General features: G+C 36.8%; 3 protein-coding genes across 3 annotated transcripts in view; 2 read left to right on the forward strand and 1 right to left on the reverse strand.

Annotated features, from left to right (window-relative positions):
• Nucleotides 1–3,453, forward strand: part of LOC127804468 (uncharacterized) — a 9,076-nt gene extending 5,623 nt beyond the window's left edge. The window contains exons 3-4 of the mRNA XM_052341333.1: nucleotides 1,949–2,056; nucleotides 2,264–3,453. Coding sequence (XP_052197293.1) covers nucleotides 1,949–2,056; nucleotides 2,264–3,453 — 1,298 coding nt within the window. The remainder of the gene's footprint in view (nucleotides 1–1,948; nucleotides 2,057–2,263) is intronic.
• Nucleotides 3,454–33,253: 29,800 nt separating this feature from the next.
• LOC127803317 (uncharacterized) lies at nucleotides 33,254–105,828 on the forward strand. Its single transcript, XM_052339443.1, has 12 exons — nucleotides 33,254–33,590; nucleotides 35,091–35,237; nucleotides 35,428–35,542; nucleotides 35,642–35,736; nucleotides 61,854–61,957; nucleotides 67,481–67,518; nucleotides 68,854–69,089; nucleotides 86,521–86,614; nucleotides 86,694–86,884; nucleotides 103,946–104,165; nucleotides 104,718–104,885; nucleotides 105,331–105,828. The coding sequence occupies exons 1-12, from the start codon at nucleotides 33,381–33,383 to the stop codon at nucleotides 105,489–105,491; spliced, it is 1,779 nt and encodes a 592-aa protein (XP_052195403.1). The 5' UTR covers nucleotides 33,254–33,380; the 3' UTR covers nucleotides 105,492–105,828.
• Nucleotides 105,829–138,287: 32,459 nt separating this feature from the next.
• On the reverse strand, nucleotides 138,288–140,093 carry LOC127804469 (F-box protein PP2-A11-like). The gene is made up of 3 exons (XM_052341334.1): nucleotides 139,779–140,093; nucleotides 139,402–139,520; nucleotides 138,288–138,711 (listed from the first exon to the last, which is right to left on the reverse strand). The coding sequence occupies exons 1-3, from the start codon at nucleotides 140,091–140,093 to the stop codon at nucleotides 138,288–138,290; spliced, it is 858 nt and encodes a 285-aa protein (XP_052197294.1).
• Nucleotides 140,094–144,179: the final 4,086 nt, after the last annotated feature.

A 144,179-nucleotide genomic window follows, 5' to 3' on the forward strand; every position in this document is an offset into this window, starting at 1 on the left:
AGACCTAGCACAGACATTTTAGAGTTTTCAGTTAACACAAATAAACAGATCACTCAATGGACATGCTGATGCTTTATCTAAACTAGCGTCCACTAAAGAGACAACAGGAAGAGCAGTATTTGTTGAAATGCTTCATCAGCCGAGCATCGAAGAAAAAGAGGTATCATGTGTGGAGGCAGGAGCGGATTGGAGATCGTCTTTCTATCGTTATCTTACTAACAATGAATTACCAGATGATCCACAAGAAGCAAGAAGACTTAAGATGCGGGCTTCAAGGTTTACAATCATAGACGGGATATTATATAAACGAGCTTACACTACACCTCTTCTCAAATGTTTAGGCCCTTAAGAGGCCGAATATGTCTTGGTAGAAGCTCATAGTGGAATATGTGGAGAGCACTTGGGAGCAAGAGCCCTAGCAACCAAAATTTTGAGAGCCGGTTTCCTTTGGCCCACATTAAGGTCAAACGCGTTAAACAAAGTCAAATCATGCGACAAATGTCAACGACACGCTCTAGTCCAATCTGCCCCGATATCTCAGTTGCAACCTACGTTCCAGCCTATACCATTCGCTCAGTGGGGTTTTGATATTTTGGGACCTTTTCCTCAAGCACCCGGGCAAAGAAAATTTTTAATAGTGGCCACTGACTATTTCACCAAATGGATTGAAGCTGAGGCATTGGCTACCATTACGGCATGAAAAGTGGAGGCAATGGTATGGAAAGACATTGTGTGCCGATTTGGGATACCAAGAATTATCATCACGGATCATGAGAAGCAATTTGACTGTGACTCCTTTAGAAAATTCTGTGACGACCTAGGAATTCAACTAAGATTCGCATCAGTGGCGTATCCCCAAGCTAATGGACAAGCTGAGGTCAGTAACCGAACCATATTACATGGCCTAAAAACCCGACTTGAAGGAGCCAGAGGCACATGGGCCGACGAGCTACCCACCATTTTGTGGGCTTATCGAACAACTAGTCGGGTTGCTACTGAAGATACTCCGTTCAATTTAGTATATGGAACAGAGGCTTTAATTCCCATTAAAATTTCAGCTAAGTCCCCAATGAAAAGAAATTGCGAAGGGTAGAAGGAGCTTGCCTGTATCTAGCCGTTTACAGCATTGCCACGCTTAAATACCACCAAATTAATACACGCTGTAAATAGATTAAACTCACAAAATTAATAAAATTAGGCCCAAAATGAAATTTCAATCGTACAGAATATTTAATACATAATTCTCTACTTACCGGAATAATTAAACCACGATTAAACTGAGTTTAATCCGTAATTTTTCTCCAAAAATGGCCTGACGCGCACTTCTTCTTCTTTATTTTTTTCCCTCTGGCTGCTGCTCGAAAATGCCCGATTTTTCCTCCAATTTTAGTTGCAAATTGCAGTTTAAAAGCCAAAGGAAATGGCTCACCAGCGGCTGCTGCGTGGTAGCCTCAATGCACTCACCGTCTTGCCCAAAACGACATCGTTTTGGGCAAGGCTTTGGTTGAAAATCAGCTAAAAATTCTCTTCTGCACGCACAAGCCCTAGGCCTCGAACCCGCGACCGTCGGCACTGGCCATCACCTTCACACATAACATGCGGCCCATTAATTTTAAAGCAATCCCACCCCAATTCCGCAAAACCACATTTTAACCCCCACAGTTTCATTTAACTACACACACACCCCCAAACTCCAATTCTCCTTTATTGCACTTACACCTGAAAACTTTCAAAAATCTACTAAATTAATTTATTTTCTTATTTTCATAAATACTTCCAAAAAGATTATTAATTGGCTTAATTTCTTTTTTTAATACAAATTTAATTAGTATTTCCTTTAACTTACCATTATACAATAATCTCCGCAAACACAATAATTAATAATTAATGTCTCTTAAACCCAACTTAATAATCATATATTTAATTCTCAAATTCTGGGATATTACAGATGAATCTCGAGATATCTCAATAAAGGAACAAATGTCTACTGTTTTGCGTTATGCGAATAAAATGGGACATGTAGTTGAACGGTTCATTGGGGTTGAACATGTTTCCAGTACTACTGCCCTATCACTTAAGGCTGTTATAGATAAATTATTTTCTAGATATGGGTTAAGTATATCTAGATTGCAGGGGTAAGGTTATGATAGGGCTAGCAACATGTAAGGTCAGTTTAATGGTCTCAAAGCACTTATTTTGAAAGAGAACTCGTGTGCTTTCTATGTTCATTGTTTTGCTCACCAACTTCAATTTGCACTTATAGCTGTAGCAAAGAAACATGTGCAAGTTACTTGGCTCTTTAATTTGGTTTCTAGAGTGGTTAATATTGTTGGAGCGTCATCGAAGCGTTGTGATCTTTTGCGAGAGAAACAAGAAGCTGTAATTTTTGAAGCACTCCATAATGGTGAGATTTCAAGTGGCCGGTGTCTTAATCAACAAAGTACTATTACTCATTTTGGTGATACTCGTTGGGGATCGCATTATGGTACTTTGATTAGTTTGATTTCCATGTTCTTGCCTATAGTTGATGTTCTTGAAATGATTGTTGTTGAAGGATCTACTGAACAAAAATGTGAGGCAGATGATTTTTTGGACTCAATACAATCATTTGAATTTGCTTTTAATCTACATCTCATGAGAACCATCTTAACGATTTCAAATGAATTGTTCAAGGCATTACAAAGAAAAGATCAAGATATTGTAAATGCTATTACTTTAGTGAAAATATGCAAACAAAGACTCCAAGTGATGAGGGACAATGAGTGGGATTTGTTTTTGAAAGCAGTGGTTTCTTTTTGTGAAAAGTATAATATTGATGGTCCCGACATGGATGGTGTTTTTATATGCCGAGGTCGTTCACGGCGTAACACTGAAGAAATGACAAATTTGCATCACTTTCGTGTGGACTTGTTCTATGCTATCATTGATATGCAACTTCAAGAATTGAATGACCATTTTTATGAGGTTAGTACTGAGTTACTTCTTTGTATAGAATGCTTATGCCCAAATGATTCATTTTCTGCTTTTGACAAAGAAAAATTAATTCGTCTTGCTGAGTATTATCGTGAAGATTTTTCAAGAGTAGAGCTCATGGCAGTTGATGATCAGCTTCAAACTTATATTTTTGATATACGATCCAACAAAGAGTTTGAAGAATTAGGGGGACTTGGTGAACCTGGACAGAAGTTGGTTGCGATGAAAAACAATATAGTGTATCCATTAGTTTATAAGCTTGTGACTTTGGCATTAACTTTTTCGATTTCCACTGCTACAGTTGAAAGGGTATTTTCTACAATGAATATCATGAAAAATCGATTGCGTAGTAGGATTGGAGACCAATGGATGAATGATAGCTTAGTTGTGTATGTTGAAAAAGATGTATTTAACAAAATTGATAATGAGGTCATTATGCGACGTTATCAAAGTATGAAAAGCCGCAAACAACAATTGTAATTTTTTTGTTTACATTTTAATGTTATCATTATTGTCTTATGTTGGAAATTATATTTTTTGTATTTAAGTTCGCCCCCACTAAATGAAAATCCTAGCTTCACCCCTGAATCTGTCAACCTAAGAATAGACTTGGTTGACTAAGTGCCATGCTTATTTATGTCTTAGTCGATTAAGTGTTCTGTTATTTTTATGACTTAGTTGACCAACTTATTTTGTCCGTCGACCAAACTTTTTATTTTGCCTGATTCTGTCGACTAACCATTTTTATCTATCGACTAAGTCTCTTTCGCAGAAATTATAACGGTTAGTTTTTGCTGCATTAAATGCTCGGTCAACCACCCCAATGGCTCGATTTTTGGATATTTCCACCATTAACTATATATAGGTGGTTAAAGACATGTTGAAGCTTTTAGAGAACATTTATTACTATCAATTACTGAGCATTCACTTTGTAATTGTGCTTTCAATTTGTACTCTCTCTTGTTTTTCATTTCGAGGTTTTGCATTCAATTGTTTTATTCATTAACAGCCTCACATTTATTGTAGAGAGGGTTTGTATTAAGAGTTTTTAACTCTTAGATTTATTTTCGTTGTATTTGTTACAGTTTACCTAACTTGGCTAGAGGGCCTACGGTTGTAGGAGAGATTGTAATCTTCTTAGTCTCGGACTAGAGGGCCTACTTGTCTAAGTAGGGGGTTTTTTATTAGTAAAGTGATTTGAAAATCCTTAGTTGTCAACTAAGATAGTGGCCTAGGTTTGGAAGGGCAAACCACTATAAATCGTGTGTCCTCCTGCTTATTGATTTATTTTTCTTATTTTCTTATACAATCAAGCTATCACAAGTTTTATGTGTGGTTATTCTAAATTAGTTCATTGAAAAATTAAGCTTAAATAAAAAAGCATTCAACGTTTTGTTAAATAATTTTTATTCACCCAATTCACCCTCTTTTTGGGTGCTGGTGTCATTATATCACATCGCTTCACCTCTTTGTAAAATAGTCATATATCGCTAGTTTTAAAAATTTATTCTCTTTTCAGTGTTTAGTTTTATTTTTATTATTTACAAGTTTTACCTCATTATTTATTTGTGAGACTCGAGGTTTACCTTGATAATCTGTTGATGCTTTGTAGTTTTCATCTAACATAATTCTTATTTATAAAAAAAAATTAATTATTTGAGATAAGAAACTAATAATAAATAATCTAATATATCAAACTAATTTATTATAATGATTAGTTTTATAAAATAATTAGTTTTTTAAATAAATATTAATTTAATACAATAATTTAAATTATTTTATTATCATATTTTAGATTATTATTTCAAATTATTATTTTATTAGTTATCATAATCATAAATTATTTTAGTGAATTTCAATCAAATAATTAATAATTTTATTTTCATAAACAATTTTATTTTCATTAACAAATAAATATTTCAAAAATTAAAAAAAAAACCAAAAATATTTTCCCCAAATCCCCTCATTTCCATATTCCCCTCCATTGGAAACCTGAACTCACCCCCTCTCCCCCCCCACCTCTTTCTCTCTATGAACTTACTCCTGTTATTGACCCATTTGTCTTTGCCTCCACCTCTGATCATCGTCGTTGCCTGCCTCCACCTCCGATCGTCTTTGCCGCCTCTAGTCATTGTTGCCACCTCTAGATCGACCTCCGTTCCTCTTTTTCTAGCTTCATAGATCGACTTTCAGGTACTTTTTTTCTTATTCATAAGTAGTTTTTGTTTCCTGTCTTCAGAAATTTTGAATTCTTATTCATATGTGCATGCTTGTGTGAAAGCTGAGATGCAGCGCGCAAGCGCTTTGTTGTTGATTTTGAAAGGTATATATAGGTTTGGAGCAGAGATTTTTCCTACATCTTAATGTATTTCTTTTCTTTCTTTCTTTTTTATTGTAATGTCGCAATTGTGACTTGGTTACTGTTACTGTTCCATCATTCTATTGCCATTCCATCAAATTATATGACCAATGTTGCTGCCTTCCCTGTAATGGTTTATGAGAGCTTGATCACACAACAGTGAACACCATGCGGGTTTGGACCGTTTGCTTGTAACCAAACAGTTTGCATATACATCTATAAGTGATTAGAAAATGTTATATAGACCATTATTCTTAATCAATACTAATTTTTTAATGGAAAAAATAATTCTTTTGCCTATTTTGATAAGTTAACTATATAAGTATGATTAACATAAATACATACATATTGTTACTTTACTAGGGATGGTGTAAGTATTGATACTTTAAGATATGGCTACTCAAGAGAGAGGGAAATTGAGTAATTAAATTTGTTTTTAATAAATATTATTAATTAATAATTTTCTTTAAGAATATATATATTTGATAATTAAAAGAAATTATGTTTAAGATTAATAATTAATGCAAAGCACAAGATATAATAAAAATAAATAAAATGAAGTATAAGTTAATTTATAGTGGTTTGGTATTTTCACACACACCTAATGTACTCTCTCAAGATCTAACCACTCTTGGGATTCCACAAAATCAATTTCACAAAGATTTTCATACTAACTCAATGTGAAAACTAAATACACATCTAGATTACAACGGGTTTTAGACAACTACTAAATCAAGATTTTCTCTCTAACTTATCTTGAAAACTAAATACATCTAGATTTTAGTGGTTATAGGAAATTTATACAATTCTTTAAATATTTACAAATAATTTGTCTACACTTGAATACAAATAAGCAATTAAGTACAAAAATATTCAAGGCAATAACAATTACATAAAATAAATAAATTAGTGACCTCGAAAAAATTCGGAATAGACTTGAAAATATTTTTCTCCTCCTGCCTTGTGCCTCTTTGGTTGATGTACAATAATATTTTGTGAGTCTCGAATTGCTTAGATGATAGCTTGAGAGTGTTTGGGATGTTTAAGGTGCTTTGGATTTGCAATAGAAACACTTGGTTACTCAAAAATGAGTTTGGGGGTATTTATAGGTATTTTGGGCACTTTTTTAAAGGTAAAAAATCTAATATTTTTTATATTCAAAAAATATTTTAATAGAAAATAATATTTTTGATAATACACATGCTATGAAAAATATTTTATAAATTAATTTAAAAATTATAAAAATATTTTTAGTAGAATATAATATTTTTGGTAATAAATATGCTATAAAAAAATATTTTATAAATTAATCAAAAATAATTTGGTACTAAAATTAATATTTTCAAGGAAAATACTCTTTTTATTAATCACCAAAAATACTATAATTTATATATTAAATTTTTGTTATTAATCATTAAAATTTAATTAATATGAGCAAGTTAGTTTAGTAAATTTAAAACATGAGAAATAAAAGGTGAAACATAATAATCATAATACAGAGGTACCATTAAAGGTGAAACACAATAATCATAATAGAGGCGCCATTTAGATTAAAAATAAGTGTGTTATGAATTTCCCATCATTATGACATGTCAGTGATGATAGTTAGGTCGGAGTGATCTTGTTTAGCTGCCAAGTGTACCAGCATTTTACACATGGCCTCAAGAAAAATGCAAGTTGATGATAAGCTGATTTGTTAGTTTTATTTCTCAGTTTGTTTTGGTTTTATTTTTCACTTATTCCAGATATTTCTTTTCTTGGATTATGCCAGTTAGTTTCTCTATGCGGGTGGTTACCTATCTTTTAGGGGGTAGTTTATCCTGTTTTCCTATAACCAGATGAACATAAATGGCTATTATGCAAAGGAGAAGTAACATGTTTTTATCAACAAAAGTAGAGTTTACGGGCCCAAACTAGTCTTTCTGGATAGGTCATAAAAAAAGATCACAAAAACATTCTAATCCCCAACTAGATTTCTGTGTCCATAAAAGCATAACTAGATAACAAACTAGGGACCCTATCGAAATGCCTTATCATTGTAACCAAAAAAATATAATACATTGAATTTTGTAAATAAAAGTCATCAATTAATATATGAACTTCTATTTCATTTAGTTAAATAAAAAACAATAGTAATGTATATACACAGTGGCGGAGCCAAAAATTTTAGGTAGGGTAAGCAAAAATTAAATCCCAAACTCTAAATTCTGTCTAAAATTAAATAATATAAAAAAATTAAAAATAATATAATATTAAAATATATATATATCAATAAATTATACAATCGACGTATTCTCATATTTTAATAATGTAGCATAATAACATAATTATCAATTTTATTAAATATCTATTTTTCAATATACACAACTAAGTTATCGTTTAATCATTAATCTTAAATTTGATTGCGCAAACGAGTCTTGATAAACTGCATGACAGACTCTCATTCAATCATTGATCTCCAATTCAATTACATAGTTGAATCTTGACCAACTTCATGATAGAAAATATGTTTTCTGCCATAGTTTCAAATGTGTAATTAACAAATTTGTAACAAAAAATGAAAAAAATTAATCCCTTTAATTAAAACATAGTTAAAGAAATGGTCAAGGGAGGTTAACATACATAAAAGAAAAGTGAATCAAAATTTCATCTATCTTATTTTTAATTTTCAGCCAATATTGAAAAAAGCATTGGCAGTCACCACCAGCCACTATGACCTGTAGTTTTCGACAATCAGAGACAATCACTCAACACCCTTACTTTCATCGACCAACATACCAAAAAAACTAATAAAATCTAACGGCCAAATTTCATAAATCTAAACTTAAATTTTTGGGCAAACGCAATGCGCATAAATGCACTGGGAAATACCACCAGCCATTGTGGCTGGTGGTTTTTGGCAATAAGAGGCAATCACCCTGTACCCTTATCTTTATCGACTAATATTTCTAAAATTCAGAATTTTTTAAAAATTCAGGGTGGGCATTTAGAAAAAAAATTAAAAAAATACTAAATTATTATATATAATAATTTTTTTAAAAATCCAGGGTAGGCAGTTGCCCACCATTGGCTATATGTGGCTCTGCCACTATAACACGCATACGTAAGATTATCCTGTATAATATGTGTTAACAATTATTTTACGAAACGAAATTCGTTCACATTATGCATTGCAGGGTGAACTGCTTGTATACTCAGAAACTAGAAGAAGTATTTGGTTACAGATATTTCAAGACCAAAGACGAAGATTATATTATCATTAGAACACTAATTTATTTGATAAAAGAATATATTTGCACTCCCAAGTCACAAGGCTTAATAAAAAAATAGCATTATCCCACCCAAAAAGCTGCTTGAGCATAAATAGTCACTTCAATTAAATAAAGCACATAAAACTATTGATTATGCATTTGAGTTTATTTGATAGCATATTTTTACAAGAATCAATCATCACAAATGAATTTATAGATTTCACATAACACGCCCCACCATATGTAAATATCAATACGCTCAATAAAATAGTTCAGCAGTCAAGCTTATTTAAACAGATTTTACGTCTTGACCACAACTGATCGATTCAAACACATACTTTGAGTTAATCATAGTGAGAACCTTAACTTGACTTTAGACAAGTCCATTTAAACCATATTCGTCCCTCCATTAGTCCCACACAGAACAAATACATTACGTGAATACACTAAAACCCGACTCACACTATTACTGTCCGCAATTATTGTCAACTAGCGGCTTGTCCACCAACACTACTTCCCTTCCTTAGACCCCGAGCAATCTGTATGGTTAGTGGGAAAATATAGGGGTGAGTTCAAGGACTTAGTAATGTTTAATATGATTTGCGCCTAAATTTATTTTGGCATGACTTGTAGTAGACGATGGGGAAAGTGCCTAGACATGAGGCTGTAGATTTGGGCCGTGTGAGTCTTGAGATGGGGTTTTAGATGAAATCGGCGGGGCCACCAAAATTCAGACCAAGGTGCGATAGACATGCTTGCATGTATGATACACTTCACATCATTCTATATTTATTATACATTCTAATTTAATGCATCTCATATTACTCTTACTAAGTCCTCGGACTCACCCCTATATTTCCCCACTAACCATACAGATTGCTCGGGGTCTAAGAAAGGGAAAATAGTGTTGGTGGACGAGCCACCAGTTGACAATAATTGCGGACAGTAATAGTGTGCGTCGAGTTTCAGTGTATTCACGTAATATATTTATTCTTTGTGGGACTAATGGAGGGACGAATATGGCCTAAATGGACTTGTCTAAAGTCAACTTAAGGTTCCCACTATGAGTAACTTAGAGTGTGTGTTTGAACCGATCGAGACGTAAAATCTGTTTAAATATGCTTGACTATTGAAGTATTTTATTGAGCGTATTGGTATTTATAAAAATTGGATTTATAATTTAAAAGCCTAGTCGAGCATGAGAATCAATTTTCGCTGCCTATTTATTTTAAACACGAGTTCTCAACGAGTCGAAGGCAGCAAAGCCTGGACCCCACCCAGGACGCCCATATTATTTTAATGTTTTATTTTAGCAGGGCATAACCGTTCTTCAAGATGGGTCGTTGTTGTAACCGTGGGTTATGGTGACACTCAGTAATGGAGGCTGGGGAATTATAGTATCCGTCTTAAATAGTCCAATCATCAGTCCTCATCACATATGACCAAGTTATATCCACCATGTTAGTATTTCCACATTCCCAAATTAACTTCAACAAAATTCAGTATCTTCAACCTACATCACTATGAAAAACTTAGATAAATTGTGAATAAAACTCTATGCCAGGAAATGGGGAATTAAATTATCAATCCCACATCCTTCCTATGATACAAGTTGCTTCCTAAATACATAATCTACAATCTAGAAATTTAAAATACAAATACAACAACAGATTAAGGAAATAATTTGTCTCCTAAATATTAGGAATAGTTGTACCTTTATCTTGATATATCTATAAGCGATTATAGATATATAGAATAGATAACTTTAGATTTAAATTACAAAAACAACAGCCTATCTTGTTAAATTAAATTTTAAGATTAAAAAAAATTGAACAATTTTGCATACTAACAGTAACGACCCAGTATTTAACTAAACTTTCTTTCCTTATTTAGATTAAAAATTATTTTTCAACTATCACTTGCTTTGCTTTCATGTGCAATCTTTTTCCTGTTTTGCAATAACTTTGTTTTCTTGCAGATATAAATATAGAATACTATAAATGAACTTAATGTCACAGAAACCTCTTCTGTTATAATAAAATTGTTGTGTTGTCTGTTATTATCTAATTAAATGGTTTAATTTATATGTTTCAGTAAATTATCCCAACATGATAATTGCATTTTCAACTGTTATTTGTGCGAATGATCTATCATTGTGAACATGTTGGCAATTCTTTAACAGATGAATTTTGTTGTGATTTTAAACAATCTTATAAGAGGTGTAGTCTGGTTAGAGGGGAGACTATCGAATTTTCCCTAGAAATTATATTAAATAAATAACATAATTAATGAAATAATTCATAGCAATTTAGTTAGATTGGTTGGATGTTAGCCTTAGATTCCCATTCAGTGACTTCTTCGATGGAGCGAAGAGGTCACTGCATTATCCAGTTGGACAGTCAGGAAATTTGATGTCGTGTTATGTACCTGGCGAATACGCATTAATTTACTCTTGCATGGTACGAAAATTTGGTAGCATCTCACGTTGTTCTCTAGTTGCATATAGAAATATGTTGTAATTCATGCGATTGACTCAAATTAAGTGTAACTCGTATGAATCAGCACATAATCCTTATCGTGCATCTGGAAAACTGCTTTGAGATGCTGTTGAAATTTCATACCGTGAGTAAATGCGTCTGCTAGTGGTCATATCATGACTTATTTCCGGATGGGATAGGTCCTAACCTTCAAATTTTAAGGAGGAGTTATAAGGAGTGGTCCAGTGGAAGAAGATTAAAAAAACTCAAATCAAAAAATTGTTGTAATTATAATTAAGTAATTTGGATCAAATCGAAACTGATGATGTTCATCGGGATCAAATTTGGGTGGAAAGTAATATTAATCGAGATCAAATTGCAAAATTGTTGTAGTTTTTAGATGCCTTTTATATATGAAGTATGTATCTTAAAAATAATATAGATGTAATGTTTTTATATTGAGGTGTAGATTAGCGAGGTGGAATACATACTACAAACTCTCTTTTAGCTTCATGGATAAGTCTTAGATTACAAAGCCATGAAATACACATGAATTTCAGGAAGGGATGCAGGAATTTTTTGATTTTGCCTTTGCACATCGATTTGTTGAAGGCAAAATCAAATGTCCTTGTCCTAATTGTGTTCTTAGAAAATGGGAGACCTGAGCAGTGGTGTGTAATCATTCGATTTGTAGAGGGTTTCCAACCATATACACTATTTGGTTTTGGCATGGGGAGTAAACTACAGAGGAAACTTCTAATAGCCTACATTCGATACAAAATCCCTTATACAGTCATGATCCAATACAATACATGATCAACAACGCTTTTGGGATATCTAGGGACCATGTGAATGTAGAAGCCTACACATCGTATCAACCAATACATGAAGGTGGAGAAAGGATGCCAGAATTGAATCAAGGACCTAACGAGGAAACTAAGGCATTTTATGATCTAGTTAGAGATGAAAATCAAGCATTGTATGAAGGATGTATGAAGTACTCGAAGTTATCATGTAACGACCCATTGTTGGGTCAAAGTGTTATTGATATTTTATTTCGGGCATTAGAATTTTGCCTTTTCTAAGTTATTAATTTGTGAAAATATTGTATGTGTTGGTAATGAAGTGAATTAAAGGAAATAATATTTTTGTGATATTATAATGTAAATGGGTTAATATTTTGTGTATTATTATTATTATTATTATTATTATTATTATTATTATTATTATTATTATTATTATTATTATTATTATTATTATTATTATTATTATTATTATTATGTGATGGAGCAAGAGAATGATGAAAGATTTGGAAATGAATTGGGTTGAGGCCATTGGGCTTAAAATGAATTAAATATGTTGTGTGTTATTTTATTTGGGCCTAAAATGGAAGTGGGTCATTTTATTTAATTGAGCCTAAGCCCATGTGTATTGTGATATGTTTAATTGACTTGAAATGGAATGGGTTGTGTTCCAAGTTGAAAGAGTGCCCATTAGGCCTAAGAATGTGCTGGGCTTAGGCCCATGTGCATAATGTTTGTTTTTAAATAAATGAAATTATATATATATTTCGTGTATTATGAGGATTAAAAGAAAAGAAGAAAGAAAATATAAAATGCAAAGTGACCAAATGGTCGTTGCTTTATTTAAAAAGGTGAGGGCAATTAGGGAATTTCATAATGGGGTTGAATAAAGAAAATGGGAAAAAAATAGAAAATAACAAAAGTCTAAAATGGGGATGGTATATTTTGTGTTGTGTGTGTAATGTGAAGGGCATAATTGTCATTTGTGGTGGTGGTAGTTGGGAGACCACATCCCCTTTGTCTTCTCTTTTTCTCCTAATCTCCCTATTTTCTCTCTCTCCTGTGCGCCTCCTCCTCATTTTTCTTCTTCTTCTTCCATTTTTTCTGCTATATTTGGAGCTTCAAGAAGATGGATCGTTTTGGCATCTGGGCGAGCTTCTTCGGTTTTCTTTTAAGGCAAGTTCCTCTTGCACTCTTTTTCCCTATATTATGCAAGTTCTTTCTATCTTTTGGTTGTATTGTCGAAGGTATATCTTGGAAATACATCCTTTGATGTTAAAATAATTTTTGTATTGGCGAAATATGTTATCTTCATTTTCGTTCAAATCTTGAGTTGTATTAAAGCTCTTTTCAGGTTTTTGTTATTGTCTAGTTGGGGCTTGCTCACCCCATTTTTCATTCAAGAAATGACCTTTGTGGGTTAGGAAGCTAGTGGTGTTTGTTTTGCGTCCATTTTGTGTGTTTTGTGTGCGTTAAGTTGACTATTTTTGGGGCTTAGTCGACTCACCAAAAGCCTGTTTTCTCAGATTTTTGGCATTAGCCTCGGCCCAGTTGACTAATGGGGGTTGATCAGTCGACTCATCAAAAGTCGACTATTGCCTCCTTAAAAGTTGACTAATCAACCTTTTTTTAGCACTGCGCATGATGCGCTATTTTAACCATAACGTTTGATATAAAACTCAAAATTTCTATCTGTTTGAAGCGTTATAAACTAGACTTTGAGATCTTTGATTTGATATATAATATAATATATTTTGGTTATGATTTAAGTTGGCCAAGGCTTTTCTTAATGCAATTAAGCATTATTATTGATTTAAGTTGCCATTAATTGCTTCCTCCAGCATCACTCAACCCTCCAAAATGCTAGGACATGATTGAAGATATGCGTATGTGCATGCATGGGCTCATGAGTGAATATGTTATTGAAATGTTTAAATGTGCATCATGTCCATGATGTGTACATTTTTATAAGCATGTATGTTATGCATATGTGAGATCCCATGAGCATTGCATGGCATTATGATTTGTGCCCCCCTATTACTATTATTTTGGTGCGATGGCTATGTTCCGCAAATGGGAAAAGAAAAGGATATTCTAAAAAGTGCCTGACACGGGTGAGGTGGCCATAAACCCGGTAGGCGATGCTCAAGCCAATGAATGACAAATTGATTATATATATATATATATGTATGCATTCATGCATGTGAATAAAGGACTTTGAGAGCTAATGTGACCCATGTATATGGAAGGTTATGTGAGCCAAAGCGATGTATGGAGATCCATGTATTCATGAGAAATGAAACGATGCATAAAATGCATAATGAAAATGGCATGGGAATGATTTTAATGATGGCAACAAATGGGAAATGCTACCCGTTCTTGTGAAGTCGGGTTTATTCCACTTTGATTTATCCATGCCTTAACCCTATTGCTCCGTTTGTTGTAATATATGCTTGCTTATGGAATGGTTTTATTAATGAGAATTGAAGGATGAGTTTAAATTGTATTGGAGAGTCGGGTGTACTCTATTTTGTTATTCATCCTTCATTCTTGTTTCCGTTGTTATATATGTATACTTGTCGAGCCTTATGGCTCACTTTGAAATATGGGTTTTAATAAAGCATAAGGAAGTGTATTTCTTTGAGGATGTGTTGTTCAGTCTAAAAGGCATGAAACCAATGGGTGTTTAAAAGTTGGGTAATGATTTTCTTAGCTCTGAGTTATTCATGCCTTCATATATCGTTCTATGGATAATTTTCTTTGCTATATACTTCCTAAGCCTTGTGGCTTACAATGTTTCTTTTGCCATTCTAGGTAATGGAAGATAGATATTTTGAGGCTAGTTCTAGTTACGATGTCCTAGCCTTAAAGATTCATGGGTGTATGTTGAGGGCAAGAAATAGAGGGTTTATTTTATTTTATTTTTTAAAGCCTTAGTCCTCTTTTACTTTGAAAATGTATGGGCAGTAAGCCCAAGATGATGATGTATTGAATGTTATAAAATTTATGTTGGCTCCTATTATTAGTGAGGAAGCTCAGAAAAGAAATCTCTTTAAAAATTTTGAGTATTTATATCCATTTTGAATGTATCTTCTCTCAGACTTCCTGTGCTAGCGAGAAAATTCAGGAGCGGGCCCTGACATATTAGTCTTGGTAAAATTATATGTAACGACCCATTATTGGGTGTATGTCATGGCTAATGATTTTATTTTATTTTGGTGAATAGATATATGTTTATATATCTTGGATTATAGAGAAATCTAGCGGTTGGAAATTTAATAAAATATGTTGAGTTTAATGTATAGGGTTGGGCTAATGTGAAAAGCCCAAAGGTTTGGGATAGCTAAAAATTAAATAAAACCTATTTCTAATGGATTGGGCCTAAACTAAATGGTTGTGAATTTAGTTAAATTCAAGTAAATTGGGTTGGGCCAAGTTAGAAAATAAACTTTTTGCGCTTATGTGAGTTGAGCCTAATTAGTAAGAGTTGAATTAATGGGTTGGGCTTGAGCCCATTTGTTATGTGGTGAGATATATTAAAGGGAAATGCAATTTAATTGTGAAATGTTAAGAAAGGGCTTGAGGTCCGTATGTTAAGTGTGTTCAATCTGTTTGTTTTTATGTAAACTAGACATCATAGGAATTGATTCAGTATAGGATTTGAAATTTTTTGTCATAATTTGAAGCCATAATAGACTTGTTGAATTTTGCCCAGAATGCTGTAATTTTACTGTAGCAATTTTGCCTTGCTTTGGTTTTTGGGCAATATCTCATTGTGATCATTTCCAATTCCAAATTTGATTATTGTTTCAAAAACTAGAGATTCGAGGCTTTATTTGATTTATCTTTCATCAAAATTTGACTGAGAAACGAGTCCAAAATAGACCTTTGAAGTTACCTTTCGAAATCTAGAAATTTTCTAAACTTTTATCTAATTAATCCTTTTTGTGTGGGATTTTTCTTAATCATTGATAATTTCTAGGAAATTGGGATATACTTATGTGATACATGATTATATTGATTTGCACACCTATTATTTTGTGTGGTGATTATGTCCATGGGTGAGAAAATGATATCCTACGAGTACCTAACGAGGGTGAGGTGGCCATCAACCCGGTAGGCGAGGCTCAAATTGTTATTGCTTGTTGATGTATATATATTGATGTATGGATATATTGGTCATGGAAGCCTTGGGAATTATGTGGAGAATTTCTTACTATTGATGCATGTGCATGAGCATGGAAATGAATACTTGTATGTATAATGATCACGACATGGAAATAGGTGTGAATGGGAAAATTTGTGAGTTGTGTGCTACTTACACATTTTCATAGAGTCGTTATTTACTCTATCATGGTTATCCATACTTTTAATTCTATTTCTCCATGCTTTACATATAAACTTGTTGAGCTTTGTGGCTCACCATGTTGTACTCTTATGTCATTCTAGGTAAGGTAAAGAAATTGTGGAGAACGAGTCAAGTGGGGCTAGAGCCCAAGTTTAGAGGTGTATAGAGACATCCCAGACTAGAAGGTCTTTGTGAGTGGTTTGATGAGAGCATGTTGTGAGGAGATTTTATTTTCTTAAATTACATGAGTGCCCTTATATTTCATTTTGTGTAGGCCATGGTGCCAAGATGTTGTAAACCTTTATGTAGCCTTCCGCTGAATTTATCTAAGGATAGTAATATAGTGTTGTATGTTATTGTTCAATATCATCCTTGTGATAACCTCATTTCGGATATCTTATGCTAGCGGGACTATTCAGGAATGAGTCATAACACTGTATCACATCAAGTGCTTATGCGGATTGAGTGACAAAGCATTATCTATGATTTTAGAATTGTTAAAAGATGACTTCGAACATGCACAAATTCCTTATTCTTTTTATGAGGCAAATAAATTAATTACCAAGCTTGGTCTTAATTACAGTCATATACATACAAGTCCAAATGATTGTATGTTGTATTGGGGAGAAGATGAATGTAAGGAGACATGTAAAGTATGTAACACGTCAAGATGGAAACAAAGAAGGAAAGGTAATCTGATGAGCATGTTTGGTTGGGGGAAGAAAAGAAAAAAGAAACCTGCCAATGTTTTATGGTACTTTCTAGTTAAACCACGTTTACAAAGGTTATTTATGTCATTTGAAATTGTTGAACATATAAGGTGGCATTTTGTGGATAGTAACAAAGATGGCTTGATGAGGCTCTCGAGAGACTCTGAGGCATGGAAGAGATTCAATGAAACACACCTTGAATTCGCATTAAATCCATGGAATGTTCGACTTGGGTTAGCTAGTGATGGGTTCAATCCTTTTGAAACTTTAAGCACCAACTATAGCATTTGGCCTGTGATTCTTATACCGTACAACTTACCCCCTTGGATGTGTATGAAGCAGACTTCCTTCATCCTTTCAATGATCATTCCAGTAAAGCAAATGCCAGGGAATGATATCGATGTTTACTTACAACCCTTGATTAAAAACTTGTGGGATGGTAGTGTGGAAACATTTGATGCTTTACTCAATCAAATGTTTAATATGCACACTGCATTTATGTAGACAATTAGCTATTTTCCTGGGCTTGGTAATTTATTTGGGTGGAACAAATACACTAGTTTAGCTTGTCTAACTTACAATTTTGACTCTGTTTCTCATCATCTACCTCATAGTAGAAAGTGGAGTTTTATGGGTCATTGTCGATTTTTAGAGCCAAATCATAGATTCAAGTTTAACCGTGTTCATTTTGATGGTAATACGGAGTTGGGGAATCCACCAGTGGCACTATTAGGTTCTAAGATATTCAAGCAGTTGGAAAATGTTCATGTTACATTTAAGAAATGAATGGAGGTTGAAGAAAACATACAAAGAACTCACTAAAAAAATATTGAAGAAAATGGCTATCAACGATGGAGAAAAAAAAAAGTATATTTTTCCAACTTCCTTATTGGGAGTACAACTTGTTGCACCATAACTTTGATGTTATGCACATTGAGAAGAATGTGTGTAATAATGTATTATACACCATTCTCAATGAAAGTGGAAAAATGAAAGACAATCTCAATGCTCAAAAAAACTTGAATGAAATAAGCGTAAGAAGTGATCTTTGGCCAAATGAAAATGACCAGTATCGACCTGCTTTATTTATAACGTCAAATGCCCAAAAAGACGTATTTCTTACAACTTTGAAGAATGTATTAGTGCCTGATGGTTACTCAAGTAACAATGTTAGGTGTCTTGATCTCAAGCATTGGAAGATATTTGGTTTGAAAAGTTATGATTCACATATTCTTATGGAGCAACTACTACAAATATTAATTAGAAATGTGTTGCCTAACTAAGTGTCTTTGATTTTAGCAAATATGTTGCAAGGTGTTGAATCCTTTAGACTTTGACAAGCTCCAACGTCAAATCATTCTCACATAATGCCATATGGAAATGTTTTTTCCGCCTGGGTTCTTTACTGTAACGGCCCACCTCTCAGAGCCCTAGTTATCATAGAGGATCCGTGAGAGGATTATCAGTAGGATGATATAAAAGCAATCTAATTCATACCACCATCACATGCCACATAAATAATATATGGAACAGCATAACAAACCCGTTATACGTACATATACCATCTGAACAAAAGACACATCTTCTACATATAACACATCAAGTCACAACCACAAAACATATATACACCCTCGGCTTGAGAGTCTAGCTAATGCTAGCAATACACCACAAAACATCCAGGATCTTCCTTCTAGTGAGCTTTGTACACATCTACAGACACAAAATCAGCCCCTGCTAAACTCACCCTCTACCTTGTCCTTGCCCTTACCTGTAATGATGCAATGGAAAAGAATAAGCCACAAGGCTCAACAAGTATATCAAAGAGTAAAGAAGACATGATCCAAGAATAAAAAAATATCAACAACACATCACTAGCAACCCAATCATAACAGAAGTATAAGCAAAGGAATCATGCCAGTGCCATGCATACCAAACAACCCATGAATAAGTGTCTAACATAAGCGGTAACATGACCTCCCATTCGACAACCACAACAACCACTGACACTTGGGGATATAAAGCTCACTACTAGGGCTGGGCCCTCTCGTCACACAACCCTTGAGGACATTCAGCTTTGACCCAAGGTCTTGGCTACAACACGAACCACAAGGTCATTAGGGCTAGAAAGCTCACTCCTAGGGTGATGCTCATGAGTACATACACCCTTACGGATAATCCGCTCCCACCCAATGACTAGGTCCACCAACACCACATACACAAGACCATATATGTATAAGTAGGACATGCTTGCAAATGGGTTTAATGCCATGCCAGTGAATGCATAACCTCCCCCTAAGAACATCTAGACCTATTTTGGGATCAAGGAGAAAATACTCAAAACTTATCCAAATATCCTGAATTCTACGCCAAATCGAATCTTATTGAGTCTAGTTTACAAGCAACAAACGGTTCTCAAATTGAATTTTTTTACTAAAAGTTATGCCCAAAATAGTAGAGAATGCGCAGACTGCTAGGGCAAAAAATGGTTCACATATGTTGCAAACGACCGACAGTTTCCTCCCAAATTGTTGACCAATAGTAGCTAAAAACCATCCCAAGACACACCCAATGAAACACAAATGGGGAAAAAACACATATAAGTCATCCCCTAACCCAAAAGCATCATTCCTTGTGGAATTATAGGGTAACACTAGCCCTACTTTGAAATCCAAGAAAGACCAACAAAATAAAACAAGGAACATGGGAGATTTACAATGGTTTCTACATACCCCTTCCACACAAGCTTTCTTTCAGAAAGCCTAGGATTTTCATGCCAAAATCCCTAAACATCCTAGCTAGAAGCTTAAGAGAGATAAGAGGGACTAGAACTTGCCTTGAAGAGCCCTTCTTGATGATCCTTCTTGAGCCAACAAGCTTCCAAAACCCTTTTAGTTCGCACTCCTTACAAGAAAACTAGCAAGAAAGAAGAAAATGAGGAGAAGATAAAGTTATCTTTAACCACTTACTCCCTTTGGAGTTCCAAACACACACAAGTAAGGAAGAAGAGAAACCCTACCTTAATTCTTCCTCTCTCCCGAACGGTTTCTTTCCTTTTCCTCTTTCCTTGGCCTTTAATTCTCTCTTTATATGCAAAACTGAACCCCTTTCTCTTATATATACATATCTACACATGCTTTCCCATTTACTTAAATGCCCTTGACACTTGGATGAAATTCCCCCTATATTCACATAAATCCTTTACATTCACAAAATAGCTTAGGCCTTAATTACACTCCACCAAATAATATTTCAGGTCACATACCTTGGTTTATGTTGGGTCCCACTACCACTTAAGCTAAATCTTTGACATTTTCCATATCCATTGCGCATCCTCTAAAAACATCACATATAATTCATCAAATTATTATTCTAATAAAATAATTATCTTATTCCAATATATATACCTCCCAAACCCACCAACGGGTTGTTACATTTATACTCATGGTTTATTTAGTTGTGTATCTAGTTAATGAACTAAAGCATGGAGGCTTAGTACATTATCAATGGATGTATCCTATAAAAAGGTAAATATTCTATCTATAGTAATTGCTATTTGCCATTGAATTTAGAAGTATGTATAACACTATTTTGTAATTGCATTTTTAACTTTAGATGCTTAGGACATTTGAAGTCCTATTTACGTAACAGGGCACAATCAGAAGGTTCCATTGCTGAAGGTTACTTAGTTAAAGAATGTCTGACCTTTTGTAATGGCCCGCCTCCCAAAGCCCCTGTGCATATAGAGGATCTGTGAAAGGGTCATTATTTGGATGATACCGAATAGTTCCCATCAATATCTAGAAAAAGAAATTACATCACCAGCTATTTCACAATTGTCCTTACATAGCTAGCCTCACAGCTACTCACATCAAGTTCTTACATAACCATACATAACAACTCGGGCCATATGACATTCCTCGATTTCCAAAAACAAAACACATTGACCTGACAAAACCAAAAAGACACCCAGGACCTTAGTTTTGGGAGAACTCTGCACTCGCTATCATGGGTCGACGGTCTAAACGTAACCCCACCGAACGTACTTGCCAACTCAGGCGATTCCCTTACCTAGAATGATGGAAAGTAATGGTGAATCACAAGACTGAGCAAGCATAAGCAGGAAAGGTAATAAGTTAAGGATAGAACTTTTCCTACCCCCATATGTTTCATGTGAATGCAACAACATACCATGTCATGATCAATATGTGTATTAGCCCTAAATGCATAAACATAAAGTAAACTACACATAAAAGGTACTTGCCAACTCAGGCGATTCCCTTACCTAGAATGATGGAAAATAAGGGTGAGTCACAAGACTCAGCAAGCATAAGAAGGAAAGGCAATAAGTTAAGGATAGAACTTTCCCTACACCCCATGTGTTTCATGTCAATACAACGACATACCATGTCATGATCAATATGTGCATTAGCCCTAAATGCATAAACATAAAGTAAACTACACATAAAAGGTCCTTGGGGCCCACATAAGATGCACACATTGGCGCCTAAAACGCATATACAAACCCGTTAGCAACCCAATATAAGCTACCATATCATTATTCATGATCTGCCTTGTATCACATCATTTGGCTTTTCATGTCATTAACGTAATACATCATCATAACATATTTTTCCTGCCATTAACATAGTACATTATCATAACATGTTGTTGTGGGTTTCATTCCCATGATCTTACGCACTCTCATGTTAGTCACTATTCCTTACCATGCAATGCAACACATGAGAAATGCAATGGCTTTTGCAATATAAATGTGATGACAATGCCCCCATAAACCAAATATCAGGGCATGCTACGCCCACATAGGAACACACACATACAAAATGCTCTAAATGCATTATGCTCGCATAGTATACCCAAGTTTGCTCTAAAACCAATGGGGTCATACCAATGCACACACATCCCCACACACACAAAGCATGTTTCCCCCAATGAATGCAACACAATCCCCATGCATCACAAAATATCCAAATATGCACAAAGTTAAGGTGGGAATCTGATAGTACTAGCTTGCCTGACCCGTCTATCGTTTATCGTAACAGCCGATAACTGTCTCTTATACATCCAACCTTCAATTGCCACAACCCACGTTTGATAGTCACTAGCTTTGTACCCCATACCCTAAGACACATAGCTAGCATCAAACTTATATACTTTAGTCTTAACATCTCATAGGTTTCCCATGACTCTTCATGCTTTCAAGAACAAAATCATCAAATACCATTCATGTCTTCGTCTCTTTTCATACATAAGGAACTGCCTTAACATATATATTACTGAACATTGAACTTTTCTCATTAAGAAACTAAACATGACTTAATAAATTCAATCATAGCCGACTCTCTAAGAACCTAGCCCGAATGGATTCGACATCATTTCCAAAGAAAGTGGAGCAATAGAAAGCTCCATGACGGACATAATCAACAATACCAGGGAATCATTTACTTAACTTATTCCATCGACAATAGACCCATCAATAACGCATAAGTCATAGGTTGGTTACCACGCGGATTTACATTATTAATGAGTGTAACTGAGTCATGATAAGGGAGGAAGTAAAATATGGAAAACAACGGGGACTTGTATAGGGATTAAAGAACATAAGAAGAGGGTTAAGAGCTTGCCTTTAAAGGTTGATTCTTGTCTTTTCTGCACTTCCACTGTGAAGTAAAACATTTTATAGAGATTAATGAAACCGTGGTTTAAATTAATTAGATTTAACTACCCAAATCGCATACTTTAACTTTATAAAATTGATAACTTAGACATACAATGCTTCTACAAATTTTACCCACTTACCTGGCTATTTTAAAAACTGAATAACTCCAAAATTGATTTATTTTCTCCCAATTTTTCCCTTCCTTTAGCTGCTATCCGAACTCCTTCTTCTTCCTCAATTTTCCCCACCCTTTGCTCTTTGTTTTTGCACTAAAATGGCTAAATTTGGTCTTAAATAGCACAAAGCAACAGAACTTGGTGACTAAGGAAGAAAAAGAGGCTCATATCGCGCCACGTAACGCTGTCAGCAACAACTGTGCATCCTCCTCCTTTCCCCAAAACAACACTGTTTTGGGTATCTCTTATAATGTTCCATATTTTTGTAAGGTCGTCACGTGATTTAGGCAAGTGTAAGATACTGAAAATGTGGTTTGATAGTAAAATAAATTGTTGAATCGACAACAGGGAGTGCCTCAGGACTAAGATGTCTAAGGATAAGGGTATGGCATTGATAGGCATCTTGAGACGGGATTTATGACACTGAGAGAAACTAAATCCAAAACTATTTTTGGTACAGCTAAGTTATAGTCTGAAAGATCGAATGATGGTAAGGGACTTCCAGGAAGTTAAGGAAATCCTTTAGAGGCTCAAATTTTGTTATTAGAATAACCCTTAAGTGGTTTCAGATTGAAACAAAAGGGTTTACAGTCGAAACATACATTCGGGCCTAAGCACAAATTATTAATTTTGGCTAAGGATGGTAAAAAAGATGGCTTTTCTGAGTCTTTGGGGCTGAAATGAAATTTTTGAACTTATGGGGCTTAATGGAATTGTTTGATAATTCAGGGGCTTGAGGAAGAAGGCCAAAATGTAAAAGGATGTTTCAAGTTTTCAGAACTTTTGCACAAAGGCATGGCTGAACTACCACCGTCGCCTGCCACCGATCAAATCGCCACCATAAGGCATGGGGGAGGCAGCCTAGGCCATCTAGGACTGAGATAGGTTGCCTAGCTCACGCAACTGGCCGTGATTGGCCAAAAAATGGCCGGGTTTGGCTATAAATAGTCGAGTTTCGGACAAGGGTTTTGGCAAGATTGAGCTTCAATTTTCTTGCGTTTTGGAAATTTTTTGAGGGTGAGGTTAAGGGGATTTTGTTTCCCAAGAGAAGAGGATCATTTCTAGAGATTTTGGGGTGTTTTCGGGTTAATTTGAAAACTTTTTTTGAATGTGGTTGGAAAAACGCATGGTAATCGAAACTAGACTAATCTTGGCTAATTTGGAGGCCATTTGATGATTGTTTCGGGCCAAAATGCATGCCATGGTGATCAACTGGAAGAGGGCTTTGAGTTGGTGAAGTTGGGGAGAAATCTTGGTCATTGGTCGGTGAGCAACTCGCCGGAAAAGAAGATGTGTGTGGGCCTCACGTGTCGTTTCACGTGCACAGTCCATGCACTAGCACGCATGGGCGCATGCCAAGGTGATTTTTTCTGATTATTATTTTAAAATTTCTAAAAAAATAATTTATGATTTATGGTGGAGAAAAATTTAGAAAAATGCTTGATGAGGTATTATTTTAGAATTTTTGAGAAGGAAATTGGGAGAAAATAGGAGAAAAATTATAAAAACAATTTAGAAAAAATAGAGATTGATATTCTTTTGAATAAATATGATGGTTGGGGATCGTTGAAGCTCAAGGTTGAGTAATAGTACGCTTGGTAAGAGAATTGAGGTCGGGCACAAATTTCGAGGAATCCTAAATTAAGTTCAAGGTGAGACTCCTATACTCCAAATCCTATTTTTTTTTTCTCTTACATGAGACTCCAATATTCAAACTTCTATTTTGTGTAAAGCTCCTATTGCATGAAACGTATTTTGTGTAACGTTCCTGTACACAAAATCCTATAGTTTTCTTATGTGAAATCATGTTACATATATGAAATGTATTTTCTTAAAAATATATGATGTTAGCTTTTAACTATTGCATTTATAAAATCTGTGTGGCCATATTGTTGCCCCTATTTGTTGTTGGCCTAGGGCAAGAGTCTAGATATCCTCTGAGAGGCGTTATGCATGATTCATCGAGAAAGCTCTCGTGGGGAAGACCGTGAGCCTAAAGGATAACGGATGTGGTGCTTGCATGAGTTCTATGAGAACATACCAGGATGGCATGGTTAGGGACCTCCTAAGAGGCGTTGTGCGTGTGCCATTGAGAAAGCTCTCGTCGGAGAAGGCTGAGATGTTCACGAGACACTTCGGAGTAGTTCTCGTTGTTTCCTCGTACGTTTTATATTTTTTCATGCATTTATATAAACTGTTTTGGAGTTCTCACTAGAAGATTCATCTTCTAATTGGACTATGTTTTTGGAATAATCAAATGTTCTAGGTTCGACGAGCGACTCTAAAGAAAATGAGATAGATGAAGAATAAGCTTATTTTGTCATATGTAGCATGTTTAGTCTGTCTTCTATTTTGTGCAAACCTATGTAAACCTTCGTATGTTTTGGTCATGTTTAAGATGTTTGATTATCGTTCAGAGAGATGATATCCCTGTAGTTCATTTTGTAAACGTTTTGAATGGTTTCTGATTTGAGAAATAAAGCATTATGGTTATGTATCATATCAAGTTTGATCTAGCTTTCGCATTGGTAATTATAACACCTATCTTAGCTACTTGAGTTTGATAGGCTAAGAAGTTGAAATTTGGATTTTTAGGAATTGTATGTTGTATATCAGTGGATGTGGTAAAAAAAAAAATAGAATTCTTGAAATTCTAAGTTATAACACGTTCGAAAAATTTGGGGTGTTATATTTCTTGGCTGGAAAAATCCAGCAAAATCCCTTAGCCTCGTGCGCCCCCATGCGGGATTGAACTCGCAACCTCCCCTTGAACATGTGAACGCCCGCGCTAGCTGCTCCTTTAAATATATATATATACACACCATTAAATTTAAGAAGACCCTCAACCTCTTTCTGAAATTACACCAGCACCCTAGAACTCCTAAAAACCACACTTACACCCCACTTAATAACTACATTAATACCTTAAAACTTTTGGAAAGCCCAATTACTCCCAATTTAATAGTTTCATGAATACTCCCAAATAATTAATTATCCTAATTGCCCATTTTCTTAAAATAACATAAATTATTAATTTCCCTTAAATCCTCAAATATTCAATAATGACTTCGAATATCGAAAACAATAATTATTATGTATTGCCAAAATTTCGGGATGTTATACCTTTTGTTCAAGATATTTGGAGGGTATTGAGACAAGATTCAACCGGCTTGGACGTGTTGATGATCAACCTACAAATAATGAATAATCTCAAGTGTCAACATTTTTTTTACTAAAATAAGGAAATCAGTTGAGAGTACCTCATATTTCAACCTTACTCATATTGAGAAACTACAAGCACACAGGTATGTGTTGATGAACTCAAAACTAGTTAATCGGTTTGCGAAGTGAGTTCATACATAAATGATAAATAATTTATCATAAAAAATATTTTTTTTAGCTTGTGGTGTTAATGACTTAATTTCATATATGAAATTTAGAGAAATGACCAAAAGAAGGCTCAGGAATCGAACATGATAAACTATAGAGATTGAAAGAACAGTGCATCGAGAATTCGTTGATAGGTTCTCTAAGAATGTAGGTTTACGATTGATATATTTTGTTAAGAACAATATTTCAATCATGAAAAATTATATTTATCGATTTCTTTTTGTTTCATTTTAGATGATGAATGATGAAAATGAATCCCATGCAAATGATCTTAAGTTCCTTACATAAGGCCCATTTCAACGTGCCAAACGATTTAGTGCATATAATATCAATGGATACAAATTTTGAACTATGGAACAGGAGCATGGCTTGAAAACTAAAAACAATGGAGTTTTTGTGATTTATAGAACAAGAAGTCATTCAAGAATCAATGATAACAACCCAGTTAATATAGATGTTAATTATTATGAAAACTTGGTAGATATAATCGAGCTTAATTACTATAGTCGATTCAGGATTATTCTATTTAAGTGTAAATAGGTCAATACCATAACTGATAGAGGGATCAGACAAGATGCTTTGCAGTTTACTTTAGTGAATTTCTCTTGATTGATACATACTAGTGAGCATGAAAAAGATTAACCTTATACTGAGGCTTCACAAGCGCAACAAGTGTACTATGTTCAAGATGCTGTGGAAAAGGATTAGAGTGTTGTTGTATATGACATTTTTCTTTTGTGTTTGGTTTCGATAATGAAAAATAAAATCAATTTATTCCTTATGTCATTTGTCAAGAATATGATTTGTCAAGAATGTGAAAAACAAAATGATCTATGATTTTCTATATTAGTCGGAGATTAGCAGAAACAAGTATTATGATTTAAAAAAATCTCCTAAATGATTTTTTTTTTTTAAATTGATTTTGAATCATTGGATAAACATATGTGTATTATAGTATTTTGTGTATTATATTAGTTGGAAAACATCCGTTATTTCTCTAAGTCTAAAAGATTAGCACATTATAAAGAGACATATTAGAAAATATTTTTATTTTGAAAAACTATCTCCCGATATTTTGATAGCTAATATTCATTGTTGTTAAAACAATTTTTAATCAATTTTTCAATGAATAGAAAGTATGTATTTTGAGAGTGGTAAATTTGTTAAATCACGAATTTGTACTAATATCAAAACTCTATTTTCTTATGATTATGGATTTTGATTTTTTGGATATTTTTATTGAATCCAAATAGGGGGTACTTTCTTATTTATATTTATGTATTAAAGTAAATGTCCTCATTTTTTTAAATTTATATTTTATTTTTTTAATTTATATTTTACCTTCCATTTACTTAAACTAAAGAGATGTAAATATGTTGTAATATATTGTATCTTCAAAGTCTTCATTTGTTGACTAAGTGCCTTTGAACTGTTGACTAAGTGCCTTATCTGTCGACTATCTCATTCTATCTGTCGACTATGTGTCCTGCATCAGTTAACTATATATAGCCATCTTTCGACTATGTTTTGTTTTGTCAACTATCTTTGTGGTTCTGTCGATAGCCTAATTCAATTTGTAAACTATCAATGTCCATTTTAGAGTAATTTTTCTTCATATTTTTGATCTGTCGACTATGGCATGGTTCTGTTGACTATGTCTAATTTTTGTTCATATAATTAGTCGACTGACCTCTTTAGTCTGTTGACAGTTTATGTCTTTGACAGTTTCCAACGGCTAGTTTCTCAATCTCCAACGGCTCAAAAATGGCTAGTTTTGGGCAAAACTTTTGGGAAGCCTATAAATACAAATCAAAGAAATCAAGAAGAGGCTAATGGATAAGAATGAATTGATTTGAGCTCACATTTATACTCGTTTGTATTTGCAGTGACTGTGCTTTATTTTTTTTTCTTCAAGGCTTTGATCTAAATTTCTATTTATTCATTCAAGCCTTGTTTTGTATTTTGAGAGATCTTGTAACTAAGAGATTTATCTCTTAAATTCTCTTTTATTATTAAAATCTTGTATTTCCTAGCTTGTTGTGCTAGAGGACTTGCTCTTTAAAGCAAGGGGTTGAAATTCCTAGTTAGGTGTTAGAGGGCTTTTTTGTATAAGCAAGAGGTTTGTAATTTCCTAGTCTTAGACTAGAGGGCCTACTTGGTTAAGTAGAAGGTTTTAGTGGATTGTTTGCAAAATTCTTAGTGAAGAGCTAAGGTAGTGGATTAGGCTTGGATTAAATCGAACCACTATAAATTCTTGTGTTTTCTTGTACTTGTGTTCTTTAATTTATTTATCTTTCTAAGCATTTCATTATTCTTCACTTGGTTCACATATTTATCTTTGTAAATTTATATTTGTCATTTTATATGCTTTATGTTTTAAATCACTAAAACCTCAATTTGTATTAAAAAGTTTTTAAGTTCAATTAAGTTTTCAAATTACCCAATTCATCCCCCTTCTTGGTATGTGCCATAACATTTAAAATCTAACAATACATTTTAAACCAAGAGATTTGTGCGATATGAGTGAAGACACTGAAGAGGCATTTCTATGAGAATGAGCCATATGAAGCACAAGACCTAAGGTTATTTTTTCCTAATGATACTGGAATTTTGTCACTGGCAAGAGCACAAATAGATGGTGATCCAATGCCTAATGTTGAAAATGTTGATGATGAGGATATGTAATTGTATGGATTTAATTAATACAAATGTAGAATACTATATTGCATTTTACTTTGCTTATTATATTGTTGTTTGGCATTTGTTTTTGTTTTGCATACCTAGGAGTTCATGTGTCTGCTTTATTTTGCCTTTCATTTTGCTTTGCTTTATCTATACGTGTATGTTGTTCTCATTTATAAAAAAATACAGCCATGAATAGGAAGAAACGTCTAAGAAAGACAGGCACTACCGATTTAGGTGAAAATGCCTCACTTACCACACATGCTTCAACGTCATTGTCAACTCCACCACAGCCCCAACATCATCCCTAGCATTTTCCTCAACTCCACCACAACCTCCAACATCATCCCTATCTCCACCATAGCCTCTATTATCTACACATGCTCCATCACTGCCTCCAGCATCTAGGCAAACTCCATCAGGATCATCCACTCCAGATCTACCGCAGCATTTGGCATCGACACGCTCGTCTATATCACGCCATTACTGGACATTTAATGTGATAGGTATGCATAAAATATTTAAACTGAGTATAATTATTATATACTTGTATTAATTATTAAATTAAGTACATGTATTTTGATTGACAGATGAACAGGGCTTATAAATAAGAAAAGCTAGGAGTTAAGGATGTTTGGTTACTTGCACGTGGAAGACGTGTAATGTTAGAGTTTAATGAATCACTCCAACCAATAGCAGATGCAACTAGACTTTTTGGAGGGATTTTAGGGGACTTAGCTTCTGATTTTGTTACTTTTCCCATCAATTATGAAAGTTGGCACAAAGTTCCGAAGACATATAAAGAGAAAATTTACAAAAAAAGAATCATGGTAATTAACTAATATTGTTTGTTTTGATACATTTTTTGAATATATTGTTATAATTAATATTGTTATTTTTCGAAGGAAAAATTTAATATTAACGAGAGACCTATTAAGAATTTCATTTTGAGGAATATTGAGAAGAAATGGAAAGACTATAGGTGCAAATTATACCATTAATGGTATGATCTTGCCATTGGTCGAGAAGCTAATATTACAAAGCATCCACCAGGAATATCTCAAGACCAATGGGCAAGTTTTATTGACTATCGTGTGCGAGATAAGACTAAGATGATGTTACTAATCTTGCTTATAAGATTACTAATCTTTATATGACTAAATGATTACGATTCTTGTTGTAGATCTAGGAGATGTGTTAAAAAAAATACTAAAAATATATCTAAATTGACAATCCCACACACAAGAGGATCGAAGAGTCTAGCAAGAAAAAAATAGATGGTAATATTGCAAAAATTTATCATAAGTATGAATTTTTTATTCTAACATCAACTAACATTTATGTGAAATTGTTCTAAATTATAGAAAATTGAGAGTGGTCTGCCTGTGAGTAAAGGTTTATTATACATTACAACGCATAAAAAGAGAGACAGATCTTTTGTGAATGAAGAAGCACAAACTATAAGCGTAAGTTTTTTTGTATCATAACCATTCCATTTTTAAAACTCTTACAATTACATAAATAGACTTTTATTTAAATGGTATTTTTGGAGTGATTGATATTGTTTTTTAATACATACAGGATAAAATTTCTAAGATTGAGAGTCAAGGCACGTCTTCACAGTCAGTTTCCTTAGATGATTCACTTGCTCTGATACTAGGAAAAGAACACTCAGGCCGAGTCCGAGATTTGGGCTTCGATCTGAGTCCAAACCAAGTTTTTGGGACCATTAGTCAATTCAATGGGATGTCCTTGTCTTTCAATAATATCGGTCCATCTCATATAGAATACCAACAAAAGGTGAAAAGATTGGAGAAACAATTACACACTAGTAATCAAAGGGTTCAAAGTCTAGAGACATAGGTGCAAAATTTTTAAGGTGCAATGGTTCATATTTTCACAAACTTTGTGGGAAATATACCGCTTGAGTTTGCTATTATACTCAATTCAATGGTATGTTAATATGTTAATTCTAAAATTATGAATTTTGATTTTTCATTTTAAGTGATTGTTTATGTTTATCTCCACAAATACTCTTCAAAGTATGTTTTCGCCTTTTATATACATCTAATACAATTTTAATTATTTTAGACACCAGATGTGCATAGTGGACAAGCGTCACCAGTGACAAGGCCCTCTTCTATATCTACTCATAATATTCACGAGACACAGCAACCTCCACACTAACAAAGTTGATGTATTATTCAAATATTTGAACTACTTGAATATTAAACTTTTAAAATTTTACTTAGACATGTAAATCCATTTTGATTGGACTTTGATATGTTACATATTTGGATATTTAAGTTGGATTGAATATTTATGGTTTGTTTATTAAATAGATTGATATATTGTGTTTGTAAATTTGATATATAGGTTATAGATTTAGTTAGGTTATTTGTGAGTTAAAAATTTATGGTTTGATGATTTAATTAGGTTATTAGGTTATAAATTATAGGTTCTTCATTTTGGTGAGAAAAAAAAAAAAAATAGAAGAATTAAATTTGCTATGCTTTTAAAGATAGTTTTGAAACCACCGTTAACTACTAAAATCAATACTAATATTCAAATTTAGCGGTGATTTGAGAGTCAAGATCGAAATTGAAATTTATAGTGAAATTTAGTAGGGGTTTTGAAACCATCGCTAAAGTCCATGCTTGTATTGAAATTTAGCAGTGGTTTTAAAATCGCCACTAAAATCAATACTAATATTCAAATTTAGCGTCAATCATGATTGGATTGATTTTTATATTGAAATTTAGTTGTGGTTTTGAAACCGCAGCTAAAATCATAGTTAAATTAATTTTTGTATTGAAATTTAGCGAAATTCACTACTAATTTATATTGAAATTTAGCGATAGCTAAAATAAATACTAATATTCATATTTAGCGGCGATTCTAAAACCACCACTAAAGTCACTTATTTATATTTAAATTTAGTAGTAATTTTAAAATGATTGCTAAATGTTACTAATCGCCAGAAAATAATAGATTTTGCAGCGGTTCATAAACTGTCGCAAAAAAATATAACTTTGTGGTGGTTAGTCCAACTGTTGTTGAAAACTGTCGCAAAATACCTCTCAACCGCTATATCTACTGCAATTTTGAAAACCATTGCAAAATGACAAAAAAAACTATCGCTAAAATCCGATTTTTATGTAGTGTCACTTACTAGTTAGGTATTTAAATAAATGATTTTGCATAGTTTATGGGCACATTTATAATCATACCAAATTTAGGATCCACGAAAAAAGAACTTAAAAGTTTAAGTAGGGATGTGTAATCGGTTATAACTGAATCAAATCGATTGACTAATCTCAACTAACCGAACTAATTGAAACCTAAACTGTGATAACCAAATCGAACCGAAAACTGAACTAATACACTACCTAGCCGACCGGTGATTCTAATAATTGGAATCGATCATCAGATTCCCCCAACCGGGGTGATTCATATATAAAAAAAATGAGTTTGATCAAATGGTTATTTTTTTGTAGATTTAAAAATTAATTTTATGGTAAAAATAAATAAATCAAAAACACATCTTTGGAAAAACGTCACTAACCACCATCCACGGCGGATTCCGATGATTGGAATCGACCATAAGATTCGCTTTGGCTCAATGACCCGCATACCCAAAAATCAAAAGTAATTAATGGTTAGATTTTAGTAAGTCTAGATTTTAATGTAAAATAGAAGTTGTCGAAAAACTTATTAAATGGGCCATCAACATCGACAGGCGAGCACGGTGGTGCAAATCGAAGGGAGGGAGAGAGATGCAACTGTTGAAGTCAACAACATCGTTAATGTCGGAGGTAAAGAAGAAGGGTTGGCACCGAAGTCGGCGTCGATGTCACAAAACTCTTTGCCTTCTTGTAGGTGGTTGCTTCAATAAAAACAACAACCATCGACGTCGGAGGTAGAGAATAAGTGTCGCGTCAACGAGGGTAACGGGGCTTGAGAGTTGGAGATGATGGGGAAGAAAGAGGGCTGATCAAAGGGAAGGACTAAACGATCATTCCGTTGGCACTGGGTTATGATTGTTTAGCCTTTCACTCCTTTTTTTATACTACACACAAAATAATGTCATTTTGTAATTTTAGTTCGGTTCAGTTAGTTTGGCTACTTAGACAATATTAATCGAACTGAAATCAATAATCGATGTTTCACCCAAACACTAATCAAATCACTAATTGACACTTAAATAAACCAACGGAAGTAATCGATTAAGTTCCATGAGTTATACTTGTGGCCATTACAGATTGAATAATTTACCACTTGATGGAATCCAACGGCTGAGGTTTTGTAGGGGCAGATCTACGGTAGAAAAACAACCCAAGGCCAAGGGTACGGTAGATAGTAGCCTTCGTTGGTAGTGTCCAACTTGGAGTTGGGGGCTCGGGGGGGCCGCTATTTGTCAGATTCCAATAGAAAAGCAGAAAAAGCAAAACTGTTCCTGTGTTGTTTGGTTCTCTCTGCGTCGTTTTTTATCGGACGGTTTCCAATCCATAGGGGCGGAGAAATCTTCGGGAGCATGGCGCAGCCGGTGGCTGCAGCAGCGGCAGGAGGCGGAGGGAGGCAACAGCAGCAGCAGCCGCAGCCAGCGGGGGGTTTTGGCCAGACAATAACCGGAGTCATACGAATAGCAGTCTTTTGGTACTTTGCGTCCAAATTCTTCGCTCCTAAGAAGACCCTTGATCCTTCTGTTCAGATCTCTAATCTCTTCCACAAGGGTGAATCCCTGGTTCGTATTCCCCGCGAGTGTTCTTCTATTCTCCTACTCTATGGTCCGTCAAAATTTTCCCTATTCACAATTGCTTTTCTCTTGGAATCGCAATTAGATTCCGTTGCAAATTTATGAGTTTTCCTTCTAACTATTTATAGTTTTTTCCACATGTTTTATATATCAACCGTATATATAGACGTTTCTCGGGTCGTTCAATTTGAAAATTCCTTTTAATTGATGAAATCCATTATCTGCTTCGACCTAAACTATACTTGTATTTTTATTACTGTAGTAGCAATATGACCCATCTGGGAGATAGTTTGAATAGGAGATACCTAGCTTGTAAAATTGGTGCATATCAACTTGTTAGTTTACTAATCTAACAACCTGCTGTTTTTATTGAAGCATAGTTTAATATATTTTTGCGTTATTGATCGTTTCCCTTGCCACTTTCTTGACTCAAAAAGTACATTTTCTTAAATTTAGGAAGATATATTTGAGTAACTCACAAGCAGTTGGTCTATATTCTATATTTTGATAGTAAGTATTGCAATTAAAAGTATATGTTTAACCATAAACTCAGATCATCTTGTAACATAACGATCCTTAGATAACTTCATTGTCCTAACTTAAGAAATAGTAATGGAAAAAGTCGCTTGTATGGTCTGGTGTGCAAATTCTTTACAATTGGTTATTCAATTTTTTGATTGCCCCCCTGTATATGACAAACACTTATTATCATACTTCCAAATATATAATGACATATTTTGCACGTGGACCTACTGTGAGAGTGAACTTTATCAGATCTTCATCTAAAAGGTAATGGTTTCTATATGTCTTCTCTCTTCTAATTTGGTCTGGAAATAGTGGGGCAATTAGCCCTCTTAGGCAGTTTTGTCTTAATGATATTAGGTACACACGTAAAAAGGAGTTGAATAACTGAGGTAAGTTAAGAAGATTGGGAAGTAAGGTTACTTACAATCTGGAAAATCTAGCTTTCAGAAACATTTCTTGCCAATGCTCATTCCCTCCTTTGATTAAAGCTTTTATGTTCCTTTTGACATTGTCATTTACCAGGTTAAGTTATTGAAATTTTGGATTATTGACCCTTTAAGAAGCAATGTGTTAAGCTAAGGTGCTGTGTGCATGTGGATTAGTCGTATTCTTTTAGGATATGATGATTTTAGAACAATATTGAAGGAAGATCTATGTTCTCTCTGCATACTATAACTGGACAAACGCACGTGCACTTGCATTTTTTCATTATGCAAATGTTACTGGGTGGTATGTAGAAAAAAAATTGAGTGCTAGCTGAATATTGGTGACATGGCAACTTGTGCTAATATATATAGAGAAAATCATACTGTTGTGCTGGAAGAAAATTTTGACTGGAGCATAATTTGAAATTAATCTCTCTGCTGGGATTGCTGCGGGTTACTCCTTATTCTGATTTACCTCTCTGGCCTCTTCCTCATCGTGCTTCCCCAAATTTTAAACTGCTACGTTACCTTTGTTCAGGACATGTGGGTTTATCTTTCTGAACATGAAAGGTTCAATGACTTTGGTAATGAAAAAGCACTTATTTGGCATGAGACAAATATACCTTATGCTGTTTGGGGACCGGAAAGTACCAGGTCTCTGTCTGCCAACTATTATCCATCTGAGGTACCATGTTTTTGCAGTAATACTTCTCATGTGTTATACTTAAGTTCTTAGCAGTTAGGATTTGGCATTCACACTTGCACACACATGGGATTCTTTAATATATCTGGATAATTTGGTTGTGTGTGTGTGTGTGTGTGTTTTTTTTTTTTCTGATGCTGACATCAAGTTCTTTTTGGTCTTCTGCTCTCAGGCGGTGAAGCACAATGGCAGTCTTTATGCTCATGTGTTCTTTACCCGTTCTGGTTACCCACCTGACCCCAGTGATCCTGAGTACCAGCCGTTGGCTGCTTTTGGAAGGACTCACCGTAAGATTGTTTCTCTTGTTAATTTCCTGTCAAACTTTTCAATGGTTGTTGATGCACAAAACATCTAATTTTAAGATATTCTCTTTCCCTTGATCTCAGCTGTTGTGACATTCCTGCCCAAGTCAAGAACTGATAAACGGAGAAGTTTGTTGGGAGATTCCAAAGGCTCCGGTCAGGACGCAACAATATCTGAGGTTTGTCCTTGTATAAACTGCTCTGTAACCTATTGAAAATCTCCCTTGTGGGTATCAATCTTCATATGCTTAACATTCAGTCTTAGATGAATATCTTTGATGTTTCACTGTGAAATGTCAGTTTCTGTCAGTTTTTATACTTGAATTTGGTGAAGCAGTCAACTATTTGTTTGTTTGCAATTGGTATAACTTGATGTTTTCAACTCACCAAAGAGGAGCCTTCCCAAGTTATCTGAGGGTATGAGGTGATTCTTTCTGCATCTTATTTTGTATCAAATTGGGCAATTGAGGGGTTGGATTCCATTTATTGTACCACTAAGTTGTTAATCATGCTGGTAAGCAGTTTAAACTTGGATCAATTTATTCTGATGTATAGTTGCATGGTTAAGGTCCTGGTTTTTGACGTACTAAAAAACTCATCCTTGCCTTTTTTATGGATTTAATTTTCTCAAAAAAGCTTCTAATATGGTAGCCGAGAATTTCTTGACCTATATTTTCTCTTAATGGATCATGTCGGTATTTGGATTTGTCTCTTGCAGTAACTTTGCTACATGCATATACATGTATCGAAAGGATAATATAAATGATATTTGTTAAAAAGCAGATGCCTTTACCATTGGTCCATATGTGGGGGCCTGGCAGAACTGGATTGATCATTGTTGGATTAAAATAACTGAGACTTGAACAAGCAATTTCACTCTCGACAACTATACATTGGCAACTGTCTGGAAATTATATGTGAATACATATTTTCCATGTGGAAGAAAGTATTTCATCGAATAGTTGATGGTATCATCACATGATATCTCTCAACCATATTGGTCAAGCTGTTGAAAATATTTTATTGACTATCTACTTGCTTGTGTTGTGTTGCTTCACATTATCCTTGTTTACTAAGTTGCCTCTTTTATATTACATCACAGTAAATTAGTAAAAGTGGGTATTTGTATCACTTTGAGATAACAAATGCCTATACGTGGTTTCCAAATGGTACTTAGGTTGCTCCATGAGCTCTCCCTTTGTGGATTGAGCATATCTCCATGACTATCTGCATTATAAGCTTATTTACTTTATAGGATTTTGGTTTTCTTATTTACTTCCTAACAGTTTAATTTTTTTGTATTTTTTAATCAATTAAAAAATACTTTGAGCGTGAGTCATAGTGTTTTTGGAACTTTTTGATAACGTTTTTGTGCTAGCAATTGAAAAGAAAACATCTTGAAGTTTGGACCTTTTTGCTTAGTTATGTTTTCTTCCTTGTCTTTGTGATGACCTTGTTGTTAACTTCTTTGCAAGAAAGGGTAGTACATATTGATCCTTTTCCTTTTTTTTTTTTTTTTTGGTTTCCATTATCATTTGGAGTTTCTAGTATAAAAAAAATGTAAAAGAAAAGAAAATTGTGAGAGAGAATAAAAAAATTATGCTAGGACCTAATATGCATGAGAATAGTATTTCCTTTGAAAGCCATTGGGAAAGGGAACATGGATATTAGTTGCACTATCATAGTAGTATTGCAATAAATTTCATTGTAAGGATTAAGTTGAATTTCTATGGAAATATATTTGAAATTGAGTGTTCCTAAAACTTGTAGGTAAGTATAGTTCCCATGGAAATAAGTTTAGATACCAAAGAGTTTGAAAGAAAATTGGGGTTCTGTATGGACCTTACTGGGGTGATCTCACTCTTAGCTAAACTAATGCGTTTAGAAAGCATAATATATAATGCTGGGCCCTATTCCTAACGGTTTAAAATTTTTAGCTCTTGTGGTAAGTTAATTGGTATTAGAGGTCTTATTTCAAGAGTTGTTGGGTGTCACAGCCCTAGGGTTTGGCTAGGGTTGTGATAGGAATTTAGAGGGATTTAGGAAAGAGAAAGCAGAAAGGGAGGGAGATATAGAATTGAAACAGAGAGAAATGGGGTGGAAAGAGAAGAAGAACCGAGAGAGAGAATTAAGAGAGAATAGAGTTTGAAATTCATTCTTCAATTCAAGCATGCGAACAAACCCCTAACAACAGCCTTATATAGCCATCTTTGTCTTCTAACAGCCTAACCACTTGCTGAAAATATATCCTCACAGTTATTATAAACCTATTACAAGATTACCCCCTTTATTATATTCTTATTACAGCATTGACCTTCCTATACTCCTAGGTACATGACAATTCCCCCGCCTTAAAGTTTCTTGTCCCCAGGAAACTTATTATCGTTGAGCCACTTCTCTATCTTCATCCAACTCCCACCTTCATTTTCTGTTCAATCTCTTTTTCCCTCTTTCTCCTTCTAGGCTTCTTCTTCTTTGTTCTTAGGTTTCCAAGAATCGTCATCGACATAACTTGGACCAGCACTTCAATAGGGGCAACCAGATTGACCTCAATGACTTCAGATTCAGTCTGAGTACTTGATGGAATAGTAGACCGAAGCTTAGAGTCCTCAACATTGTTGTTTATGTTTCTTATGAATAGAGTTCGAGATGGTTGTTCCCCATGAGGATGTTTCCCATAAATCAAACTAATAGATCCTCCAGAATGACAATAAGGGTATCCTTCAAAAACTTTAGTATCTCCTAGTCCTGAAGGGAAGCTATTTTTCCCCAAGTCCAATTCTCCAACACTGCCAAAAAAATCTAAATCTTTAGTATCATCTCCAGCCTTAGATTGGGGCACATAGTCAACCCCATCAGTCACCCCCGACAGTACGTCATTGCCATTAGGGAAAGTTTTTCCAATAGTTTGTGCCTCAATTCCCTCAAGGGATTCAAAAGGTTCCTCTTCCTCATAGTGAGACGTAGCAGCACCAATAGGATGGCTACCTGGATCAGAAAGTTTAAAAAACTTCACCATCTGGGATTCCACTGACCTCGGTTTCCCTAGGGCCGATGAAGCAACTGAATTTCTGTCTTTTGTTCCTATTCTTCCATCCATTTTCACACCAAGCTTCTGACAAGATAAGGAAGGAGGTTCAACAGAGTCATGATAACCAAGCTTTGATGTCTCAATGCTATAATTCCTATCATTGTATTGAGGTTCCCCAACAATTAAACCATCTGCCCCTGTGGGTAATTCTGCCACATCTTCGTCTCGTTCATTGGAATTTTTCTGAAGCTCACTCTCAACATTTTCCTCCTCCACATCAGCAATATCTTCTTCTTTTAGCTTTCTGGGATTCACTCCTACTGAATGGTTGTCAGAATCCATCCTTTTTTTGTTAGAATTTTCAGAATGATCATCTGCAACATTCCTTCTCGGTTTGTCGAAGAATTCTGTTGGAAACTTGTACTTATACTCCTTTGCAAACTCTTGAAGCTCTTCTCGTATTACACAACCAATTTCCTCACACATTTTGCTAACCCAAGGGTCTAATGTCCGTTTCTGTGCCTCATGATTCAGCCCAAACTCTTCACTTTTTCTGTTGTATCCCACTGAAAATGCAGCATCCTTCTGCTGCAGAGGAGACTTCAATTGTTTCATACGCAAGCTATCCGTCATGGCATAAATCTCAAGAGCAGGACAAGTCAAAGGCCAAGGCATAGGAGCTTGATACATCCTTAATTCAACTCTTCCGTGAACTAATCGGGTTCTTAGTTAGAATCATCTCAAACGCAATTCACTGCCCGTGGAATTCTTGTCTCTGATTTGCTGGTATGCGTTGTCGGACTTCTAATTGGAATCTCCTAAATTACCACTCGATCAGTTTCGATAATGACTGAGGTTGTCTTCCTAAATTGCTACTGCAACAGCTCGGAAAGTAGCAGCGAATCAAACTGCTGCCCCGCCTTCACAGTCGAACCTTCTATCTTTCCTCAGCAAAGAGATCGACGGCTAAGAATGTTCAACGGAACTCATCGAAAGCCACTCCTCCTACTTCTCCTTTAGATCCGAGCCGACCTCTCCTCCTTGTGCGTCGGAATCAATTTCGCAATTCACCACAGCAAAATCAAGATTCCGCCAGGCTCTATAAGTTTCACCTACCTCACTCCTCCTTCAGTGATCACCTCGACTGCTTCTTCGAAATTCTCCTGCGAACAACTTCAAGGTTGGGATGGCCTTCTTCATCTGGAAATTTTGATCAATTGGACTTCCCTATGAGTCGTCTTTATCAAGCCTGTCTCCCAAAACCAGGGTCGCCTTCACTGCCTCCACAATATGGATCGTAATCACACCACTGGAATTGCTGACCGTGAGGTGATTGGGAATGACGAATGAGTAGAGGAGGACGATCGCTGGAGATTTGTTCAGATTTGTCTCTAAATTCCGCCTTGTATCTCACAGCTGAGAGTCATTTATAGCTCAACTTCCTAAATTCGCTCCTTGTCTAAAATTGATTCTGGGATGGCGAATTGCAAGCACTATTCCGCTTCAAGCCGAACTTGCTTTGCTCTACTTCGCCTTTCAAGAATCGAATCTAGAGGTGCTCGACTCGCTCCACCTTCAATTTTCCAAGTTCAATTCCAGTTACTGGTTCAACTATGTACCTCTATTAACTGGATCGATGACAAATATTAGCTCCTCATTCGATCAACGCTGATTTGGCTCGCCGAAAATCGCTTGAGGTTCTGCTTCGCTCGCGTCTTCCTTCTCGTTATCTACTCACGATCAAAGTGAATTCAAGATTGCCAATGGAGTTCCCACCCAATCACTGACCACTGGTTGGAGTTCACCTGGATTCTTGAACCGATCTTGATTCTCTTCGGATGCTTGCACTCGCCAATCACATCGTAATCAGTGGAACTTGTTGGAATCCTTGTGTTTGCTGGAATCACTCGAAGGCTTTGCCCTATTTATTCCACCGAGAGTCGTCGAAATTAACTACTACCAATTGCAGGAATTTAGCCAAGGAACATTGCTCTGATACCAATTGTCATAGCCCTAGAGTTTGGCTAGGGTTGTGATAGGAATTTAGAGGGATTTAGGAAAGAGAAAGCAAAAAGGGCAGGAGATATAGAACTGAAATAGAGAGAAATGGGGAGGAAAGAGAAGAAGAACCGAGAGAGAGAATTAAGAGAGAATAGAGTTTGAAATTCATTCTTCAATTCAAGCATGCGAACAAACCCCTAACAACAGCCTTATATAGCCATCTTTGTCTTTTAACAGCCTAACCACTTGCTGAAAATATATCCTCACAGTTATTATAAACCTATTACAAGATTATCCCCTTTATTATATTCCTATTATAGCATTGACCCTCCTATACTCCTAGGTACATGACATTGGGTTCAAGTCTTGTTATTTATATGTTTGTTTTCCATTATTTATACTTGTTCTGTACGCTTGTTTTGCATTTTAATGTGCCTTATTTAAGTTTGTCCATGGGCAACTATGTTACTGCATATCAAGGGGAGTTGTTACAAATGTGGTATGTGTTGTTGAATTCTTTTCCTCTCGATGTTATTACATGTTAAGTGGAGTGTTGCAAACCTTGGTTGAAATTGTCAACACACCTTTTTTAACATCTCAAGCTTTTAGGAGTGGGGACTGAACAACAGGCAACTTAGAGGGAGCTTCAAAAGAAAGTATGTAACAACAAAATATCAGGATTTAGCATTCCATTTTAGGGGTTGACTACATGAATTCTAGTTCGTCAAACATTTATACCTATGGTCTTATCTTCTCTCAAGCCCTTACAACTTAAAGATACTGTCATGACCTGGAAAATGTGGGTCCTTAACTAGTGCCTGATCCTGATGTGGGAGTGGGTCCCAATAGTGGAAATAACCAGCCTGCTAAGTTAACTGAGTGTATAAAACATGGGAATATACATGTGTCATGTACAATACATGTAAACAAGCTATGTTGCTTGAATATGCATGACTTGGCTTAACTCTATAAGGAGTAAATTGACCTGCTTTGAGAAAATAAATCTAAATCATACATGAATTAAGAGAACAAAAAATATATACATATCATGATATATGGGGAGTCTTCTCACCATAATTGAAAGTATTAGAATATATTCACATGAGTCAAAAAATATATTCTCAAGACAGAAATATTGTAACTACTTGTCACGAGATGCGCCCTTAGTTATAGAAACTTTGATTTCTATTGCTGTAACTTTTGCTTTTTCTTTTACTGCTATAATTTTTGTTATTTCTTTTACTGCTATAATTTTGTTGAATGAGTTTGTTAGCCTAGAGGGTATCCATGTGTAAGGGCTAGAATAGGACAAATGCGGTTGTTACAACTATAAGGGGGATAGGATTTGCTGTGGCAGCGTCCCTTGTCAGGATGTATATACTCCCCAAGGCTCTCTCAGAAGAGATCATCGAATATCAAAGAAACAATTCTAGATTCTTCCTCAACCTTCTCTCATCTCTCCCCAACTCTCTCTCTTCTCTCTTTCTTTCTTCTCTCTGTTCTACTTTGTTTCTCCCGTGTTGTATCCTTTTAATTTGTTGGGAGGCCGAGCTGATGGAAGGCCGAGCTGCTGAGCTGATGAGGCCGAGCTACCGAGCTGATGGAAGGCTGAGCTGCCGAGCTAATGAGGCTGAACTGCCGAGCTAATGAGGCTGAACTGCCGAGCTAATGAAAGGCCAAGCTGACGAGGCCAAGCTTCTGAGCTGATGGAAGGCCGATCTGGTGAGCTAATGGAAGGCCGATCTACGAGCTGATGGAGGTCGAGCTAATGGTCGAGTGGCCGAGCTACTAAGCTCGTTATTAGTTAATTTATCCTCTATGATTTATCTTGATTTATATTACTGTTATATCTTATCTTGCTTTTATTAGATTTGTTTGTATTTAAGGTTGTTGTAATCTAGTCCTACAAAGTAGGAATCTAATCTCTAAAATTTAGGAGAATTCTTAGGATCCATTGTGTATATATTTGTGGTATTCTCAAGGGAATAATTGACAGAGTATTATTCTTCCCAAAAGAAGATTTCTTCATGGTATCAGAGCTTGCTCTTCGATCCTAAAACAACCTCTATTATATTTTTCCGTCCACACTTCATCAATCTACACCCTGTTTCATCAATGGCTGATACTCAACCTAATCCCACTTTAATCGAGGCTTCTGCCACAAGTTCTCCGATCAATCCTTCTCTTTCCAGCAACTCAATTGATCATTTTCCTATACAGATTCCTTACCATAAGTTGAATGGGAGTAACTTTAGGGAATGGTTTCAGTCAGTTATGCTGGTTATCAAGGGAAAAAGCAAGGCTGGTTACTTAATAGGCTCTATTCCTTCTCCACCGAGCACAACAACCACATATGGTACTTGGGAAGCCGAGAATTCCACCATAATGGCCTGGCTGATCAATTCGATGGAGCCTAGAATAGGAAGAACTTACCTATTCTATACAACCACAAAGGAGATATGGGATTCAGTCCAAGATATGTACTTAGATTTGGAGAACTCATCTCAATGCTTTGAGATTAGATCTGCCAGTAGGACCACATGACAAGGTAATCTAAATGTTATGGATTACTTTAATGTTTTGGTTGAACTTTGGCATGAGATGGATCTGTTTTACACCATTAATTGGAAATGTTCTGCAGATAGTACAAAATATAGTAAGATGATTGAGAATGATCAGGTGTTTGATTTCCTACATGGTCTTACCCATGATTTGGATGAAGTAAGAGACAGAATCTTGAGTACAAAACCTCTGCCTTCACTTCGAGAAGTTTTTGCTGAGGTTCGAAGGGAGGAAAACCGAAGAAAGGTAATGCTAAATCAGCAAGGTGAGTCCCCTTTAACTCACCAAAATTCTGCTTTAGCAAGTTTTAAACAAGAAGAGAGTCAACCAAGGAATCTAGGATGGGAGAAGCAGTGGTGTGACCATTGTCAAAGGCCATATCATACCAAAGAAACATGTTGGAAAATTCATGGGAAACCAGCTAACTGGAAGCCAAGAGGAAAAAAGGAGAGTGAAAGGATTGCTTACATAGCTGATGCACCAAAGGAAGCACGAAGCAGTACTAGCCTTAATCTATTAGAGGAGCAAATCCAAACCTTGTATAAGTTGCTGAATCAAGGTATATCCTCTCCAAGTCCTCCCATGGCAGCTATTGCTTTACAAGGTAATCCCCATTACTCTCCAAGTTCCAGCAAACTCTCTAAGAATACATGGATAGTAGATATGGGTGCTTCCGACCATATAGCATATTCAGCTAGTTCAATGACAGAATACATCCTGTGTGACAACTCTAAACATTTCAATGGCTGATGGCACCACCTCTTCAGCCAAAGGACATGGAATAGTTTGTATTTCTGGTTTAAAACTTAAATCAGTTCTACATGTTCCTGGTTTAAGATGCAATTTACTGTCAGTCCATAAGATTACTTAAGATATCAATTGCTGTGTGACCTTCTTTCCTTCATATTGCTTATTTTAGGACCAAGTATCAGGGAGGACGATTGGCAATGCTAAAACTAAGGATGGGCTTTATTATTTGACAGAGGATAGGATTTTTTCTTCTACAAATAAGGTTGTTTTGACAGCTACAACCAATGCCAATATTTTGTTATGGCATAATCATTTAGGTCACCCAAGTTTTCCTTATCTTAAATTCTTGTATTCACATTTTTTCATCAATAAAAATCAAACTTTCTCATGTGAACAGTGTACCATTGCCAAACAGTCTCGTTCTTCTCATCCAATTCAATCTTATAAGCCATCTAAACCATTCCATTTAATTCATAGTGATATTTGGGGACCATTTAAAACCCCTAATATTTCTGGTTCTAAGTGGTTTATAACCTTTATTGATGATCATTTTAGGGCATGTTGGGTGTACCTTATGAGGGAAAAATCTGAAGCCTGCAACATTTTTAAGAAATTTCACAAACTTATCTTAAATATGTTTCAAACTTCCATCCAAATTCTTTGTACTGATAATGGTCGAGAATATTTCTTTTATGACCTTATCAATTATTTCTCCGAACATGGCATTTTACATCAAAGCTCTTGTCCATACACACCACAGCAAAATGGTGTAGTGGAAAGAAAAAACCGCCATCTTCCAGAAATGGCTCGCGCTATGATGTTCACCACCCATGTTCCACATTTCTATCGGGGGGAAGGAGTCCTTACAGCTGCATATTTGATCAATAGACTTCCCTCAAAGCCCCTAAATTTTCAGACCCCTCTTGCTGTCCTTTGTTCTCTCTACCCAACTGTTAGCCATTTACATTCTCTTCCTCCAAAAATTTTTGGCTGCCCGGTGTATGTTCACAATAATCAGCTTAACCATACAAAGTTAGACCCCAAGGCCCTTAAATGTATCTTTATTAGGTACTCTCCCTCCCAAAAAGGTTATAAATGCTATAACCCTCTCAAAAGACAAGTCTTGGTCTCCATCGATGTCACATTCTATGAAGACCAATCATTTTACCCCTCACTAGTTTCAGTTGCTATATCTCCATCCTTCCTTGATCCTAATCCTATTTCCTTTCCTTTCCTTTCCTTGATGCTCCTCTTCCCTTATACTCTCAAGGGGGACAATTTCTGGCCTCTCCGCATGTTAGGCCTTCAAGTTCCGATAGCATAAGGGCAGATCCTTCAAGCTCTTCTCCTATTTCTCCTATTCCATCTTCTCCGCCATCCTCTCAGCCAGAAACTACAGCTGAACCTCATGTTCCAACTCCATATTCAGCTGCTAAAAATCCTTTGCAAGTGTATTCTAGACATTCAAAGGCCCATCCTGAGGGATAGCAAAACCAATCATCACTTCCAGATGCTGGTCTATCAGAAAACAACATTGATAATGAGTCTACCAGTAGTGATAATTTGGATTGGGCTATGCCTATTGCTCTAAGGAAAGGGGTAAGATCTTATGTCAAGTATCCTATGTCTAATCACTTGACTTATGCTAAGTTATCTCCCCAGTACAAGGGATTTGTTGCAAGTATTGAGAGCATTGTCATTCCAAAGAATATTCAAGAGGCCATGAGTGATCCTCAGTGAAAAGTTGCAGCTATGGAAGAGATGAGTGCCTTGGTGAAAAATAACACATGGGAGATTGTTAAACTGCCTTCAAACAAAAGGATGGTTGGTTGTAGATGGGTTTTCATAGTAAAACATAATGCAGATGAAAGTGTTGAAAGATACAAGGCAAGATTGGTTGCACAAGGGTTTACTCAAACATATGGGATTGACTATGAGGAGACTTTTGCTCCTGTGGCTAAACTCAACTCAATTCGGGTATTAATCTCTCTTCTGTTAATCTTGATTGGCCTCTATTTCAATTTAATATTAAAAATGCTTTTTTGAATGGTGACTTGGATGAGGAGATATATATGAGAATACCCCAGGGATTTGAACAAGAAATTGGCAGTGGAAATGTGTGCAAATTAAAGAAATCCCTATATGGATTAAAGCAGTCTCCAAGGGCTTGGTTTAAGAAATTTAGCATGACTCTCAATCATTTGGGATATAAGCAAGGGCAAGCTGACCATACCCTGTTTATAAAGTCTATAGTAGAAGGTAAAAAAGTCATATTAATTATTTATGTTGATGACATTATTGTGACAGGTGATGACTTACAGGAAATTGAAAATTTGAAGAAGCAATTAAAAACTGAATTTGAAGTGAAAGACCTAGGAGTCATGAGATACTTTATGGGAATGGAGGTAGCTCGGAGTTAAGAAGGGCCATTCATCTCTCAAAGGAAGTACACACTTGATTTGTTACAGGAAACTGGGATGTTAGCATGCAGATCGGCTGGTACACCTCTAGAAAAGGGTTGGAATGTCGAAGAAAAAGAAGATACTCCTGTTGAAAAAGAAATGTACCAAAGCTTGGTTGGTAGATTAATTTATTTGTCACTTACAAGGCCAGACATAGCCTATGCAGTAAGTGTCATAAGTCAATACATGCATTCTCCTACTCAAAAACATATGAATGCAGCGTTCCATGTTCTAAGATACCTCAAGGGGACGACTGGGAAAGGACTGATGTTCAGGAAAACTAATTAAAGAAGAATTGAATGTTTTGTGGATGCTGATTGTGCTGGTTCACGTGAGGATAACAAGTTAACTTCAGGTTATTGCACCAAGCTATGGGGTAATGTGGTTACTTGGAGAAGTAAAAAGCAATCCGTAGTGGTTCGAAGCAGTGCCGAGGTTGAATTTCGTGCCATTGCTCAAGGGATATGTGAAGTTATTTGGCTAGAAAGGATAATGGAGGACTTGGGGATATCCTTATCACAATCAACAAAAGTTTATAGTGATAGCAAGTCTGCTATCAGTATTGTGAAAAATCCGGTTCAGCATGATAGAATGAAACATGTAAGAATTGACAGAAGTTTTACAAAGAGGGAAATTGAAGAAGGAGAAATCAGCTTATCCTACATTCTAACTACTAATTAAGTAGCTGATATTTTCACAAAATTATTCCAAGGCCAGGGTTCGAGTTACTAATTGGCAAGCTGGGAATGATTTGTATCTATTCCTCAGCTTGAGGGGGAGTGTTGGGAGGCCGAGCTGATGGAAGGCTGAGCTACCGAGCTAATGAGGCCGAACTGCCGAGCTGATGAGGCCAAGCTTTCGAGCTAATGGAAGGCTGATCTGGCGAGCTGATGGAAGGTCGATCTGCGAGCTGATGGAGGCCGAGCTAATGGTTGAGTTGCCAAGCTACTAAGCTCGTTATCGGCTAATCTATCCTCTATGATTTATCTTGATTTATATTACTGTTATATCTTATCTTGCTTTTATTAGATTTCTTTGTATTTAAGGTTGTTGTAATGTTGTCCTACAAAGTAGGAATCTAATCTCTAAAGTTTAGGAGAATTCTTAGGATCCATTTTGTATATATTTGTGGCATTCTCAAGGGTATAATTGACGGAATATTATTCTTCCCAAAAGAAGATTTCTTCATAATTTATATCGAATTAGGGGAGCAACCATTGTCATGGCCTAGTAGTGATAATTTGGTTTCAGAGCTCGTTCTTGGCCTGAGTTCTTTTGGAAGGTGGTGCGATGGTAGAAGGAACTTGCATGAAGAACTTTGAGTCACAACTGCAACAGGTCAACTTGACCATGTTTGAGTTCGAGAACCAAGTGGACCAATTGGAGCTTGGGTCTGAATGGAACCATGAGGCGATCATGGCAATAGATTGCAAGGTGGAAGGCTCAATCGGGGGGGTTAACGGCGCTCTCTCTCAAGTGTGGGAGGATATCACGCAGATGAGAGAAGAAATGGGAGCACAACCACAACAATTTATGGTGATGTTTACTTGCCAAAATTTGGTAAGAATTGCTCCCGATTTTCCTCTTAGGGATAGAACATAGCCGATTTTATAGAACAATAGGATGAATCGTATGAATGGGACTTTTGAAATTGAGGTCGAACCGGAAGAAGAAGTGGAAGCGATAATGGATAGAGGGCGTGAGGTCCATGGCAATCCTTAGCACTGGAGTTTCCCATGCCCCAGATGGAGATCCCTATGTTTGAAGGGCCTAACCCTAGGTGGTGGTTGAGGAAATGTGAGCGGATGTTTGACTGGTATAACATACTAGAGGGGAGAAGAGTGACTTTAGCTGTCACCTACTTTGATGATGTGGTTGATGCTTGGTTCTAGGGGTGGACCAGAGTGAGGGAGAATCACACTTGGGAGGAATTTTCTAATAAATTGTGTGAAAGGTTTGGGGAGAGGAGTATGTTTGATATCATAGAAGAGTTTAACAAGCTAAGGCATGTTGGAGAAATAAGGGCTTATCTAAGGAGGTTTGATGAGCTAAGGTCCTTAATGATTAACCATAACCCACATCTTTGCCTATTTCGTATCTAGTTTCTTGAGTGGCCTCAACGATGATATAAGACCCATGGTGAAAATGATTAGGCCTTGAACTATAGAACATGCAGCAGAGAGTGCAAGACTACAAGAGATGGTGGTGGATGCCTTGATGAGGAAGCAAAGACAACAATAAAAGGCTATTATAGTGGGAACTTTCAATTAGAGGGGAAAAGGCTACAATCGTGAGCTAATTAAAGGCAACACAAGGGTGAAGAATTTGGGGGGATCCAGCTTAGGACGAAGGCCCAATGAGCAGAGAAGACAACCTGGTTTATGCTTTAGGTGCAGGGATAAATATTATCCCGGGCACCAATGCAAGCGCCAGTTGTTATTGTTAGAAGGAGATACTAGAGAAAGGCTGGAAGAAGAAGAGATTAAAGAGTGTGGGGAGTTAGGGGAAAAAAGATAATGGAGAGATATCACTACATGCATTGAAGGGGGTAACTAATAACAAGATAATCAAGTTAGAGGAAAAGATGAAGGACTGTAGCCTCCTGATTTTGATTGATAGTGGGAGCACCCACAACTTCCTAGATGAGGGCACGACTAGGAGGTTGAAGTGTCCACTCACGAGAACCCAACCTTTGAGTGTCACATCCCTACTCACAATAGTTCTTGGTAATCTAGACTCCATGTTCCACAATTTGTAACCCTTTACACCGGTAGGATAACCTATAAATAGACACTTCTTTGCTCTGGGTTCTAGCTTACCTTGCTTTACATGAGTATAGGCTAAGCATCCAAATACTCGCAAGTGATCTAAGCTTGGCTTGTGACTTGTCCACATTTCATAGGGGGTTTTAAACTTAGTAGCAGCAGATGGTGATCTATTAATCACATATGTTGCAGTTGACACAGCTTCCCCCCAAAATGCCTTATGTAAGTTTGCATGAAATAGCATACATCTTACTCTTTCAAGTAGAGTCTTATTCATTTTCTCTGCCAAACCATTCTGCTTTGGATTTCCAGGGGTAGTTAGGTGTCTTACTATCCTACTCTCATTACATAATTGTGTAAATTCTCTATTGCAGAATTCTAGGCTATTGTCAATCCTAATAGTCTTAATGTTTCTCCCTTTTTGATTTTCAACCATAGTCTTCCATGTCTTAAAAGCCTCAAATGTATGGTCCTTTGATTTTGAGACATACACCCAAACCATTCTTGAAAAATCATCAATAATAAAGAGGAAATACCTAGAACTTCCATGAGATAGGGTCTGAACAGGTCCCCAAAGGTCTAAATGGATGTAATCTAATGGTGCCTTAGAGAAATGTATTGCCTTCTTTCTAAACTTCACCTTAGCAGATTTGCCAAAAATGCAGGACTCACACTTATCAAGTCCTGCCACCTGATCATTACCTAGGATGCCTTGCTTTGATAGCTCTCTTAATCCTTGCTTTGATAGCTCTCTTAATCCTTGTTCACTAATGTGTGACATACTAAGATGCCACAACTTAGACTGTATTTGAGCTTTACTACCAGCAACTGCAACTTCCCTACTCAAAGTGGTAGCTTGCAGAATGTATATACCATTCTGTAATGAGGCTCTCATACATATTAAGGATCCTCTTGAGATTCTTAAGACTCCACCATCGTCCATCACCTTTAAAATTATAGCCATATCTGTTCAGTTCTCCAAGAGAGATTATATTTCTCTTTAATTTTGGAACATGCCTAACCGATGATGGAGTTCTACAAGAACCATCATGCATTTTTAATCTTATATCTCCATTCCTTAACACCCTGCATTCATGATCATTACCTAGCAGTACTTTTCCTCCATTAATTTCTTGATAGTTTAGGAACCAATGCTTCTTTGGTGTCATGTGGTATGAACAACTTGAATCCATTATCCATACCTCATTTTCAGCATTTTCTGATACCACCAAAGCATCTACACTATCATACTCGAATTCACATATAGAAACTCTGCCCTCAGAATTACTTCTTTCTTGAAAATCCTTTTTCTTCTTAGGGCAATTTTTCTTAATGTAACCTTCTTCATGGCAGTAATAACACTTTATTACTTTCTTTCTAGTTCTTGACCTTGATCTTGACATACCTCTTCCCCTAGGGTCTTTTTTATCTGTCTGTAATTTTACAAGAAGGGCATCTCTCAGAGAATGTTTTCCTTCTACTTTGTACTACAATTCCTTAGAGTTTAGGGCCCCTATTACATCATTCAATGACAGAGTGTCTCTATCGTGCTTTTGGATATCAACAAAGGTTTCATATGATCTAGGTAAAGAATGGAGCAAGACCAATGCCTTGTCCTCATCTTCATACTTAACATCTATATTCTCAAGATCTAAGCAGAGTTTATTAAACTCATCAATATGATCTTGTAACCTTTGTTCATTATTCATTTTAAAAGTAAAGAATCTTGCCTTTAGATATAACTGGCTTGATAGGGACTTTGTCATGTATAGGCTCTCCAATTTGAGCCAAATCTTTGCAGTCGTCTTCATCTTGGAAACCTTGCTTAGCACCTTGTTGCCTAAACTCAAAATTAGTGTGTTGTAGGCCTTCTTCTAGATTTCCTTCTTTTGATCTACCGCATATGACTTTGGCATCTTGGCTTCCCCCTCTAGTGCTTCCTCTAGGCCCGAGAAGGGCACACATCTTCATCTTCCAGAGGGCAAAATCATTTTGCGCGTCGAATTTCTCAATATCATATCTTGAAGCAGAGGAAGATGAAGCCATGTCTTTGAATTGGAATTCTGATTCTTCACCTTGTGACGATTCTTGACTGTGTAAATCTTGCTTTGATACTAGGTTGTTGAATAACCAAGCGTCCCCCACACAAAATCAAACCCTCAAGAATGCACAACTCTCTCACAGAAAGAACATAATAGGAAATAGGATAGAAAGAACAACACACACACACAAGAGGCTAAGGATTTTATGTTGGTTCGGATCACCTATTTATTGGTGAACCTACGTCCAGACTGAAATTAGAAGGGCTAATCTTCCACTATCTTGAGATACAATCGGTACAACGCTCACAGCTCTTGATCGAGCTATCACTCAGAGATTACAAAGGCTAATCTGGTAGACTTTTCTTTGTTAGTACACGATTACAAAAGATACAGAAAAAAAGACTCAACCGCGTATATTTACAAATGATAGAGGCGGGTTTTATAAGAAATAAACTAGTAGTTACCATTAATGGTAACTACTGTTACAACTTCTAACTACTTTGAATTACCGGGCTTTGATTGGCTTGGATTCCTTTGATTTGTAGATATTTTATGCTGTAGCACTAATCTTAGTGCAAACTTTAACACTCAGCTCCTTTGTATTATGTTGTGTTTTACAGATTGTGTGACGATATATCCTTAGCATCTCATAATGTTGGAGTATGATCGAATAATATGTCTAGCAGGTTAGGATGGAAAGAAAGGTACAATTGGCCAACCAATTCAAGGCATTGACCCATAAACTGACTACGGGGTTAGGGTTTTTTGTTAAACTTCAGAACCTACCCATTTTACAAACCCAATTTAACAAGTGGGATGGGAAAAGGAGTAGCATGATGTAAATATCAAAACTAAATAAGGTACTACAAAATCAAAATGGATAAGACTATAACTATTCCTAGAAGCAAATTGGCAACCTCAAAGAGTCTAGGTTTCGATAAGGTAAATGTCACAAGGGATAATTTAAGGCAACCAATTATTATTAAGAAGAGATGGAATAGAGAGGGATCAATACTCGTTTAGCTTGTGTACCCAAATCTAGAACCCCATAGACCCTTAAACACTTCAAGCCTAAATTATGAAATAACTAAAACAACAAAAGCAATCAACTAAAAGTAGATTTAAGATGTGTTCAAATACCACTCACCAACTTAACTCTAAAATGTATCCACCCTTAAGATCGAGAACCCCCAAATTGGAAAGGCAAGTCAACCAACTAATGCATCTCCTAGAAGCAAATGAGAAAATCCAAAAGGAGTATAGAGCTATGGGTTTTGGAGGTCAAAGCATGATAAAGAGGAGACAGTAAAGATGAGAGAGGGTTAGAGTGGGAGCATAGTTGCCAAGGTTGTGGTTCGCTAGGGGTTGGAGGACGGGGTATATAACTTAGTAATGTACGAGATACGTAAGGGTAGGCTTAGCTGGTACACTATTTTGGTTGTGGTACGTTTTGAATATTGAGTTTGGTATGATATTAAATCAATACTAACCAAGTTATATATCTTGTTAATTGATACTTCTGGTTTTAACTATTTTTGGTTTTAGCTCGCCTGTGACCCCAAATGCATTTTTGGTTTCAACCATCCTCCTTTAATTCTTTGGGTCCCATCTTTTTGGATGATTGATCCAAGGTATTTGAATTGATTTTTTCTTGGGATGACTTGAACTTCAAGCTTTACCATATCATCATCCATGCTTATATTTTTGCTAAACTTACATTCCATTTATTTGGTTTTCAGTCATCTTAAGTTAAAACATCTACAACATATTTGTTAGAGGTTTTAAGACACGGTAATACTATCGAAATTTGTATTACATTGCTTGGTGCAAAATGTTACGTATAATCCCTAGATAAAATTGTCCCATTGCTGTGGGATAAACTAAATGCGTGGCCCCTCTAGTATTATTTACAAATGAGTATATAATTATATGAGTATGTAGTTATTTACATACCAAAATATAATTATATATAAGATGGGAATTTAGTCATTTTTCATTTTATACGAAGTAATACTTTGTTTACATTTTCACACATAAAACATGGTATAGTTATAACATCATGTAATACCTCATTTACCAAACATGGGATAATATTATTTTGTCCCATCACTATTTTATTTTAATCCAGATAGCCAACGGGCACTAGATGCTAAATTGTTCCTTTATATCTCAAGCATGGTATTTACACATTTTTTGTTTGTCTCATCCATTGTAACAATGTCATTTGCAAGTATTTTACATTTTCATGTTTCTGCTTGATGATACACGTCTCTAATAACATGTATATAAGCAATTTTGACCTCTTTCTTACCTAAGACTTTTAATAACATACTCTATTCTAAATCTATAAATATATTATGTAATTCCATTTGTTTATTCTATATATTTCCATTAGGTGCCTTAGCAAGTATATATCTTCCATGTCGACTTATTAAATTGGTTTTTAAATGCCTTGGTTTCTCTTCTTAATCTTTGTTGAATCACTCTCTCCCCTAGTTTCAATATGTTTAGTCCGCTCATGGAACACTGGATTGGAAACAATTTGTAAGGCAGCCTGATTATTACAAACAAGCTTCATAGGAGACACTTCACAAAACTTGAGTTTCTACAGGAGTTGTTTAAGTTAGACGAGCTCATAAATTGTATTAGCCATAGCCCGATATTCTGTCTCTGCACTAGATCTAGCTATTACATTTTGTTTCTTACTTTTCAAGAAATCAAATTTCCTCCCACAAGAACACAATACCCAGAGGTTGACCAACGATCAGAGGGAGATCCTGTCCAATCTACATCTACATAACAACAAATATTTGTGTGTCCCTTATCCTCATAGAGTAGCCCTTTACCTAACGCTCTTTTGGTATATCTTAGAATCTGGATAACAGCATCCTAGTAAGAATCACATGGAGAACTGAGGAATTGACTAACTACACTCGCAACAAAAGCAATGTCGGGACGAGTGATTGTGAGATAGTATAACTTGCCTACCAATCTCCTATACCTTCCAAGATCTAATAAAGGTCCCCTGTTCCGGCAAGGACATTCAGATCCATTGGGGTGTTAACTAGTTTGTAGTTCACCATACCAGTTTCTTCTGAGATGTCAATGGCATATTTCTTCGGAGAAATTGAGATACTATCTCTTGATTGAGTAACTTCAATACCTAAAAAATACTGAGGTTGGCCTAGGTCTTTGGTCTGAAAGTGCTGATGTAGATGTTCCTTAAGCTTCTGTATTCCAACCTAATCACTCCCTGTGATAACAATGTCATTTACATAAACAACAAGGTAGATACATAAGGAAAAAGAATGGTGATAGAAAATCGAATGATTAGCTTCACTTCGAGTGAGACCAAAGGCTTGAACCACAGTGCTGAACCTGCTAAACCACGCCCGTGGAGATTGTTTTAGACCATAGAAAGACTTCTTGAGTTTGCAAACTACATTGGACTCTCCTTGAGCAACAAAACCAGGTGGTTGTTCCATATATACCTCTTTTTGCAAATCACCATGAAGCAAGACATTTTTAATATCGAGCTGATAGAGTGGCCAATGACGTGTGGTAGCTAGAGAGAGATAGAGGCGAACAGAGGCCATTTTCGCAACAAGAGATAAGGTATCACTCTAATCCAGTCTATAGATTTGTGTAAAGCCTTTGCCAACCAAGCGGGCCTTATGATGTTCCACCTATCCATCAGGACTCACTTTGGGAGTGAATACCCACTAGCAACCAACGAGGGTCCTTCCTGGTGGTAAAAGCACCAAATCCTAAGTACCATTCGAATGTAAGGCGTCAATCTCATCTAATGTAGCTTGGCGCCAACCAAGATGGGACAAAACTTCACTTGTGGTTTTAGGAATAGAAACAGAGGAAAGACTCGAAACAAAGACACTATAAGAAGGAGACAAATGGTCATAGCATAAAAAGTTATAAATAGGATGGGGATTATGAGTAGACTGTGTACCTTTGCGAAGAGTAATAGGGAGATTGTTGGGCTCAGGATCTGGGGCAGGAGGGACCACAGACGGAGAGAGCGAGTCAGGAGAATCCTGGGCTAGAAGAATGCTGGTGTCGGTAGCAGGATGGGAACGATGGTGATATGTAAGAAGTGGAGGAGCCGTGGAAGGTGGACCGAAAAATGGTAGGGTAGGCGCCACAGAGGAGACAGACGGACCCAACGAGAACAGCGGAAGAAAAGAAAAAGGAATAGGCAAAACTTGATGAAGATTTTGTGAATCAGGTTGAGTAACCGAAAAGAAAGATTGTTATTCAAGGAATGTGACATCAACAGACAAAAGATAGTAGTTCAACTCTGAAGAGTAACACTTATAGTCTTTCTACAACTGGGAATAGCTGAGGAAGATACACTTGAGAGATTTTGCAACAAGCTTATCCTGTCTAGGTGAAAAAAAATGCACAAAACAGATACATCCAAAAACACGAAGAGGAACACTATAAAGCGGCTGTGTAGGGAACAAAAGGGAATGAGGAATTTGGTTTTGTAACATTGAAGATGGCATGTGATTGATTAGATAACATGCAGTTAGAACAATATCTCCCAAAAAATTGGTGGGAAGATTGGCATGTAAAAGAAGTGTCCATGTAGTCTCAATAAGATGGCGATTCTTATGCTCAACAACACCATTTTGTTAGGATGTGTAAAGACAAGAGGATTGATGCAGGATGCCATTAGCAGTCATAAATGTAGTAAATTGAGAAGAAAAATACTCAGGGGCATTATCACTACGTAAGGCACATATAAAAACTTTAAATTGTGTTTTTATTTCAGCAGTAAATGTCTAAAAGATAGAAAACAACTCGGACAATCTCTTTACAAGAAACAACCAAGTGCAAACGAGAAAAGTCATCATTGAAAGTAATGAAATATGAAGACCAAAAGTAGAATTGATGCGACTGAGCCCCCATACATCATAATGCACAAGGGAAAAGGGAGTCTTAGCCCTATTATTGATGCGATGAGAAAAAGAATTATGAGCATGTTTACCACACTGACACGACTCACGATTAAACATGGACAATGACGACAAACTGGGAACTAATTTCTTCAATTTAGAGAGTTTGGGATGACTAAGACGATAGTGGAAAAGATATGGGGAAGCGGTACTGGTGCAAGCTACTGGCAAACTAGGCACAACAAGATAATAGTGACCCTGTGACTCACGCCCAACGTTAATTGTCTGCCCTGTGCCCTGGTCCTGAACACAAACAGAGGTAGGAGTAAAGATAATAGAACAATTAAGGGTTTTGGTGAGTTGGCTAATTGAAATCAAATTAAAAGGACTATCAGGAACATATAAAACAAAATTTAATGAGAAAGACGAGGTGGGTGTGATTTGGTCGATCCCTTTAACTGTAGTTTTGATACCATTAGTCAGGGTGACAGTATGCAAGGTATCAGAATAGGTAAGTGAGGAGAAAAGAAGTTCATTACTACACATATGGTCAGTGGCGCCAGAATCTATAATCAAAGGACCAACAGATGAGCCTTGAGCAACACAAGCAACGGGATTACCATGATGAGACTATTGGGTGGTCTGAAACTTCAAGAAGGCATCATACTCAGCTGTAGACATAGGTACCAATTGCGAACTTGGTGGAGATTGAGTAGGACTAGGATCGCTTTGAAATACATGAGCTACATTAGTAGATGATGCAGGTGGAGCAGCTGACCACCATGTTTCTTCTAGCATTTGTCATCAAGACGACCTAATTTCTTACAAAATGTACACTGTGGACGTGAGCGATTATTATTGCGTCCTCTATTTCCTCCTGCGGTGGAAGCTTGAGACACAAGAGCTGAAGATTCGGCTGGAGGAACAACATGAGAAGAAGAGAACATACCATGTGCACCTGTCATATTCAACAACCTTTTAAAAGAGTCCAGCATGGTAGGGCTAGCAGAGTTGGTCAAGATTTGATGCCTGATGGCGTCAAACTCTGGTTTCAGGACGGAGAGAGCAATAACCATAAAAAAAACTTCTCTCGTTGAACAATCTGTTTGGTGCGGGTCGTAGCAAGAGGAAGAAGAGCATCAAATTCTTGCATGAGAGCCCGAACCTGCCCCAGATAAGATTCCATGGACGACTCCTGCTTGAGATTCTTGATATTAGAGACCACAGTGTATAAACGTTGGATTTTGTTTATATAACACTCTTCAGCTTCATTCCATACATCAACACAAGTTTCAAAGGGGCGAAAGAGCTGCATGATGGACGGGTCAATAGACTGCCATATGAGGCTACATAACTGGGCATCAACTTGTTCTCATCTAGCTCGATTAGCTTCTGACACACTTCAGCCTTTATGGTAAGATGATCCGCTTGGTCTTGCCCTTTAAACCACATTTTGACAGAGGCTGCCCATGAGAGATTATTGGTCGACTCTATCAACTTGACAATGGTAATATTGGCTGTCCCAAGATTGGAGACAATTAAGGATTGAGAGGTAGTAGAGGTAATAGATGCCAGAGCGGGAGTAGCTGTAACATCCCGTATTGAGCGATAGGAGGGATCAGAACAATTTATCCTATGGGCCTACGTGAACTTCTCAGGGATCACCCATCTTTGAGCTTTTCCAGCTCAAGCACACTTAACTCGGGAGTTCTTTGCCTACATTCAGCCCAAAAGGTATCCAGCTGGTATTGTTTTCTTCATTCCTTATCCTTGATATATGCTACCCTTCTCTGGGCTGTTGGGGTATTACATTCTCCCCCCCCCTTGAGTACATGACGTCCTCGTCATACGACCTTACAACTGGTTCTAGCTCTCCCTCGTCCAGTGTCCCCGATCCCAGTACCCCCAGCCTCGGGCTAGTACACGGTCCCCAGTCCAGTACCCTAGTACACAGTTCCAACACACGGCCTGGGTTGCTCTGATACCACCTGTAACATCACACATCGAGTAATATGAAGGACCGGAACAACTTATCCTGATGGGCCTACGTGAACTTCCCAAGGGTCACCCATCGTTGAGCTTTCCCAGCTTAAGCATGCTTAACCCGGGAGTTCTTTGCATACATTCAGAGCAAAAGATATTCAGCTGGTGTTGTTTCTTTCTTTACTTATCATCGATATATACTACCCTATATGGGCTCTTGGGGTATTACAGTAGCATCGGTAGAAATCGCGTCACTAAGATCAAACGTGGTGAGGACTTTGACACTTGAAATAGTTTGAGGGGTTGTCGGAGATCAGATCTGGAGAAGCTGGGGAGGATTGACCGGTGGATGCGCTATCATGCGCCGACGCGTGGAGGTGGAGGTAGCAAGTGGCCGCGACGAGTCTTTGGCGGTCGGCCGATCTAGTGGCGACGAACCCTAGGGTTGTGGTGGTGTTCGCAAGTGGTGGTCGGACAGTGGGGTTTTGGTATGGGCAGTGACGGTGACGATGACGACTAGGGTTTGACGGTCGCTGGAAAAAGATACACAGTGACAGCTACGGTTTTTCTCACCGATAGCTCTGATATCATGTGAAAATAATTATGAGAGAAAAAAACTTAAGAGATTAGTCTTTCTTAGTTTGTTATTTATAATAAGCATAACGAGCCTTAAACACCTATGAGCTTAACTTATGGGCTTAATCTAATTACAATTAAAACGCACACATATAATAATTACAATTATACTAATAATTCTAACAGTATGTCTCTTGTAACATGCTCTTTTACTTTTGATTTTTCTTGTACCTATTCTATCTATCTCTAAGACTCTCTGATTTGGGCCTTTTTTCCTTTGACTCTCTTAGAACTATCATTGCCTTATTTCTGACAATAGTAACCATTTCATTGTTTGACTTCTCATTCTACAATCTAATCTCTTTTGCCACACTTATTCCTGGAATGTATTTGTTTTCCACATTTTTTTCCACATTTTAGATCCCACTGTCTAATTCTTGGGCTTCCTTGTTGTGCCATCTTTCTCTCCTCTATCTTTTAATATGGATGTCAATGACCATAAGCCTATGTTGAGTGGTTAGGTCTTTTGGTATAACTAAATAATCCTTACAAGTAAGTGGTCCTCTTTTCTAATAAGAATGTAATCTATTTGGGTAGTTGATAAGCCATTTTTATATGTGATCAAGTGTTCGTTTGTTCCTTAAGCTAGTGTTTGCTATGATGAGCTCATATGCTGTGACAAAATCCAAAATATCTTTACCCTTATTATTTCCTTCTCCAAACCCATAACCTCCATGTACACCTCCAGACCTAGTCCTTTCTCTACCCACATGACCATTTAAGTCACCTCATATAGTGTTCTTCTTTTCTCCATGTATTCTTGTACCAACTACTGTAAATCTTCCCAAACTTTTGTCTTTATCTTCTCTGCTAATGCAACTTCTAGTACATATGTACTAACAATATTTGTAGTCTCTTCTCCTAGAACAACTTTAGCTACAATAATTTTGTTTCCTATTCTCTTCATATCCACTACCTTATGCCTATGATCTCTCGAGTTGTCAAGAAAACTACGAAAACACCATTGCCTAGCACTTTGAATCTAATTTGAATTCAAATACTTGATCCAATTCTTTCATTTAGAGACAAAGCCCATCCTCTTCAGAAATATGGTTTGATGCCTTTTCTACATCAAGCTTAAAGAGAGTACTTGGGGAATTGCTATTGAAGTGAGAATCCACATATGCATTTGCCATTGGCATTGCATCTAGGATTTGAAACCCCACAGGCATTCTAGAGCTATGAAACATGTTTTCACTTTTCTCCTTCAAGACTCCAGCCAGAATGTTAAATAGATTTCACACAGGTTTATAGGTTTAGGGATTAAGCATTCAATTCCCTTCCTTGGGATGAGTGCAATGAATAAGGTGTTCAAGCTTTTGTCATGCTTTGTGTTCTGGAAGAAATTATGCATTGTAGCTACTAAGAATAGCATCTCCTTGCACCTGGGTCCAACAATGTTGGAAAACTGCATATGATAAAACTTCAAGACTAAGGGCCATATCACCATCAAAGCTATCAAGAACTCCTAGAATCTCACCTTCAAAAATCTTCGGTCCTCAAACCCAAGCTTTCAATAAAACTAAGCAATACCATTGGAAATCATGTACACCCTAAACACCACTTTCCCCTCCACAATCAACCAACTCATATGGTCCTTCTATGGGCACTGGCCATCTTGTGAAAAAATTGATATTTCTATCTCCTTGGAAAATTTTCGCGAGTTATTGGAAGAAAACCTGTTTTACATCATTTTCTTCTAGATGCCTTAGGATATATTTTATCCTTCAAAACCTTGACCAATCTAATGCTCTGCATGGAGTCACATAAATTCAATTGTAGTTGGCCTTGGGCTGACTTTTCTAAAATTGTAGAACATATCTTCTCCTTTTTAGAACTTTAATCGGTGGTATTATGTGCTGCTTGTCAAAAGGTTTATAATCAAAATACAACAAAGGTCGATAATCTCATTAATAATTGGATAATATCATCTCTGGATGTTTAGAAGATTCATTAGAGCCAACTGAATGTGCTCAAGCAGGATTGGATACTTGGAAATTGAAATGTAATTATATCTACCAAGTCGCTTACTATATTTGCAATTCTCTGGTGTCATACAAATCTTTGTATGATAACAGTGTTCTAAAATGTGGCCTAGGCACTGCCCAGGCTCTAGGCGGCTTTTGGCTGCCGTGATTAAGCCCCAACCGGCACCGTAGGCGCCGGGCTGATTAATTTGGCCTGATCGGTGCCCAAGCGATGCCTAGCCGCTTGGGTCGGGCGCGGCATGGGCTGCCTACCTACCTGGGTCACGTGTGGCCTGCCCGCTGCGATTTGTAGTAGCCGTGTAGAGATGGTGGACGAAGGTGCCTACCTAGCTGGGTTGCGCGTGGCCTGGTCACTGCGATTTGTAAGAGCCTTGTAGAGATGGTGGATGAAGTGTCCTTGCCTTTGAAGCTCAAGAACACACCATAACTGTTGTTGCTCCAAGAAGCGGAAGAGGAGGAGGCGGGCTCTTTGCCTCTTGTAGGAGTAGTCATTGAACAGAGGGAGCAGAGAAGAATGAATCTGTTGGAGAAATTTAGGGGAGAAAATTTGTGAAGTAGATGGAATGGAAGTATGGAACTCGTATGGGAGACGAGAAAAATATAGGAGGGGGGAGGGGGGAGAGGGGAGAGAGACCAACCACCAAAGTAGTGGTCAAAAAGCACATCTTGAATGGGCAACAGCTGGAAATTTGGGAGAAATTTGAGAAAAAAAAGTCAAGAAAAGTATATTTCATGGGTTAAATTATTATTAATATAATAATTTAATTTGTGTGTGATTTACTATTAGATGAAAGCACAAAATAATGTAAGGAAACAACAAATGTTACAAAATAATGCAGATTTATGTGCTGAAAACAGCTGTTTTCCCTGGCTCCGCCTAGGCGCCCTAGGCGCTGGGCCCGGTCTGGTGCCCGACTAGCGTTTAGCGCCTTTTAGAACACTGTATGATAACTTACAAGCCTTCATTTATGATGATGATTAATAGAGGATTCATTCCTTTTGTACCTTTGGATTTTATATAAATTATGCAAGTGATTTGTAATTGATCTAAAACAGATGCATGCTTATTTTCTGGAAATTGTTTTTCCTTCGCTGTTTCACTTTTTAGTAGAGTTCTTGTAAAGAGTTTTGATTGGATTGAAGAGTTGTTTTGATTGATTCAGGTGGTCGATCAAGCTAAGGATGATTCCAATGATGGTAGTCCTATAGAATGGGTGTCATATTGGAAACCGAACATTACTGTCAACTTGGTTGATGATTTCACAAGGTACATTTGCTTTTAATGTCCTCATGATTACCAATAGAAGTTTCTAAACAGTGTATTCTCTTTACATATTACTCTTATTTGCTTCTGCTGGGGACAATTTGAAATGTGTTGCAATATTTTATAACTTAATGATGCCAGATGGTCTTTAAAGCACCATAATGGGTTGCATTTTGAGATGGAGGTGTCATGTTCCTAGGGTTTACCTAGCGTTTGGATGGGAAATTGGAGGAATTCAAGGGAGTTAGAATCAAGAACAAAGAGGATTGGAGGGAGAATTAGAACATAAAGAGGGAGTTAGCGGGTGGGATTGAGGGGGAAATGCAGACATAACAGAGAAAGAGAGAGAATCAGAGGGGAATGAGAGAGATAAGAGAAGTTGAGAGAGAAAACTGAATTTAATTATCATTCAACATGAACATTCTCTACCTAATCTAATCTATTTATAGGCTATTCTATCCTTTCAGTTGCAATACAACTAAAAGGTACAATAACTGAAATAGCAAAGTACAACTAACTAATACATATAATACATAATTACTATTATATCCTTGGGGTCTTGACAGGAGGTGGGAAGTGGAACAGAATGTCAATGGGAAATTGAGGAAGAAATGAGAATCACTTGAAGAGACTAAGGAAAAGCATAGGAGAGAAAATATGATAGATGGAAGTATACATAGGCAGAAGTATTGTTCTCTCTTCCAACCCCCCCCCCCCCCCCCTCCCGCCCCCCAAAAAAAAAAAAAAAAGAAAACCGCCACCCACATCATCTTTCTTTGAACTTGGTACTCCAGCTAAGAATGGAGAAATCTGATGCATTGTTTATTAACATAGCATGCAGAGGAAATTAGTAATTGATGTATGGGCATTCAGCCAAGGAGGTTTACGAGAGTGTAATGCTTATTTAAAGGCAATAGTTTTGTGAGGTAGTACAAGTGCTATTTTCTAGTTGGCTACCCACCGCCACAACCAACCTTAATCCGACTAGGTGTGATAGTCGGCTACATGAATTCTAGCTTTTCAATTATTTGTATTGACAATCTTATCTTTTGTAATGCCATTACATTTCATGTTATGCCTAGGGTTTCCCACCATGTGTTCTTTAGTCGTCTTCTACTTTTCTTTTCGCTAAGAATTTCTTCTATTCCATTCACTCACTTTATAAGAGCACCTGTTAATTATCTTCTCACATGCTTAAACCATCATAATAATCACATCTTACACATGTTGTAGTTGCACATTCACCACAACTTTCTCATTGTAGTTATTCTTATATTTTGCACCTATTAGTAGTTAATTGTCAACATTTTGAGCCATAGAAGAAAATGGATCTTATAGGCCGTTTGTTGAAACTCCCTTTTTTAGCTTCAAAGTGATTTTATGATCATATAAAATGTTGGAAGCACCTCCAACTTCAATTATCCTACCTTGGTTCCTTGAATAACATCCTCAATAATATCCATTCTTTTTGAATAATTATTTGAGATATCCTAAGTAATTTTCTTTCAAGAATAACTTCTTTTTTTAAAAGAAGCTTTGATTATATTATATTAATGAATAAATTCTAGGCCATTAGAAGCAGTGATATAAACAACCCTAAACAAAACAACAATCCCCAAGAAAACCTGAACTAAACTCAGAATAAGATGCTAAAATCAAAACCCCAAATACGCATGATAAGCTTGAGCCTCTTTAACATGACTATAGTTGTTGCAAACCATTTATATGCAATAGATAACAACATCAAAGGAACAAACACATTACAAATTGCCAATCTCATAGAATGATTCATGATGAAATTTTAATTTGGCAAACATCATCAAGAATTTCTATAACCCAACTACATGCATCATAGGTAACTTGATTATTTTCATGATTCCTGGCTGCACAAATATTTTTCAATACCAAATTTAACTTATGAACCGCACAAGGAGTCTAAACAATATTTGGAAATAATCCTTCAATGATTTGCCCAACACCTTTACAATTTCTGGTATTGTCAGTAATTACATCACATTATCAGCCCCAATCTCATTGATCACCTCTTGCATCAGATCAACAATAAATTTCTTCTCTTTAACTTCCCTTGAATGGTCAATAGCTTTCAGAAACATGGGTGGATCTGAAACTGCCATAAAATTAATTGATGGTCTCCTTTGTGAGTCACTTCAACCATCACTCACAAAACTAGCCCCCATTACCTTCTAGGTTCCTTTGATGGGCTCTAACAATCTTTCAACATGCGCTGCCTTTTCTTGTTAGAGCAAACTTTTTCTCAACAAATTATATCTAGGAGACAAATAACCAGGAATTGCATTAGCAAATGCATAGGGATAAGAACTCACATAATCTGGTGTCGTGAACCTTGGAGATGAGCTAGGGTATGAAAGGAAGATCGAGAATGATAAGAGAAGAATTTGGGGAAGAGATCAGTTGAGAGGGAGAAATCAGCAAGAAGATAAGGGAGGAGATCACCAAGAGAGAGAGAGAGAGAGAGAGAGAGAGAGAGAGAGCGTATTCAATTCATTTTCAGCATGCCTTTTACAGAAGAAGGATCAAGCTTATATAACTTGAACCATGGGTGCTGCCAATGCATATCATACCCACTCTAACTAACTGATTTGTCCTATTCTAGCACATGGACACCTGGCAGATTCGGCCATAACAAACTAACCAGCTGGAAAGGAAATACGAACAAGAGAATGAAATACTAGGACAATACAAGTAATATCCAAGCCAATACAAAACTTGCCCACAAAATTATACGTCTCCCTAGTCTCGTGACAAACTATTGCAACCGTATTACCATGATGCTCTTTTATTGTTCCTTGGGTCATGACATATGGGTTGCAAGATGAAATGATAAACCAGCTGAATAAAACATTTTAGCAATGTGAGCATGCAATTCATTATGAGCTTGCATGTTACAAGCTTTGGAAAGAGAACTACTTCTACCACCACTTGCACTCACAAGTGTTCTCTTTTTTTGATCTAACACTTTCTTATATATAACCCCCTAATGGTCCTCATCCTATAGTCTTTTGATCAACTGCTATGAGGATGCAAGGGAATTTTTTTCTGCTCATTCTTTGCTTTTTTTTAGCTTCATCATCTAACTTTTGTACTTCAATTAGAATTTTCTTACAAGGTGTAACACCTTCTCATGATATTTTTAGCTAGTGAGTTCTAACCCTTGTTATGAGCTAGACTTTTTTTCATTGCAAAAGTTACATTGCCGTTAAATATTCCCTCTCCTTTTTGAAAACTATTAATTTGCATAACATATCTCCACAAAGGCTTTTCCAAGTTTTCCTCTGAATGAATATTTAGTAGCATCAACATTAAAATTAGAAGAAGAATCCATCTCTGAGTCCAAGCAATCTAATAAAAATAAAATACAAAAATATATTAATCAAGTAATATATAATATTATACTAATCAATCTAAGTTTTAATATAAAATAATGTAACAAAAAATGTTCATTAAATATAATAAAGCATATACATATAGTAAATCATGTATTGTTTTATATTACATTTTACATATATTATTTTATATGTATTATAAATATAAAATAATATTAAATATATACACAAATTGATATATACAGTAAAGCAAAACAAGCAGAAATTGGCAGATAAAGCAAAGAAAAGAGGAAGATTGGTCCGACTAGAGGTTGGCTCACCAGAAACCAAGTCAACATGATAGGCACAACACAAGCAGCAATTGGCAGATAAAGCAAAGAAAGGAGGACAACTAGTCTGACTAGAGGCGGGCTCACCGTAAATCGAACCGGCATGATAGGCACAACGCAAGCAGCAATCGGAAGATGCACCCAGTCTGGCAGCCCTCACTGGCTATTGCTGACGTTGTCAGAGTCTTTAGGAGATCACAGATTCACAGTTCACACCACCAGTCTGCTGACGACTCAATGGAAACAAAGCATGGGCTTGCCTTTCTCTTTCACGTTTGAGACTTCCAGTTCCAACAAGACAACTGGTGGGTGAATGATGTTAAATACAACTTAAATGAAGCTTCAATAAGGAGATTGAAGATTCAGATGAAGAAGTCAGTCCAACAGTTGTGTGGTGGCAATAAATCGGAGTCAGACAAGTTGAACAACTGGTGTCTGTTCGTCTTTGTTGTGTCTGTAAGGGGACACATGTGGTCCCCCCCCCGGCCCCGGGTGTGTCCCCTTGAGAATGATGAAATCAGTGTTAGACACTCCACGTGGGAGTGCCTGACATGTATTGCGGGTGTGTCAATGTGCTGCCGTGTCCGACATGCCCGCGACACCGGCATGGCGACCTCTTCACCGTGTCCGTTCTTTATAGTGTGTGCCACGTGCATGAGGTTTGCGGTTTACTTTGCATGTAGGAGGCCCTATGTACAATTTTGCACCTCCAGTTTACCTTGTGCCTTTGACAATTATGTTTTCATTTTTTTATAAAGATTGTATTTTCATTCTAATTAGATTATGATTTTGATCTTTGATATGTTTACTAATTAGGTAGGATTTGTAGTCTATATAAATCCCTTTGAGATGTATAATTAAGCAGACTTTGATTATTGATATTGATTTTGGGAATTGATTTGAGTTCAGATGAGTTTGTTCGTGTGTTCTTGTTATTGGTTCTGCTTCAGCAGGTTTTTGAAGTTCAAGTGTCTGCTTTTATTTTTTATTTACATTTTTTGTTGTAACCATCTAGCTGCCATGTTGGCTTTATAGGTCAAAATGTCAAGCAAGCCATTCCCCTCAACAAATTTATGTCACTAAAAAATTGGACCAACTATGCAGTGAAGTTTAGCCAAATGTCAGGGGGTGTGTTGAGATTACAAAATAATAGTATAAAAGATGAAGTTAACAATCTATCAATTGACTTAACCAGTCCATGACTAGTCCAAACGCATGCAACTATTTAAAGATGGCAGCAGATTCAGTATTTTGTATTATCAATTGCTATGATTTAGTTAATTTATCATGATTTTCATTTCTAATGCTTGACAAGGTGTATTTTTTTTTTTTTTTGTGTACATAGGATCTTTTTCCCCTACCTTATTATGCATTATAAAGGAGTATGAATTCTGGGAAGAACCAGAGTTCCTGATTGATATGGAACAACTTAGTATTTCTTTGTTTATTTCCATCCAATCAGAAAAGAAAAGTATCATGTTTCTTTTTTCTTAAGTCACAGGTTATTTTTGAATTGGTCTTAAATGTAGATAAGTATTGCTACTGTTACTTGTATCATGGCAATTTGACTGACTCTCATCCTTGTAAGTTAGCTTTTCTTCATGAATCAAGGAATACTTCTAATTGTAGTCATTTGCTATGCTTTTGACCTACATCGCCCTCTCTGATTGTTAGTTACTTTTCGACTTATTATCTGATTTTAGCTTCTATTCTGGCAATTAACCAATGGCAATGATGTTTTTATATGGTTTTAAATTAATCTTAGCTCATCATGTCACTATTTCTATGGGATGTATTTTTATTAACTCACTGTTGTTGGGAATGATCTGCAGGTATCCCAAGAATGCTGTTCCACCAAATATAGTGCCTTGTATCCTCCAATTTCTGATTACTTTCTGTCTACATATTACATTCTCAAGTTTGCTAATTAGATTTACTGGATATTCATAATGTGTGGAGCCTCTTTGTAGAAAACTTGAAATTCTCAAGTGTATAAATTGTTGATTCAGTTAAATCTTTTGTAATTTTTGTAGAGCCATCAGCAAATTAATTGCAAAGAAGACAATTATAACTGAGTTGGATTGGTGAAGGCTCAAAACTTCTCAGTTAAAATCTTCATTTTGCCACTTGTCAGTGCTTTTTTATATTCTAGATTCTTAAAATTCATTCATTGGGTAGCTTGAGTTGAACCTCCACCATCTATCCAGAGAGTTGACTATACTATTAGATCTTTGATGGAGTCATAAAATAAAAGAATACCTTATACAAAAAGGAGTCTAATCAACGGTATGTTTGTTGCATTACTTACCATCTGATTCTTTCAGAGGATGTCTAGAACTTATGGGGAGACCTACGGTTGCTGCAATGGTAATAGGACTTGCAGATATGACAAGGCTGTAGTATCTACTTCAATAATCTTCAACTGTACTTGAAAAACCATTGAAGTAAAACTGAATTTTTTTTTTTTCCAGGACTGATATGAATTCTTATAATCAAGAAAATATCAATATTTAAGTTAAATCCTTGTTGCTGCATGGTTTTTGACCTCGCTACCTTTTATGTGTTCTCTTGCAATACGACTTGTGCCTTTGACTTCTTTGGACTCCTTTCAACCTGAATAGAAAGTTTGTGGGGGTAGTGATTATATTTTCCATATATATGAATCTACATGCATGAATATGTAGTTTATGTACCACCCTATTTCTCTATGTTAAATCTGTTTATTGTGGCTACAAACCATGAATAAATTATTTAGTTTGGGATGTTCGAGCATGCTTATGAGATGCGTAGAGAAACTAATGAACCTTTATGAGTGTGCTTGATGTTCGAGCATGCTTATGAGATGCGTAGAGAAACTAATGAACCTTTATGAGTGTGCTTTATCTAACGTTTAATGTAGTGCAGCATTTTGCAATATTGAGTCTTACCTGCAGCAAAATCACATTGGTGCTCTGGCTGGAATATTTTGCATTAGATTGTGACTCATTTGTGGGATGATTGTCTTTTTCTTAAATATGGCGGATAGTCTCCTCTTTCTTTTTTATTATCTCTCTAGAATTGCCAATGTGATTTTATTGAGGCTTCTTTGAGAACTGCTTTTCATTTTGTTTGCACATCTTACTGTGTTGGATATTTTCCTAAGAGAACATTTTAGTTGAAATGGAGGGTTTCTGAAGTCATTGTTTTCTTGACTTAAAGTTTGCAGTCTTGAATATTGAACCTAAAACAGGGAATTACCATCCAACTATTTTCTTCAATGAGTTTTGGTTGCTTAGAGATAAGTTAATGCCGATAAATGACACAGTAGAGGAGTACCCACTGAATCTTGAGGTGGGCCCAATAAGCATGACCAAGTGGCAGCTGTTTCTGCAGATTGATCAGTCATTCCAGATTCATCGTAATTATGGAAGCATGCTTGAGGGTGAGGCTGATGAGCTTAAGGTACCATCTTTCCCCTTCTGATAATTGTAGAAGAAACATTGGGTAGAAATATCTTTTGCATGTCTAGTGAATATATAATGGTAAATTTCACACACCACCCTTGAGGTTTGCCTAAATTACACCAACCACCCCTATGTTTTTAAAAATGTGCTCACCTTCTTTCTTGATAATAAATAGAGTAAATTGACCATTTCCCCCCTTATCTAAACCATTTTTCTCTCTTTTCTCTCTCTTCTTTCTCTCATCTCTTGCATGCCAGCTACTGCCTTTAGTTGGCAACTTTCTCTTCCTCTGTCTTCTCCCTCTTTCTTGCAGAAACCTCCTTTGATTGGGGCTGTAACAGTGGCAGGGGGTTTTCTGTCGAAAACCCCTTTGCCGCCACTGATAAGGAGTTCTTCCTTATCGATGGTTAGAAAACCCCATTGCGATCCAAATGGGGTTTCTTCCCCCCCCCCCCCCCCCCCGGCAATCCAAATGGGTCTTCATGATGTGGTCATTAGAGATTTTCGCATCAGGCATCGATGGTGGAGATGGTATCACAATCTTGCATCCATAACTCTCTCTCTCTGTTTCTTTGTGTTTTAGGTTCGAAGGTGAAGCAGATCAGATTTGTGTTCGAGGAACCCAACACAGAAAGCTGGGTCCTTCAAACCTAGATTCATTATCTCTGTCTTTCTGATTTAATCTCTCTCTCTCTCTCTCTCTATTTCTAGGTTTTAAGAACACCTTGATTGATTGGTTTTATATTTGTACCCAGATTCAATCTCTCTCTCTGTCTCTCTCCACCCTCAAATCAATCTGGGTTCTTCGAGGATTTTTTCAAGGTTCATTACCCAAGTGGTCGACGATCCACCACCAGTACCTTTTTTTGTTCTTGTTTTTTTTAACTACAGGGGCATTTTGGGGTTTTTAATAAAATTAAGCCCTGTTACTTAACAACAGGGGGTATGTGATGCACAGTAACTAACCTGAAGGGCGGTTGGTGGCATTTTGAAAAACACAGGGTGGTCGGTACAATAAAGGCAAACTTGATCTGTGAAATTTACCCAATACATATTGATTTTCAAACAAAATCCTTATGTCTCCTTAAAAATTAAAATGACCTCATTCAGTCTATGAGGCTGTAAATACTAATGATGTATGGCATGAATATTATGAATAATCATGTACATAGAAGTTACTTTGAGTGGTATTGTAAGAGACCAATTATGACCAATTTTAAAGAGATATTTTCCCTTCGGATGAGTCAAATTTTGGGAGATGATATGGATGCAAATTGGTAAGGAACTGTGTATTGGGTCGTGCATGGGCCCAAAGTATTTAAAAGATGCATGTTGGACTTTAGATATAACCAAAATGTTTAAAAGGTCTACATTGGGCTATCCAAAAACAAAAAAAAAGAGAGATGTGGCTTAGGCCTATATGGGCATACAATATTTCAAAAGCAGGTTGGGCTATATTTGGGAACTGAATGGTGGAGAAACATGAGTAGATGAATTGGTTTTAAGGATCACTAAGAAACTTTGAATTTTCCTTAAGAAAAATGGACTTTGAGTTCAAGGGAGATATGGGATTCTTTTAGGCTAATTATAACCAAAATTAGAAAGGGAAGACCATGGGCTTTTAGCCAATAGAGGAGGCTAAAATTAGGAGAGAGTTTGAAAGTTGAAATGGGCTAAAATGGGCCCAATTGCTAGTCCCAAAGCAAAGGAGTATGCCTTCCCATTTCCAACTGGTGCACCTTATTGTTTTTTTAGGCCAAGTTCTCTATTAAAGGATGGAATTTTGAGGTATAATTTTATGGAAAGTATTGAAAAGGAGAGATGCTAGATCCCTAAAATAGGTGATCTAGATGTGGACTTTGCTAGGAGGTAGTCATGTCTACTTACTTTCAATTAAAATGGATTAATTTGTTAGTCCAAAAATTGTGTTCTATGCTTAAAAAGCTAGAGAAGTCGAGCTTCAATGCCACAAATGGTTCTTAATTTGGAATTTCTTGAAAGAAGATATTTTGCCAAATTATAAGATGTGGTTAACTACAGCCTTCAAATTGAGAACCACTACATTTCAGTTGCCTTTATTTGCCTAAACTTATGAAATTTCTCCACTAAAAGTTTTAGGCATGTTGTTGACATAAAGAGCAAAAGGTGGACACAAATTTGGGATAAATTTTGTATTTGGAGCTTGGAGTAATAAATCCCAAACTTACCTATTGTCACAACCTGTGAGTCCCTAGTGCTAATAGGGATCTAGTGTGTTTTGAGGGTGATCTCCTTCCTCCTTGCTTAATGGGGCCAATACTGCTTGCTTAATGCATCTATGATAACATTTGTCTCACTCGACGTGCACTAAGATCATAGTCAAACTCAACTAGGAAGTCTTGTCATCATACTTGATTTAAAATCAACTTTTTTTTTAGTCTAAAAGTAGCTAGAATCCAATGAAGAATGAACATGGCGTCAAGGCACAAGGACAAACGACTCGGGACATGACACAACATTAAAATGATCCTTTTTTTTTAATATCTTTAAAGTGTACATAAAGGGAAGAGCATGGTTGATGCATGCCCCCTCCCATGTTATTTTTCAAAAAAATTAACTGACACGTATCTTTGGCATGTCTTGAATGTCAAGCATGTTTGTGACATTGACATGACAACCCCTAGGAAGTCTTCACTCTTCTTAGTTAATACCTATATTGTTTGTCATGATTTTGAAGTGGGATCCTAGCTAGTAGTGCCTTGACTTTCGAAGACAAAAAAATGCAATCATTTCTTTCTCTTGCATTGCATAGTGCCTCTCCACCTCATTGAGCTTTTGGTTCTCATAGGCAACATGTGTCCTTGCATCATCACCCCACCAATAGCAAACTCAAAGACGTGAATTCATACCTCAAAGAGGTTGGTTTAGTTGGGTAATGTTAGGAGTTGGCTCCTCTTTGATGGAAACTTTCGACCCTTCAAGTGAAGCTTGACGTGCTTTAGACCACTCCCATCTCTTTGACTTCTTCATGAGATCACTGATAGTGTTAATTTAGCTAAGTAGCCCAAGATGTTCATAAAAGTTAGCAAGCCCATACAACATAGCTCCGCTACCTTTGTCATGGCTGCATAGTCTCTGATGGCCTTTTATTGCCCTTATCCATCCTATTGTGGGATGGGGGATTTTTTTTTTTTTTTTTTCTTTTTGGGCGGGGTGGTGGGGGGTTGCCTTCAATGACATGCCCAAGAAAGTGGACCTCTTTGTAGGAAAATGGACATTTCTCCTTTTCCATAGATAACTTGTTAACTCACAACACTTTGAAGATCACTCGAAGGTGTCCCTTGTGCTCTTACATGAGCATAGCTCCGTTACCTTCGTGAGGGCCTCCTAGTCTTGAATGGCCTTTATGTTGCCCTCATTTATTTAAGAGTGTTGTAATCACTTGTATTAGATTTGTTTTGGTTATTTCGGGAGAGTTTCTTAGACTGTTAGCATTTGTATATCACTTGTTTTATTCTAGAAGGATTGTTTCTAGAAGGGTTAGTTAGCAGATTTGTTAATTCGGTTAGTTGGTTGTAACTACCAATTTTTAAATAGCTTTCTATTTTACCACATCTATGTTGTATAAATAGATGTCGGGTGTGAGGTTTTAGAGAGAGCTTTATTCTGTCTTGGGATGAGAGGGTAAAAGGAGTATGCACTTGGTTTACTTGAGAACTAAGAGGGTATATCTTTGATTTCTTGGGTAGGGAAATTCTCGGCAGTTCTGGGTATAAGGCTGGTGAGTGTGTTGATGCATATAATGCTTTAAAGTTTCATTCAAGATAGTGAAGATAAAATGCCTTGGGCAGTCTGGATGTAGTTCTTGTTAAAAGACCGAACCAGGATAAATTCTTGGTGTTCTTGCTTCTTGATTTGTGTTCTTATTTTCTGAGTTTTTCGTTAATCTTGTGTGTGTCATCAAGGTGAATAATTTTGAGAGAGGTTTTCGTTGTGAGTGAGAGTGTTATTGAGAGTTAGATAGCTGCGGGATTATTCCAACATAGAGGGTGCCTCCTCTAATGACATGTCCAAGAAAGTGCACCTCTTGGAAAATGAGCATCTCTCTGCTTTTTCATATAGTTTGTTGTCTCACAACACTTTGAACCCCACCTGATGATGTCCCTCATGCTCCTTTTGGGTGTTGTTGTAGATAACAATATCATCAACATAGATCGCCATAAATTGGTCTACGTAGGGAAGGAAAGTCTTGTTCATGAAGGTGTAAAAAGTGGTTGGTGTTGGTCAGCTCCACGAGAATGACTAACCACTTGTAAGCTCAATAGTCCACACCTTGTAACAAAAGTGACCTCGCTCTCATCTCCTAGCAATCGTATCTAATGGTAGGTTAATTGAAGTTTTGTTTATAAAAAGTACTTTGTTTTTCGCAATTTGTCAAACAAGTTATCTATCAACGAAAGAGCCAAAGTGACCCATCCTACTTCTAAAAGAGCAGCACCCCAACCATTTTGAACGGTCAGATATGTTGTACCTCAAGTAAGCCCTTAAGTTGCCTTCATAACTCTACTAATTTTGGTGGCACCATCTTGTAAGGTGTCATGGTAGGTGGCTTTGCTCTTGGGTCGAGCTCAATTCTATGATTCACCTCCCTCCTAGGTGGTGGTTCAATAGAATAAGTAAACGCCAATTCCTTTCAACACACCTCTCTTAGCCCTTGTCAAAAAATGTTTTGGATTGTAATCTTTTCCATATGTACATGGTTCATTTTTAACTAAGGGTTCTCGTTATTCCTCCAATTCATCTTTGATTTCTGGTAGCTGTAGGCTCGTGGGTGCCTTTGGTTCGATGGATCTCTTAAGTAAAGAAACATGGAACACGGGATGCACCTGTATCCCTTCGGGTAGCTTTAGTTTGTAAGCTGCCTTCCCTACCTTAGCCTATATGACATAGGGCCCAAAGTACTTGGGGTTGAGCTTGGATATCGGTGTGGATGTGAGGGACTATTGCATAAATCTCTTCACCTTTTAAAACACCTTGTCTCTTACTTCAAATTCTCTGTCACTCCTTCTATCTACCCCCTACTTCATCCCGTTTTGGGCATTAGTTAGCTCTCTTTTAAGGATAGAGAGCATTTCTTTTCTCTACTATAAGTAGTGCTCCACTGTCGTCAAGTTAGATGATCCACTTGCTATAGTTGGTAGGAGGGGTGGCTTGAACCCAAACACTGCTTCAAAGGGGCTCCTCTTGATTGCACTATGGAAATAGGAGTTATACTACCATTGGGCCAATGGTAACTATCTGTTCCAGCTCCTTGGTTTGGTGAAGCACATGCACCTCAAATAGTTCTCTAGGCATAATTTACCCTCTCCATTTGGCCATCGGATTGAGGGTGGTAAGCGGTTGAAAGGTGCAACCCTACTCCCAACTTCTTGAATAATTCCTGGCAAAAATTGCTGGTGAAGATCTTATCCCTATCGGACACAATTGTTTTTGGAACTCCATGCAACTTAATCACTGAATCTAGGAACACCTTGACCATTTCTTGTGCCGAGAAGGGGTGTGTTAGGCTGAGGAAGTGCCCAAATTTTGTCAATCTGTCAACAACTACTAATATCACATCCTTCCCTTCAGACTTGGGTAGGCCCTCCAGGAAATCCTTGGAGATACCTTCCCATGCTTGCTCCGGCACTTCCAAGGGTTGCAATAGGCCATGGTATGGCACTTGCTCGTGTTTGCACCGTTGACATGTTTCACAGGCTAGTACAAATTCCACTACATCCTTCCTTTGCCTCGGTTAAAAGAACAGTTGCCTTATCTTGTGGTAGGTGGCCCGAATACCTAAGTGACCCCCTAGGGGTGAGCAGTGCAGGGACTTCAAAATCTTCTCCTTCAACTCCTTGTCATCTCCTATCACTAAACACCCTTGAAATCTGATGAGACCATTTGATAGGGAGTAGCGCTTTTCCTCCCTCGTTTGTATTGCCAATTTGGTTAAGAGCGATTGCACCCAATTTGTGTTTTCATAACTCTTCTTCACCTCCTTCACCTACTCCGGCACTACTACAGTGATCCCGTAACATTGGCCCTCATTTTCCTTGACTTCCCTCCTGGACAGTGCATCTGCTACTACATTCTCTTCACCTTTTCGATAGAGAAAAACCTTAGGCTTTCATGATCTATCTTGATATAAACAGATTGCACTATAAATAGTGTCTCCATTTATCCACAGCCTTCAACACGGCTAGCAACTCTTTGTCGTATATGCTTCATCCATGGTGTTTAGGCCCCAAAGCTTGGCTGATGTAAGCGATATGCCTTACTTCTTGCGTTAGGACCGCCCCAATTCCCTTTTCACACGTGTCTATCTCCACCACAAATTGTTTGTTGAAGTCTGGCAGGGCGAACACAGGGGCTTGTGTCAGGGCATTCTTTAGAGTTAAGAATGCTGTTTCTGCTTGGGGTTCCTAATAAATCCTTCTTTCTTGAGCAAGTCTGTCAGGGGCCGGCTGATCAATCCATAGTGTCTTATGAACTTGCGATAGTAGCCTGTTAATCCCAAGAATCCCCTTAATTCTCTCACTATCCGGGGTTTAGGCCACTCCATCATTGTTGTGACCTTGCTGGGATTGGTTTTGATGACTCCTCCTGATATGATGTGTCCCAAGTAGCCCACCTCATCTTTGGCAAAGATACATTTGGATAGCTTGACATACAAATGGTTAGCTTTAAGGACCTCAAATGCGGTTTTAAGATGGTTTAGGTGTTGGTCCAGGTTTGGGCTGTATATGAGAATATCGTCAAAGAAAACTAGGATGAATTTTCGGAGGTAAGGAGCAAATATTTGGTTCATAAGGGTTTGAAAGGTGGTTGGAGCATTTGTCAGCCCAAAGGGCACAACAACAAATTCATAAAGGCTCTGGTGAGTGCAAAATGCAGTTTTTGGGATGTTTGTGGGTTTTATTCGGATTTGATGGTATCCGGACCTCAAATCAAGTTTAGAAAAGACCTTGGCTCTGGCCAATTCATCAAGTAAGTCATCAATGAGGGGAATGAGAAATTTGTTTTTGATGGTGTGTGAGTTGAGTTGGCGATAGTCAATACAAAATCTTCAAATCCCATCTTTTTTTTTTTTTACCAATAAAATAGGGGATGCGAATGAACTTTGGCTAGGTTGTATGAATGAAGTGGCTAGCATGCTAGAGATTTGTTTTTCAATCTTTGCCTTTTGTGTAGGTGAGTATCGATAGGCTCTAATATTAACTGGAGTGGTATGAGGTTAAGGGGTATAGCGTGATCCAATGGCCTTTTGGGAGGTAAGGAATTAGGTTCTTGGAATAGGTCCTTAAAGTTTTCCATCAGTATATGCAAGCTATCTAAAGTAGTAATTACCTCATGATGGGTGGCGTGGGATTCTTCCCTCTCCTCTAATATGTACTTAGCTGGTCTGATTCTCCTCCCTCAATAGCATGTATTGAATAGAGCTGGGATATTTGCCCTCTTTTCTTTACCAGCAACTTTTGTAGCTTGTCTCCCTTGATCATTTTGCACTCCCCTTGTTTCAGACTTCCCACTAACGTTAACCATTTGCAGCCCAATTCCACTGTTACTTCCAGCTTGTTAAAGTCAAAGGTTAATGGGCTAACTGTTCTCATCCAATCCACACCAAGCACAACCTCACAGCCCCCCAGCTCTAGGATCCTCAAATCAGCCTTGAATTCGTTTCCTTGCATCACCCAAGTGAAACCTGCACACTTGCAGTGGCTATACATTTTGTGTCCACTGGCCACGGTCACTGATAGAGGGTTAGTATGGGTTAACTTACATCCCAATTCTTTGGTTGCAGCTTCATTGAGGAAGCTATGGGTACTACCACTGTCTATTAGTACCATGAGCTTCTTCTTCCCCACTTGGCCCTTGACTTTAATTATCTTCCTTGTAGGTCCCCCTTTTAAGGTGTGGAAGGAAATCTCCCCACCTTCCGTTCCTTGTTCTTCCTCTAGCACTTCTGATTGTGGTTCCTCCTCCTTCCCATCTTCTTCTTCCTCCTTATCCAACTCTTCTTCTTCATCTCCTTCTCCTCTCATATCAAACAATTGTCTCCTACATTGATGCCCTTGGCTATATTTCTCCTCGCACTTGAAACATAAACCCAACATTCTCCTTTAATCCATGGTGGTGCTCTTGTTTGCCCCCGCATTGGATTCTCCTTTTTGCCCTCCTGGAGTGACTACGGGCACCATAGCCTTCGAAGTTCCCCCACTAAAGTCCCCTCTAATGTGAACCCCACGAAGGAAGGTGAGACCCAACGCTCAATAATGGTTCCTTTGCCAAGGATCGTTCTAAAACAGATTCATAATAAAGAAAACAAAGGACCTTGACCCGTTATCTATAAAGAGATAAGAACCAAAGGTATAAGAAGGTAGGGTTGACGCCACACTTAAGATAGATGAAAAGGGTTGTGAGTGATAAGTCAAGAATGAACGCTACAAGATGAAATCTTGATAAGTTCAAGGTAGTTCATTGAAGAACCAAAGAGAGAAACTCTCACTAATAATATTGTCAAAAACTGAATTCCTCTTGGGTTACATTGGCTTATATAGCTGAACACAAATCCTAAACTAGAAGGAAGTAAATCAAATCCTAGGCATAGTAGGAATTGATTACAAGAAGGAAATAGCATAATCTAGTAATAAACGAATAAGAATGATCTAAAATAGGAAAGATAAACAAAGTAGGAAATAAGGGAAGTGGTCAAATATTCAACCATTCCTTTTCATGAGCTGGATCTTATCAATCAGTCATCCCTCAAATCTTGTAAATCTTGTCAATCAATCAATCAGCCCTAAATCTTGCAATCTTATCAATCAATCTATCAATCTCAAATCCTGTCAATCAATCAACCAATCAATCAATCAACCCCAAATCTTGCAATCTTGCAAATCTTTTCAATCAATCAATCATTCAATCTATCAACCCCAAATCTTGTAATCTTGTTATTAGGCCTCCATGAATGCTCAACAGATCTTGTGAGGCTTTAGCAACCCGATTCACATCACCCTCTCGTAGGAAATGACCTAACCACGGTCTTGTTTCTTTTGAAAATGGCTTCAAGCGTCAGTTCTTGTAGCCTTGCCTTCTCTGTCGCTTGCCTCATTGTGGTTGGCATCATCATCTTCACCATCGATTTTAACTCGTCCTTGAGGTTGTTGATAAAACTAGATACGAAGTATTGATTGATTAGAGTGGGCTGAGCACTCCACATTAGCGATCCCAATTCCTCAAACTTCTCCTGATACTCTGTCATAGTACCCTCTTGCCTCAACTTATTAAAGTCGTCAATTACGTCGGCCATATTTCTTTCCCTGAATTTGACACATATCTCCTCTGCAAAGTCTATCCATCTCACCCCTGTACCCTTGGATTTGGACTATCCTTGGTACCAACAATCGGCCACATCGTTAAGATATGCCGAAGCTAGCATGATCCACTGGTTCTCAGGGATACTATAGAATTGGAAGAAGTGAACTAAAACGCGGCCTAGGTGGCGCTGAGGCGCTAGGTGGCCGTGATTATGGCCAAATCAGCCACCTTAGGTGCCGGCCTGGCTAATTGGTACCGAGCAGCGCCTAGGCGGCCAAGGCGGATGCTTAGCCGCGTGAACCGCCTGGCCAAATCGGCCGCCTGGGCCGCGTGAATGGATTAGTATAAATTTATTAGGGTTTTGTTTTCCCTTACTCGTTACCCCTTCTCTCTCGCGCGCACCGCCACTGACAGTCTGTTGCAGAGTCGTCGTCGCCTCTCTTGTGCTTGCACGCCACCACCATCTCTTGTAGTTACAGAGTCGTCGCTGCCACCGTCTCGTGCTTGCACACCATCGCCTCTCTCGTGCTTGCTCGCACATCTTCCTCACTTACCCTCCACCTCCTCTGGTAAGCAGTAAGCTGCTGCTTGCTGTTGCCTCTCTCGTGCTTGCACGCCGCTACTGTCTCTTGCGTTGCTGGTTCTCGATCTTCTTCCTCCGCCGAGTGTTTTTGTTGCAGCTGCTTGCTGTTGCTGTTGGTTGTAATTTGTTGCTTGCATTCTTCTTCCTCCGCCAAGTGTTGTATTTTGTTATTGTTGTATTTTGTTATTATGTCTTTATTTGATTATATTATTTCTAATGCCTATAAGTTGTGTTTCACAAAGTCAAGAGTCTAAACCCTAAATTTAATAATCTATATTAATATTTCATAATCTTTGTTTAATTTATATGTGTATTTGGGATAATATGAATTTTAATTTGTATGTACATTTCAAATAATATGAATTTTAATTTAAAAAATAGTAATTTTTCTAGGCCCCGCCTAGTCCCTGCCTAGGCGCTAGGCGCCAGCCTGGCGCCCGACTAGCGCCTAGCGCGTTTTAGAACACTGATTGGAAGTGCCTCTCACACCTTTGGATTCACCATCTTGGTTTAGATCCTTGAAACAGAGGTATCTCTAGTCTTGGTGTAGGCCCTTGATTAGTTCTAGGGGAATTCAAATCCCTTACCTGATCGCAGGTCTCCTTCGTGTGTACATTATCAACCTCCCTTGCTCCTTGAGGCCTCAGAAGTATCCCTTGTCCCGAAGTCCTCGTCTCTTGAGGGAGTGCGGATAGCATGTTGATCACACTGCTGATCTGCTGATCCATCGACTCTTTTTGTTTGGCCAATTCTCTCAACATGCCTTCTCGGGAAGCTGCCATGTCCTCCCGCAACTCCTCCCGAATGGATCGGACCTCGTCACTACTCTGTGTCATTGCTTCCAACTTCTGCATCAGTCCATACTCCATCGCCTCCATCCGATTTTCTAGTTGCTTCATTCGTGTACCCTTGACCATTTTGAATTATGTTGTCCAAGCTTCCTCCGATGACCAAACACTACTTTGGGATCATAGCCTAGGACCATCGGCTCTGATACCAATTGACAAGTCTCTCAATCAAGATTTGAATTTCCAAGCTATAAGAGAGTTAAGAGAGAGAGAAATGGAGGGAAAAGAGAGGTAGAATTTGGAGGGAGAATTAAAAGAATAGATTGGAGGGAAAGAATTCAATATTATTTATGTGAATGAATTCCCATCCTCAAGCATCTAAGCCTTTTATAGGCCATGCCTAGGCAGTTACAGCCTTCATGTGAGGGTATAACAGTCCTCACAATATCACTGACTCCGATAGCTACAAGCCTACTTTTGAAAGTTTAAAAAATTACAAATGGGACCCTTAGGTCGTGACACATGGGTTTTAAGATAAGACTCTCAAAATCATAAAAACATAGTTTGAACCTAGATAAAAATAACATGACCAGAAAGTCTGCGAAAATAATAAACCTTTGTTGGGGTGGCATATGATAGGCTGCTTGATTTGGTAATGTTGCTCCTGAAATCAGGTCAATAGCATGTTGTACACCTTGCATTGGGGGTAACACTATAGGCAACTCTTCTGTAACAAGCTCTTGAAAACCAGCCAAAATAAAAGCTATAACTGATTGGCCTTCACCCCAGTAAATTGGGGAAGTTTGTAGCTTTAATGGGTTGGCATCTTTTTGTCGATGATTCATTCCTATAACAGATTGCCTCAAAGGAACTGAGTTTTTGTGGACAACTCAAGCAGAAAAGGCCTTCAATCAAATCAAAATAGCCATGACCCAAGCTCTTGTCCTAGTTCTACCAGATTTCAACAAGTCATTTGTTGTTGAGTGTAATGCATCCCACTTGGGAATGGGGGCTGTTCTCAGTCAATAAAACAGACCAGTGGCTTTTTTCAACGAGAGGGTCTTTGAATCTAGCCAATGCTATTAAGCCTATGACCTAGAGTACTATGCCTTGTTTTGTGCTCTACACCATTGGCAACACTACTTGCTGCATCAGGATTTTGTTGTCTATGCGGATCATGAGGCTCTTCGGTACCTTAACTCTCAAAAGAAGCTGATCCCAAGACATAGATTCTGGAGTTCTTTCCTTCAACAGTTTACTTTCACTCTCAAGTACAAATGTAGTGCATCAAATAGAGTGGCAGATGCACTCAGTGGAAGATCTTTCTTGTTGACAACTTTACACACTCTAGTTATTGGCTTTGAAAAACTGAGGGGTCAATACATGAGTGGTCTTTTTTTCAGCCATATAATTAGTGACTTACAAAGTTCAACTGTAGTAGCAACTTCTCACCTGTTTCTTATACATGATGGATTTTTGTTTCGTGGGAACCAATTGTGCATACTCTTAAGGGTCTTTGAGAGAGCAAATTATAAGGGGAGCTGCATGGTGGTGGTTTAGGAGGGCAGTTTGGGAGTGACAAGACTTTGGCTATGGTCGTAGAACGTTATTATTGGCAAATAATGAGTCATGATGTTGAAAGGTTAGTGAAGCAATGCAGGGTCTGCCAATATGCTAAAGGGAATTCAAAAAACACTGGATTATATACTCCATTACTAGTTGCTTCCTCTCCTTGGATTCATCTTAGCATGGATTTTTTGTTTGGACTTCCAAGGACAGCTAAAGGATATGATTCTATACTAGTTGTGGTTGACTGTTTTTCTAAAATGGCACACTTTATTCCTTGTTCTAGGACTGCTGATGCATCTCATTCTCATGTGTCAGATAGAGATGTAAGGTTCATGGGCATTTTTGGCGTACTTTGTGGAGGAAATTGGGGACACAGTTGCAGTATTCTAGTACTTGTCAGCCACAAACGGATGGACAAACTGAAGTGACCTTTACGATCCAAGGGCAATCCTGAAAATTTTTGGTGTATTGGGATTAGCCAACTGTATTAATTAGTGTTTTATTGTCAATTGTACCCCTTGGTTGTGTTGTTAACCGAAGGGAAGAGCCTATATAAGGCTAAGATGTATGAGGATGGGAATTCATGTGAGAACTAACATAATTCTTTCCCTCTCAGATTCTCTCTTCTTTCAAATTCTCCATCCCAAAACTCTCTTCTCTTCCCTTAAAATTCTACAATTCCCAAATTGTTCGAGTTTCATCTTAGAGACTTGATATTTTGGTATTAGAGCCAGCGATCCCCAGCGTAGAATTGGCGTTGGCTACGGATAGGTGATGTAAATTAGGTCATGACAAAGTGTGATCGGAGAGTGGAGTTGCGGATCTCCATTGATTGAAGTGGTGAGCGGTTACAGATTGTGATAGTGGAAGGAACGAGATTGAAGCAATTGGAATCGAGGATGGAAGCATTGGAGTTCGGCATGACACAAACTCACGAAGCTGTCACTCAAAGCTGGGAAGATGTGATTGGCAATCAAGGAAGGAATGTGAGGATCTGATGGCCTCTCGGGAAAACATGTAGAGGGAATTGGAGAGGCATAGGGAAATGATGGAGTAATATAGACCAAGGCATTCTCCCTAAAACCCCGGGAGTGGTAGAGGAGGAAAATTTGCCTTATGAGGAGCCAAGAGATCAGGTAAGAGAATTATCCTCCCCTAGTACTAATCACACCCCTATGCCGAGGTTAGAGATACTCTGTTCGACGGATCAAGCCTAGGTGGTGGATTTGCCAGTCTGAGCATTTTTTCCAGTTTTATAATGTGGCTGAACATCAAAGGATTTCCCTGGCCACAATCTATCTGAATGATATGGCTGATTCGTGGTTCCAAGGATGGTCCAGATCTAGAGGAAGGGAAACAAGATGGATTGATTTTGTAAAAGAGTTGTGCAAGTGTTTTGGGAGAGGAATATGGCTGATGTGATTGAGGAATTTAACAAACTTACTGGAGGAATTGGTAACTAACTATCAGGAGAAGTTTGAAGAATTAGGAGCTCTAGTGTGGAGTTCCCAACCCTTCCTTATAGATCAATATTTTGCGTCCAGTTTTATCATTGGCCTAAAGGATGAGTTGAGATCCATGGTAAAGATGATGATGCCAGCCATGATGAGTCAGGCGATAGAAAAGGCTAGGTTGCAGGAGTTAATGTTGGAAGCTATCTTTAATAGAAACAAGATTCTTGCCAAGGCTAGTTCCTTTTGTTAGCCATCCCACAGGAGGCAATTCCCAAGCCTTAGTGGCCGGATTGACTCTAGGTGTGCCTAAAGTAAACCCCAACCATCTTGCTAACAAAACTACTACCATGGAACAAAGGAGCTTGATGGGCTTGTGCTACAGATGTGGGAAAAATATAGCCCTGGCCACTAGTGTAAGAGTCAGCTCTTGAACATGGAAGGAGAGGATGAGGACAGAGTAGATGTCATAGAAGAAGAAGAAGAGGAAGAGGAAAAAGGAGAAGTTGTACAGAACACACCTGAGGAAGAACATGGGTATGAGGGTGGAGAGATCTCTTTCCACGCACTCATAGGGGGCCCAACTAGGAAGATCATCAAGGTGAGGGGACAAGTTGGTAAGAAGAAACTCATGGTATTGCTAAGCAGTGGCAGTACTCACAACTTGTTAAATGAAGCTATTGCCATTGAATTGAAGTGTAGGATGACAACCACCACTCCTCTATTAATGACAGTGGTTAATGGCCACAAAATGTACAACCACTACAAATGCATGGACTTTAAAAAGATGATGCAAGGGAAAGAATTCAGAGCTGATATGAGAATTCTGGAATTAGGGGTTGTGGCATTATTCTAGGGGTTGTTGGATGTGTACAGTCAGCCCTCTGACATTCGACTTTAATAAGTTGGAAGTTACTGTGGAGATAGGAGGCAGGAAGTTAACATTGGTGGGAAGTCTGGAACATGGGGAGTGTAAAATGATCAATGGGAAGAAACATTAGTACTACCAGATTTTTTCAAAACTTTTATAGTGGAGACTGATGCTTGTGATAGTGGGATAAGGGTGGTGCTTATGCAGGAAGGCAGACCCCTAGCTTATATTAGTTATGCTTTGGCTCCAAAGCACCTTGGGCTAAGTGTTTATAATGAGGAGTTAATTGTAGTATTGGGGGTGGTGGATAAATGGAGGCACTACCTTGAAGGCAACCCTTTCATAATCAAAACATATCACAAGAGTTTACAGTTTCTATCTCAGTAAAGACAACATACTCACTTGCAAGGGAAGGGGGTTTCGAAGTTCATGGGGTTGGTCTACACTATCCTCTACCGTAAGGGGAAGGAGAATGTAGTAGCAGATGCTCTATCTAGGAGGGAGGAGAGTGGCAGCTATCAAGCTATAACTGCAGTGGTGCCTGAGTGGGTAAGGAGATAGTAGGGAGTTGTGATCAGATTGAGTGGTTGAAGGATCTTATGTCCCAACTTATTGTTCAGCCCACAGGGAGCCCAGGTTACTTACTCTCCAATGGCTTGATAAGATTCAATGGAAGGTTGGTGGTAGGAGATGATAAAGCTCTGAAGGAAAGGATCCTAAAGACACTACATTGTTCCCCATTGGGTGGTCATTTAGGAATAAAGGCTACATATCATAAGGTGATACAATTATTTTTCTGGCCAAAAAAAAAAAAAAAAAGAAAAAGAAAAGATGTGGTGGAGTTTGTGATGTTCTTTACAACTTGCCAATGTTGTAAACATGAGCAGGTGTCCTATACAGGCCTATTGTAGCCATTAGCTATGCCGGAGCAGGCATGGGAGGGAATTTCCATGGATTTTATAGAGGGGCTACCCAAATCCAAAGGGAGGGACATAATATTGGTAGTGGTGGATCAGCTAACCAAGTTTGCACACTTCATTGGCCTCACACACCCTTTTTCAGCTCATGAGGTGGCAAGGACATTCTTAGATTCCATTGTTAAACTTCATGGGGTGCCTAAATCTATTGTGTGGGACAAGATTTTTACTAGCAATTTTTGGCAAGAATTGTTTAAGAATTTGGGAGTGGGATTGCATATGTCTAGTGCTTATCATCCACAATCAGATGGCCAAACTAAGAGGGTCAACCAGTGCCTGGAAGTTTACTTGAGGTGTATGTGCTTCACTAAACCCAAAAGCTGGAATAGATGGTTGTCTTTAGCACAATGGTGATATAATTCCAGTTTCCACAGTGCCATTAAAAGAAGCCCCTTCGAAGCAGTGTTTGGTTACAGGCCTCCCCTATTGCTAGCAATATCTAATTCCACAACCACCATGGCTGCCATGGAACAATACTTGCAGCAGCGGCAAGAGGTGCTAACTATACTTAGAAAGGAATTGGCCACAACTCAGAACAGGATGAAGCAGAAAGCTAATAAATGGAGGAGTGACAGGTCCTTCAACATGGGTGACAACAGCCCTTTACAGCCGCACCAGCCTCCAAACTCAGCCCTAAGTACTTTGGGCCCTATCTCATAGAATCAAAGGTGGGAAATGTGGCTTATAACTATACCCTGTCTTCCATGTTTCATTATTGAAGAGATCTGTTGAACCTAATGCCACTACTAGCCAAAACCTACCAGCTGTGGGTGAAGATTTGGAAGAAGCTCTTGAGCCTCGAGCCATTCTAGATAAAAGGATGATCTACCAAGGTGCAGCCCCCTTGAGTGTAGTGGTTGCACATGCAACCAGACCATACACTTGGTAGTGCCTGCCAGAACTGCTTAAGCAATTTCTGAGAGCTACTGGCCTGCTCTAAATTCTTGGGGACAAGAATTGCTTTTAAGCGGAGGGGAATGTCAAGATCCAAGGGCAATCCTGAAAATTTTTGGTGTATTGGCATTAGCCAACTGTATTAGTTAGTGTTGCATTGTCAATTGTACCCCTCGGCTGTGTTGTTAACTGAAGGGAAGAGCCAATATAAGGCTATGTATGAGGATGGGAATTCATGCGAGAAATAACAGAATTCTTTCCCTCTTAATTCTCTTTCCCTCTCAATTCTCTCCCTCTCAAATTCTGTCTTCTTTCAAATTCTCCCTCCCAAAACTGTCTTCTCTTCCCCTGAAATTCTATGATTCCTAACTTGTTTGAGTCTCATCTTGGAGACTTGACAGTGACTAACTGGAGTCTTGGAATTTGTTGCATTTCCTTGTCAGAAATTATGTGAAGATATGGGACATGATTCTGCCTCAAGCTGAATTTGCCTTTAATAACTCTGTCAATCACACAACCAAGAAGACTCTTTTTGAGGTTGCCCATGGGCATTAACCTTAACTTGTCCTGCTTGGATCTTGTTCCTTTACCAGAGGAAGCTAGGATCAGCAAAGACAGAGCAACATATGCTGACCATATTTGCTGTATACGTGAGGTACGAACTGCAATTAAAGCTAGCAATGAGCAGTACAAAGAAAGAGCGGACGCTTTAAGGAGTTTGCTGAGGGTGACCAAGTGTTCGTGCATCTTAGAAAGGAGAGGTTTCCAAAAGAAGCCTACCTTAAGCTCTCTTCAAGAATTTGTCTTCGGTTTATCTTCCTAAAATGTGATTGTTGTATAGTCTGATAGCTATTTATTGTTGTTCTTGCTTCTTTTTTTGATTGTTGGCAACCGCTGAAGTAAATTTTTTACATTTCTCCAGTTCTTTGATTTAGTTTATCCTCTTTCCTTTTCCAGAGAGTATTCTTGGAAGGGAATCCCTACCTTCTGGTGATCACAATGGTTGTCTCAGTACTTCATTCCATATTTGACTTTTTGGCATTCAAAAATGGTAATGACAATTGTGTATGTCCTTTTTGATGATTTTTAGGCTAATTATAGCTTTTTAATTAATTTCTTCATTTTGGCAGATATTCAATTTTGGAACAAAAATAAATCCATGGAAGGGCTATCTGCAAAGTCAGTTATTGTGAGCTTCATATGTCAACTCATTGTCTTTCTTTACTTACTTGATAATGATACTTCCTGGATGATACTTGCGAGTTCGGGAATTGGGTGCTGCATTGAATTCTGGAAAATTGGGAAGGCCATGCACATTGAGGTACTGCTACAATTACAACAATGAAATTCGGTTAAAATTTTACAGAAATACATATTGCCTTTTCTTGTACCTATCATTACATAAATCCCCTTCTTGTATAAAGTTTTCATCCTTTTTGAAGAAATGCTATCAAAAGTAAGCTAACACTTTCTGTATAAGCTAACAATTTCTGTAACATCAAGCCTGTTAACTTCTTGTCACAATTTTTAAAGAAGAATTAAGCACCAATGTTAATGACCATCATATACCATTTGTTTTTATTCTACTTTATTTCCAATTTTCCATTTCATTTTCTGTAATAGGCACATTTTAATCTTCTTATCAACCATAATCATCATTCGGACATTAATAGGAATAGGTTTTTTCTGTTTTTTTTTATTGTGTCTTACAATTGAGACCTTTAGTCACTGTCTATTTATGAAGGGTAGAAAATGACATGTTACACTTTATCAAACCTTTGAAAGTTAATTTAGATCTCTCTTTTCTTGTCAAATTAAGTATAAATTATTTGTCTTTGCATGTAATGCTAAAATTTTGGTGAGAAGGAACTTATTTTTAGATTTAAATGCCAGGGTTATTTGTTTTGTCATAGCTCTCCATTACCTTCCACAGTAAATCAACATGTGGTCCTACTTCTAAATATTTGATGACAAATGGACTGCAGTGTAGGACTGAAAAGGACTTATAAAATTTTATATTATTTACTATATCATGGCCTCCTTGTGGAGAAGTTTGGAAGTTTTATGAAGACATAAGTTGTCACATTCAGTCCTGTCTTGAGGTGACATTCTTAGGCAATGATTGGTCATTGAACCCTCAACCAACCAAACCTGTTTACTCATTTAGGGAAAACTCTCAATTTCTCAACATTGTGGGACCTCAGAGTATTATGTTAAGTAATTGGCTTGCCTAAACTAACTCACTAGGGATTCACTTAATGCAGCGGAAAACATCTCAACTAGATCTTGTCAACGATGAGAGGCTGACTTGTCCTCATTCTCGGGCAAGATCAGATCAGTTTGATTAGCTTTTCTTTCTAAACTTAGTTTGATCAGATCAGTTTGATTGTCTTCTAGAAGATAGGTTGCTGTAACTTTCTATGTTTTGTTGTATCCTAAATTGTATAAGTTTCCAAATCTGGATTTGGAAACTTTCCTATTTTGTTCTTAGAAACTTCCTAGTTTGATAGGAAACCTTGTATATAAGTTCAGCTATCCCTTCAAAGGGAAATAAGATTGAATGCATTCTTCACGTCATTCTTGACATGATATCAGAGCCTTAGGACTTCAGTCTCTATTCTTTGTGACTATTGTTGTGGACTTCATCAATCTTCTTCATAGGACAGCATGTCCGATACTCGTAACCCTATGCTGGATTTGGCTGATTCTAGCAGTACAATGGAGGTTCTGTTTACTGGAACAAATAGTGTAGGCTCAGGGGGAGAATTGTAGAATATTTAAGCTTGTTACCGGTTGGATGGTAAGAACTGCTTGAAGTGGTCCCAACTAATCCGCACGTTTCTAAAAGGGAAGGGGAAGCTAAGCTATCTTCTGGGAATTGGTCCCAAGGAGGGTGATTCCACATTTGCAGCTTGGGATGAGGAGGATTCCCTAGTGATATCCTGGCTATAGAATTCTATGGTCTCAGAGATTAGTGATACCGTGATGTTCCTAACAACAATCAAGGATATTTGGGAGGCAGTAATGTTTACCCATTCCAAGGTTTGTGATGCTGGACAAATATATGAGATAAGGTCTAAAATTGTAGCCACCAAGCAAGGTACACGGTCCATTACAGAATATGCTAACTTGTTGCAAACTCTATGGCAAGAATTGGACCATTATCAATGCCTTAAGATGAAGTGGAGTGAAGATGCTGCATTACGGAAGAAATTTGTAGAGAAGGAGAGGACATATGATTTCCTAGCCGGCCTCAATATGGAGTTTGACGCAGTGAGAGTACAAGTCCTCAGTAAGGAAGATTTACCTTTTCTAAATAAAGTAATTTCTATAGTTCGTGTAGAAGAAGGAAGAAGGGGAGTAATGTGTCATGACCCTAGGGTTTACTAGGGTTTGAATAGGAAATTGAAGAAGACAAAACAGAATTGGAGGGAGAAAATAGAATAGAATGAAGGAGAAATGGAGAAGGAAAGGAAAGGTTTTAAATGTACACAGGGAGAGAGAAGAGTGGGAGGGAAAAACAGAATGTTTCATTCAATCCATTGATAGCCCTTATTCTCTAACCTGCAACCTATTTATAGGTTGTTTACTACCATTCAATTATTGTGGAGAATTAAAATGAATCTAGTGGCATTATCAGGAAGCTAAATTTGAAATAATGCTCCTAAATATTCAGATTATTCAACTCCTAAATGTTCGGATTAGTCAAAGCAAGAGATAAGGCCGAATATCTCTCTTATATGTTAGCTGATTATTTTTGTTATTAAATAGATTAGATATTGTACTTATAGATAGATTAGACTTGTACATTAAGTAGGACTTCTATATCCTAATCATGTATATATTGAGCACTATCAAATAAAACAATGATTCATTCTCTTCTCTCAATTAATTCTACATGGTATCAGAGCCGAGTTTAGATTCTCTCCCAAGTCTCTTCCGATAAACCACTACTCGTCCTTCCTCCCATAGTACTTTTCTTCTTCAGCCACTTGATTTTCCCTACTCATCAGCATGGCCGACAAGAGTTCTCAATCATTCGAAATTATTCCCTTACCCACCAACAATCAAGGAGCCATCGACAATAATATGTTCACTGTCACTGGACATAAATTGAATGGGTAGAACTACCTACAATGGTCTAAATCAGTCTTGATGTTCATATGCGGGAAGGGGAAGGATGATTACTTGATTGAAGCAACAACCAAACCAAAGGAAGAAGATCCTACGTATCGGAGTTGGAAAGCTGAAAATAATATGATAATGTCTTGGCTTATAAATTCTATGGTGAATGATATAGGGGAGAATTTTCTCTTATATGATACAGCCTAAGAAATTTGGGAGGCTGCTAGAGAAGCCTATTCACATCTTGAAAACACCTCCAAACTATTTGAGATTGAAAGCTTGCTTGATGATCTCAAACAAGGTGAATCTCATGTGACTCAATATTTCAATTCCCTGAACAAATATTGGTTGCAACTAGATAAGTTTGATAACATTGAATGGAAGTGTATAGAGGATTCTGCAAAGTACAAAAAGATTGTGGAACAAAAGAGGTTGTATAAATTCCTAATGGGCTTGAACAAGAAACTAGATGGTGTTAAGAGGAAGGATACTCGGTACAAAACCTCTCCCAAGTATCCAAGAAGCTTTTTCCAAGGTTCGAAGGGAAGAAAGCAGGTTGAAGATCATGCTTAAGCCTGCAACATCTAATTTGGAACAATCAGCATTAGTCACTCGAAGTACTCCACAGAATTTCAAACTAAGGAAGGGACGACCATGGTGTGACCACTGTCACAAAGCAGGACATACCAAGGATACTTGTTGGGAGATACACGAAAAACGCCTAGATTGGAAGCCAACTCATGAGAGGAGTAAAAGCAACCTAGTATCTATGGAGGAGCCCACTGCAGCCAGGGCACCAACATTGTTCAGTAAGGAACAGATGGAATGGCTACAAACCATGTTTGGAAAGACTCAAATCAATCAATCCTCTACCATAGCATCAGGATCTATAGACCAGAAAGGTACTTTTCTACATGCCCTTATCACTAAGAAAGATTTATCCAATGTTTGGGTGATTGATTCAGGGGCCTTGGATCACATGAGGGAAAATCAATCTCCTATCCAATTTCCAGCCATGTAACAAAAATTGGACAGTAAGGGTGGCAAGTGGCTCACTATCAAAGGTTGTGGGAACCGGATCCATTGCTCTCTCTAAGGATATTGTGCTGAAATCAATTCTTTTGGTGCCTAATCTGAATTGCAATTTGTTATCTATCAGTAAATTGACATCTGATTTAGATTGTATTGCTAAGTTGTCAAAGAATGTATGTGAATTTCAGAAATGGACTTGGGGGAAGATAATTGGCAGTGCTGAGGCAGGATTGGGGCTCTATCTTCTTACAAAGACCAACTTCGGAGGCAACCAAGCTTAGTCCAACACTTATTCAACCATTCCTTCTGTTTGTTTCTCTAATTCCTCTACTACTTATGATAGTGCAATCATGTTATGGCACTATAGATTAGGTCCTCCGAACTTTGTTTATCTTAGGAAATTATTCCCATCATTGTTTAAGAGTCAAGATCCACATAAATTACATTGTGAAATCTGTCAATACTCTAAACATGTTAGAAATAACTACCCTAGTCAGAATTATACTTCTTCACATCCCTTTTCATTGATTCATAGTGATGTATGGGGGCCTTCTCGAGTTAAAAACATCACTGGTTCTCGTTGGTTTGTTTCATTTATTGATGACCATACCCGACTTACATGGGTATTTCTTATGAAAGAAAAATCAGAAGTTAGCTCTATCTTTTAAATGTTTCATTCTATGGTGGAAAGACAATTCAATGCCAAAATTCAAATCCTAAGAACTGATAATGCCAAGGAATATTTTTCTTCAATCCTTGGATCCTATTTTTCAAACTATGGCATTATATATCAAAGCTCGTGTGTGGATACACCCCAATAAAGCGATGTAGCCGAAAGAAAAAACAAGCATATCCTAGAAGTGGCTCGATCATTGCTGTTTTCCACTAATGTTCCTGAACATTTTTGTGGTGAAGCCATTCTCACGGTCACTTACCTCATTAATAGATTGCCCTCATGGATTTTGGATCATCAAACATCAAGCCACACCCTCCTCAAATACTATCCTCACACTTGGATTTTGTCTCATATTCCTCTTAAAATCTTTGGATGTACTGTGTTTGTTCATGTACACCAACAATTCCGAAGCAAACTCGACCTTAAATCTCTTAAATGCATTTTCATTGTTTATTCTCTTCATAAAAAGGGTTACAAGTGCTACTCTTCCAAGCATAAATGAATTTTTAACTCCATGGATGTAATGTTCTTTGAAAACCAACCCTATTATCCTAAAACTAATATTCAGGGGAGATCCATTCCTACAACTCTCAAGAATATCAATTTTGGGAAACTCTTACAAGCCCAAGCTCGCCCTCAAACTCAGGAACACACTGATCGTATGTAGCCTGAACCTATGCAATTGGACCCTGCTCCAACAAGTAACCATTAGCAACCTAACCAATTGGACATTGCTCTTTCTGCAGGTCCTTTTATTAGTCCTCAGCCTTCTCCTACCAAAGAATTTCCTAGTAACCATCAGCTACCTAACCAATTGGACCCTGCTCTTTCTACAAGTTCTTTTATCAGTTCTCAACCTTCTCCTACCAAAGAATTTTAGGTTTATTCTCAGAGGAAGTCTCAACAGGAGAAAGAACACCACTCCTGCTCTCGAACTGATCAAGATATTGACTCGAATATTCTCCTAAATGACAATGTTGAAAAGCTTGAGGAAAGTTTGGACTATACAACCACTGATGAAAGCATTGATTGGCCTATTGCATTACGAAAGGGAGTAAGATCATGCACTCAACACCCAATACACAACTACATATCCTACAGGGATCTTTCATCAAAATTTTGTGTTTTTTTATCCAATTTGAATGTAGTGTAGGTGCCTAACACAATTAGAGAAGCCCTTTAACAACCATAGTGGAAACAAGCTGTTTTTGATGAAATGAATGCATTAGAGAAAAATGAAACATGGGAGATAACCACACTGCCTCCTGGAAAGCAACCTGTCGGTTGCAAATGGATATTTACAGTTAAGTATAAGGAAGATGGGTAGATTGATTGATTCAAAGCTCAACTAGTAGCAAAAAGATTCACTCAATCTTATGGTATTGATTACCAAGAGGCTTTTTCCCCGGTGGCAAAGTTGAATACCATCCGGATCCTATTATCTCTAGCTGCAAATCTAGATTGGTCTCTTCACCAACTAGATGTGAAGAATGCATTTTTAAATGGGACTCTAGAAGAAGAAGTCTACATGGAAATCCCTCATGGTTTTGAGACAAATTATACGAGAGATAAGGTGTGCAAACTCAAATGATCTCTCTATGGATTCAAGCAATCACTGAAAGCTTGGTTCAAGAGATTTACAAGGGTAGTCAAACAACAAGGGTACAACCAAAGTCAGGCCGATCACACTTTTTTATCAAGCATACATTGGGAGGTAAATTGACCGTTCTTATAGTATATGTGGATAACATTATTGTTACAGGAAATGAACATATCCAACCTTTATCCCACTATATGGGGTCGGCTACATGAATTCTAGACTTTCATGTATTTTTGTCTTTTGTCATATCTTCATTCAGGCCCATATACTTCATATCACATTTTAATGTCTCTCCAAAGTTTTCTTGGGTCTGCCTCTACCTCTTTTTTTGGCTAATTGTTCCATTTCATCAACTCTCATCACAAGAGCATCTCTTGGTTTTCTTCTCACATGACCAAACCATCTTAGTCTAGTCTCTCTCATATTCTCCTCGATTAGCACTACTCCTACCTTATTACGAATAACCTCATTTCTAATTTTATCTTTTCTTGTATGGCCGTACATCCATCTTAGCATCCTCATCTCTGCTACGCTCGTCTTTTGCTCATACTGGTATTTGACTGCCCAACATTCTGCGCTATGCAACGAAATTGGTCTTATAGCTGTCTTATAGAATTTTCCTTTCAGTTTTAATGGGATTTTACCATCATATAACACTCCCGATGCATTTCTCCATTTTAGCCAATTTGCCTTAATTCTATGCACGACATCCTAGTGAATTTCTCCATCTTTTTGAATCACTGATCCCAAATATCGAAAATGGTCTTTTCTTTGTGTGATTTGGTCTTCCAATTTTATTATAACATCCTCCACTCTTACATTCTTACTAAATTTAAATTCCATATATTTTGTTTTCCTTCTACTTAATTTAAATCCCTTAGATTCTAAATTGTTTCTCCACAACTCAAGTTTAGTGTTCACTCCCTCTTTTGTTTCATCGACCAACACTATGTCATCTGCAAATAGCATACACCATGGTACCTCTGTCTGAATGTGTTTAGTGAGTTTATCTATTATTAAAGCAAATAAGTATGGACTTAGTGCAGAACCTTGATGTAGTCCCATTGTAATTTTAAACGGTTCAGTATCTCCTCCACATATTTTGACCCTTGTCCACATATACTAGGGGTCAAAAATAAATAATCTCAAGGGAATACTTGCAAGAGAAGAGAATTTGAAATCAAGGACCTAGGAAATCTGAGGTAGTTTTTAGGTATGGAAGTTGCAAGATCAAGAAAAGGCATTTCGGTATCCCAAAGAAAGTACACTCTAGACCTTCTAAAAGAAAACGGAATGTTGGGTTGCAAATCAACTAACACACCCATGGATTCAACTACAAAGTTAGATCTTAGCAAAGAGTGTGCTCCAGTTGATAAAGGGAGATACCAAAGATTGGTGGGAAAGTTAATATACTTATCCCATACACAACCGGATATCAGCTTCTCTATAAGTTTTGTTATTCAATTCATGAATGATCCTAGAGAAGTCCATATGAAGGCTGTCTACTGCATCCTAAAGTATTTGAAATTGACTCCTAGTAAAGGCTTGATGTTTCAGAAAACAAACAATCGAGGAATAGAAGTGTATAGTGATGCTGATTGGGCTGGTTCAATTTATGATAGGAGGTCAACTTCTAAATATTGCTCATTTGTTTGGGGGAATTTAGTCACTTGGCATAGCAAAAAATAGTCCGTGGTCTCTAGGAGTAGCGCAGAGGCTGAATTTTGAGCTATGGCTCAAGGGTTTTGTGAAGGAATATGGTGGAGGAGAATATTTCAAGAACTACAAGTGGTTGTCCCTAAACTGGTACAAATGCTATGTGACAAACAATTTGCCATCAGCATTGCGAAGAATTCGGTTCATCATGATCGAACAAAACATGTTGAAATAGACCGACATTTTATTAAAGAGAAGTTGGAAGAAGGGATGTTTCAGCTGGTCTACACTTCTACTAATAATCAAGTGGCGGATATTCTAACTAAAGCTCTACCAAGAAGAATTTTTGATGAAATGAGCTCCAAGCTTGGTTTGAACAACATTTTTCAGCCCAAGCGTGAGGGGGAGAGTGGAGAATTAAAATGAATCTAGTGGCATTATTAGGAAGCTAAATTTGAGATAAAGCTCCTAAATATTCGGATTATTCAACTCCTAAATGTTTAGATCAGTCAAAGCAAGAGATAAGGCCGAATATCTCTCGTATATGTTAGCTGATTATTTCTGTTATTAAATAGATTAGATATTGTACTTATAGATAGATTAGACTTGTACATTAAGTAGGACTTCTATCTCCTAATCATGTATATATTGAGCACTATCAAATAAAACAATGATTCATTCTCTTCTCTCAATTAATTCTACAATTATCAACCAACTAACAACTAACAACTCAAGTACCACTACACACTAAGGAAAATACGAACAAGAAACAATTACAACTAATGCCCTTGGGGTTATGACATAATGTTAGATAGTTCTCCAGTAGAAAGCTCTACCCTAGTATCTCTGAAGGCTCCTAATAAGAGTAAAGGGTCTAGAGAGGAGAAGAATGCTGTGGACAAGGATTCCTTATGGTGTACCTATTGCCAAAAAACCTCGGCACACCATAGAAAAATGTTGGAAGCTCCATGGAAAGCCATCCAAAGGAGGAAAACTGAGGGGCCAAAGACAAGGACAAGTTTATGTAGCCAACAACCATTAACAACCTGAGCAGAGGAGTCCAGAACAAGGGGATGCCCTGGAGCTTAATAGGGCTGAGATTGAAAAAATGAGAGGTTTTTTGAATTTTTTGGACGAAGGTTGAGAAAGGTACATTCTCTCTTGCACTCACTGGTATTTCTTCCCCTTCTCTTACTCTACATGCTTTAGAAATAGTTCACCCTAATTCATGAATCCTAGACTTTGGAGCAACATATCACATGACTCATTCCTCACATTCTTTCATCACCTATAACCCTTGTTCAAGCTCCAGAAAAATCACAATGGCAGATGGTTCTTTGACCATTATTGTTGGTCAAGGGGATGCCCTTCTTAATAAATATCTCACCCTAAAAAACCTCCTTCATGTTTCTAAATTATTCACTAACCTCATGCCTTCCTTAGTCTAACAAAGACCAATTATGGCTACACCATTATCGTCTTGGTCACCCCTCTTTTTTAACTCTCAAGATAATGTTTCCAGTTTTATTTAAGGGTCTAGATGTTAGAAACTTTCATTGTGTTGTATGTGAGTTTGCAAAGCACAAGAGGGTGTCCTTTCCTCCTAATAAAAGAACTAATCTTTTTTTCTCTATAATTCATAATGATATTTGGGGCCCTTCATCTGTTCCCAATATTTCTAGGGCACGTTGGTTCATTACTTCTGTGGATGATTGCATTAGGGTATTGTGGATGATTGCACTAGGGTAGTGTGACTATATTTGTTAAAAACTAAATCTGAGGTGGGCAACATTTTTCCTACATTCTACAACATGATTGAAAATCAGTTTGGGGTTGAAATTAAGAGGCTTGGATTTGACAATGCCAAGGATTTTTTTAATCAATCTCTCTCTGTTTTCTTTTAACATAAAGGCATCATTCATGAATCCTTCCACCCTTATACTCCTCAACAAAATAGTGGTCGAAAGGAAGAATGGCCACCTCCTGGCTATTACTAGAGAGCTTCTATTCCACCATAATATTCCTAAACATTATTAGGGAGAAGCAACCCTAACGACCACTTTTCTTATCAACAGGTTACCTTCACAAACCCTTGAATCTAATAGTCCAATTCAACTTTTAACCAAAAACTTCCCTGATTTTCATGTTACTAGTTGTTGGAAACCTAAGGTGTTTGGGTGTGCATCCTTTGTTCATGTCCCCAAGGTAAACTTGATCCTCATGCTCTAAAGTGTATTTTCATTGGATACTCCCCTATTCAAAAAGGTTTCCGGTGCTATAACCCTCCATCCAAGAAAATTTTTGTGTCAGCAGATGTAACCTTTGCAGAAAATGTCCCTTATTTTGCCATCCTTATCCTTAGGGGGAGAGTCTAATTCTGGAGGATAAGGATCAATTTCTTATCCTTCTTGACTTATCATCTTTCTCTCTCCTATTAGTTATCCCAGAGAACTCACTAGGTATGAAACAAGGGAAGCCTTCCCCAAATACTCCTCCTCGCCCACTATAGGTATATTCAAGGAGAAAAGGGCTAGTTTCTTCCCCAGCATCAAGTCTTGGCATCCATTTCAAGTCCTAATCCTGATCCTAGTCTTATTACTACCAACACTGACAATCGAGACAGCCCACTTAACAACTCACAAGGTAAATCATTTACTGAATCCTTAATACCTAATGCTGATCCTATTGAGCTTATTGCATCTACTGAATCCATACCTGAAATTGAAACATCTAAGTGTGATCTTGATTGGCTTATTGCACTTTGGAAATGTTCTAGAACCTACACCAAACATCCGTTGTACTTGTTCTTATCCTATTCCAAATTGTCACCTCAACACAAAGCCTCTCTCACTAGTCTTCATACCATTTCTATTTCCAAAACTTTTTCTGAAGCAATAGGGAATGGGAATTGGAAGAATGCCATGGAGGCTGAGATGGCAACCTTAGAAAAGAATCAAACTTGGGAGCTTGTTCAGTTGCCTAAAGAGAAACACCCAGTGGGATGTAAGTGGGTTTATATAGTGAAATATAAGTAAGATGGATCCTTGGACATGTACAAGGTAAGGATAGTAGCTAAGGGTTACACACAAGCGTATGGGGTAGAATACCTAGAAACGTGGATGACATTGTAGTCACCGGAAATGATGAAGGCGACATGAATAAACTGAGGAAGTGTATAATCAATGAATTTGAAATTAAAGAATTGGTGAGATTGAATTATTTTTTGGGCATAGAAATGGCACATTCAAAGGAGGGTGTAGAAGTGGACATTGTATGTGGATGACATTGTAGTCATCGGAAATGATAAGAGGCTGACTTGTCCTCATTCTCGGGCAAGATCAGATCCGTTTGATTGGCTTTTATTTCTAAACTTAGTGTGTATCTTCTAGAAGATAGGTTGCTGTAACTTCTATATTTTGTTTGTATCCTAAATTGTATAAGTTTCCAAATCTGGATTTGGAAACTTTCCTATTCTGTTCTTAGAAACTTTCTAGTTTGATAGGAAACCTTGTATATAAGTTCAGCTAACCCTTAAGAGGGAAATAAGATTGAGTGCAATCCTTCATGTCATTCTTGATAGATCTCTAATGACAATTGCCCAGTAATGGAACGATAATCAAACAAGACCAAGGCAAACTATTAGAGGCAATGTGCAATAAAGTCAAACCCACACATCCAAATGATAATATAACTAATAGCAAAATACGAACTCATCAACAATATGATTGACACCATAGCCTCCGGGTATGTATACTATTCTGTTTATGAAATACATAATTGGTTCTGATAAAGTATACAACCAAACAATGCATGCAATGGCATTTCTACTCACTAGAGATGATAGACAGGCTAAACCAAGTTAAATGGACAATTTGATCGAAGAGATTCAAACAACAAAAAAAGGAAAACTCACCCCTTAATTTTCGACAATCTAGCCTAATCCTTTGGGTTTTAAACTCTAGCTTTTTGTTCCTTTGCTTGGATCTACACACATGAAAAAGCACTGTAGTGCTCTAGGGGGAGTGGGTATAAGCAGAATATAGGAGTTGGTTGTCAAAAAGGTCAAAGTTTAGCATTTACCCAAACCTCCTTCCTCTCATGGTGACTTGACCGAGAGCTATGGGTTTTAAATATCTAAATTTCTACTTTCTCTTTCGATTGTTCACACATGCAATGGGTTGTCTAGGGTCTTTAGAGTAGATTGAAGCAAGTCTTTGAAGCACGAAAATAGCTCTGAGACACCGTTTTGCTATTTCCGAACCGTTTCCCTTTTCATAAATAGTAAAAATGGCCCGAAACGTTTTTCGGGCTGTTTTATAATTTGGGAAACGTTTCGTGGCTGTTTCGCAAATTTCATAAAATGTTTCCGGCCAGAAACGTGTTTTCGATGACCCACTATCACGAATCCCGAAGTTCCCTCTCTTTTTTCAGTCTTCAGTCTTCTTCTTCTTCCTTTAGTGCTTTGTTTCTAAATCTCGAAGTTCCCTTTCTCGGTCGTTAGAGCTTGCTGCTCTAGGTGTTTCCTCGCCATCGTCATTCCCTCACTTTCGGTAGCTGTTTCTTCTTGCCGTTCCCTCTCTTGATTGCCACCATTTTATCATCTGAACTCTCTCTCTCTCTCTCTCTCTCTAATTTTCTCTACAACACTCTCTGAAGAACACCTCTGGATTCACGGATTTTGTAAAATCTGACCATCCGATCTTCAGCGGACCACATTTTCATTGCGAAAGTGCCCCAAATCTACAAGGAGGTAAGTCTTTCAATTTTATTAGCAACTTTTGCAGCAAGATCCATTGATATATGTATATACACGTGTTTGGGTCTTTGGCCAGAAAGTTTAATCTAGATCTACGAAGATATGGTCGTCAGATCTTGCTAGTTTTTGGATATGTTGGTCGTTGGGGATAAGAGTGTCATGTGGTTGCCTCAAATCGTCGGAAACCACCAGCTATAGTGGCTCGTGGCTATTGGTAGTGCGCTTTCCGTTTTGTCCAAAAACTTAAAAGCCAGATCTTCGGAAATCCAATTGTTAAATCTGGGCCCATTTTTGTATATGTTGACCCCTCTTGGCTTGGTGTTTTTAATGGTTGGCTCTGATTGTAAATATTGTTGATGGTTGTTTGAATGCAATGTGAACTTTATGTTTGTGTTTGTTTAAATGTATTATGGAACTTATGTTTATTGTTTATGTTTGTTTGTATCATGTTTGAACTATTTTTTATAATTTTCTATATTAAAAATTATATTTACAAAAAAACTTCTATATTTTTTTAATTTGTGCTTTACCCCACCTTTCTGTTTCCTATTTTTTTTTTTTTTTTGGGAAAATGCTGTTTCCCCTGTTTTCGTTTCGTATCGGAAACATTTTCCGTTTCCGTTTTCATTCCATCTAGTGTCACGGCCTAAGCATGACAAACTTGATATTCTCTTAACTTCCTTGCACACCTCTACATTAGGAATTACAACAGTAAAAGTAAATAAACTAACTTCTACATTAGGAATTACAGTAGTAAAAGTAACAAAATTTTAAATGAGCTATTGCAAGGGTCCTTCTCGTGACACTTAGAAGCTAGTTATGAGCTTTGATCTAAGAAAAATGAAGAAAAGCAACTCACCCAACTTCCCCTTAACTTGCTAAGCTGGCTAATTCTTGGACTTTCTTCCTCCAAACCTTCTACGGAAAGCTGATTCTTGATATCTATGGATAGATCTCCTAAACTTTCTTGGGAGCATTGGGTCTTCTAGTTCCTGTTCCGGTTTTTGAATATTCAGAGCTGGTCTGGCATCATTTTCACCTGGCTATATTTAGTTTTCTGGGGGGACTTCTGTAGCACTCTTCCATTAGTTTCTGTTGAATCTGCTCATATTGCTGGAGGGTGGTGGTGATCTCTTTCATATTTCTGGCAACAGTGAGGTTTAGATTTTGGGGTTGTTGAATTCTGATGTGGCTTGGTACTGATTTCTGTTGGCATTGGAGTTTTGATTTTAGCATCCCATTCTTTGTTTAGTTCAGGATTTCTTTGGGATTGTTTGTTTTGTGTAGGGTTGTTTGTATCGGTGCCTCTAGTGGCTTTGCTTTTATGCATTAACATAATATAATCAGACCTCCTTAAAAAAAAAAAAAAAAAAAAAAAATCTCCCAAACTTTCATTCAAAGTTCAAGCTCTTACTCTCTCATGATCTCCCCTTCTCTCTTGTATTTGGCTGAACGGAAGCAAGAATGGGAAAAAATTTCTAAGGCCCTCCTTTTATAATGCCCTCCAATGGCCTTAGGCCCCCTTTAAAGCCAAACATGGTCAGAGGTTTTCCCAAACTTTAATTTGAAAACGATACTAAAACCTGACTTGCTAACCTTTTTGGCTTTTATTGATTTCTATACTCAATTTCTAATTTTCGATTCCTAACTTACTCAAGCCCTCAGGATTGCATCCCCTCTAATAGTACTGTGTTTTGCTTTTGGGGTCTGCTCGTGTCTAGGGATGTAAATGGGTTCCCAATTAACCCTGTTTAAAGTGAAAACAAGTATAAAAGTGAGGTATAGTTACAAGGCTTATTTGAAAATTTATTAAAATAGGCATGGAAATGGGATTAACTGGGGCCTTAATTACATCCATACTTGTGCCCATTTTAAGAGTCGTTAAATTTTCCTGCTAGTTACTAACTGGTTTTCTCTATTTGAGTCTCTGTGTTCTTTCGGGCTCTCTCACCCAAAACCACAACCACTTCAAGGTTGCTTCTTGTACTAAACTATGACCCTTCAGGATTCAGCTGATTTTCTTGAAGTTTCTTCTAGTGTTGCAGCTTTTTGAGCTGCTACTTTTAGCTATCTGACACTCTTTGTCATTTTTTGATCCAAGATCACTGTTAGACTTGTCTTAGGGTCTACTTGACCATTCTAGCTTTGGTTTCAGACAGCCAAGTCCTGGGTTTTCTTTGCACTCAAATCAGTAATTTCTCAGCTCACTGGTTCCTTAGCTTGCTGAAACTGAACTTTCAGGTCATTGGGACCGCCTTAGAGTCCTCTAGAATCACTAGGAACACACTCTTAATCTTTCTGACATATAATACTATCTAATACCAGTCTAATACCAGATATTAGATAAGTGCTGTTCTTTTTTTTTTTTTTTTTTTGGTGGTGTTATTATGCATTTGAAATTTCCAATAGTTTATCCCAATCTGTTTTATATGTAGAAGAGGAATATAGATGGTAAAATACTTTGCCTAAACACCAGGAAATGATTTTCAAGTTGGAAATGTATGAGAGGAAGGTGGAACCCATAAAACAATCAGATAAACATTGTAGCTGGCTTATGGGGTATGGATATGGATGGAGTGGGAGATAGACATGATGCAGGTTAAGCATCTGGTTCTGAACAACCTGCCTCCTGGTCCTGTTGGTAACATCCATTCCTGGTGACTGGATATCATATGTTCTTTCCTCTGTGTGTGTGTGTGTGTGTATATATATATATATAAATAATATGTAAAAGAAAAGGAAAAGATATATTTTTTTCATGTTTCAGGATAAGATATCGTATGGATACAAAAGTTTCTATAATCATAAATCGGTGTTTTAAATAAAACATGATTGGCTGGAATCAGGTTATGCTATGGATATGGTTGTCAGTGTTTGGTGGTAGCTATTGGGGGGTGGCAATGGTATGCAGGAGCCCATCGCGAATGGGTTCCAGGGGGGACTGACCCCTCTAGAACCCATTTGTGATGTGTTTCAGACAGAACCCATAGCAGAAACACACACACACATACACCCCTAAAATATGAACCCATTCATGATGAAGATGGAATGCAGTTCCTTCAAAGAGAGATAGATGGCGCAATGAAGATGGAATGGAGAACAAATAGATGTCCATTCATGTTCTTCCCCGATTCTTCTTTTTCTCTGCCTTCTCTTTCTTCGCCTTTTTCTTGTGAAGATATTAAGTTGAAATTCAATAGGGGGATACTTTGTATTTGAGGGAAGTACTATTAAATAGGAAAGTGGGTGTTCTTTCTTTGTAAATTGGAAAACATGAGGTGAAAGTTTCATCAAGATGTTAGGGAAATCTTTGTCTAAATGGCAGTCCTATTGAGCTTTGCAAGATTCTAGATTTAGATAGAACTTGGTTAATAGAACTAGTTAAAAAAATTGTTATAAATCAATAAAATGACGGACGCTTTGGGAAGTGTGAGTACCCATGTATAAGAATAAAGGAGATATTCAGTTGTATGAATTATGGAGCATTAAGAACATAAGTTCTGCCCTTGAGACTTTAAAGAAATAGTATTAGATAACCAATTTGGATTTGTGCTAGGAGGTCAACAGCAAAGATGACATCTACCATAGTTATAGACTTGGAGAAGGTTTATGAAAGGATTCCTTATAATTTTAGTGGGCTTTGTGAACAAAACGACAACACCAACAACAGTCCCAAGCCTTAATCCCACTAGGTGGGGTCAGCTGGTGTTTGAACTGATGAGTTTTACACTAGCTGTTCACTATCTAACACAATTCTCCTTCTTTATCCAAGCTTGGGACTAGCTTACACAGGAGCACCTTCAACACTGTAAGTAAAGGAAAGCTATCACAAATACATATATATATATATGGATCATGCTACATGTATACCATTTTTGTACATCTTGGGCTACACAAGGGGTATTATGACCAAAATACCCTGTGCCTCTCCATGAGCCTCACGCGCCTCTATGCGCCTCATGAGGGGTTTTTTGTCATAATACCCCATTTTGTAGCCCAAGGTGTACAAAATGGGTGTACCAATAGCATTTTCCATATATATATATGTATATATAGATGTATATGTATATTCAAAAATAAAAAAAGATAACATTATGTATGACTGGTGGGATGTGACCATACAATTACGGGAAAGCAAGATCTATGTAGCCAGACTCAGAGGTTAAGGCTTCATTGAGACAGCAGCATATGTTTTCTCTATCATGTTTGCTGAGAAAGTATGAAGTTCTATGTACATTTAATAGCTGTATATCCCTGAAAGTAGGTGCCAGGACTAACTGGATCCTATTGATGATTTCTAAAGCCAGAACTTGTTCCCAATTAGATGATCCTGAGTTTTCTTGCCTGGAATTTTTTCCCTCCATAAAAATCATGTTGATATGTGCTTGTGTTAACTCAAATGCAATTATGTTTGCACTGTGTTACTATCCTTGAATCGACACCAGTGATAGATTTGCATTCAAAAATGCTGTCAAGTATAATATTGTTCAGGTACAAGACATTCTTGTGAATCTTTATTGTTAATGTTGTCTTCCAGATTGATAGGTCGGGGAAGATACCTAGGCTGAGGTTCCGAGATCGCGACTCATATGCTGGGAATAAGACAAAGGAGTACGATGATCTTGCCATGAAGTACTTGTCTTATGTGCTCTTCTTTCTTGTTGCCTGCTCTTCTGTTTATTCTCTCATGTATGAACGCCATAGGAGCTGGTACTCCTGGATTCTTTCTTCACTCACAAGCTGTGTTTACATGTTTGGTAAGCCATGAGGTCCTTTCTACTTGTGTGTGCAGCCTCTGTTTTAAAATTTAAAATTTGCATTGATATACAGTGTCTATTGTTGTGCCTATATGAGGCAAAAGTCCTGGATGCTTTAGGTTATTGGACATCAGTTATGTTACTCTAGTTATGTCTATGTTCTGGACTAACGGGCATATAGAGCGTTTAGTGGTCATTTACATAGCTCTACTTCTTGATTGCAAGGAATATAAAGAAATAAGTCATGCATTGCAGTTGGCAAAAGAAACCAAGGTCAGGATTGGCTAGTTGAGATTACATCATCTATTAGGATAGGGCCAGCAGTCTGATCCTTATTTCCTGTTAGTTCATTTGGAATAAGTTTATGAAATATAAAATAATCCACTGAACCTAATAATTTGAGATCCTGGAGGACTAGTTTGTTGCCATTTTGCATTGTCAAATTTTGCTATCAATATGCAGTGGTTAATCTTCTTCAAAGAAGGCCGTCTTCTTGGTCAGAGTTTAACAATATATCTTGTTTTGTTTTTCTTTTGGTATTTACTTTTCCAGGTTTTATTATGATGTGCCCTCAACTATTCATCAACTATAAGCTGAAGTCTGTGGCGCATCTACCCTGGAGGCAGATGACATACAAGTTTCTTAATACCATCATTGATGATCTCTTTGCCTTTGTGATTAAAATGCCAATGTTGCACCGGCTTTCTGTCTTCCGTGATGGTGAGTTATGGTGCTGAAGTGTACTTTGTGTTTAGCCATTTGGTAGGAAATGTCTTGTCTTTCATCCTGTACGGTAAACAGGAATCGATTGATGAAGAATGCTAATGCAGGAAGATCACACAGCAGTGTGAACATGCCTTTTCCCATGCCATGCTTCCATGCAAACCCGAAGTCCTGTTGAAAATGTATCTTGTTTTTCTGCTTTTGCGAAATTCGCTTCCAACTGCTGCATTAGGGGCACAAGTACAGGAGTGTGCCCCTATTATTTACAGCAATAAATGCTGTGCTTATTCTGGGACTAGTTTTTGAATGAAAATAGGGTTGTGAGGGGTGAATTTCATTATATATTGAAGTGCCAGTCGTCTCGCTTTATTCGTTTACAAGTAAATGGCTGGCCTCTCTGGCAAAGCTTTTATTCTGTCTCATTGTCGGTTTGGTCTTGCAGATGTCATCTTTCTGATATATGTGTACCAGAGGTGGATCTATCCGGTGGATAGGAAACGAGTAAATGAGTTTGGTTTTGCTGGAGAAGAAGATGAAAATCAGACTGCTGTGGTGGATGCAACAGCGCAGGTGAAGGAAGATGATGATAAGAAAACTAACTGAGATGGTTGGTTGGTTGTCTTGTGCTGAATCAAAAGCCTATAAATTTGACTTCCTTTACTTCTCCACTCTCTGTTTTTGTTCTTTTTGTTTTCATTTTCAGTTTTTGAATTCTAGGAAGAATTCAGACCAAGTTTATTGTATTTATGGTAATAGTTGTTTTTTTTTCTTTTTTTTCCCTAACAAAAGCTAGACATGCATGATGCTGCCCCTTCCTTTAATGGCAACCTTAGGCTGAGCATAAAAAGACCGACCTTTTTCTTGTTTTTTGGGTACGGTTTGTAGTTTGTAATGTTAGTTTCGCCTTTAAGACTCAATTCTGATTCTCTCTCTCCTTTCATTTGTGCTCTCGTCTTAAATTATGGCATGTTTTTCGCCTCCCAACCAAACTCACTAGGTCTTGGTGGCTGGTTGGCCTTCTTTTAGAGGTAAAATTGTTTCAAATTTAAAAACAATCTTTTTCTTCTTGCACTTTGTTTTCTTTCCCATATTTCTGTGTGTGTGTGTGTGTGTGTGTATGTGTATATCACTGCCAAGGCATTTCACAACATCAATGGTAATGGCAGTGTAGAGAAGGTTTGCTTCTTTCTTCATTCTCTGAGGATCATCACTTCAACACCACACCACCCCCTTCTTGTGTGTGTGTGTGATTTGTCCCCCCAACATTCTTTACCTCTATAGTGATACCATTGATTGCCTTATCCTCAAATTGGTTACTCCCTCCCTAATCAAAGCCTTCAATTTCTCCATCTCCTCAACACTACTACTCTCTAGTTTTAATTATATATATATATAGATATAGATATAGGTTACTAACAAGTTTTGTTTATGCAAATTGGTGAAGCACAAGGATGGCATTGTCTATTATGATGTCTTGGTATTTATTTAAGAAGTATTTTTTTTCTTTTTTTTGGCATTTCTTTTGATAACAAGGAGGGAATGAATGACTTAACCCCAATATATTTGAAAAGGACCTGACTTGGAAATTGACGTGGACTGCCCATGCCCGATGGTGCCACTAAAACTAAGCAAGCCAAACAGATTTCGCTTATTGCAAAAAGGAAATAGTGAGGATTGTCCTACCTAGAGCTTAGCTTGTTGGCAAAGTCACTCCTATGCTTGTAAGGAAAAGTGATCCAAAAAACAGGAGCAAGGAATAGATAGATGAACTATACTAAAACCCAAGACAAGGATTGTATTTGACTTGTGTTGGTTGCCTAGAATTCTTGAAAATTCATGTGTATTTAGTTTACAAAGTGAGGTAAGGTGAAAATCTTGGTGTTGTTGGATTTAGTGGAACTCAAATGATGGTTAGACACTAAGAGAGTGGATTAGGTATATGTGGAAATTTCGAACCATTGTAATTCTCCATTCTCATTTTTATTTGTCTTGCTATATCTTGTGGCATTTATTCTCCAAAAATCTTAAACAAATTCACATATACATATTTATATAAGCATAATTTTTACAAAATTCTATCTTAAGAGTTTTCTTTAAGAAAATTACTAAAAATTTTAATAACTCAAGTCACTCTTGTTGAGTGATCATTCCCAGTAAGACTAACAATTGATATCAAAACGGGCTTTTAAAATAGTTAAAATTTTAATTTAAAATTTTAACTTAAAAGAGATCTAAATGGTCTCATTCACTAATAAAGTTATAATCATAGGACCATTACCTTCTAGATCACCATTCACTAACCAAGCTATAATTGAAGGACTATCACCTTATAGACCATGTTTCTTTGATGACGCGAATTATGCCTATCGGAAGGTATGGAATCTTATTTATTTTCAATAGAGTATCACTTATTGAAGATAATTAGGGATGATTTTGTTACATCTAAACCTAAATAAAAAGAATGGAATGAAAAAGATATTAAAAAACACCAAATGGACTATTGAGCCAAGTATATAATTTTTTGTTCAATCTTTTCTAGTGAATGTGAAAAACTTTCATCTTGCTTCACATCTCATGAAATATGGAGAAAATTAGAAGTGGTCTATCAAGGAACCAATCAAGTGAAGAATATAAAGATTAATTTACTAATATCACTATATGAAGAATTTAAATTGCTTTAAAATAAAAACATTAATGAAATGAATAGTAGATTCCAAAAGATCATAAATAATCTTAAAATGTTTGGAATAATAGTTTTGAAAGTAGACCAAGTTAAGAAAATTTTTAGATCTTTATCCTTAGAATGACGACCTTTAGTGATTGCTATAACTCAAGCAAGAAACCTAAAGGAATATAGAATGGAAGAGCTCATAGGAACTCTATTATTAACTCAAGAACTGGTGTTAAATAAAATGAATGAAGATACAAAGGGTAAGAAAATCATATCATTAAAAGTAAATGAAGAATCATAATCTAGTGAAGTAGAAGATGATGATGAAACTGCTCTCCTTACAAAAACTTTTGCAAGATTAATGAAAAAGAAAGGCAAGGAGCACAAGAAAATGCCTCCTACTTGTTACAAATGTAAAAATGTTGTGTACTTGTAATATGATTGCCCAAAAGAAAGGAAAAAAATAAAAAAGAAAGGAAAAGATCTAAAAGGCAAAAAAACATGCCTTTGTGACATGGGATGCGGATGACTCAAGTGAGTCATCTCAATTTGATGAGAAAAAAACACGTGTGCATCATGGCCTTGTAAAATGAGGAAGAAGAAGAAATATAGAGCTTGAAGAACTCCAAGAGGCATTTAAAGAATTGTACAAAGAATATCAATCTCTCAAGAAAGAGTTAAAAACCACAAAGAAATCCCACAATGAAGAGAGTGAAAAATTAAAATGTGAAATAAAGAATTTAGAGGAAAAATCACAAGAATTAAAGAAAGAAAATAAAAATAAGATAGATGGCCAGTTAATCAAGCTTCTAGAAGAAAATAAACTGCTAAAATCTCAAAACAACAAAATATTAGTAGAAAAGAATGCTATTGAGAAGGCATAAGCCACATTGATTCCTAGGAAGAATTTGTCACGACTCGATTTCTAATAAATCATGACCGACACTAATCCCTAGGCCCAGCGGCCCCACTGTGAATTAGTAAGTCTCTTCTCTAGACAAAATATAGAGACATGGAATAAAATACTATATCAACTTTTCAAAAAAAAAAAAATCTCAATATCTCATATATAGCAGTTACACAAAAATATGAATATCCATCCTCCCGCTATCATAAATATATACACAATCCCATATCTCGGGCCTTTGACACAATTATGTACCACAAAAATAAAATACAAAAGAATAGACTAAACAATATGTGTACGTCTCCACAAAGCATCCTATATCACATCAGGAATCAAAAGAGTGTCTGACATCATACCAGAAGATCTGCTGGACCAATATTTAAAGAAGAATCTCCTAAAAATATTTTAAAAAAAAGGGTGAGTCTTGTGGACTTGCGAGTATAAGGTATGTTATGCCTACTAAGAGAGTATGCAATAAAAATGCTATGATGAACATCATGAATACAATAATATAATAGTAATATGAACAACGAGAATATGTACCATAAGTTTAAATAACTTGAGATTCAAAGGAAAACATAGTGTAGGAAAAATAGGTGCCTAGAGACAACCCCCATAAGTTGCTCACCTAACCACCTAAGTCTCTTATACCTTTTTATATGTGATACATGCATCGAGTTTGAGGACACACTAGTAGAAATTGGCCTAACGCTTATACACACAGGCACACAAGTACATATACTAGCACATACATCATTATCACACTATAATACCATCATAGCCCACGTGATAGCAGTGCTGAAACATACTATCCGTGTCTCTCATGGACTTGGCATGCCAAGCCTCATAGTACCATGATCTTTTCTTACTGTGAGTTACCAGGGAATCTACTACATAGTCCTCTAATAATAATGCAAATGATACCTTACTTAATGCACAAGTCATAACCATTTATCATTTCATGTGGTGCCCAAAATGCACCATATCATTCAATATTTCACATACTAAAAAACAAGAATCAGTTAGGGTATCTTTCTGTTTATGTCTCTCCCAGTAGGATGAAAATATTTCATCCAATTTAGAAACATTTAAAAGTATTTTTCTATGATTAGCATATAAAAATCATATACAAGTTATGCATGGAACAATATATTCATGCACAAAATAAGGTAAACATAACATATCTTGTCTACTCGCCTGGGAAAGGTAAACATAACATATCTTGTCTACTCACCTGGGAAAAGATGACTCAAGTTCGGGTCTGGGGAGAAGATCGAGCAAAACCCTTTGAATCCAAGCCTTTTTGTAGATCGAGGGCGCTTAAACATGAAAATGAAGTCGGATGGGCGATTGAACGGTCAGATCGCAAGAACCACAAGATCCGAGAGAGAGAGAAAGAGAGATGATTTCAGGGGGAGGGGCTGCCTGCGCGCCTCCTCTTTCCTTTTATATTTTTCAGCTCTTTGTTTTGTTTTATATATATATATATATTATTTTATTTATTTATATATTTTTTAATTGAATTATTATTATTATATTATTATTTTTTATTTTTATTTTTTTTTTCCAAGTCTTTACAGAATTCAAAACCTAAACCAAGGCACAAAACACCTAAAAAAGAATAGAAACAACCTAGATGGAGACCCTAACCTAGGAAGAGGAATGAAGTGCAAATGTGGATACCCAAAGGGATAGTCCAAACAATGAGATCCTTAGATCATAAAACGAAAAATTGTGTTAATGCATCTCATGCAAATGCATCAAGAGTCATCAAATCATTTGATCCAAATGAAGTAAAATTCAAGGGACCTGTCTATAGATGGGTGCCGAAAACTAAAATATGATTTTAAATGTGTAGATTGAAAGTAAAGTAAGATCACTACGGGGCAAGCAACATAGTTAAAAAATTTTGAACCTTACCCCAATCTCGGCGATTAGATCAACGTCGAAATCAAACAATCACATATATAATAAAATAAATCTAACTTTTAGATTTTCGAGTCATTTGCGGATTCGAGCCATCCAAGCGTCCGGCCTCCAACTTGTGATATGCGGCGCGTGTTCGTTGGTGAGGAGAGCGGAATGGGAGTGCTAGCTCTTTCTCCTAACAAGGCTTATGAATGGATGGGAAAAAAATCGATTTTCAACTCTTGAAAACCAACAAATAAAAGCTTAATTTGGGCATCCTATAAAGGGCCATTTATAGAGGAGCAACCTCCTAGGGTTTCTTAAACCCTAATGGATATGGATTGGGCTAGCCCATTAATCTTAGTTCAACTAAAATCTTAAGTGGGCTTATTCTAATCTAACTAGAAATATAATTAGTAACCCAAATCCATTTATAAAATATTTAGCCCAAATATTTATTATTTAATATTTGGTCCAAATCTAATTTAGCTCAAATATAATATTTAATATTTGGCCCAAATCTAATTTAACCCAAATATTAATTAAGCCCAAATATATATATATTAATTCCTATTTGTTATTCCAACAAATAGAAAATTATTAAATTAGAAACTACTTTCTAATTTAATCAATTGCCTTTTTAGGAAACTCTTTCCTTTATGACGACTCCTCGTCATATCGACGTCATTACGTCTATTTATTCTTTTTTCGTGAGAACCTACGACGGCATAACTTCTTGCCTAAGTGTCCCACTTAACCATACGTCTGCTCTCCTAGTTTAAGCCAAGGACCGTGCCTATTGCGTATGACTCATTAGGCTTCCGAATATGTTGGCAATATGTCGGTACGAACACATAAGACAAAATTGGCCTCTAGTAAGGCATCATGCCTACCCAATTATTCAGAAGGATTCATAATCCGCAAATAACCTTTCACAAGCATGGTTACCGTGTAATTCGATACTCTCGTCAATATATCCTATGTGATCGCAAGTTGGCAATGTGTTGCTTGATTATGATCACATAAGTCTTTCTTCGGTCATCCGGATATCTTCACTTAATAGAAAGTGAATAAATAACTCCTTATTGATCTCTTTTATCATGGCCATGGATTTAAAGTGAATATCCACCGAAGGGGCCTTAGATACATCATCCTTTATCAAGGGATAGACGAGTCCTATCTTGACTATGCACCCATCTCCATAAGCCTCACGATATACCCAACGGTCGCCCACGTGCAGCCTTTATCTAGGCCCATCGAAACGATGTCAAAGCATACCGGTCTTCTTATGAGATGACCATGACAACCTCAGGTCCAAGGATTAGTTACACCCATCTCGTATGAGAATACCATCAACATATAAGAAAAATGGATTCTTATGGCGAGTCACGTCCAATGACACGTTCTCCAACATTGGTCACTTATGTACTTGTTTAGGCATCCCCATGACTATGGGTGTGAGACCCCCATTGCTATCACATAGCAAAAACATAGCATATACAACTCTTACTGCAATTGTTAATGTTCATTCTTGACATTGCTACGACTTGGGACATTTAATGATGTCGTGAAACTATGATGCATCATCTCACATCTTTATAGATTAATCACAATATACATCATATGAATTTCTATCTAGTTTCATCTGATCCTTACATTAATAACAAAAAACTAATAGAACGACTTCTTGTAGAATTAAATAACTATTTATTCAATAATAAATATGATTACAAATGTCAGCGTACAATTTGCCCAATCTAATTAGGTCTAGAGCACCTACACTAACAATCTCCCACTTGCACTAGAGCCAATCATTCATGTATCTCATACTTGATGATCGAACATGACTTTCATGTTTCTCCTGGGATAGAGCTTTAGTTATGGGATCTGCAGCGTTGTCATCCGTCGGTACTTTCTCTATATGCATGTCACCCCGGCTGATAACTTCTCTTATCAGATGGTAACGCCGCAATACATGTCTGGTCCGTTGATGAGACCGTGGTTCATTTGCTTGCGCGATGGCTCCATTGTTGTCACAATACACTGTTATTAGATTAACAATGTTGGACTCCACTCCAAGTTCACCAATGAACTTATGGATCCATACAACCTCCTTAACTGCTTCGACGACTGCTATGTACTCGATTTCGATTGTTGAATCTACAACTGTCTCCTATTTGGAACTCTTCCAACAAACGGTCTTGCCATTCAGGCAGAATATGAATCCTGACTGTGATTTAAAATCATCATGGTCGAATTGGAAACTGGCATTTGTGAACCCCTTCACGGTAAGCTCTCATTCTCCATATACCAAGAACCACTCTTTAGTCATTCTCAAGTACTTAAGGATGTTCTTCACTGCAATCTAGTGTTTCTCACCTGTATCAGCCTAATATCTTCTACATATGCTCAAAGCATATACGACATCAAGCCTCGTACATAACATGGCATACATGATCGAGCTAATGGTTGAGGCATATAGTGCTCGACTCATTCTATCGCTTTCATCTTGTGTCTTTGGACATATTGCCTTGGAAAGATGTATTCCATGTGACATGGGAAGATTCCCCCTCTTAGAATCTTTCATGCTAAACCTCTTTAACACCTTGTCAATGTATGCGCTTTGGGAGAGTTTTAGCAACCTCCTGGATCTATCTCTATAGATCCTTATTCCCAGAATATAAGTTGTTTCTCCCAAATCCTTCATGGAGAAATTTTCTGAAAGCCATTTCTTAACTGATTGCAACATGGGAACATCATTCCCTATGAGCAATATATCATCTACATGGAAGACTAAAAAGACCGCCGCGCTCCCACTAATCTTCTTGTAAACACAAGGATCATCTTCGTTTTGTAAAAAATCAAACTCTTTGATTGTTTCATCGAAATGTTGATTCCAACTTCGGGATGCTTGCTTTAAACCATAAATAGCCCTTTGTAACTTACAAATCTTATTTGCATATTTTTGGATGACAAAACCATTAGGTTGTGTCATATACACATCCTCAATCAGGTTTCCATTGAGGAAAGATGTTTTGACATCCATCTGTCAAATCTCATAGTCATGATAAGCAGCTATTGCAAGCAGAATCTGAATGGATTTTATCATTGCTACAGGCGAGAAGGTTTCGTCATAGTTAACTCCTTATCTTTGATTGAAACCTTTGGCCACGAGCCTGGCATTGTACGTCTGTACATTGCCTTCCATGTCAGTCTTCTCTTTGAAGACCCACTTCCACCTAATGGGTCTAATACTCTCAAGTGGATTGACCAAAGTCCATACTTGGTTAGTGTACATGGAATCCATTTCGGATTTCATGGCATCAAGCTATTTCCTAGAGTCAATGTCTGACATTACTTCATCATAGGTATTTGGTTCGTCATTCTCAACCAGAAGCACATCTTCATGTGTCGAGATGAGAAATCCATATCTCTCAGGCACATGATGAACTCTCGTTGACCTACGAAGTCCTTGTGTGGAAGATTGGGGAATTGACACAACATCTTGTGTCTGATCTTCCTCGGGTTCTTGGAGGGGAGTATCTGTTTGTGGATCACCTCGAATCTCATCGAGTTTAACATTCCTCCCACTAACCACAACATTTAAGAATTCCTTCTCAAGGAATACCGCATGCTTGGCAACAAACACCTTTTGTTCCTGTGGGTGGTAAAAGTAATATCCATTTGTTTCTTTTAGATATCCCACAAACAAACATCTCATTGATTTGGGTTCTAGTTTATTATTGGCAACATGCTTGACATAAGCTTCACAACCCCAAATCTTAAGGAAAGATAAATTTGGCTTCTTTCCTTTCCATATCTCATATGGAGTTTGAGTAATTGACTTACTTGAAACCCTATTCAAAATAAAGATCGCGGTGAGGAGTGCGTATCCCTAAAATGAAATAGGGAGTTCAGTGCGACTCATCATGGACCGGACCATGTCCAACAAGGTTCTATTCCTCTTTTCAGAAACACCATTCATCTATGGTGTTCCAAGTGGAGTCCATTGTGACAGAATCACATTCTTCTTCAGATGATCTAGAAACTCACTGTTCAAGTATTCACCACCTCGATTTGATCGAAGTACTTTGATGCTTTTCCCAGTTTATTTCTCTACTTCAAATCTGAATTCCTTGAACTTTTCAAAAGCTTCAAATTTGTGTTTCATGAGATACATATAACCAAAACGTGATCTATTATCAGTAAAGGTTATGAAGTAGACATACCCACCTCGAGCCTGGGTGGATATGGTCCCACACACATCAGTGTGCACAAGCCTCTCTCTTTCTTTCCTTTAAAAGGAGACTTAGTCATCTTACCAAGTAAACAAGATTCGCAAGCACCATATGATTCATAATCGAATGTGCTAAGGTATCCACTTTTATACAAGTTGGATATGCGAGTCTCATTTATATGGCCAAGGCGACAATGCCATAAATAAGTGCTATTTAAATCACCCGATTTCAGTTGCTTAATATTTATGTTATTAATAGGAGTATCAACATCAAGGACATACAAACCTTTACATATTGTTGCTTTACCATAAAACAACTCATTTTTATAAAATGAACAACTATTGTCCTTAAATAAAAATGAAAATCCATCTTTATTCAAACAAGAAATAGAAATAATATTCCTAGTCAAACTAGGAATAAAGTAATAGTTACGTAAATCTAACACAAGCCTAGAGGGCAATGTCAATGAAAAAGTCCCTACAACTAATGGAACAACTCTTAATCCATTGTCGACACGTAGGTCCACCTCTCCTGGAGTCAATCGTCTCGTACCTCTAAGCCCCTGCACATAAGTGCAAATGTGAGCACCAGATCCAATATCTAATACCCCTGTGGACTTATCAGAAGTAGATAAATTAACTTCAATAACATAAATACCTGAAGTACCTGAAGTAGAACTCTTCTTCTTCTGCACCTCTGCAAGGTATTCCTTACAGTTCCATTTCCAATGGCCCGGCTTGTTACAATGGAAACAGACCGCATCCTCCTTGCCCTTACAAGCTTTAGTCTTCTGGACTCCTCCAGATGGCACTGTGGAAGAACTTTTCTTCTATTTAGCTTTCTTACTCTTAGGCTTGCCCTTGCGCCCCTTGGGAGCTCCAACTAAGAGAACACTTCCCTTGGCCTTCTTGTTTATCTCGAGCTCAGCCTCCTGCAACATGGACAGTAACTCTCCAAGAGTCTTATTCATATTCATCATGTTGAATTCATGATGAACTGTCCATAACAATTAGGAAGGGACTGTAGCACAAAATCAAGGGTAAGTTCTGCATCCATACCCATACTAAGCTCTGACAATCTGTCAATATAGCCTATCATCTCAGTGACATGCTTTTCAACAGATGATCCCTTAGCCATACGGCACCTGAAGAGCTTTTTGGCAACATTATAATGTTCATGCCTAGTTCGCTCCTCATAGAGATCCTTGAGCTTAGCCATGATCTCATAGGCAGTATAACCCTTATGCTGTTGCCTATGTTCTGGGGTCATAGCTGTTAGGATGATACATTGAGCGGTGATCATATCACCCTTGTGTGTCTTCCAGGCCTCATGTGCTACGGCATCCTCGAGTGATGATTCGGGAGGAAGAGGTGTTTCTATCGTATAGAGGATCTTCTCATGAGTGACGATTATCCTCACATTCATCTCCCAATCGAGGAAATTTGTCCCATTGAAGGTATTATTGCCATCGAGTATTGATCTTATCGACGCGTTTCCAGACATTCTTGATCAACAACCTGAATTATAGAGATAAATGTTATAATCATATTTATTTACGAAATCATAAATTGCAAGAAGTAACATTTTATGATTGCTCCCACTATTTTTTACAAGTTCGCCACCCTCAAGGCATTACTCGGGAAATCCCGTTGGAAGATTTCCTAGTGGGCTAGGATCCTATCTCCCCTTGCACAACCTTGAGTGACTCAACAAATTGTGCTAGGATCGATTAGGTAGGTACTTGCTACCAATTGCATCTCCATGCAACTCTTAGATTCATTGGGTTGACAACTCCTTGTCAAGCACATCTTATGTGACTCCCAATCTTTGCTTCTATACTCAGTAAGGCCTTGAGTGACTCAACAAACCCCACATTTCTAGTTAAGTCGGACCCATCATTCAGGGACATCTCATGGCCCATGAAACATAGGAATCATAGGTGACACATGACCTTGAGTGACTTAACAAATCAAGTGCCAGCTAGAAACCTAGTGCTTTATAATGATGGAAGGCAAGTTGGCTTAATATTAATGAAGGATTTATTATTTATTTATTTAGGTCTCATCACATGTAATTAATCAAATTAATCATGCATAATAAATGACTCAAACTGGTGTATGGTATGGATAACTACAGCTATCCCCCTCGAGCCATAGAAAGGAAGCTAGCGTGTCAAACTTAGGTGAAGAATCACAACTTGCTTCTCAAGCACATTCTTCAAGCCTTCATCGGTTTTCGAATCTTATCTTCAATTTGGCTCCATCTCTTGCTCTTCATACAAACTACAACTATCACTACTCTATTCTATTCTACATACATTACATAGAATCAAATTGAAGACAATCATTCTACATACACACAATTCTATTCTACATACACGCAGACCCTATTTCAAAAATCAAATTTACAAGCATTCATTCCTAACATAAAATAAATGGTCGACCCGATCCATACCATACACCCATGCCATCAATCTAATTGATTCATTCACAATTATATTAATTAATTGTCGCTTCTTTTCAATCTTAATGAAACGCTTTCAATAAATTGAAAATTTGTATAATGTTGGAAAAACAAAATTATTTAATTGTGTTGGACTTGGGCTCTATCCATTAGTCTAACTAACTAGGCTCAACAGGGCTTGGATAAACCAATGCATGCCAAACATACACTAGTAGCCCAATAATTAATAAATAACCCAATTACTAGCCTTAGCCCATTTTTAATCACGGCTCATAGGTGTCACACACTCATGGATCAGATAAAAATAATAAAAATAGCCAAACAATTTGGCCTGGCCCCACCTGAGGGTACGGAACGCACTGGGCCACCAAAGGGTCAGCCCGGGTGCTTCGCGTGGACCCCGGGGAAAGGCCAAAACATGGCCTAAGGCAGCCGGGGGGGCAGCCCAGCTGCTAGCCGTGCCGTCAAATAGGCTACCAGCAGCAGGAGGCGTGGGGCACTCATGGGGCTTATTCTAGTCCAACTAGAAATATAATTAGTGGCTGCGCGCTGCTCGCGGGTCGAACCTGCGGGTCACGGGTCATGCCCATGCCCGACTGATCCTTGCGCGCGCGCGGGCAACCTTGTTGCGCGTGAGCGTGCGTGCAGTCGTGCTTGGTGGCACCTGCACGCGTGTGCGGCCTCGTCAAGCCGTGGCCCTGCGCGCGCTGGGCTGCCCCTAGCCGTGCCCTGCGTGTGTGGGCCCCACGTGGCTTCCCCTTTTGGCCCTCCGGTGCATCTGTATGCACTCCGAACCCCATTTCACCCTTTTTTCGTGTCATTCACGATCTTTTGCCCTTCACCCAAAAACGTTTTGCAATCCAAAAAAATATAAGCGCAACAATTATTTAATTATTTCACAAATAACAACATAATTGAATCCCCATGTAAGGAATTGAAATATTTTGACGATGGCTCTGATACCACTGAAAGTAAAGCAAGATCGCTACGGGGCAAGTGACATAGTTAAAAAATTTTGAACCTTACTCCAATCCTGGCGATTGGATCAACGTTGAAATCAAACAATCACATACATAATAAAGTAAATCTAACCTTTAGATTTTTGAGTTGTTAATGGATTCGAGCCGTCCAAGCATTCGGCCTCTAACTTGTGATACACGACGCGTGTCCGTTGGTGAGGAGAGTGGAATGGGAGTGCTAGATCCTTCTCCTAACAAGGCTTATGAATGGATGGGAAAAGAACCGATTTTCAACTCTTGAAAACCAACAAATTTAAAAGCTTAATTTGGGCATCCTATAAAGGGCTATTTATAGAGGAGCAACCTCTTAGGGTTTCTTAAACCCTAATAGACATGGATTGGGCTAGCCCATTAATTTTAGTTCAACTAAAATCTTAAGTGGGCTTATTCTAGTCCAACTAGAAATATAATTAGTGGCCCAAATCCATTTATAAAATATTTAACCCAAATATTTATTATTTAATATTTGATCCAAATTTAATTTAGCCCAAATATAATATTTAATATTTGGACCAAATCTAATTTAACCAATATATTAATTAAGCCCAAATATATATATATATTATTTCCTATTTGTTACTCTAACAAATAGAAAATTATTAAATTAGAAACTACTTTCTAATTTAATCAATTGCATTTTTAGGAAACTCTTTCCTTTATGACGACTCATCGTCATATCGACGTCATTACGTCTATTTATTCTTTTTTCGTCATAACCTATGACGGCAAAACTTCTTGCCTAAGTGTCCCACTTAACCATACGTCTGCTCTCCTGGTATAAGTCAGGGACCGTGCCTATTGCGTATGACTCATTAGGCTTTCGAATATGTTGGTAATATGTCGGTACGAACACATAAGACAAGATTGGCCTCTAGTAAGGCATCATGCCTACCCAATTATTCAGAAAGATTCATAATTCGCAAATAGCCTTTCACGAGCATGGTTACTATGTAATTCGATCCTCTCGTCAATGTATCCTATGTGATCTCAAGTTGACAATGTGTTGCTTGATTATGATCACATAAGTCTTTCTTCATTCATCTGGATATCTTCACTTAATAGAAAGTGAATCAATAACTCCTTGATCTCTTTCACCATGGCCATGGATTTAAAGTGAATATCCACCGAAGACGGCTTAGATACATCATCCTCTATCAAGGGATAGATGAGTCCCATCTTGACTATACACCCATCTCCATAAGCTTCATGATATACCTAACGATCGCCCATGTGGAGCCTTTATCTAGGCCCATCGAAACGATGTCAAAGCATACCGATCTTCTTATGAGATGACCGTGACAACCTCAGGTCTAAGGATTAGTTACACCCATTTGGTATGAGAATACCATTAACATATAACCAAAATGGATTCTCATGACGAGTCATGTCCAGTGACACATTCTCCAACATTGGTCACCTATGTACTTGTCTAGGCATCCCCATGCCTATGGGTGTGAGTCCCCCATTGCTATCACATAGCAAAAACATAGCACATACAAGTCTTACAACAATTGTCAATGTCTATTCTTGACATTGCTACGACTTGGGACATTTAATGATGTCGTGAAACTGTGATGCATCATCTCACATCTTTATAGATTAATCACAGTATACATCATATGGACTTCTATCTAGTTTCATCCGATCATTACATTAATAACAAGAAACTAATAGAATGACTTCTTGTAGAATTAAATAACTATTTATTCAATAATAAATATGATTACAAATGTCAGCATACAATTTGCCCAATATGATTAGATTTAGAGCACCTACACTAACAATCTCCCACTTGCACTAGAGCCAATCATTCATGTATCTCATACCTGATGATCAAACATGACTTTCATGTTTCTCTTGAGACAGAGCTTTAGTTAAGGGATCTGCGACGTTGTCATCCACAATGGGCAACAAATGGTATATGGATAGTAGATGCCCACAACATATAACTGGTGTGAGAGATCTATTTATGGATCTCACTCCCAACGATGGTGGATTTGTCACATTTGGAGACAATACCAAAGGTAAAGTGATTGGTATTGGTATGGTTGGCCAGCTACATCTCACTACTATTAGAAATATTTTTTTAGTAGATAGTTTAAAGCATAATATTCTTTGCATTAGTCAATTTTGCGATGATGACTATAAGGTTATTTTTAAACAGCGACATTGTCTTGTTATTGACAAAAATATTTCTATTATTATATGTGCAAATAGGCAAGGCAATATTTACATTGTTGATATTGAGGAAATAAATGTCAAATGCCTAATGGTAAGAAATGAAGATATCCTGTTGTGGCCTAAAAAATTTCTAATAAAGATTTAGGTCGTGTTCTTTTTGTTGTTTTCTGTTTTCCAAAACAGTGAAAACGTGTTTACTTTCATATTTTAAAAAATGCATTTTCAAAAATAAGAACAGATTTTGTAAAGAAAACTCAAAACAATAAAAAATCGTTTTGACTATTTTTATTACAAACACGCTCAAAAATTTCAAAATGCAAAAAACACTATAGATAAAAAGAACGTGTTTTCAGCAATCTCAAAAAAGACACTCAAAACACAAAATTAAAAATGAATTCAAAACTAAAAACTAAAAACTGAAACATGAAGAGAACAACCTCTTATGTAACGACCTGATAATAGGTCTAGTTTATTTTAATATTAATTTCTACATGTTACATCTCGAAGCTTAAGTAATACAAATGTTGGTCTGTTTTGTGTAACAACAACAACAACAACAACAACAACAACAACAATAATAATAATAATAATAATAATAATAATAATAATAATAATAATAATAATAATAATAATAATAATAATAATAATAATAATAATAATAATGGTAGTGGTAATAGTAAATGAATAAATTACAATTAGTTAATTTTTGAATGTTTGGGGTGTAAGTGGAATAAAGGGTAACTGTAAAGTGGAGCATGAGTGTCGATTTTCAAAAGTTTTGGGGCGCTGGTGCAATTTTGGAAAAGCGATCACGGTACCCCTTAAGATTAATTGGGTGTCTATTTAATATGAAGGAGATGGCCAGCACAAGAGTGTGAGGCTGGGGTGCGGGATCGAGTTGAGGGGGAGGTGCTGAGGCTGTAAGGGATTTGCTAATTTTCTCCAGCAAATTTGGGCACCCAAAGGTGTCGTTTCACGCCTAAACAACAACAACCTTGCTGTGACGTGGCTGTTTCTCAGCCCTTCCTTTCCTTTTTGTGGCCTTAATGCCACTTACATTGGCTATAAAGTAGAGAAAGCTTGGGCAGCAAGTAGGAGACTTAGAAGATATAAATTGAAGGCAAATCTTGGAGAAGAAGCACGAGCAGGCATAGGAGAATTGGAGGAAGAAGAGACGTGCTTTGCAACTGGAAGAAGAGAGGAATAAGGAAAAATGAGGAAGAGAAAATGAAGAAAAATAAAGCAACTGAAGTTTAAAGTAATCAGGTAAATTGGAAAAATATTTATTTGAGTTTTGGTACTATTAGATTTAGTTATTGAGCTAAAACTTGATTATCTTGGGTAAAAATTATGTTATCAGGTAGTGCTTATTATTTTTACGGTGTCCGAGCAAGAAACGTCAAAACCAGCTATTAACAGGCAAGTTTTTTCTTCCCTATGCAAACTTTAAGTTTTCTACGTTCCCTCAGTTACAGTCGTAAATTCCCGTTGCAAGTCTTCTTTATGTTGTTTCCTTCGATATTTAATAACTTGAACAGGTTAATTTATTAGCGTATAAAGTGAAATCTGATTAAGTCTTGTTCGTAATCCAAATGAGGGTCTTGAATCGCCCTTAAGTTCCTAAGGAATGACACGTTATTGCTAGGTTCAGATTACGCAAGGATTTGTATCTCCTTGTGAAAGGGGTGGTTATGTGTGTCTAAGGGTGTGGGGTACAAAGCTACTGGTTGTCGACCATTGAGTGTGGCAGTCGATGGTTGGATGTATGGGTGCCAACTATTAGCTGTGATGACACACGGCATATGATCCAGGGGAGCTGGTACCGCTAATCACCCGAAAAGGAAATATTTATGGATACGAAGGTGGTAATAGTTTCCTATGTATGAGGAGAGACAAGAATGGAATCTTTACGTACGTGAAGAGTCAAGGGCAAGTCAATGAAGTGCTAAGTTTACGTATATAAGTTTAATGTTGTGTGTTTGTAAAGGGTTTGTCATGCATGAGCATTGTGCTAGATGTGTGTTTGCATGGGCAAAGCGTGGCCTGGTGCCTAGCTTATGGGGGCCTTGTATCACATTTATGCTTACTACGCCTTTTCATTTCTAATGTGTATTGTTTGGTTCTATTGCAAGCAATGGATGTGGTGTGTAGGGATATATCCTACCAAGCTTGAGTGGGTTAGGGGCTGGACTCGTGGTATATGTTTCAAGCTCGAGTAGGCTAGGGGCCGAACTCATGGCATATGCGTCAAGCTTGAGTGGGCTATACGCCAAACTCGTGATAAGTAATGTAAGCTCGAGTGGGCTATACGCTAAACTCGTGATAACTAATGCAAGCTTGGGTGGCTGTATGCTTGACTTGTGGTGGTTATCATGTTATGATTCTTTTATGCAAGTATCGAAGGGTTAAGCAGAATCTGAGTCATGGTAGATGTGCTTGGTTAGGTTTCTTTTCTAGATATGAGTAAGCGAAGGTCATATTCAAACCTTCGTTGAGCTGATATGTTCAATGGGGAAAGTTATGGTTCAATGTATAATCCTTGAGTCTTATGCTGTTTCTTTTGTTCTATTATGCTTGCTAGGCTTTGTAGCTCATTGTTTGCTTGCGTTATTCCAAGTAGAGGCAAGGCACCGAACGATTGCAAGCTAGGCAATGGTCGAGTCAGAGGCTTAGGCGTGTACAAAGCGGTCCCAACTACAAGGTCCTGGTGGTAACACTTTGCTGTAGATAATATGTAAAAGGGGTATATGTTAGCTTTTGTATTGTTCAGTGTAATTGAGCCTGATGTATGCATAAGAATGTAATGGATGATGTTTGTGGCGATAATGAAGCTTTGTTATTGGAAATGAGTATGCTACCTATGATATTTTCATTAAGACTCTGGCAGGTACCAGACATTCTGATGCTTCCGCCTTGAATTCCTCGGTCGAGGTTTCCAAGGAAGAGGTTACCATGAGTTTTTTGGTAATCGTGCTGGCGTCAGGTCCCCAAAAATAAAAATAAAATAGTAATTAAATTGGGGGACCTTTCACCTTAGTTGTTGGGCTTCCTAAGATAAAGTTCAATGAAGAAATTTTCTGTGATGCTTACTGGCAAGATAAGCAAACTAAAGCTTTGTTTAAATCCAGAAATGAAATTTCAAGCAGTAAACCTCTATAACTCTTACACATGGACTTATTTGGACTCACACAAACTAGAAGTTTGGGTTGAAAAAATTATGTGTATGTTTGTAGTAAATGATTTTTTTAGATTTACTTGGGTTATGTCTTTGTCTTTAAATGATGAAGTTTTTCAAAGATTTGTCAAATTAGCTAAGAGAATTCAAAGAGAGCAAGATGATGAAATTATCTCTCTTAGAAGTGATCATGGAGCTAAATTTGAGAATACATTATTTACTATATACACAAAATTGAACATCGTGTACTGTCATATACAACGTTCATATACCCATAGCATTACAAAAAAAGATATTACAAGGCCTTCAAAAGCTAACAACCATAAACTAGGCACCATACCCAAAATTTCCCTAAAGACCTTTTGTTTGGGATAACTCTGTACACATATAGACACTAGACCCCACATTGTTAGGATCCCCATCAACTGTGGTCTTTTCCTCTACCTAGAATGATGCAAGCACAAGTGAGCTATAAAGCCCAATGAGTAATATAGAATAAAAGACAACAAGAGTATCAGGGTCCAACCATAGATGATAACAAACATCCCCACTCATGCATGTAAAAAAAAGTGGAATCATGCCACACACATCATGAACATGTAACCACATGGATCTAAGCCATGCTAACATCAAGACATTGCAATATGTATAGAGAATAAGATGCATACTTCCATAAAACCACTATACATAACCATATTAAGGGATCTAAGTCCCACATGAGTCTGACCCTTTTGGCCCACCTAAGCTTGACATGAGTTCGGCTCACCTGAGCTTTTGGTATAATACCGTAGGGATATCCCAACGGATCCCATTCATAGCGTGCATTAAATATCACATATAATTCCCAAACCATGCCATACACAACAAAGATATCATGCTCTAAACAAAACCTATGCATAAGACCTTTTTTAATTTACATGCACAAGGCCAAACATACTCGTATAATCATAGTTGACATGCATGGAATACACTCAAGAATAGAGAAACATGAGCCAAGAGGGAGAAAAGGGAAATTTAAGCTTGCAGAAGGCTTTTAAGCCAAACAGGGGGAAATCGGTTGACAGATCGCCCTTTAGAAGGTAATTTGTTGACAAGTTTCCCCCAATCTGTTGATAGATTATCCTCTAGAAGGTAATCTGTTGACATATTACTTCTAATATGTCGACTAACAGAGGCCAAAGTCATTCGATTCCCCTGCTTTTCTTAGTCGAACCTTAACAAGATGATTCAAACTCTTGCCAAATCTTCACCCTAACAAAAAGACATCATTCCCAAGAAATAATAGGGAGAAAAAATCCCTTTGGAAGCATTAATGAGGGGATTACACAAAAGGAAGTAAGTAAATTACAAACATGTAGGAGTTTTGCTCTTAAAACAGGGAGTTTGACAAAAACCAACTCAAAAGCTGAAATCTCAGATTTATAACCATTAGAAGGGATGATAACTTACCTTAGCTTCCCTCTTTAACAATCCCTAGCCTTTCTTTACCTCAACACCACTTGTAGACTTCCATACATAGAGATTTTCATCTATTTTTAGTCACAAAATAGAGGAAAAATAGGGTTCTAGGCTTGAGAAGAGCTTGAAAATGAGTGCCCTACCTTGTAACCCTTCCTTGAGATCCCTATCTACCACAAGAATAAGACAAATGAAGAGGAGAAGAGCCCTAGCTGCTGGAAAAAGCTTCTCCTGATCTCTAGCACCTCAAATGTGCTCCCTTTTCAAACATTGGCCCTATTTATACTTTCCCAACATTTTGTTTTAATTTTATTACCTTATTTTCCAGCCCATTCAAGCTTATTTAAATTCCTAATTTTCATTTCATTTATTTGCATTACATAGGCATTTACCTTACATTTAAGCCACCTTCCTATTTTGATTTATTTCCTTCTCATTTTGACTTTCAATAATCAACCATCTTGTTTGTTCTTTCTTTGGCTTTTCAACCCCTTTGACTTTGACTTCTTAATCTTCTTTAGCTTTTCAAGCCACCTTGCACATACCAAAATAATTCTCCAAGTTATTATTTTTTTCACACGATAGGAAATTCCTAGAATAAGAACGTAGCTATAACATACTAATGGGGCATTACAAAGCATGGGATTCCTCATCAATTCTCTATATCTAGAACCCCATAACAAAATGTTGTTGTAGAAAGGAAGAATATGACTATTCAAGAGATGGCTAGGACCATACTTTTGGAGAATAACTTGCCTACTTATTTTTGGGCGAAAGCAGTTAATATCGCTTGTTACATTCTTAATAGGTTTAAATTAAAGTAAGGTATCAAGAAAACACTATTTAAATATATTATAAGAAAAAGCGTAATGTATCCTATTTTAGAGCCTTTGGATGTAAATGCTATATCTTGGACACAAAAGACAATTTAGGAAAATTTGATACTAAAAGTGACCAAGGCATCTTCCTTGGATACTCAAACATTAGTAAGGCTTGTAGAGTGTATAATGTTAGATTTGAAATGCTTTGTATAACACCCCCTCACCCAAGCTACCACAATCCCTGGGAAAAATAGGAGAAGAAGCATTATGAAGCAAGAAAACATTTGACAACCACTGATAAACTAATAATGTTTCTACACACCATGTGTAGGCCACCAAACTCAAAATGTAAATAGAAAACCTTAGGGGTTATAAACCCAATTCTAAATTCCGTTACATGTTACAAGATAAAACCTATACAATTTTTAGCCACACATCTCCCCAAGACCTTTGATTTGAGAGTAGACCTGCGCACACATCTTACTGCCCATCCATCCTGCTCAACCCTTTGCCAGCTATTTCTTTGCTTTACCTGGAATGGTGAAGAGTACAATGTGAGCTACAAAGCTCAGCAAGTATAAGAAATAAGAAGGAAAAATAGGGCAGATAGTAATATGATAGAGGTAATGTGAGTGGTATCTGAAAATCATCTAGATGTGGATGATAGATTACAACACATGGACCATACACCCACCCATGATAATAATGTCATGCATATCACACAGGAAAGCTAGTAAACACATAATTGGCCAACGACCTCACATAATAATTTAAAATGCATCAAAATACATACCAGCCTGTAACTGATACCTGCAACCAGAGAATCTATGATAATCTGTGCACCATAGGTTCTATCTCATATACTCAGCTATAGCCGTACATATATATAATCTCACCAAGGGTCGTCACCTTTGGGTGCGCCCCTTAGTTATCACCGCAGGAGCGTAACCCTAGTCAGGCTAGTGCCTATTGGTTTTGGGGGATATATCCTGGCGATACACAACTGCAGCGTGCATCATCTGCCCATTGCTTGCATGAAAATGCAATGCAACAACTTGGTGGCCACACTCAATGCTTATGCAACATTAAATATCCGTGCTTCATGAGAACGCATGTAATGAGAAGTTAATGTTCACACATAACAACATGCCTATGATGCACAATTACCACACCATCAAAATATGTCATGACAGGGAGTAACATTCTCAATTGCCATTATTCTCATCCCATAATCATGAACATCACAGTGATTGAATAACACCAGAAGTAAGGAAATTTCACACTCAACTCATAGGAACATGAAAAGTAAGGTAGCATATCTTTAGGCGTGCGAAGTAGTAACAGGGCTCCAAATATACATACCATGGCAGAGAGTAATATTTGAATTTAAAACTTTATTCCCATTTCATGTCATGATCATTATTGACAGTAAATCATATTGAGGATAAGGAAGACTTCACTCTTAGGCTTCAAGAGTAAATGAGAGTGAATTGGTTAATATTTGAAACGTTGGCAGGGCATGGGGAAGGGACAAGCTTCCCATGTAAAATCTTAACAAATTCGCCATTCCTTAAGGAAAGTGGAGAAGAACATGCCCTACATGGCTTTGGAAACATTCCCCAATTTGTAATCTATTAATGCATAAGAACCAACCGTATAAAACTCACACCCTTGTTTATGTAATAGCTTTTGTTTATTTCCCCTATATTCAAGCTCAACAACACCCTTAAGTTCCTAAACCACTTTCATAGTTCTCCTTTCATCACCCCTAAGTGCATATATCAAAGTTCTATCCAAAATTTCCAAAACCCAATACCACGTTTATAATGAATTATAATTCAAAAGATAGGAAGAAAGGAAGAGAACTTGCCTTCTTAAGCCTCTTGAGATGCTCGATAGCAGCTATAGACCTCTTGGATGGTAGTATTCGATTTGAGGTTGGAGAGGAGAAAAGGGTTTGAGAAGTTACAGAGGAGCTTAGGAGAGAGAGAGCTCGAGTTTATCTCCTCTGTTTTTGTGATATTTTCCTCACAATTTCTCTCTTTTATATTTTCTCTATATGTCATGTTTATCGATTCTTTTATTTTCTAAAATCCCTTTATTATTTCCCAATCTAGAATCTTCTATATGTTTCTTGAATCAATGGCGGTTTGGGTGATATATATATGTATATATTTTGTAAATCACTGGGGAAGGCATTCGAATATAGGCTGCTGCATAGAAGGTATTAGAATGAATTGGGCACATTCGAATGAGTTCTAAGGTAGTTGATAGAGGAATTGAAAAAATAAAAAAGACATTCAAATGGGATGATTCATATTTGAATGAATGAGGGAGAAATTTCAAGTTATGAGAGTGACATTTGAATGATATAGTGTAGGCATTCGAATGAATTTTAAATAGTAGCATGAATTGCTGAAAGAAAACAATGGTCATTCGAATGCTACAGTGGCCTCATTTGGATGAATTTTTCAATTTTGGCTTGGCTCATTCGAATGGAAGGGTAGTCATTCGAATGTGAGGGTGTAATTTACAAAAAATGGATTCTGGACACCTTTGACACTTGTTTGAACTTTGGCCATAACTCTCTCGTTTGAACTCCGATTAAGGTGATTCAAGATGATTTGGAATGATGAAAGAAAGATCTAAAACTTTCATGTTTTTAGTTTTAAGAGATTAGGAAGAGAATGTGATCGAAATTGGGTTTCAAAGAGAACACGCGCATAGGAACATAGGCCATTCGAATTGCTTGGCTCCTCATTCGAATGCTCCACTCCCCATTCGAATGGCTCCCTATAGCATTTGAATCTCTTCACTAAAAATCACAAAATTCTTTCAAATGAAACCCTAGACTCACACATCTGAATGCCTAAGCTCTCATTCGAATATCCTAGCTTATATTCAAATATCTAAGCTACAATTTTCACATATATCAAGTTACAACACCAAAAAAATCTAGCTTAATCACTTAGCTTTCGCACTTAATTGCTATCCAACACTTAGAAAATTATCACCAAAACAACATATTAAACATCAAGGCTAACCAACTCAATCCTTCAAACATGACACAAGAATAACTAAATTTGGGTCGTTACACTATGACACACACTAAGGGGGGGGGGGGGGTTGAATTGGTATATAAAAATTCTTTTTTCTTAAAAATTCTTTTGATAAAAAGGATATGTCATCTATGAAGATCATGCCTTCGTTAAACCTTAAGACCTTGAAATGGCACAATGAGGTATCAATCGTATAAAGACAATCTCATCTTGACAATGGAGAACACAAGATTGAAAAATATGAAATCTTTTTCAATGAAAGGTTAAATATATGAATCAAGTGAGGAATATAGAGATGCTTGAAAAGATAAATAAGCAAAGAGCACAAGCAAGAGATGAACACAAGGATTTATAGTGGTTCGGCTTAACCCAAGCCTAATCCACTACCTTAGCTCTTCACTAAGGATTTTGCAAACAATTCACTAAAGCCTCCTATCACTTTGGATAGGTCCTCTAGCACCAAGCTAGGAAATACAACCTCTTGTTTGAAAAGCAAGCCCTCTAGCAATACAAGCTAGGAAAAACAAGAAATATACAAAAGAGAGTTTCTAAGAGTATACAATCTTAGTTACAATGCTCTCAATAAAGATACAAGGCTTGAATCAAATGAACCAAATTTAGTACAAAGCCTTTTGAGAGAAAAGTTGAAGCACAAATGCAAATCAAGAAGTATGAAATAATCCTTAAGCTCACTTCACTTAATTCCCATCCATTAGCCTTCTCAAGTTCATCCATGACTTGTATTTATAGGCATCCCGAAGATCTAAGAGAAAACTAGCCATTTGTGACCACTGGGATTTGAAAAACTAGCCGTTGGAAGCATTTTGCGAAACAAATTGTCGACAAAAGAAACAAATTAGTTAACAGATTAAACATTAATACAAGACATAGTCGATAGATTAATACACTTAGTCAATAGATTCAATTTATCTATTCTGTTAGTCGACAACACCAAGGAGATAGTCGACATAATTGATTTTTATATTTTGATAGTCGACAAAATGAAAGAGATAGTCGATAGATGAGAAGACATAGTCGACAGATGCAGGTGTAAAACCATAGCTTAGTAGACAAAAGGAAGAAGTTAGTTGACATATGCAATGCGTATAGTCGACAGATGAAGTACTTAGTCGACAGTTTAAAGGCACTCAGTCGACAGATGAAGACTTTAGAGATACAATACATTACAACATATTTACATTTCTTTAGTTTAAGTAAATATCCTCATTTTCTTTAATTTATATTTTACCTTCCATTTACTTTAATACATAAATGTAAATAAGAAAGTAGCCCCTATTTGGATTTAATAAAAATATCTAAAAAATCAAAATCCATAACCATAAGAAAATAGAATTTTGATTTTAGTACAAACTCGGGATTTAACAAATTTGTCACTCTCAAAATACATACCTTATATTTATTGCAAAATTCAATAAAAATAATTTTAACAACAATGAATACTAACTATCAAAATACTGGGAGATAGTTTTTCAAAATGAAAATATTTTCTTATATATTCCCTTATAATGAACTAATCTTCCAAACTTAGAAAAATTATATTTCTTGGGCTCAACAACGTGGTCTTTTGTCTTTAAAACATTTTGGATAGATCATTTGGTTTTTCATTTTCACAAAGGACTTGAAATTGATTTTTGTATCCAAATCATATACTTCGATTTAAAGTATAAAACCATTTGATATTTTTCATCATCAAAACTAAACACAAGAGTAAAACATCATATAATCTTATGACAAATTCTTTGGAAGAATCCATCCATGTAAAATTTAATGAATCTTTTGAGGCAAAGAGAAAAAATGAAGATAAAGAGGAAATATCATTAGATCCATCTAAAGAAATTGAGAAGTTAAATATTCAAAAAGAGGTTAAGGATGAACCATCAAATTCTCAATCTAAAACCCAAGAGAAACCCTTAGATGAGGATGATTTAGGTGAACTTCCCAAAAGCTATAAATTTGTACAAAATCATCCTATGGATCAAATTATTAGAGAATCAGGCCAAGGTGTGAGGACTAGGGAATCCTTACATCAATATTGCAACAATGTAGCCTTCATATCAAAGATTGAACCAACTTGCATAGATTTCGCTTTGGAAGATGAATTTTAGATCAAGGCTATGTAAGAAGAACTAGACCAATTCAAAAGAAATGAAGTTTGAGAATTAGTTCCTAGACTCAAAGATAAATCTATAATAGGGACCAATTGGATTTTCAAGAACAAACTAGATGAAAATGGAAACATAGTAAGAAATAAAGCAAGGCTTGTAGCCAAATGATATTGCTAAGAGAAAGGCATTGATTTTGAAGAATCATATGCTCCCGTGGCTAGGTTGGAAGCAATTAGAATAGGTTGGAAGCAATTAGAATGCTTTTAGCCTTTGCCTTTCACATGAATTTCAGTTGTATCAAATGGATGAGAAGAGTGCATTCTGTGACGCCCCGCTCCCACTTACGGGTGCCACTCGTGAACAATCAACTGCACTGCTCACATGCCCGGCCATTCGTGAATGGTGGACTATATTTCAATACGAAATACCTTAGGTGGGAACTAGGCTATCCTTCATTTCCCTCAACCCTAGGATCTACTACAAATTTGGGCTTCAACTATATCACACTTGGCTAATTAATTTCCATTAAGTTTGCCCAATTGCTTTTTTTATTTTAATTCTTCTTCTTACCAAGAATTTAACTGGGCTACATAAAAATCACCATTTCAATTAACCTATTGATTTTTACAAATTTTGGATGAAAAACTCATATAATTTAAATTCCAAAAAATTTTGGCATTTTCTCCAAAAATACCCAAAATCTCTTTATTTTTGAAATTTCCTCTGAGGCCTAAAATCAACCACGAAATGCCCCCCAAATCCCCAATTTTCCCAATTTTTTTTAAAAAATTGGTCGGCGGGGCTTGCTGGCGCGCCCGCATATGCTGCGCGCATCACACCACGCCCTCGCATGCGCCTGTTGTGGCACCTACTACCCCTTGTGGGCCCCAGCTGCTACCACCTGCCAACCCTATACTTTTTTTTTCTTCTCTTGGGCTTTCTAACCCAAAATTTTCAGAATTTACACCCTTCATACATACATAAAAAATACCCACTTTTCCACAAAAGCTTACAAAAGAAATACTCATTTTCTTCTTCCACAGAGTTTACACAACAAAGGAAAAACACTACCTTTTTACACCCACTCATGGTGCTTATTACAACATAAAATCAATACAACCAAAAATAGGCTTCCATGAGCCATACAATGGTCTTGAATCTTCAATCCCATGCATCCACATGCCATTTCATCTTTGCCTTGATTTTTCCCATGCTTTTACAACCTATATTTGAGGGTAAAAACCTATGAGCTATGAAGCTCAATAAGTATGAACAAAAACATATCATGTGATGCCAAATGCATGTATGCAACATGGTTAGAGCTTCCACATCCTCACAACCACCTAGGTTTGAGGCTTTAAACTACCCTACCCCACACAACCTCATGGCCATAGGTCCTTGAACACAAAGAAAAACATGCCAATGCACACATTAAAGTTTAAGCACATACTTTACCACTTGCAAGCCACCATCCCATGGGGCTATCCCTTACCTCATTCTTTAAATCTTCCAATATTCATCTCAAGAGAGCTCCCATCATCTTATTTCCCATCTAAGATGGCATTTCAAACAAGTAACTTACTTTACACACAAAGCATACCAAAAATAAAGAGAAGAAAAATGGGACTTACCTTGATCCCTTCATCTTCTTCTTCTTCATCCTTTCCTTCATGAGAGACTTCTTCCCATCTCTTTTTCTTTCTTTCTTTTTCTTAACAATGGAAGACTTCTTCCTTCTTCACTCCTTTTCCTTTCTTTTCTTTTTGATTTATTCTTCTAGTCTTGATATTACAAATGCAAGACTTCATCTCAACTCTCCATTCTTCTCTCTTTTGGAGAGGAAATCCTAGCCATACAAATAAAGCACAATCCATGTGCTCTTGAGAAATCTCAATCTCAACCATTGATTTTTGAGGAGATCTTATCTCCACCATTGACTAGAAACACATCTTGGCTATAACCATATATATTTATTTACATGTGGCAATCCATGCTCACCACAAGCTTCCATCCACCGCCATTGGATCATTCTTCAAATTTTAAGATCCAATCTCATACCTTAAATTTTTTTCAATTTCCAATTATTTAAATTGGATTAATTTCACCCATCACTTTTGAGAGACATAAATCCCTCCTTTTTCATTTATATAAATCACCATATTTTCAAGCATTAATGGTGACCATTTTACTTTCTTTTCCATTTATCTTTTTCCCCAACATCATGATGGCCTTCATAAATGCTTTGAGAGACATTTATCCATGCCATGACCCAAAAATAAATAATCACCTTTGGATTATAAATCCCACTCAAAGATTAATCCCATCCATTGGATTTATTAATTTCTCAACATTTAATAAATGGAGACAATTTTCACACATCAAGAATGAATGACATAATTCATTTCTTTTCCCCTTTAAATAAATCTCATATTTTCCAAACATTAATGGGTGACTAATTTTCAATTTTCTTTTGGGATTTTCTTTAATTCACCACCATCATGCCCCTCATTAAATGCTTGAAAGACTAATATAATTTCTTTTGCATTTATTTAAATCTCTCCATTTATCTTGGACCACATAATGCCATGTGTCACTCTAAGACACCATACTTGGCTTCCAAGATTCCATCTCAATCATCCATGTAGCATTACCACCTTAATTCACCAATTTAGGGAAAATCAATTATTTTCTCTCATAATTGAATATTCTCTATTTTCCCATTCTCCACAATTTAATTCCTTTATGGAATTTACTCCCAAATTACCAAAAATACCCTTTGTTGACTTCACTATTCAAATTACCAAAATACCCCTCTCTTAGGGCACCATAATTCTTAAGGATCCATCACCTTCTTAAGGGCATTTTTGGAAGTTTCTCACTTCCTTTCTCATTCTCTTAACAACAATAACACTGGGTGTTACACATTCTTAAATGGCTACATAAATGAAGAGGTTTATGTGGAACAACCCCCAGCTTTGAGAATTCTCATTTAGAGGACCATGTGTGTAAGCTTAGAAAAGCCTTATATGGTCTCAAGCAAGCTCCTAGAGCTTGGTATGAGAGATTGAGTAAATTTCTCATTGAAAAAGATTTTTCAAGGGGGAAAGTTGACACAACTCTCTTCATAAAAAAATGAGGAATCAAATATTTTAATAATCCAAGTATATGTAGATGATATAGTATTTGGAGGTATAAGTGAAAAGCTTTACAAAAATTTTACAAATTTAATGAAGTGTGAATTTGAGATGAGCCTCGTGGGAGAACTCACATACTTTCTAGGCCTCCAAGTAAAACAAATTAAAAAAGAATTTTTTGTGAATCAAGCAAATTAATTATTTAAGAGAAATGTTAAAGAAATTTGGGATGGAAAATGCTAAAGCAATAGGCACACCTGTGAGTACATCTACAAAGCTAGATAAAGGTGATCAAGGCATAAGCGTGGATAAAAAACTCTATAAGAGTATGATAAAGCCTTTACTCTACCTAATGACAAGTAGGCCCAATATCATGTTTAGTATGCCTATATGGAAGATTCCAATTAAATCCTAAAGAATCTCAAGTAATGATAGTTAATAGAATTTTCAAATACTTAACTGGAACTCAAGATGTAACGACTCGTTAGTGGGTCTAGGAGTTATTGGTATTTTATTTTGGGTATTAGAAAATTTTTCCTTTATTAATTATTTGTTGGAAATAATTTATGTGTTGTTAAAGAGGGGTGACTTAATGGAAAATATTTTTATAAGAAATAAATGTAAGGAAAATTAAATTTGACGAGCTCACATAAATGAGAATATAATATATATGCATATATGGGTGAATAATGCTTGACTAATTAAATGGTTAATTGGATTATAAATATATATATATATGTATCATGGGGGTTGGTTAAGGTAAAGGAAGAAGAAAAGGAAATGGGAAAAGTCCAAAGAGGGCTTACCTTGTATATATGGTGTAGGAAAAAGGTAAGGATAATAATGGAAATTTCCTAAATAGGGAGAATAAAGAAAATGGGAAAGAATAAGAGAAATGGAAAATGACCAAAAGGGGCTTGGATATTTATATGATGTGTGTACAATGGAAGGGCAAATGTGGAAATGAGGGAAAAAATTGATGGGAGAAGGGGAGGGATGTTGGAAATGTATGCCCTAAAGACACGTTTTGTTTAATTTATGGTAATGATGTTTCTTTTAGTCAGTTTATGGCACATATATTATTTGCATTTAATTGTTGGAAAAGTGTCCATGCTATTAAGTAAGTGATTCATGTGATGGGTCGTTCTTCACAGTTAGGCATGAATCATGGATACTTAATAAGCAAGAAAATATTACTCTTGATCTTTTGATAGAACTGGGCATTCTATCATGATAAGATCATTGTGCAATAGATCCTAATGGAGGATGGCTTGCCTTAGCCAGTAAACAGTCCGTTTACTCTAATTGTACAAGTGCATTTGGAATGCGTAGAGTGGACCTGTGATAGAAGCTAATGACAAAGTACTAATTATCATGGAGCTAGTCTATCACTGCTACTACGTGGACGAGTACTTTAATACTTGAGTATTAGTTAGTGGTCTAGTGAACCTAGAGCTATATTCTTAGATTCACTGTAGGTGAGGTCTATCAAAGATCAATAACCTTTTGAGTTGGGAGTATGGTTTCTAATTAGCTAAGACAGACTAATACAAGATAGTTTCTGTGATTCACTCCCTTGTGATTGTCCAAGAATAATCAAATAATCCAGGGCCCTGAGAACGTGACTTAAGAGTGTGTGCTTCTGGGTAGCTCCCAGTGATAAGCAAGTACATTCGAGTAGTCACGGATTATTGGACTAGTGATCTAAGGATGGTAGAAATCATTTAGAGAGGTGTTAGTACATTATTCCTTTCTAAATGATGGGTGCTACGCAGAGGGGTATTTTCGTCATTACACTAGTAGGTCAAAGACATGGCATATGCAAAATTATTCGTGGGGTCAGTGTTACCATATGGTGATAGTTGGAACACTTAGAATGACAAGAATATAGCTACTAGGTAGCAAGGATATTTTGGTCATTTTAGTAGCCGTGAATAATTTGTCTTTTGGTCCCCGGGGTAGCTCGATATAACTCATGTATTATTTAATACATTTGGCTTGTTGGGTGAATTACATTGAGAGAGAATTATTTTATTCAGAATGGTCCATAATTAATTGGGCTAGAATAAAATAATAGTTCATTAGTTTTTAATTAATTAATTGGGCTAACCCAATTAGAAAATTAATTAAATGGACTTGGCCCACTAGGGTTTGGCCCACTAGGGTTTTAACCCTAGGGTTCTCCCTATATATTCTCTCCTTGGTTGTTTTTCATCTAAGTCAATTTTTACTCTTCTTCACCGAAAGAGAGGCCACGAGTTTTGAGTCATTCCTTGGAAGATCAAAAGAGAGCCTTCAAGTTCTGATGCGAAGGAGCCGGAGGATTGTAGGACAGCCGTCGTCTCCACCACGAGAAGAAGCTCCCGCCCATCCTCCGCCTGTCGCTTCATTCCGTCCGGTAATCCGTAGGAAAAGTAAGTTTCCTAGATTCTAATCAATACGAGGAAAGTTTTTATTTAAAAACGCTTCCGTTGCATGCTATGTATCCTCGTTATGATCCTACAAGGGAGACGTGCATGCCATGCTCTTCTTCCTCCTTCCTTACTTGCTTGCATCTTATTCTTCTCTTTTAATTTTTGCTCCTGAATCTTTTTATTCTCCATTTTGTTTCTCTTTTTTCTTCTCTTCTTGGTGGTTTAGAAGCTCAAAGGAGTGGGGCTTTTGTAGATGGTTCCTTCTTCTCCTGTTTCTTTTCATTGGCAAGCAACTCAAAGGCAAGTTCTTTCTTGCACTTTTATTTGGATTGTGCAAGTTTCTTCTACTCTTCTTCTTTTAAGCAAGTCTAGATTATCTATCTATCCCTAAATGTGGTTTGAAGCCTCTTTTGTTGCGTCAATGATCATAGGTTGTTTCTTTGTGTTATTGAAAATCATTTTTGTAGTTAATGGGGTTCTTCTTCCATTTTCTTTTAAATTTTCTTGGATTTTTTTTCCTAAGATGTTATTGATCCCAATAAGAGTCTCCATGGGGTTTATTTCACCCTACTTTCTCAAAGGAATGGCAAATTAGGGGTTAGGAAACCAGACTTGGGAGTTTTGGTGTGTTTATTACTTTTTAACTCCATTATAACTTCAATTGATTGAATTTTCCACTTCAGCTAACCTAAGTCATCTAGTAGCTTGTTTGTGGCTTCTGTTGAAGTCTCGGTCGACTTAAGGTCATGGGTTAGCAATCTTCCCATCTTTAGTCAACCGACATAAGGTCAGGTCTAAGAAGGGACTATAGAGAAGCTAGTATATATATCGAGGATAGTAAGGAAAGATGGGTGACCTTTGGGAAGTTCACATAGGCCCATCAGGGTAAGTTGATCTAGCCCTTCCTATCGCTCGATGCGGGATGTTACATGAGGTTATAGTTTAACTTGTAAAAACTGAGGTTCTAGAAAAACCTGTAAAAGCTATGAATGGGTTGTAGTTGATCCCTTGAAAAATTAATTCTTAGTGAAGTATTTTAAAATCCTTAGTGAAGAACTAAGGTAGTGTAGTAGGCTTGTTGGTTGAACCACTATAAATGTAGTGTCCTGAGATTACTTCCTATTTTTCTTTGGTTGTAATTATTGCTTGTTGCATATTTTTATATCAAGTCATAAGATTTGATTTACATCTTCAAGCATAAATGTTTTCTCATGAAACAAAAATTTTTGTAATCACAATTTTCTTTCATTGATAAACTTTATACTAGTAACTGTACTTGTTTGAAATGATGATTACTCAAAATTTGATTGTATGCAATAGATTTCAAAATATGCAAAAAAAAAATAAATAAAAAAAATTAATACACCCAATTCACCCCTCTGTAGGGTGGACACTCCTATTTGTTCTTACACATCTTAATCCTATGCTTACTCACAAGTCTCGACATATCACTCATATGTTATTAACACTTAGGATAATCCTTAAGGTTCAATAAAGTTTTGTATTAAATATTCATCATCAAAACATTGTCAAAATCAAACTCAACTTCATGTTTTGCATGTAAGTGAAGTACATATTAACCAAAAACTTGAGGAACAAAAAGAATGAAAGCTTTCAACATGCCAATCAAACACAAGTAGTTGATATATATATATATATATTAATTCTAGTTTGAACATTAAATAGTACTCTTCCATATATTTCTCTCACAATTACATATTTAACGATCACATGACTGAAATCATTCTATATATGTTTCTTATATATATATATATATCCATCTCCTCCTACACAAGTATCAACTAAGAAAGGTTAATAGGGCCACTTAAAAAGGCTCTACCCTCTCTCTAAACTCAGTAGGATATATAACTAAAGAATCTAAACATAAATCACCTTCAATATATGAACAAGCAATTTGAGTCATCGAAAATTTGATTTTCTTTGGTGCAGTTTGATGGCAGTCAACAACGAAATCGCCTGCATGGTAGTGGATCCATTTTCCAGGTGTGTCTACAAAGCATGGAGATCTGGAACCTTGCCCATCATAAGTTGAAAATCGAAATTGTGTTGGTTGTACATCCCAACCATGGACTTGATTTGAGTTACAAATTTGATTCCCAAACCTCTCTGAAGCCCGTCCCAAATGCACCCTGAAAAACATACTATATTTACCAGGTGGGAATGGAAACTCAACCTCTCCATTAGCTTTAAACCACCAAATTTGATGGAGATAAGCCACCATGCCAAATCTACAAGCAAAGAAAATCCACATTATTTTAGTTTGTTGCTACCTAGACAAATAGGTATTGTTTTGCCATTGTTACTACAATATAGAAGAACAGTCAAAAGTTTAACAATTGTTAAAATAATCCATGGTACTTGGTTTCTTTCGATATCTTAAAAGGGAATGTTTGAGACAGTTGTATGGTTTTTCCTTTTTCTCCATAAATGCATAATTTGACAAAATGAAAAAATTATAAATATAAGTGCTTCTAGAACACTACAAGCTTTGGAAATTTAGAAAATATACTCGTCCAAACTTAAAATACAAAATTTCCCAACAATTAATAACAAGAAGACTACATAGCTTTCTTTAAAAAAAAAAAATTGATTATTAAATACTAAAAACTTTCATTTACTAATACAAACATAAAAATCCATCACTAATTTTTGAGAAAAGATGAGATGTTTTGCAAATTGCACACCTTAATCAGATTGCTCTATTTGTATTCTTCTCTATTCTTTTAGGCTATATCTAGTAGGGTAGAACATGCACTACTAACAAATTCTAGTTATGAGCAAGTTAATATATTTATAATGGGAAGGTCTTTTCTAAGTAAAATGGGCATAAAACACAAAATTCATTCTCTTAAAGACCACTAAACCAAAGCATGGAAAAGAAACCAGATATTCCTTTAACAACAGATTTAAGTTCTCACCTAGATTCCTCAGTTGGAATATAATTCCAGTACCTTTGATCATCAATTCCAGTTATTATCATGTCTTTCGAAGAAATTGACAAACATAACTTTCCTGTTCTCTTATCCAACCACACTACCTGCACAAAATTCAAAATTGACAACCATTATTAACAACCCTCAATAATCAAAATTGAAAGAATTAATGTCTGGTTTAAGAAAATTAATGTAATGTAAGTAAGATACATTACATTTAGTAAAAATTTCATTTTCCTATTTCTTAGAAATGACGATGAACATTACCCAAAATAAAATTTAGTGATAAGAAATAGAACATATATATATATATAGAGAGAGAGAGAGAGAAAGAGAGAGAAAGGGAGAGAGATAAATGAAACCTTTGTTCCTTCATCGAAGAAATTCTGTTTACAGAGCCTCGCGTAAACATCTTTCTTGCATAGTGTTGAAGGAAAATCATCGAACACTCTGTGAATGATGGCGTCATAATTCGGAGGCAATTTGGATAACCATACAAAATCAACAGAGGAAGCACCACAAAAGCGTCGATTCACCCTCGCAAGGTTGCAAATCTCTAGTGGATCTAAGAAGAGTAGGACCGATGCCAAGCAACCCTCTGGCAAATCACCTAAACTTGACGACTCCAACTCTAATGATTTCTCCATGTTGAAGAGAGTAGAGAACCAAGAACCCATTGAGATATTAAAATGGAAATTAAAGATTAAGAACCCCAAAGAGAGTGAAAAGTTTCTATATATGATAAAACCAAGTGATTGCTTACTGAGAGAGGTTAGATTATGATATTGATTGCTTCATATATATATATATATAAAAAGATAGAGAGAGATGGGAGGGGGTAGAAGAGAATAAACAATTGTTCAGAGGCAATGGAGAAAGACGTGGTGTCCAGCTGGTTTACACAAAAGGAGCACACAATTTGGTTGGCTTCTTTTGTCTTGTTTCGTACATATATGCGTGTGCACGCCCATCTATGCATGTATGTATGTAGATATATATATATATAAGATATATATAGATATATATATTACTTGATTACATATATATGTTAGTTGAGAAATCTTCAAGCAATAACATTCCTCACTCGATTATCAACATTTAATACTCAAATAATATTTAAAAATGATTACAACTAACGTTCTCAAACATAATTACTCAGTTACAATTTAACTTGACTCAAGTAGTAAGCATGTTAAGCGATTAACAAGCACTATTAGTCGATTAACAACTTAATTTTAGTTTTATTTTCTTATCTTGAAGCTTATGTTTTAAATCCTTGAATACTTGAATGGTTTTCTTACCAAGCAACAAATACTTAATCTTTAAGTTCTCCAAGTGTTTTTCCAATAAATAGTCAATTTGAACTCTTTGAAGAACTTTCAAATCACTTTTAAAAAGTCAAGTGTTATGACCATTAAAGTTTAGAATATTAAAAAACTTCAATATTAGATATTTTTCCTTCTAAACAACAAATAATCAAATTAAACTCTATGGCCCATAAGTTAAGTATCATTACTTGAATATATATTTATTCACTCAATGACTTGATGTTTGTCACCTGAGCATTAGGTATATCTTTGATGGACATTAATCTTATATCTTGAGTGATGTTATTTTCTAGACTTTATGTGTTACTTGATTAATAGATGTTTGAGCACTTAGGGTATCATCTTAACCCTAAACTTACTCACAAGTCTCAACATGTCACTCATATGTTATGAGCACTTAGGATAATCCTTGAAGCCCTAGAGTAATATATTGAGGATAGTCCTTAGGGGTCATTAAATTTTTGCATTAATATTCATCAGCAAAATTAAACTCAACATCATGTATTTAACAAGAAGACTACATAGCTTTCTTAAACAATTTTTCAATTATTAAATACTAAACAATTTCATTTACTAATACAAACATAAAAATCCGTCACTAATTTTTTGAGAAAAGATGAGATGTTTTGCAAATTGCACACCTTAATCAAATTACTCTATTTGTAGTCTTCTCCATTCTTTTAAGCCATATCTAATAGGGTAGAACATGCATTGAAAACAAATTCTAGTTATAAGCAAATTAATATATTTATAATGGGATGGTCGTTTCAAAGTAAAATGGGTATAAAACACAAAATTCATTCTCTTAAAGACCGCCAAACCAAACCATGGAAAAGAATCAAGATATTCCTTCAACAACAAGCTTAAGTTCTCACCTAGATTCCTTAGTTGTAATATAATTCTAGTACCTCTGATCGTCAATTCCAGTTATTGCCATGCCTTTCGAAGAAATTAACAAACATAACTTTTTCATTTTCTTATCCAACCACACTATTTGCACAAAATTCAAATTTGATAGCCATTATTAACAACAAATCTCAATAATTAAAATCAAAAGAATTAATGTCCGATTTAAGATATCTATAAAAGCCAATGAAGTAAAATACAATACATTTAGCAAACGTTTAATTTTCCTTTTTCTCAGAAACGATGATGAACATTACCCAACAAAATTTTAGTGATAAGAAATAGAGCATATGAGAGAGAGAGAAAGAGAAAGAGATAAATAAAACCTTTGTTCCTTCATCGAAGGAATTCTATCTACAGAGCCTCGCGTAAACATCTTTCTTTCATAGTGTTGAAGGAAAATCATTGAACACTCTATTAATGATGGTGTCATAATCTGGAGGCAATTTGGACAACCACATAAAATCGATAGAGGAAGCACCGTGAAAGCGTAGCATCGATTCACCCTTACAAGGTTGTAAATCTCTAATGGATCCAAGCGGAGTAGGACCGATGTGAAACAACCCTTTGGAAAATCATCTAAAATTGTCGGTTCCAGCTCTAATGATTTCCTCATGTTGAAGAGAGTGAAGAACCAAGAACCCATTAAGATATTAAAATTGAATTAAAGATTAAAAACCCCAAAGAGAGTGTAAAATTTCTATATGACTCAAAATTCAAATTCATTTGTGATTGGGTTTCCTAATTTGACCGTGATTATGATGTTGTCAAATTCAATTTTATGTGAAATTTATCTCATCTAGAGGAATATCCTCATGAATTATCTTCTAATCAAGATAATATTTCCTATGTACATCTATAGATGATTTTAGGTCTATAAATAGGTGCAAAGGTCACATGAAATTTTAGCTTGTGGCAATATCACTTTTGTACTAGCAATTATTTACTTAGTGATATTTTGTTCTTTTTGCCTGTGGTTTTCCTGATTTGGGTTTTTCACATAAAATTCTATGTTGGTGTGTGTGGTTGATTGTTTGATCATGGTTTTTATTCAATCCAATTTCATAACAAAGTGGTATCAGAGCCATTGGATCAAACCATCAAACATTTGTAGATCTCAACCTTTAGATCTGATTTATGGTATCATCATCTTCTTCTTCAGTTACGTTACCCATCTTTTACCCCTGCCACTGTCTGACTACCGCAGTACATCTACCTCCTTCTTCGTCATCAATAGTTAAAGAAGCCTATGCCAGTAAGTTGCATCTCAAACAGAGGCTATATTCTCATCAAATGGCTAAAGGTCTGTCTATTAAAATCCATTTAATAGTTTTCAAAGAAATTGTTTATGATTTGGAAAGTATGGAGGTTAAGTATGATGATGAGGATTTGGGTTTGATTTTGTTATGTTCTCTACCGGCCTCATATTCAACTTTTAGAGACACCATAGTTTATAGTCATGATACTCTCACCTTAGATGAAGTTTATGATGCTTTATTATTGAAAGAAAAAATTGATAAGCAGTTATTGGGGAATTTTGAAAATTAGGGAGAGGGTCTGTTGATTAGAGGGAGAAATATTATAAAAATTCTAGTGATAGAGGGAAAAGTAGATCCAAGTCCAAGAACAAAGAAAAAACTTGTAATTACTATAAGAAGAAAGGATACATAAAGAATGAGTGTTATAAGCTACAGAACAAACTTAACAGACAAAAATTTGACCAGAAAGGAAAACAACCAGAAACTTTCAGTGAAACCAATGTTGTTAAAAATAATAGTAATTAAGGGAAAATTATGGTGGTATCTAATGAGGTTATTAAAACTAGTGAAGATTGGATCCTTGACACAGCATGCACATTTCATATATCTCCTAATAAGGATTGGTTTTCGACATATAAAACTTTGAATTCTGGTGATATGTTGATGGATAATAATTCTTCTTGTAAAATTATTGGTATTGGAATAGTTAAAATTAAGATGTTCAATGGTATTGTTCGAACTTTAATTGATGTCAGACATGTTCCCAATCTCAAAAGAAATTTTATTTCATTGAGTACTCTTGATTTGAATGGGTTCAAGTTCATTGGTGAAGGTGGAGTTATTAAGGTCAGTAAAGGTGCTCTTATTGTGATGAAAGGTACAAAATAGTACGGTTGATTGTATGTTCTATAGGGTTCTACTGTTATAGGTGATGCTTCTAGTTTTACTTCTTCTTTATTTGATACCGATATCACTCAGTTATGGCATATGTGTCTTGGACTTATGAGGGAAATAGGTATGGTTGAATTGGGCAAAATAAGACTTCTTGAAGGGCAAAGTACTGAAAAATTGGAGTTTTGTGAGCACTTCGTCTTCAATGAGCAAAGATGGGTTAGATTTAATAAAGACATTCACAATACAAAAGGTATAATGGACTATTTTATTCTGATCTCTAGGGGTTCGGCCAGAGTACCCTCTAAATGTGGTGTTAGATATATGTTGACTTTTATCGATGATTTTTGTGGAAAGGTATGGGAATTCTTCTTGAAAC

This window comes from Diospyros lotus, chromosome 6, assembly GCF_014633365.1.
Source record: "Diospyros lotus cultivar Yz01 chromosome 6, ASM1463336v1, whole genome shotgun sequence".
NCBI lineage: Eukaryota > Viridiplantae > Streptophyta > Magnoliopsida > Ericales > Ebenaceae > Diospyros > Diospyros lotus.

Excerpts from the sequence above, each read along its gene's own strand:
- LOC127804469 (XM_052341334.1), bottom strand. The coding sequence starts at position 140,093 with ATGGGTTCTTGGTTCTCTACTCTCTTCAACATGGAGAAATCATTAGAG. Across the intron at positions 139,521-139,778 it reads TCTTCGATGAAGGAACAAAG|GTAGTGTGGTTGGATAAGAG; the intron begins GTTTCATTTATC and ends AATTTTGTGCAG. Across the intron at positions 138,712-139,401 it reads ATTCCAACTGAGGAATCTAG|ATTTGGCATGGTGGCTTATC; the intron begins GTGAGAACTTAA and ends CTTTGCTTGTAG.
- LOC127803317 (XM_052339443.1), top strand. The coding sequence starts at position 33,381 with ATGGCGCAGCCGGTGGCTGCAGCAGCGGCAGGAGGCGGAGGGAGGCAA. Across the intron at positions 67,519-68,853 it reads TCCACCAAATATAGTGCCTT|TCTTGAATATTGAACCTAAA; the intron begins GTATCCTCCAAT and ends TAAAGTTTGCAG. Across the intron at positions 104,886-105,330 it reads GCTTTCTGTCTTCCGTGATG|ATGTCATCTTTCTGATATAT; the intron begins GTGAGTTATGGT and ends TTGGTCTTGCAG.